This window comes from Sminthopsis crassicaudata, chromosome 1 (genome assembly GCF_048593235.1).
Source record: "Sminthopsis crassicaudata isolate SCR6 chromosome 1, ASM4859323v1, whole genome shotgun sequence".
In the NCBI taxonomy this organism is placed as follows: domain Eukaryota; kingdom Metazoa; phylum Chordata; class Mammalia; order Dasyuromorphia; family Dasyuridae; genus Sminthopsis; species Sminthopsis crassicaudata.
In genome coordinates this window covers 166,076,264-166,220,442 of record NC_133617.1, presented here as the reverse complement: position 1 = coordinate 166,220,442, position 144,179 = coordinate 166,076,264, and the positions used below count along the sequence as shown (strand labels likewise).

At 36.7% G+C, this 144,179-nt stretch overlaps 1 protein-coding gene across 2 annotated transcripts; it reads left to right on the top strand.

Moving 5' to 3' along the window:
- Positions 1 to 55,539: 55,539 nt before the first annotated feature.
- NRN1 (neuritin 1) lies at positions 55,540 to 111,521 on the top strand. Of its 2 annotated transcripts, XM_074270962.1 has the most exons (5): positions 55,540 to 55,811; positions 61,212 to 61,356; positions 68,581 to 68,682; positions 93,445 to 93,484; positions 111,331 to 111,521. In XM_074270962.1, exons 1-4 carry the CDS (start codon positions 55,757 to 55,759, stop codon positions 93,455 to 93,457), a joined length of 315 nt encoding a protein of 104 aa, XP_074127063.1. In that variant the 5' UTR covers positions 55,540 to 55,756; the 3' UTR covers positions 93,458 to 93,484; positions 111,331 to 111,521. The 2 variants fall into 2 exon arrangements, with proteins under 2 accessions (XP_074127063.1, XP_074127058.1); XM_074270957.1 differs by lacking the exons at positions 68,581 to 68,682; positions 93,445 to 93,484; positions 111,331 to 111,521 and adding an exon at positions 65,500 to 66,729 and having other exon boundaries at positions 55,551 to 55,811.
- Positions 111,522 to 144,179: the final 32,658 nt, after the last annotated feature.

Sequence of the window (144,179 nt, the reverse complement as noted above, 5' to 3'; positions counted from 1 at the left end):
CTCTCCCATTTCCTAAGTACCTCATGCTTTCCCTCCTACCCCCAACAAAACCTAACAAGGATCTGATACACTTATTCACATTAAGGTGTAAATAATTAATAGTTACCCCATTCTAGGATCAAGGTCTAAAACTAAATGCATCTAATCCAAATAGTGTATTTTGATTGGCAGTATGCTATAGCATATGAGAACTTGGGACAAAATGATCTGAACACCCACTTCCACAGTATAGAGTGGACTATGTACCTGACCTGGGACTACAAGAAGCCAGCAGGCACACTACTGAATCTAATTGTGTTCCTGATACTGATTCTTTCTAACTTAATTTTGTCTTTGGCACCCCACTCACTCCAAATCCCATGTTTACCACTATGGGGTTATCTTTTTCTTTTCTCTCCTTCACCTCTTCTGACCAGTTCCTGGCAATACTCTCACATTCATTTTCTGCCCTATTTCTATTAGCACCATCTCAGTCACTACTTACTACAATAGACTACTAAAAGATCTTACTGCCTTTACTTGTTTCTCCATCTAACTTTTCCATCCAATGGCTGCCAATATCTCTAATAAGACTACCTTCATATGATTACCAAGATCTCTGCCACTCTCACTAATCTTCTCAAAAGTGGTCAGTGGGTCCCTCCTGGCTGTAGAAAATGTCTCTGCCTGGAATTCAAGGCCCTCTACAATTTGGCACCACCTCCCCTCCCCAAATTTATTTAATATACCTTCTTTCCACATATTCCATGCCCCAAGCAAATTGAAGTATTCCCCAGTTCCTTAACATTACTTGTATTTTCATTCTTCTATGTTTAGAATGTTCTTTTCCCCTCTTCCACTATTAATTTATGACCATTCTACAAAACTCAACTCAAGTGCTATTTCTTCCAGAGATCCTTTCTTGTCCCTCTAATCAATGACAACCTCCCCAGCACCACACAGCATTCTTTTTTTGTATCTCTCTAATTTAGTTCATATAAGTTCCTTGAAAATGACTTTTTCATTTTGTCATTGTATCATCATCCCCAAGAACACTTTAGAATTGACTGAAATGAATTTTATGAAATTGCATTGAATTAAATTGAACTGTTACTTATAACCTTATTTTTCTGTAAATTCTGTGAGAGTAGAAACTGTGTCCTTTGGATCTCTCCCAGTGTCCAGCACAGTGTTCTTCATGATGTCAATGTTTAATAAATATTGGTTATATTATATTGTATGGCAAAGTAAGGTATAACTCATCCAGGCATTTTATATTTCCTTAGATTTCCAACTACAATCGCTCATGATATCATAGATCTGGAATTAGAAAGAACCTCTGAAGCCATCTAATCTAACTCTTCTTTTTACAGATGAAGAGCCTGAGGCCCTGGAAGATTTACCCAAGATCACACATCATCAAAGGCAGAATTTTAATCTAGATTTTTTCATTCTACAGTCAGTCATCTTTATTTTATATCATATTGTACTTTTAAATATGATTCAATTAGGCTTCTTAGTTCTAATTATAAATACATGGAGGAAGAAGATGAAAAAGGAGGGAAGAAAAATGTATTAAATATTCTAACTCCTTTAAAATGTCAAGTTCAAATAGTGGTCAAAAGCAAAATAGATCTCTCCTCCTCTTATACATATCCCTAAATGGCTGCTTCCTTTCCATCAAATGTTGGCAAGTCAGGGGAGGCAGAATGGAATAAAGGATTGAATTTGCCTTCCCTCCTCCCATTTCAATGTCAAAGGAAGAAAGCTGTCCAATAACTTGGTTAAATGAAAAAGTGAAATTTATTTTCTGTCGCAAGAGGTTGCAGGGGTTTGGAAAACTTAAGCCAAAGAAATAATGTGGCTACCTAATCTGTCCACATTGTATGTTTTATGAGTTAAGAAAATACTGGGTTATGCTACATGAGGGAAAAAAAGATCCAGATGCCCAGCTAGTGGAAGAAGTGGTAATGAGAAAATAAAACTGACCTCTTTCAGCAAAGTAAGGAAATGGCAGGGGAATCCAAGGAGCAGATGCTGACTTTTGGCAGCTGCAATGAAGGACACTGTTAGAAAATTCTTTTTTAATAGCTTATTTCCTTGTTTGTGACTTGTGCACTAGGCTTTATTCAATACTGTAGCTGTCTTTAACTAGAAATCAAGTATGTCCTTGGGTTTCAAAGAATGTCAACAGAATATGATCCAATGAATTTACATGTTTTATTAACTTCTCTCTGCAAAGAGAATGTAAAGAGCTTAAACTGATGACATTCAAAGTATTATGGAACTTCTTAAATGACTGGTCTTCATATTATTACTAGTGATAATAATGAAAATTTATATGACACTTGCTTTGTGCCAGGTACTGTGCTAAGAGTTTTGCAACTATTATCTCATTTATCTTCACAATAACTCTAAGAGGTGAGTGTTATCATTCCCATTTTATATATGAGGACACTGAAATGAACAGAAGGTAAGTGATTAGTCCACAAATACACAACTATTATCTGAGGCTGGATATGAATTCAGGTGTTCTTGACTCTAGGTCCAGCACTCTATACACTGTGCTTTTCTCTGTTGGACCTTTTTCTTTTTTCTCTCCTTATATGACTTCCTCTCCTCCTTTGTTTCAATAGAGGAAACCACTAGGAGGTTATCTTTATATTCCTTATTCATTCATTCATCTTACAGCCATGTATCAAAAATCTACTTTGTACAAATCACTATAAGGTATTCCTACTCCTCCTTAAAGCTATCCTTTTCTATTACTTTTACTCACTCCTAATTCCTTCCTCATCCCTATAATTATAAGTATTCTCCAAGCTACATCTTTGACCCCCTGTTTCCCTTTTTCTATATTCTCTTCCTTGATAATCTCACCCACTTTCATAATTTCATTTCTGTATGGAGATGATACCCAAAAATCAAATTCATAAGAAAAGAATTATGTCATTGTAACTAAATAAAAGCCTTAGGAAAAAATGGGTTGGCCAAAAGATCTATAAGAGCTTCTGGAAGAAATGAAAAAAGAGATAAAAGTCAGAAGTCATAAATTAAATAAGAGCTCTGAAGGAAAAAAATTAAAGACAGAATTAGTAGTTTAGAATAGAAAGTGGTAAACAATATTCAAATAATAAACCTCCTGAAAATCAAATGACTCAAAATGTATTAGGCAGTGTGCCAAGTGCTGGGGATACAAATACAAATAAAAAGAAAGACAGTTCCTATCTTCAAGGAGCTCACAGTCTAATGGAGGAAGACAAAACACAAAAGGAAATTGTATAGTTGGCAGTGGGAGAAATTATTGGATGTGACAGCTCCAAAAGTACTCCAAAAGTAATTAGTGGGAAATAGGGAGAAGATCATGCTGGAGGTCTATTGCTCATGGTTATGTTTTCCAGATAGAGGATTTAATCAAAGAGATAGAGGATTGAGAACCAATGCTCTTTAGCCTTCAGGATGATTAGATTTCCTAATGATGATTTTCTTGGGAAAAGAAAGAATGATGGAGAGGAACAAAGAAGTCCAAAAAGAATGGGAAATGAGTATTTTCCCAATTTTCAAATTTTTGTTGTAAATAGTAGAAACAAGAACAAATTAAGAACTCATTCAGAAAACTGATGAAAGAGAAAAAATTTAAGTTTCATCAGACTTCCTGAAAACTATAATTTTTGTAAAACCTAGAAACCATATTTCAGGAAATCACAAATGAAAATTATTTAAAAATATTAGAGACAGAGGGCACCCATTGGTCACCTGAAATAAATTCCAAAATGAAAAACCACAGGAGTATTATAGCCAAAATGCACAATTACAGATTAAACTAAAAATACTATAAGTATCCAAAGGAAAAAAAGCTTCAAGAAATGAAGAAAGGATCACACAAGATTTGGTAGCTATTCTCATGAAAGACAAAAGATTGTGGAATATGATATACAGCAATGAAAAAAGGCATACAAATAAGAACACTTTATCTTGAAAAAATAATGTAATCTGATAAGGAGAAAAGATTTTTATGAAATAGAGGTCTTTTATATATTTTAAATTTTTATTTATTTAAAACTAAATACAAAAATAAGAAAAAGCAAAATATAAAAAGATAGTAAATGGTAAAGAATTATCATGTGCCCACTAAAACATCAGGGAGGATTAAAAATATATAAAATAAATTTCCATTTCAAGAAAGCATTTATAATAATAGAAGACATTATATTCATGACTGCCCACCTTTTCTTTGCTTCTCTGAAAGTTATTTTTTTGTTCTCTGCTGTGTACTATTTACACAGCTACAATTAAGCATAGGCATATTTAAGTATGTATGTATGTGTATATGTATGTGTATATATATATATATATATATATATATATATATATATATATATATATATATATATATATATATATATATATAGTAAAGAGCTGAAACTCTGAATAGGTGATAACCAAGCACTTAAGGCTAATTACCTATTAGACAATAATTATATTAGTATGTTTGGAATTTCTCTTCTCACAGTTAATGCTAGCTCAATGCTTGGGGTTAAGAGAATTGTAGATAAGGATTAGAGGGTGGAGTGAGACAAGCCAGACTCACTTTGGAGGAGGAGGAGGAGAAGGGAGCTTGGTGGAGAGCTTGTGGCAGTTTTGTCCATCCCCTTCACTTCTTCCCCTAAAGACCAAGGACTTTTGCTTATCCTGACTCCAGCTGATTCTGAGGCCTCCAGGGAGCTAGCCCAGACTTTATACATACATACATACATACATACATACATACATACATACATACATACATATATTTGTGTGTATATGTGTGGAATAGAGAGATAAGGTGAAGAACTTACAGGAATGTATGAATTCTTTTTCTGTATTTTATTTTCATTATTTCTTTGTTTCCCCTATAACCTATATAATATGTACAGTCTCATATTTACTTGAGCCTTGGCCAGATATAAACATATTTACTTAACCTGAGTTGATGACATTTATCAGTATTTGACATTTATTAATATTTAGTCTATTAGATTGACCCCTGTCTGCTTTCTATTATCTGAAGCCTGAAGGCCTGATTTTCTGTTTCCTAGAAATCAGGTGATTTGGGGGAAACAGAAACCTTCCATTCCAATCTCTCCAGATAGCAACAACCAATTAGATGCCTCTCCCTCCTCTTCTCATTGCTCTCTTACTTGTGATGTAATTTCTTATATAAAAGCTATGTATCTTTAGTACTTCTTTAGCCCTCCAATCTAGCTTTCTCTTTCTTATCTCATGAGGTTTTAATAAAGAACTTTTCTGCTTTCTACTGAATGATCTCTGGGTAGTCATTTTGGGTAAGGGTCTTCTACATCCTTCACATATTTATATATATGTGTGTGTATGTGTGTGTGTATACATCTATATACATATATATTCATATCCACACACACACTCATATCCCCATGTATACATATATTCATATCTATATACACATGTACATATACCTACCTACATATATACATACATACATATATACATACATTGCACCTAAAACAATGCTAATATGGCTGACATGTAATTTTCTCTTGATTGAATTTTTTATTATTATTATAGCTTTTTATTTACAAGATATATGCATAGGAATTTTTCAGCATTGACAATTGCAAAACCTTTTGTTCCAACTTTTCCCCTCCTTTCCCCCACCTCTTCCCCCCAGATGGCAGGTTGACCAACACATGTTAAATATGTTAAAGTATAAGTTAAATACAATATATGTATACATGTGCAAACAGTTATTTTGCTGTACAAAAAGAATCTGACTTTGAAATAGTGTACAATTAGCCTGTGAAGGAAATTTAAAAATGCAGGCAAAAAAAAATAGAGGCATTGGCTGGTTCAGTTCATTACTGCTCTATTGGAGCTGATTTGGTTCATCTCATTGTTGAAGAGGGCCACATCCATCAGAATTGATCATTATATAGTATTGTTATTGAAGTATATAATGATCTCCTGGTCCTGCTCATTTCACTCAGCATCTTGATTGAATTTTTAAGTTTGACTTTGTCTGAGATCAATGCTTACTAATCCTCTATTTTTTCTAATACACTCCACTCCTGATCTTTATTACTTTGTGTATCTCTTATTTCCTATCCTTGCTAACTATTCCACTTTAGTTCAACTCTTTAACATGCTTTGCTATTATTTAACCTCCACCCACCCATGGATCTCTTCCTTATCTTGGCCCTTCACCCTTTCCTTCCATTTTTATCCCATTCTTTTTAATCTAAACATCCTTCTGTACTCAAGCTTATTCTATTTCTTTCTCTCTTTATCCTTTTCCAATTTATCTACATACCTTGTCTCACTGCTGCAAATCTACATGCTCTTCTATACCCCATTTTATCATTTTCCCTCCCTCTCCCTTTATTTCTTGATTTGGGAGGGTGCTATGTATGCCCTTCATGGTATTTTTAGGTATTGTTCTTTGTTTAACCCATTCTCAGTGTGAGTAGATTTTCAAACCTAACAGCCCTCCTCATCCATCTCTAATGTCTCTGTATCAGTTTTTCCCCCATACCTCATTTATACAGCACAATTACCATTTTTACCTTTTCCTAGACAATTTTGCTCTTTAGAATCAGATCATACTCAGCTCTGCCCCAATCTTTGGAGTATCCAATTACTGATGGCAATCTTAGACATATAGTTTACATTTCGATATATAAAACACAAACAGTTTGTCCTTGTTTGGCACCTTGAAATTAGTCTTTGATCTTGGCTCTTTATTTTAAATTTTCTATGGAATTCAGGTTTAATTGAGACAAAATCCTGAAAATCTGAAAGTTCATTAAATATACTTTTTTAATTCAATATTATGCTTAATTTTGCTAAATATAATATTTTGACCACATGCCTAGTTCTTTTGATTGTCACTATATAATATTTTAGGATCTATGGTTTTTATTGCAACTGCTGATAAATACTATACAATTTTAATCCTGGAAAGAGGGGGGATGGTGCTGTGACTTCACTTCAGTTGTTCCCTTTGGCCTGGAACCCCAAACCAAGAACTTCATCTTCTTATAAGTGCCTTAAATCAGTAGCAACTCTGCCTGCTGCTTTGTACTCATCAGGTGTGTTGAATCCTTCTCACCCAGGGCCACATCTCAGCAGCACAATTGGGCCTCCTGTTTCTAATCAGCTGAAATTCAATTTCAATTTTCCCAGACTCAGACCCCCCTACTCCCCTTACTGTCCAGAAGGTGAAAATTCTTGTGGTTTGGTCTGAGGCTAGGATTTCCCACTTACTATTTCTATGGAGCTAGCCTGAAGGTGTTTACACTTCATACTAGTTAAACTTCCATCCTAGAGTCTTTCTTCAAGTCTTATAAGGTTATCCCAGGAGGACTTCTGTTCTGCCCCAAGTCTTATTTTTCTTCTCCTTTTATGTATTTTTGATGAAAACAACAGAACTGAGTAGGAACACTGAAAAACAAATACAGCTTAAAACTATATTTACATGTATTTGTAAAAATAAAATACTATTGGGAAAAAAGAAAGAAAATCAAATATAGGAAGCAAGAAATGTAAACATGTATAAACAATGAGAAAGGTCTAGAGAGTGGTTAATTATTTATATTTTAATAGAGAAGAGGGAAAAAATCCCTTCAGATATTTTATGTGTTTAACAGTCATGAGAGAAAGGTATTAAATAATATAAATAGAGGGCTTAGTATGATTTTGATCTGTTTTGATGGTCTTTTTAAAACAGAGACAAAAGATGCAGGGAAAGTAATATCTTAGGGGAAAAAAGATGAAACTTACTAGTTCTCATCATTTGTGATACAAACATGCAATAAGGGGTGAGGGAACAGGTATAACATCAGCCTCACTATTTTTATAAACTTGGCAATCCTTTTTTTTAAGTTGAATCAAGAAAAAAATATTGAAAATTAAGTCCTATGTAGTATGAAGATAAAATGCATTTATCTTATTTTATAATATAACATTCAATAATCTGAAACCTTAAAGAGAATTTATACTTCATAGACAAGGGTTTTTCCTTCTAGTTTGCTATGTGACCTTAAATCACTTAAATTTGTTCTGGTGTTCTAATTTTTTTAATTACTTTATTTTTTGTAAATTATATATTTTTTGTAAACCATTTAATTTTATAAATTATCTTGCAATTATTTAAGCTTATATCACAAGAGGAATGTTTATTCTATATCCAAAGATGAATAATATTGTACATTAAGATTTACCTAAATGGTAGTTTTGCTGCTAAGAAAAAGAAAATGAAACAGACACTTTTGAATTAGAGTAGTCAATATTTAAACCATAAAACTCAAAACACTTTGTAAGGTTCTACCTCCTAATAAAATATGTGGGGACACTGTTCTTTATATAGGAAAGCCCATATATGCATATATGTATATTTGCGTGTAGTATGTGTATATGAGTATATAGTCCTTGCACATTCTATGTGTATGTGTGTGTGTGTGTAGAGAGATAAATGTATATGTATGTATGTGTGTATGTATATATAGAGAAATTACATACACATACATCTAAATATTTTTATATATGTATACACATATGTGTGTATATATGTGTATGTGGGGTATGTATGTATTAATTATTTGGAAACCAATAGTATTTCTATGATAAGCAGTCTTCCAAGACTGAAATCTAATTACATGTATACAGAATTTCCTGCAAATAACAATCTCAAGAGAATCACTTGGGAAATTCTCCGCCCACCTCATGGTATCAATCCAAACTTTATAGGAAATCTTTATTTATGTTATCATGTTGTTCCAGAAACTCAAGATATACATATGTTTTAAAAAAAATTCTGTCTTTCCCCTATCAATACTACTATAGCTAATTTGGGAAAATAGGCCATTTTGGTTTAAGGCTAGATTTCATGGATTGTTCAGGGTTGTGTTTTTTTTTAATTATATAAAAGCTCTTTGGTTTTTGAAGTAGGAAGCCAACATTCTGATGGCACAGGTTAAAATAACAGTTTAGTAATATATTTTTATTTTGTTTTTAGACTTCATGTTTATCCTGTTTCCCATTAGAAGAGAAACATAATATAACTTGGTGAACTAACTGTGTGGATTTCTATATAACAGACTAAAAGCAGGATGTTTATTTTTTGATATTTTGTTTTGGTTTTGTTTTTTTTAGTAACTGCAGTATTCCCCACATGGAATTATGCATCCAATTATTATTTTACAAATCTTTCCAAATATTCTGGCAAATAAATAAGCTATTTTACACAAATATTTCAAAACTTTTCAAATAACAAGAAATAATGAGCCAGAATGGACATCTAAATGAGAGATATTAGGTAGTAAGGAGGGGAGTTAATATAAAGTATGAATTTTAAAGTTAAAAAAAGAAGGAATAAGTGGTTGATGATGTGAAATGCTACAGATATCAAGGAATAAGAACTAAGGAAAGGCTATTAAATTCACTTTCAAAGAAATTAAATTCACGCAAAGAATTGGTGAAGCCCAGATTTGTAAGAGATTAAAATTTGAGTGATTGGCAAAGAAATGAAAACAGCATTTGTAGATTAGTCTTTCTAGCCCTTTCTTGCTATGTAAAAAACTTAACAATAATAATAATTACTATTATTATTATTATTGTTGTAGCTAATACCGAAATAATAATATAATGTTTGCAAAATGTTTTACATATATTATCTCATGTGATCCTGACAACAACTCTGTGAGGTTATTACTCATTTTACAGATAAGAAAAACTGAGGCTGAGAGAGGTTAAATTAGTTGTCCAGGACTGCAAAGTTAGTAGGAGGCTGGATTTAAACTTCATTCTTCCTAACTCTAAATCTACCCCATTCACAGTGTCTCCTAACTGCCCCCCATAGAGAACAGAAGCTTATGAATGGGAATCAAGGGTTTTATCATGCTGATAGGAATGCTATCCTCTTTACTAACCCTCTCTAAGACTTAAAGAAATATGTATATATCCAGGGACTAATGGTGAGGGCAAGACAAGAATGAAAAGTTGCACACCAAGAAGAGTGAATGGACTTATCTTCCACAGTGGAGAAGGGCAACAGAAAAAGTAAACCCAATAAAGAGGATTATGTTTCTTATAATTTGGAAAAGGGAAGAGGATTCAACCTTAACTCATCTGGGAGTAAGGGCTGGGTTAAGGGGAACATATGGGGAAATAGAGGATACTAAGGGGAATAGAAAAGATTCCTTCTTTTTGGCTAAATATCTTCTTTTGGTACCTAGGGGTACAGAAGCAAAATAAGTAACCATAGCTCCATGTCCACAGCCATGGAGAATTAGCCAAAACAGCTAATTTTAAAAGAACATTTCAAATAGTCCCCGAGCATGGGGGGGGGAGGTTTGTCTAAAGTTCAAAGAGAAGTAATTACTTAGCTCAGATACCATGGAAATAAGCAAATTAAAGAAGGGACAGAAAGAAGGATTTATTAAGCATCTACTATTATATGTCAAAGACTTTATAAACATTATCTCACTTGATTCTGACAAAACATAAAGTATGATGTCATTATTGTCCCCATTTTGCAGTTGAGAAAACCGAGGCAAATAGATTAAGTGATTTATCCACACAGGTAATAAATATTTGAAGAGAGATTTGAATCAAAATCTATCCTGCCTCCTAGCCTGATGCCCTATCCACTGCACCAAAGAAGCCTGAATTGGTAACTGTTTCAAAATAGAACCACACTTGCAAAATTTGAACTTTCCTTTGGGATGGAGCATCAGCTGCAGAGGCAGTTAGCTATGATTGCAGCAGCAGACAAGGCTAAAGCAAATTCTGTTTTGCTGTGGAAGACTGCTGTGGAGGTAGAGCCTCAGCAAATGAGGACCAAGGAGAAAAATGGTTTGATGGACAGCTGTTCCAGTAGCAGCTCCAAGCTGACTTCATGCTAATCTCCCTGGAGGCATGGGTTAAGAGGCAAGCAAATATCCAGAGAGAGGTATCAGCAACATAAGCTAGCCTTCTGTTCTTGGCTGAGTCTGACTCAGGTCAGTCCCCTGGTAGTTTTTGTTCAATGCTGGAGCAAAATGAGACCCTGGTAGGTCATTCAACAGTTAACAAAAGGCAGATTTATTTAGCCATAGTAGAAGGATATTCAACAAGGACAGGCATTGAGAATACTTGAAACTAATTCAGCTGACTGACTTTCTTGACTAAGCTTCCCATTGTGATATACTAACCAAGCATCAGAGACCTTTAAGAGCTCCTCATGGCTGCTTTACACTGAGGTAAACATGAAGGGATGTCAACAGGCTGAGCCAAAAAAAAAAAAAAACATACATAAAAAACACACACAAAAAAATATCCCAAATAAATCAAGATGATGATCTTAATACCTTTTAAGGTAAAACTACATAATTTGCAAGTGAGCAAGAGTTAGGTTTTCATTCTATCACACACCTCTTCCACTGTCTTCCAAGTTTGAATTTCCCCCTGGAGATTTGTTTCATTTGTCACACTGAGGACACTGTTTCTCATTTCTTTATGAAAAATTGGGAAGATTTTATTGCAATAAAGTTAGCTTGTTTCTGTTAGCTTTATTTTGATATCATGTTTTACTAATGCATTATTTTAAAATTTTATTTTACTTTAAATGATGAAATAAAACAAGCATTTCTCTAACAGTATAATTAAAAAGGTGATTTCACATGAAACTGAAAAGCTATTTGTGCAACTTTCTATTGCTTTTAAATATATAATAAAGTTATCATGCAAATTTCTTTTTTTTCTTCCTTCCCCTCCTTCCTTGCCCTAAAAAAGACTATTATTTGACACATAGATATAGATATATACACATATATGCATACATATATGAATATGTATATATGTATATATTTGTATGTGTATATGTATATGTAAAATTATTCTAATTATCATTTCTTTCCTCTAGATGCAGATAAAGATGTCCTTTATAGTTAATTTGGATATTTATAATAGTCAAAAATGTGTTCAAAATCATTTTTAAAACAATATTGCTGTTATTTTATACAATGTTTTCTTGTTTCTGTTCACTTTGCTCTTATTTTAAGCAAATCTTTCCATGTTTTTCTAAGATCATTGAGCCCATCATTTCTTATAGAACAGTAGTATTCCATTACAATCATATAATTAATGCATTAGTAGTTTGATTCTAATTATTTATTTGGTGTGTCAGTGAGTTGTGTCTACACTATTTAGGGGCTTTTCAAATATATTTCCCACATATATTACATAAACATGCTATGCCATGACAAATCTGGGATGAAGTGATATGCTTTTATTACTTAAAGACATTATTGTTTAAAATGTTACGTTGTTAACTTCATTTATGTTCTACTCCATGGAGTGGAGTTGACACTGGATTAACAAAAACTATGCTAATTTTCTGTTTTGAATCTGTACTAAATGGACATTCTAGGAAAGCACTTCCCTGAGGAGGAGATGTGAGTGATGATTCATCAACCTAGTATGGGAAGCTGCCGTGAGCATGTGAATGAACCAAAGATAGGTGTAAATTGTTCATTGGCCTGGGGTGTAGCTGTTATTTCAGTTTTGACAATGAGCTGCAATCCAATGGGGCTCAGGTTTGAACCAAAAAAAAAAATGAAGAAGAAGAAAGAAAGAAGAAGAAGGAGGAGGAGGAAGAGGAGGAGGAGGAGGAGGAAGAGGAGGAGGAGGAGGAGGAGGAGGAGGAAGAGGAGGAGGAGGAGGAGGAGGAGGAGGAGGAGGAGGAGAAGGAGAAGGAGGAGAAGAAGGAGGAGAAGAAGAAGAAGAAGGAGAAGAAGAAGGAGGAGGAGGAGGAGGAGGAGGAGGAGGAGGAGAAGGAGAAGAAGAAGAAGGAGAAGAAGAAGGAGGAGAAGAAGAAGAAGGAGAAGAAGAAGGAGGAGGAGGAGGAGGAGGAGGAGGAGGAGAAGAAGAAGAAGAAGAAGAAGAAGAAGAAGAAGAAGAAGAAGAAGAAGAAGAAGAAGAAGAAGAAGAAGAAGAAGAAGAAGAAGAAGAAGAAGAAGAAGAAGAAGAAGAAGAAGAAGAAGAAGAAGAAGAAGAAGAAGAAGAAGAAGAAAGCTGTAAGCATAGGGCTCATATCATCAGCCATGATGCTAATGGCAATATTTTGTTTTAAAAATCAGGAAAGACAATCATGGATGACTCAGTCTATTGTCCTGAACCAGGTTCTGCCCCAGAGAAAAGAGGGTCCAAATGTCATTCAAGTATATAAGCCAATATATAGCCTAATTCCACCTAAAAGACAGAGCCAGCTGTTTGTTTTTTTTTTTTTTTTTTTCTGATTAGTGAACTTGCTTGTGGATAGCCAACCACAAAAGGAAGGAAAAGGTAAACAAAGAAAAATAAAGAGAAAGGGCAAAATTGAATGACATTTCAGAGACAGATACTACCTAGATTTCCCAAACAGTAAAAGACCTGATTTTCAGGTTGATACATGAAGCCCTGAAATCCAGAAGAAAAATCTTTGTTGATATCAAGTCCAAGGGAAGACTTGTTGGAAATGAAAAGGAATTAGAAGGTCATAACAGAGGAGTGTGCCTGCCCCAGGCTGTGTTCCATCCCTAAAACTAAGGACTGAGAAAGAGGACTCTCAGAGGACTGAGATACCTAGCAGCCTTGCCAAAACAAATCCATTAGATAGAAATCTAGAATTTGATCTAACAGCTAGTCTAGACAGGATTGTGCTCAGCTGATGCCAAGGGCCAGACCTGAAAGAGCTCATTTAAGCAAAGGAGGGGAAATACAAAAAAGATAAATCCTAGTTCCATACACATTTGTTAAGTAAAATCAGGATTAATTGTTAAGACTTCTTTAACCTTTTAAATTTTCTCAGTTATTTTTAATAACTTGCACCTTTGTACTGTTTTATTTGTTATTTTTAAGGGCCTGAAACAAGCAAATATTATTAGTGATTAAAATATCACTATATTTTAAGGGAACATGGTAGATCAGAAAGGAAAAATCCCTTATCCTCCTTCACAGGCATATCTGGGTGGCAAGAAATCCAGACCAAAATGAGAGAACTTATCAATGAGTCAAATCCTAAAGCTTGAAAATGGAAGAAAAGTGAGGCTCTGAGACAAAATCCTGTGATGTTATCTTACCTCAGCTCCGACTTTACTAAAAAGATGGAAGCCATTCAACATAAATTTAAAACACACCACTTAATTCCTGAATGTGTTCTATGGTATCCCTGCCAAGTTCTCTGTGCCTCATCAGACTCTCAGAGCAGCTGGCTATCACTTACCCCTTGGCTCTGCCCCTTTTGGATAGTTTGGATTCTTATGCTAATCTAGGAGGTGTGTCTGCATCCTCCAATCAAATTTCATAACTTGAATTCTTTCATATCACTTCCCATCCCAATTCTTCCCCTATTTGTACACATTTCATTGAAGGACAAACTATATAAAGATTTTCATTAGAAAGGCAGAAAAAGTCATAGGAAATTGCTATCAACATGCTCAATATACATATTCCTAATCTGTAATCCTTCCAGGCCTTACAATAGCACACAGTGTACAAAGTGCAAAAAAAAAAAAAGGTTCAGTTCTCCATCATTCCAAACAATAGCAGACAAAGGTTTTCCCACCAAGTATTTGATTCCAAAATTATCTGGGTGGATCAGTTCATAAGGAAACAATGGAGAAACTAAGACTTTCTCAGGGTCTTTTCTGAAAATTGAGCAAGCCAGGAGGCATTAGATTTTAACTTGGTTTCTGGGAAATTATGTTCTTCTCCCTTATCTCCAGCTATGTTTCCTATCTTGCTATCAGGCACATGACTTTAATCATGTACCTTTCCATTTGTCCCCTAAGATGTAAACTTTCAGGATATCCCAGTTCCACCAGGAAAGCCAGAGAAGAAGTCCAACACTCAAGAAGCATTTCCTCAGTCTCTTTTCAAGTTCCTTGTCCTGGGTTGCTCTACTTCTACAAGTCACTATGTTCTCTCTCAAGCTGTGATAATTCCAAGGCCTCTGAAGAAGAAGCAATGTTGCTAAAACAGCTCCTTCAGGGTCCTCTCCTCTCCATCTCAGAGCTATGCCAAATTCCCCTGGATCTTGATTCATCCATCTTCTCCATGGCTTTTATGAATTTTCATTTTGCTTTACCACCACCACCACCACCACTACCACCTGCCCACACACAATTTTTTTATTCTAAGGAAAGGTTTTTCCTTTAACTTCCATGAGCTTGAGTTGTAGCCCTGTCTCTCTTCACTATCTAAGATCCTGAAAGCCTTCTTTTCTAAAGACCAGTTCCTTCAAACAACTCTGCAGCAGCTCAATCTCAAGACTCTTCATTATCCTAGTCCCTGCCTCTGGATGCTGTCTGAGTCTTCAGAGGCATTAATGAAGTTCTATGCTCTAACATCTATATAGGTTCATGAAATTATCATTAATCTAGTCACTCAAAATTAAAAAGATATTTGACTTTTTTTTTTCCTGGAACTTAGTCTCTCCATCTGATCAGCTGCCAAATTTTATCACTATATTTTCTTTCATTGCTATTCCTAGGTGAGGCTCTCTTTATCTCTAATTTAAGCTATTTTGCTTTAGCCATATTGCCTGCTTCTAGTATCTCTCTACTCCAAACCATCTCCTAATCTATCATTTCCAGATTTTTAAGTCATTTTTACACTTTCAGTTTTATTGATATATTTGTTTTACAGATTATCCCTGATTATGAGAGGCCTTTTCTAAGTAAAACTCCAATAGTTCCGATTTACATTTTGTAAAGGGCTGAATCTCTTGAGTTAATGCACTGAAATAGGACAATCATACACTTGAGGCTAATTACCAATTGGACAATACTCAATAAGAATATGCTTGGAAAATGGCCCTTCCCACTATCCTGTGCTGGCCCAATTATTTGGAGTATACCGAGAATTGTGGGAGGTACTGGGGGTGGAGTGAGACTAGCCAGAGTCAGTTCTGGGTGGGAGACAAAGAGAAGGGAGGTTGTGGAGATCCAGCATCCATCCCCTTGACTTCTACCACTATAGACCAAGATTAAAGACCAGGGACTTTTGCTTATCCTGACTCCGGCTAATTCTAAAGTATCCAGGGTGCTAATACAGTCATCACAACATCTGGCCATTGAACCCATATGGCTCTGGAGGGGAAAGTGAGAACGTAACCTTGCACAGGTTTTTTTTTTTTTCCTACAGCCCCTTGCAGGCATTATTGTATAAATACAATAATCTATTTTAAAATTATGGAGAGTCCATGAACAAGTACCCCTAGCAGTCAATTCTCAAGGGAAGAAACCCTAAGTATCAACAACATATGGGAAAAAATTCTTCAAATCACTAGTGATTAGAGAAATGCAAATTAAAATAACTCTGAAGTTTCACCTCTCACCCATCAAATTGCCAAAGTAGACAAGAAAAGGAAAATGACAAATACTGGAGCAGCATTAGGAAAATGAACACATTCATGGAGTTTTTTGACAATTGTAAATTGATCCAGTCAGTCTGAAAAGTAACTTGTACTGTATCCAAAAAGTTACTTAACTTTCCCTTGGACCTACTACTAGATCTATACCCCAAAGAGATGTATGTGTGTATAGTAGTAGTTTTAGATAATGATAAAGACCTGAAAACCAAGGCATGCTCCTCAATTGGGGGAATAGCTAAACAAATCATTGTGATTATAATAAAATACAATTGTTCCATGAAAACTGATCAAATGGTTGGTTTCAGAGAAATCTTGGGAAATTTGTATGAACTGATATAAAATGAAGTAAACAGAAGCAGAATAATTTAGACAATTACAAAAATGTTGTAAAGACTTGAGAATTCTGAACATGCAGAGAGTAATGCAAATTACAACCGAGAAATTCCAGTGGACTGATGATACATGCTGCTAATCTGTTGACAGAGATGATGGACTCAACCTGTCTAATAAGATGTGGCCAATATGAGGATTTGTTTTCCTTGGCTGTGCTCATTTGTTGCGACAATACTGTCTTCTTTCTTTTTTTAATTAGGGAGAGATATGAAGAAGGGAAGATACATACTTGTTAATGCAAATAAAAATGTTAAACCCTAAAACAAGGCAAATCTGTTGACTAGTAAGTCTATCTATTCTCATCTCCACCCAACTCCATCTGATCACATCTCAACTGGCAAGACCTTTCTCTTCTTCCTGCCATGAATTTATCTAAAAGTAGAATTTTGGCATTGATTTTTACAAGAAAGTATTACCTCTTAGGTCTTTCCCATACCATCATGATTCCCTCCATTGTTAATAAGTTTTTCCAAAAATAGAGCTCTGGCTCTTCTTCTGGCTGTCCACTTTCCCATACATCTTAACCAGCCCTTTAGAGTATCACAGTCAGTCTTAAACAAAGCATTTGTCATTTTTTACTTTATATTATAATCATTTATGTATTTTCCCCTAACAGATTATAAGTTTCTCGAGGGTAGTGAGAGTGCATTTTATGTTTGTTTTTCCCATTATGTCTTGCATATAAAAGATGCCAATAAATGTTTGATTAATAAGTGATTATTTTGATACCTCAGTCATGTTCTCTCTTCCCTTGACTATGTATGTGAGGGAGTCCACGTTCTTGGCGTCCTTATTTGGAACTTAAAATACACTGTCTCACTGAAAAATAAAATACTACAAATAGTGGCTGTCCTTTATGATACTATTAGTTATAATAGAACTACAGAACCAACCAGTAACATGAGATAAATAGATTACTATAGAATATCCCAGGAATCTAACTACATAGACAACATTGTTTCTAATAGAATATATAGTACCAGATATTAAATATCTATAACCCATCTTTCAATTTATTCCTCAGCTTAACCCTAATCAGAAAATTGAGGTGAGCCAAAGAGATAGACAGCTTTAACACACCTTTCACCCACCAGAAATAAGAACCAAAATTGTCATATTTAGAGATGAGAGAGTGAAATGGCAGCAAGTGACTGTCCTTGCCTGGGCCTGACTTTGTACCTACTGTCCCTGTTTCATGAGCAATAAATGAGCTGTGGGAGAAACACACACACACACACACACACACACACACACACATATAGATAGATACATACATACATACATACGTGTATGTACGCGCGCACGTGTGTGTATGTGTGTGTGAACTATAAATAATATCTAAGTCTTTCTGTCCCTGTGAGAGCAATGACCCCATTATGTCAAGGTCAAAAGATTAAGCCTCCATGAATTAGCACCTGTGGGAAGAAGCAATGGAATTTTCTAGGAAGTGAAGATTCACATCTTTTTTGATTGTTTAAATCTGTATTAGACCAGACCCTCAGAATAATGAGATGAACACAGACATCTAGAAAGAATCAAAGAACTGACAGGTTACCAATTCTCTGAAAACTACAGAAAGAGACATCTTTCCCCTAAACTCTCCCTACTATCATAAGTGTGAGATTTATCTTGTTCTGCTCATTCATATTGAAAAGGAGCAGAATTGTGGCTAGCAACACCACCTGCTAGTGAACTTTTATAATATAATCTATTTATAAATTGTATGCTGCCTGTAGTATTTTTATGTATTTATTTAAGAATAGAAAAACAATGAAAATAAGAAAAAAATTTCCCACATTTCTGATATTTTCACAGCAGAACTTAAAAGAAGATTCAAAATATGAAGGAATAAATTTCCATTTCCCTGTATATCTTTTCTTTGCTTCCTATAGATTATCTTTTGTTCTCTGTTGTGAACTTTTTATTTTATTCTTTTTTCCCCTTTTCTCCCTCCTCATCTCCCCAAGATTACAATTAATATTGAATATATCAATATGTACATATACACATGCACATATATAAACATACATATACATAAATGTCTGTAATCATACATACATATATATACACATGTACATTCATATACATCTATGTAAAACTATACTACAAGTTTTTGTCTTCTGTTTCTCTGAAGGTAGATAATACCATTCTTCATAATTCCATATTTTTCCATATTTTCTCTCCATATTTTTCTAAATCTACCAACTCATTATTTCCCCTATCACAGCAATATTTCAACCTTGTGCTCTCTATTTATTTTAAATGATCTGAAACAATATTAATTGATATGGCTGACATAGAGGGTAATTTCTATATTTCTTTCTTTTGATTAAATTTATTTTCATTTAAACTTTGTCTGAGATCACTGATTACTATCCTTGTTTTTTTTTTAATAAGTTTTATTCCTGATCATTATTATTAAGTTTGTGTGTTTCTCTTACTTCCTATCTCTACTGACTCCTCTGCTTTATTTCTATTCAATTAAGTGCCTTGCTACTACTTACGCCACTCTTACCAGGATCCTTCTTTTATCCTCTCCCTTCTCCTATTTCCTCCCTTATCCCATTTCTGTTACACTATACATTCCTGTTTACCTATACACTCTTCTATACCCCTGGCCCTTATCCTATTCCCTTCCCCTTTACTTAGTTACAAATTTAGAATTTTTTTATATCTTTTTAGATATGTATTATTCCCTCTCTAACCCATTCCTGACATCCAATCCCTTATAATTCTTCTCTGTCAATTCTTATTTTGGTAGCCACCTCATTTGTATAACATAATTATTCTTTTTACCTGTTCCTATATGGTTTTGATTTTTTGAATCACATCATACTCAATTCTTTCCCAATCTTTTTTTTTTTCAAACTACCCAATTACTGATGACAATCTTAGACACATGGTTTACATTTCTCCATATAAAACATAAACAGTTTGTCCTTATTAAGTCCCTTGAAATTAGACTTTGATGTTTATCTTACATTTCTCTTGGATCTTATATGTTGAATTTTCTATTGTTTTGGGGAGTTTTGCAACAAAATCTTGAAATTCTGGCAATTCACTGATTATCTTTTTTTTTATTCAGAATTATACTTAACTTTGCTGGTTATTTTCCTTCATAATCTTAGTTCTTTTACCCTTTGACATATTGTATTCCAAGACCCCCAGTCTTTTAATATAGCCATAACTAGGTCTTGTGTTATTGTGGCTCTACCACATTTGAATTATTTTTTCTTGTTGCTTATAATATTTTCTCCTTAACACATGGGATTCTGAATTTGGCAATGATGTTCCTGTAGGTTTTCCTTGTAGAATCTCTTTCAGATGATAATTATTGGGATTTTCCCCCTTATTGCTACTTTCTCTCTTTTTCTAACACTTCAGGACAATTTTTTAAATTACTTCTTTTGTTATTGTATCAAGATTCTTTTTTTAATGTAGCTTTCAAATTGTCCAATTATTCTTATATTTTTTTCTTCTTGATCTGTCTCCAGATCTGTTGGTTTTCTTATGAGATATCTCACTTTCTCTTCTTTTTTTTTTCATTCTTTTTATTTTGTTTTATTATTTGTCTCAAAAACTTATTGACTTCCCTTTGCAGACTTCTAGGTTTCAAGAAGTAATTTTCTTCTTTGAGATTTTGAATTTTCTTTCCTAGTTGGTTGATTTTCTTTTTGTAATCTTATTTTTTCTTGCATCGTTCCTATTTTTAAAGTGTTCCCTCAATTTCTCTCATTAGATTTTTTAAAAATCTTTTTTGAGTTCTTCTATGTATGAATTCTTTTTAAGCAGATGACCACTTGATGATACTCTTTGGGGTAGGAGAGTACCTTCTCTGAAAATGAATTCCAGTTTTCCCTATTCCCAAAATAATTTTCTATAGTTGAGTTCTTTCTTTTTTTCCCCTGCTCTTTTGTTTAAATAAAAGATTGTCTGAAATTATGCCCAAAAAGTTATCAAACTGTGCATACCCTTTGATCCAGCAGTGCTATTACTGGGCTTATATCCAAAGGAAATACTAAAGAAGGGAAAGGGACCTGTATGTGCCAAAATGTTTGTGGCAGCCCTTTTTGTAGTGGCTAGAAACTGGAAAACGAATGGATGCCCATCAATTGAAGAATGGTTGGGTAAATTGTAGTATATGAATGGAATATTATTGTTCTGTAAGAAATGACCAGCAAGATGAATACAGAGAGGCTTTGAGAGACTTACATGAACTGATGCTGAGTGAAACGAGCAGAAGTAGGAGATCATTATACACTTCAACAATGATACTGTATGAGGATGTATTCTGATGGAAGTGGATATCTTCAACAAAGAGAAGATCTAATTCAGTTCCAGTTGATCAATGATGGACAGAATCAGTTACACCCAGAGAAGGAATACTGGGAAATGAGTATAAACTCTTTGCATTTTTGTTTTTCTTCCCAGGTTATTTTTATCTTCTGAATCCAATTCTTCCTGTACAACAAGAAATTCAGTTCTGCATACATATATTGTATCTAGGATATACTATAACACATTTAACATGTATGGAACTGTCTGCCATCTAGGGGAGGGGGTGGAAGGAAAGAGGGGAAAATTCGGAACAGAAGTGAGTACAAGGGATAATGTTGTAAAAAATTACCCATGCATATGTACTGTCAAAAAAAGAATCATAATTATAAAATTAAATAAATAAATAAATTGTTGTTAGTGTAATAACTTCTAGTCCTGGGGTAGAGAATGGATGGTTCCTCTCTCTCTCTCTCTCTCTCTCTCTCTCTCTCTCTCTCTCTCTCTCTCTCTCTCTCACTCACACACACATACACACACACACACACACACATACACACACACACACACACACACACACACATTTTTCTGAATCCTCTACAATTAACATACACTATGTAACATACACAACAAGCCTGGTTCTTCTAACTAAACTGGAAAGACAGAGTATTACCTTGAATACATTAAGTGACACACTAGCAATTTCAAAAAGTTTTCTAAACTTCAATTCTCTCATCCTGTGTAATAACTTTGCCATTTTAAGGTGAGCCTCATTTGATATAGAATTGCAGCCAAAGGGAAAGAATAATCTTTATTTATATGAGGTGATAAAACATCAACAATCAGTTCTACCTGGGAAATATAAGCAATGTGACTTCTTGAATGGAAAGGGGAAAAGTCCAAATCAAAGTCAGCTTTGAGGGTTTTCTGGTATGGCTATATTTCCCCTGAAGCATGGCTCAGTGATTTCACTGCAAATGCAAAGAACTCTGGGTTTAGGCCTGAAAGTTTAAGTTTGAAATATAATTATGCTATTGTGACCTTGCTTTGTGACTTTAAACAAATAACTTAAGTACTGTGAGCCTTCGTTTTGCCAAACATAAAATGGGATAATCATACTTCTTCATAAAGTTGTGACGAAAGCACTTTACAAAATTCTGTGTCACTATTGATCAGAGAAATGCAAATTAAGACAACTCTGAGATAACACTACACACATGTCGGATTGGCTAAGATGACAGGAACAGATAATGATGAATGTTGGAGGGGATGTGGGAAAACTGGGACACTGATACATTGTTGGTGGAATTGTGAATGAATCCAACCATTCTGGAGAGCAATCTGGAACTATGCCCAAAAAGTTATCAAACTGTGCATACCTTTTGATCCAGCAATGCTACTACTGGGCTTATATCCAAAAGAAATACTAAAGAAGGGAAAGGGACCTGTATGTGTACAAATGTTTATAGCAGCCCTTTTTGTAGTGACTAGAAACTGGAAAATGAATGGATGCCCATCAATTGGAGAATGATTGGGTAAATTGTAGTATATGAATGTTATGGAATATTATTGTTCTGTAAGAAATGACCAGCAGGATGAATACAGAGAGGCTTGGAGAGACTTACATCAACTGATGCTGAATGAAATGAGCAGAAGCAGGAGATCATTATACACTTCAACAACAATACTGTATGATGTATTCTGATGGAAGTGGAAATCTTCAACAAAGAGAAGATCTAGTTCAGTTCCAATTGATCAATGATGGACAGAATAAGCTACAACCAGAGAAGGAACACTGGGAAATGAGTATCAACTTTTGCATTTTTGTTTTTCTTCCCAGGTTATTTTTACTTTCTAAATCCAATTCTTCCTGTGCAACAAGAAATTCGGTTCTGCACACAAATATTGTATCTAGTATATACTATAACATATCTAACATATATGACTGCTTGCTATCTAGGGGAAGGGGTGGAGGGAAGGAAGGGAAAAAATCAGAACAGCAGTAAATGCAAAGAATAATGTTGTAAAAAATCACCCATGCATATGTACTGTCAAAAAAAAAGTTATAATTACAAAATAAATATTTTTAAATTCTGTGTAAATGTGAATATTTTAATAGCATGATCTAAGATCTTAAGCACCCAAGAAGACTCCATTCTACAAGTTCTTTTTCAGTTGTGATTAAATTTCACTTATTAATGGGAAGAATGAGCATGTTGAATTTCTGTTGTCCTACAATCTTTAAACATATTTATCCTCTATTTCCTCACCTGAGCTTGAGCCTACATCCCCAAAACATATCATTCTTCATAGATTTGCCCTTCCTGAGGACAATAGAAGAAAGTTCCTTCTTGAGGGAAATCATTGCCAGGAACTATTCCCAAAGTTACATATTGATCCTTTTTTTGTTCCTAGTTGTTTGATTCCACAGGGGTGAGGATCAGACTCAGGGTAACTTAAGGACATGACTTTACCTTCAAGGAGACAATAAGCTTTGTTTTGTAAGTTCTGAAGGTGGTGACTGTTTATTCAAGAACAAAAATTAACACTGAAGTATTCAAGTCTGTCACTGTTGGTAGCCTACGTAACTTGGTAATCTTTTTTTTTCCAACCTGTAGTTCTTGTCCTTTTTCTCCTTCTTAGCTACTCAACCTTTTAACCATCTTATATTTTTATGATCTTTAATGCTGAAATTAGAATAGACACCCCCAGAGGAAAGTTCAGGTCTCCTGCTGAATGAAGTTATTGATCATTGTAGGTGCAATATTTCTTGTGCTGCAGAGTAATAATAAAAATAATAGATAGCATTTTCACAGCAGTTAAGATTTTTAAAAACACTTTACATATATAGTGTCCCAAAAGTCTTAGTTCAACATTTAGATTTACACACTTAAAAAGGCTGTGGGTAGTTCTACAGGGGAGCCAGTATATGAAAACATGACCTATAACTTTATGATTAATGCAAATTACTGTTAATATAATCAAGAAAAGAAGCTCTAAGTATTCCATGGGAAAACTTGCATATGACCTTGGGCCATCCCTGGCACTCTGCCCTTTGTTCTATTTCCATATAGTATCTGGCCTGACCAATAATGCAGGGACGCATCATTTTGTATTACTGCCATCCAGGACCTCTTCATGAAAAAGCTTCCCACAATAAAACGTTCATGACAAAGCTGGTATGGGCCCTCTCTTTCTTCAATAGCCCAGTAATCTCTCATTCTAGTGAAGTGATTTCTCTAGATGGTCTGCATTGATACAGACCCCCTCATTTTACAAAAAAGACCCAGGCAAATCATTAAGTCACAAAGCTTATCTATTTATAGACTTTTCTAACACACTATGCAATTGTCCTGATGAGTCCTTCATTAACTTAATTTTTACTCTTTACTTTTTCTAGTCCAAAAGATTTAATATCTTTAAAGTGAAGTAAAGCTCTTGAGACATCCTACCTTATCTCATTTGATCCTCCCAACAACTTTGTAAGATAAAAGCTATTATTATACTCATTTTACAGATAAGTCATCTGAGGCTGAGAAATGTTAAGCCAGATGTCTATAGTTACACAGGGATGAAGTGTCTGAGGCAGGATTCAAACTTATCACTTAGTCCAAGTCCAACATTTCAGCACTATAACATCTGACTGCCTCTAGTAAGAATGCTCATTTGAATAGGTTTTCCCAAAAGGACCCACATGTGCAAAAGTATTTGTAGCAGCCCTTTATATAGAGATAATTTTCAACATTCACCCTTGCAAAACCTCGTGTTACAAATTCTTTCCTTCCCTTTTCCCCATCCTCTGCCCTAGAAGATAAGTAATACAATATATGTTAAATATGTGCAATTCTTCTATATATATTTCCACAATTATCATGCTACACAAGAAAATTCAGATCAAAAAGGGGAAAAAATGAGAAAGAAAACATTATGCAAGCAAACAGTAACAAAAAAGGTTAAAATAGTACATTATAATTTGCACTCAGATCATCTATAATCTTGCTGTTGCTGTGTACAATATTCTTCTGGTTCTACTTACTTTATTTAACATCAGTTCATGTAAGTCTCTCTAGGCCTCTCTGAAATCACCCTTCTGATCATTTCTTATAGAACATTCATATGCCATAACTTATTCAGCTGTTCTCCAATTGATTGGTATCCACTCAATTTCCAGTTCCTTGCCACTACAAAAAGGGGTATATGAATGTAAGCTATTATTATGTATAAAAAATTTTTCTAATATGCTATAAAATTGTCATATAAACCCCTTATTGGTTTTAAGATTCATCTTTATTCACTGATTTTTCTAATCCAAAAATTTTACTGAATCATAGAACCTTAAACCTGAAAAGGACTTCAAAAGTACTCTTAGTCTGGGCCCTATCCAAAATATTTGTTCCCTCTAAGCATTCCTAATAAATGGTAATTTAGCTGATGTTTGAACATTTCAAGTGATGGGATCAACCCTTTAATAAACAGCCCTTTGATGCTCTTCTATAGGTGGAACTGCTTTCTTTTCTCACAATTATTTCAGCTTATCTTCCTGTTATATATTATATTATCTCTTTCTATGGGGAAAGATTAAAAACAAAAAGGAAGGAGTCCCCCAAAATGTCATCTTTGTTATGGAAGCCAATAAGGGTATAAAGAAGGAATAAGTCTTACCTTCTGTGTCCTCTTCTACCTAGTGTGCAAGCTAAAGAACAAATTCAATCACTAAAAAAAAATTATGATACTTTAATAATGTGAACATCATTTACATGTTTGGTGAAGCAAATAGCCCTTATTGCTCTGCATTGTTCATTTTCTGAAACCATTCAAAGCCATTCTAGAGACATGGTTTAAGGTTATATATTTAATGGTACAATGGATAAAGCATTGGCCCTGTAAACAGCAAGGACTGAATTCAAATCCAATCTCAAACTTACTAGCTATGTGATTATAGGCAAACCACTTAACTTCAATTGTCTTGGGGGGGGAAAAAAGATTATATTTCTAAAATATAAACCAAAACTTGAGCCTAATACCCAGATGATTCAGGCCACATATAATACAAATTAAAAAATAGCAAATTTGATACTAAAAACTATCGAAAAAGCATTCTGCTCAGTTCCCCCTTCACACCACAACAGTGTGCAGTTCTTGGACATTAGACATGGAGGAAACACATCATCAAAATAACTTAGAAATGTTCTACTCAACCTAGGCTGATGCCTAAACCAAGAGCAGAACTGTTCAACTAAGGCAGTGGCCTTCATAATCATTATCCAAATCAAGTTTCTCATTTGATTTTAAATCCACTTAGAAACTTGCTGGAAAGAGGCAACTCAGAATAGCTCATACTAAATGATACTTTAAGGCTTACAAATGCCTTCTTCACAACATTCCTCTGATATAGATAGAGAGATAGCTAGATACAGATATGTAGGTAGATATAGATATATGACATATATGTATATATTATATATGTACACATATCATATGTATGTATTTATCATATATGTATTCATGTATTATGTGTATTGCATGAACCATTGCATTCAGATCCCCAATAGTGCTAATAATAAATTTCCTAAAGTGTTTATATTATTCAAAATCACACAATATTTCCATTGAGCTGGAAACAATATATTTTGCATAACTACAATTTCATATTGTGTAAATGTTAATACATGTGACTACTTCAAGGGAATTCATTGTTCACAATAATTAGGCCATTGACATTACAAATGAGGAAAGATATTTGGAGTTTAAGTTTTGTGCCCTTATCAATCCACCTAGCAATTATCAGAACCAGGATTCATACCCAGGTTTCCTGCTTCCAATTTCAATGCTGTGCTAAAGACAGTAGGGTAGAGTGAATAGAGCCCTGAAATCAAGAGTCAGAAAATCCTGCATCACACAATAATTTCATGACTCTGAAAAAAGTCATTTAACCTCTGTCAAACTCATTTACCTCCCCTATAAAGTAGTATTAATAAGAGTACCTGTGTTATGAGTTATTGTGAAGTTCCAATGAGATAATGTATGTAAAGTATTTGACAAACCTTGAGGTTCTATATACAAGTTAGCAATTATTATTAAATAAAAGAATGCCTCCTCCAACCTTTCCAAGTTAAGACTAGGGGTCAGTATTGTTGATAAGAACAGGATTGAAACATTCCATCTTTGGCCATCCTCATGGTGGCTCTCTTGCCTCCTGCACTCCTCCACCAAGATCAAAGCTGATCCCGAGATCCTTCAGAGAGCTAGTCTGGACATTACATTTTGGCACCCAAACGGGGACCTCCAGTAGGACATTACAATTTATAAATTAGGTATACAGATCAAAAATTACTGATAATAAATCATAATTTTACAACCATTATATTCAGTTACAAGATACCCATATGGATCACAACCTACAGTTTAAGCAGCTGGGCTCTAAACAAGCTAAATTGATAACTTTAACTCTCTATTCTATAACTCTTGATTAACTGAACTTTCCACTAAGAACTGGAATTTCTGCACATCTACAGTACAATAAATAACTCATTCATGTTGATGAAATGGAAGCATTCAAATGTCTCAAGTAATCAGAAAAAGGAAAATATTCTCTTTATGTGAGTTTTAATAGAATTTTTTAATTTTCTAATTCATTGAAAATTAGTAATTTATGTAGATTTTTATGGTAAGTTTCTTGTCCTGGAGGTGCCTCTACCTGGAATACACCATTTCTGACCACACTAGAACCCAGGTCATAGCTCAATGCAATAAGTTAACCTGGGTTTTTGGCAATGATACAATTAGCACAATGCATCTGAGTTTTGAATTTTTAAAAGTGCAGTTGCTAATATATTTTTCCTTGCTCAAATGTCAAGAATTATTAAACATTCATAAGAAACTCATTTTAATCCTTTGCTGTAAACTGATAAGTCTAAATAACCTTCATATGTGAAATGTTGAAACATGACCTATTGTCTCCAAATGTGAACAAGTACAAGAAGGAGAAAAACACCTCCTTTTAAAGATTAAAAAAAATGGAGATTTGAACAAGGGCAGAGCCACAGTAAGATACACTCTGCATAGACATTGGATTTAGGCTGTCTTGAGTAACAGCATTCAGGGGAAAAAGAGTGACTGCTGGAAGCAAATCATCTGGGATTTCTTTGGTGCAGATATTTTCCTCCATATAGGAGCAAATGAATATGTGAAGTTTTGAAAAAAGTATTAGATTCCATATGCAAAAGTCTATAAAAAGCATCATTTGAATAGTCAACATTCATTAGTCCTCAATTAATCATCATTTTCGTTACTGTTTTCATTATTATCACTACTAGTAATAGTATCGAAATTGATAGGGCAACTCAACTGTAACCTATAGGTTTAGAAATCTATAGGGAGAGGTGTCAAGCATTCAGATCCAGAGCTGACAACACTACCAAGTGCAGCCTAAATTAGATTAAATTGTAATTGAGAAATATTTGACAAAATAAATTTGTGTGTTTTTTATCTTTCATGCTTGAAGAAGACCAAAATGATACTACTATGTTATGATCAATGTAAAATATGTCCCACTGTGGCTGATCAGACAAATCAATATGAGCTCAGAAGACTCTATCACAGATTGGACACAAATAGTGAAAATGACCAATTGGGAGAGAGATTATAAAATATAGGGAGAATATGTTGAAAATATGTGGATAACAAAACATTAGAAGATGAAAAAATTTAAAAGGGCCAATTGCAAATAACTATAGAAGCCAGAGAATTTGACATTTGCTCCTGGAGATAATAGAAAGCCACTGGAGATTATTATGTAGGGAAATGCTATAAAGAGGCCCACACTTTAGATAGAAACACTTTGGTAACTTAATGGAAGATGAGTTAGTGCAACTACTAGCTAATTATAAACTGGGTTGATAACAAGGAGAAGAAAGCAATGATAGTCTTTGGGACTAAGAAGAATGAAAGCCATTCTCACTTGGGAAATAATCATATTTTAATCAAACAATAAGGAGTTATGTTGTTGTCCTTTGTTTTTGAAGATAGATTGTTGTAAAGAATGACATCACAGAATGATGGTTTGACTCCTGTGTAAACTGGATTGAAGTGAGACAAAGATGCACAAAGTCACCAGTCTCACTCTCTCTTCCAAAGTCATCAAAGTCCAGTGGCAAGACAAAATTCAAGATGACTGGTGATGGCCATGGATACAGTAAATGATGATGGTAGCTTCAGTTCTGGCTTAGCACTAAGCATTCCACAGAACCTGCTTCAGCTTCCTTCATCATCACTAGAACTAATAGTTTTCATCTGCCTATTTTTCTTGGGGGGGTCTTTATGTGCTCCCCCCTCACTCACTGACAGGTTTAAGGCCTGTCAGTTATCCTCAGTCTAGTTTATTCCATCTGCCAAGATGGTTTAGGGGTATGACCACTATACATACTGCAGCTTTTTGAAGCCAAAAGTGAGAGTTGTGTGCCAAGTGATACCAGAGGTTATGAGCAGCCCTGAAAAAAACTTGGCAAGCCCTTGCACCAAAGGTACTAGTCCTCCTTGAATACCTGGTACCCACACTGGGGAGGGGGAATAATCTCATTTTACTAAGTCAAAAAAAATCAATCTGGGAGGGAAGACCCTTAGGATTTCTGGCCAAAATAGAAACAATTGCTATTTACATTCATCCCGAACCAATCAGGGCCTAAACAATAACCAAATGGCATGTGAGCTGGGACTAACTGTTGACCAATCAATGGAAGGGAGGGAGGGAAGGAAGGAAGGAAGGAAGAAAGGAAGGAAGGAAGGAAGGAAGGAAGGAAGGAAGGAAGGAAGGAAGGAAGGAAGGAAGGAAGGAAGGAAGGAAGGAAGGAAGAAAGGAAGGAAGGAAGGAAGGAAGGAAGGAAGGAAGGGAGAGAGGGAGGGAGGGAGGGAGGGAGGGAGGGAGGGAGGAAGGGAGGAAGGAAGGAAGGAAGGAAGGGAGGGAGGGAGGGAGGGAGGGAGGAAGAAAGGGAGGAAGGGAGGAAGGAAGGAAGGAAGGAAGGAAGGAAGGAAGGAAAGAAGGAAGGAAGGAAAGAAGGAAGGAAGGAAGGGAGGGAGGGAGGGAGGGAGGGAGGAAGAAAGGGAGGGAGGAAGGAAGGGAGGAAGGAAGGGAGGGAGGGAGGGAGGGAGGAAGGAAGGAAGGAAGGAAGGAAGGAAGGAAGGAAGGAAGGAAGGAAGGAAGGAAGGAAGGAAGGGAGGAAGGGAGGGAGGGAGGAAGGAAGGAAGGAAGGAAGGAAGGAAGGAAGGAAGGAAGGAAGGAAGGAAGGAAGGAAGGAAGGAAGGAAGGAAGGAAGGAAGGAAGGAAGGAAGGAAGGAAGGAAGGAAGGGAGGGAGGGAGGAAGAAAGAGAGGAAGGAAGGAAGGGAGGAAGGAAGGAAGGAAGGGAGGGAGGGAGGGAGGGAGGGAGGGAGGAAGGGAGGGAGGAAGGAAGGGAGGAAGGAAGGAAGGAAGGAAGGAAGGAAGGGAGGGAGGAAGGAAGGGAGGGAGGAAGGAAGGAAGGAAGGAAGGGAGGAAGGAAGAGAGGGAAGGAGGGAGGGAGGGAGGGAAGGAAGGAGGGAAGGAAGGAAGGAGGAAGGAAGGGAGGGAGGGAGGGAGGGAGGGAAAGGAGGGAGGGAGGGAGGGAGGGAGGGAAGGAAGGAGGGAAGGAAGGAAGGAGGAAAGGGAGGAAGGAGGGAAGGGAGGAAGGAAGGAGGGAAGGGAGGAAGGAGGGAAGGGAGGAAGGAGGGAAGGGAGGAAGGAAGGAGGAAGGAAGGAGGGAAGGGAGGAAGGAGGGAAGGGAGGAAGGAGGGAAGGGAGGAAGGAAGGAAGGAAGGAAGGAAGGAAGGAAGGAAGGAAGGAAGGAAGGAAGGAAGGAAGGAAGGAAGGAAGGAAGGAAAGAAGGAAGGAAGGAAGGAAGGAAGGAGAGAAGGAGAGAAGGAGGAGAGAAGGAGAGAAGGAGGAGAGAAGGAGAGAAGGAGGGAAGGAAGGAGAGAAGGAGGGAGGAAGGAGAGAAGGAGGGAAGGAAGGAGAGAGGGAAGGAAGGAGAGAAGGAGGGAGGAAGGAGGGAGGAAGGAGGGAGAGAGGGAAGGAGGGAGGGAGGAAGCCACTCCAGTATCTTTGCCAAGAAACCCCCAAATATGATCACAAAGACTCAGATATTACTGAAAATGCCTGAACAGTAACTACAGATCACCAATGCTCAGCACAATATGATGGATATAGTAGGCATTTACCAAAGTGTTTGCTAAATTGGATACCCCAAAAATGAAACAAACTCAACTTTCAAGGAGCATACCTTCCAAAAACAATGGAGAAATGGGTTAAGCTGTGCTGACCTGCGATGCCTTACTTGCTGTAGCCAGATAAAAATTTCATGTAAATTTCTCCTCCAACATAAGGGATACATATATTATCACTATGGCTATCAAAATGCCTATGAATGCAAGATCGTTTATTATTTATATAGCAACATAAATGCATACAGCAATTTACTATACATAGCACCTGCTGAACAAACAAATGACTCCCCCAAAGCCCTTGCAATCTAACTGCACAGAAGAGTACAGTACAGAACAAGGCAGCACCAAACAGATTTCGACAAATACAAAGTAGCTAGCTCACAGCCTTTACAGACAGAATGCTTCACAAAAGAGATAGTATTCTGCTTGAAAGTATAACAGAGAAGAGGCTTAATTCAGGGTGCTTGTGAATTATGGGCCTGCCTGAACTGATTCATCATATTTGTGTGCTTCTTGAGAAACAAGGCCATTTGGGGTTCCAAAATCATCTGTTTGAGAATTGGGGTTGAAAATGAAAGAAGCCCAGGGAAATGGGATGAATGTTGCACCAAGCTCATAGAAAATGATAATAATAATTTTAAAATCAGTGCAATTAAGTGGGATTTGTGTAGGAGGGTTTCATAGTAACCGAGAATGAATGCCATAGAAGATGGGTTATTTGTATAATAAAACTGAATGACTACCTCAAGTGGTTGGAACATGGTCTTAATGAAGTCAGATTCAATCTAAAAGGTGAATGATATAGTAAATTATGTGACTTGGAATCAGAAAGAGCAGGATTCAAGTTTTACCTGACATTTATTGCTTTGTGCCTCAGTTTCCTTATCTATAAATGGATCGTAGGATCAGAGATTTAAAGCTGGTAGGGACCTTAGAAGTTTACTATCAACTTCTTCTTTTACAGTTAAGGAAACTAAGGCTGAGAAAAGTTGTGAATTATTCTAAATTAAACCATTATTATGTGACAGAGTTTCTATTCAAACCTAGGTCTTTTAGCTCCAAATCCAGCATTATTTCCATCATATCAGGCATTTTCCCAAATGTTTGCAAACATTAAACATATATACATGTCCATTGTTATTACTGTTGCTACTAACTGTAAGCAACTTATAGTGTTACCTCTGTAGGCTTCCATTTCCTCATTAGTAAAGTTCAGAATTTAGAATAATGATCTCTATGTTCCCTTTCAGCAACAAAATCCTTTATTTCTTTTGGGGAAAGGGGAAATTTGTATGAGTAAATTGATGTGCCTTTAAAAGAATTGTTATTCAAATTCTGGTTTTGCTCCATGGACATGTAATATACAAGTGGGTTTTTCTTTAAAATACAAAGTCCTTCAGAATTTTCTCTGTGACTAAAGATATTGCTGCACCATCAATAGCAGATCAAGAAGGGACCAAAAGAGGAAATCTGCAGCTCACCTGGAGTAAACCGTGTGAACTCTGAATTCTCTTTATTGGTTTCAAACTCTGAGGAAAAAATGTGTCATCTAGAAACACTGTTACCAAACAGGTCTCTTTTTGAAAGCATCTGTTTACTGAATAGAGGCTAAGACTGGGTTTTGAATAGACTCTATCTAGAAAGGAGTTTGCCATCCTCTCCCATTGTATTTTCAAACCTGTTTTTCTACCTTCAAAGCAGCTTTAGAAGAAGAAAAAGAAAGTTGTAAAAAGTGTGTAAAAGTCATAATGGCATCAGCAAATTCAGCTGTGCTTCTGGCAACTTGCGTCTGAAAATTACCAACTGCTTAGTGTCTATCCATGTGTCAACACCAACGGGTCTGACATTTCCTGCCAACAGAAGTCATCCAGTCATCCAGTCATGCTTATCAGAGTATGAACTGTTGCCATTCTTCTCCCTTCCCACTGCCAACACTTTTGTCCAAGCCTTCATCACCTCACAACTGGGTCACTTCAGCAACCAGAATGTTCATTGGATTTATAATTTTAAGAAATCCTAGAGGTCCAAGTCTTTCAACTTACAAGTTAGAAAAATGAAGCTCAGAGAGATAAAATGACTTCATTTAAATCCACACAAGTAATGATGGATTCTTTCTCTAAACCCGGTGCTTTTTTCTTTTTCCCAACTTCAGCATCCAAAAAAGCATAAAGACTTTGATCAAGCCACTCCCTAGGTCAAGAACTTACAATGGCTCTCTATTCCCTGGTGTTTTGACACTATAATCTTATTTCTGTCAATGCATCCAGCTTGATTTCCCACTATTCTCCTACACAGACCCTCTATTCTAGCCAGGTCAGTCTCCATACCATTCTCTGCATATTACAAGCACATTTCTTTTTCCAGGTCTTTGCTTATACAGCTCACTGAGAATGGAATATTCTTCAGATCTTTCCCTCTCCTCCACCCCTGTAATTTTTTTCCATTTCCTAAAACCCTACCTAAGGGACCAATTCAAGTTCAACCTTCCCCATGACAATTCCACTGACTTCTTCCTTCTATAAATTCAAATGGAATTGTATTATTTGTTGCACACAATTCAACAGTAAATCATGTGCTATCTTAAAAGGGATGGGGACTGTCTCTGTGATTTCACTACTATAAAGAACCCTGGGTAAAGAAAGCTACTCTGCTATAGTGCTGATTGGTACTTTCACTGAAACTCATCCTCTCAAGTTGCTTTAGGAACTGACAGGTTATGTGTAAGAAGGACTTACATTCAGGTCTCCCTTATCTTCATTTTCTATCCACTAGGGCATATGGCTTTATATTATTGTTTAGTTAATTTGTGAATAATAAGCAAGATTATAAAACTCCTCAAGGAAAGCTATCAGATATCTTGTCTTTCTCTTCTTTTCTCCCAACTTCTCCCCTCTCTCTCCCCTCCATGCCTATATGTGTTGGGCATTTGTTGAGATAGAGACAGAGATATATGTAGATGTAGATGTAGATACAAATACATAGATATAGATATAGATCCATGTGTGAGTGTGTGTATACATATATAATATATTTTGTATTCTTTAAAACTAGAAGGGACAAGATCAATCACTTAAAAGTGTGTATATATATATATATATATGTATATATATATAATGTGTGTACATATATGCAAATATGTATATATTAGTATATCTATATATACATGCAACGCATTTATATATAATAGTTTCTATATTATGTGTGTGCATATGGTATAAATATACATACATGGATACATATATCAATAAACACTGGTTAAACATCTACTATGTGTCAGGCACTATGCTAAGTTCTGAGACACAAAAAGAATCAAAAGGCAGTCCCTATTCTCTAGAAGCTTACAATCTAGTGGCATAGGCAACATGCAAATAAACATATAAAATAAAGTCATATGTAGGATAAATAGCAAATAAATAAAGATGGAAAGCACTAGAATTAAAAGGTGTTATGGAAGGCATGAGGGGCATCCAGAGAACTAGAAGTGGAGTGCTTTATTAATGGAACAGCCAGAAGGCCAGATGCTGTGATGGGGAAAAAATCAACAAATCTTGGCAACCATTTGGATTTGGAGAAGGGGGTAGTGAAAGATAATGAGGAATATAAAATGACCTCTTAACTTGCAAGTCTGAGAGACTAGGAAAATAACATTGCTTTCTATAGTAAGTGAAAAGATGATAGGTGATGGAGTGGCAAGTAGACATGGAGATAGATTATGAGTTCAGTTTTGGAATGTTGCATTTATGTCTACAGAATATTCAAAATTGCTTAATTAATTGTTCAAGATGTTTAAAAGTCAGTTCGATATATGAGACTGGAGGTCAGCAGAGAAGTTGAGAAAGAATGGATTGAAGAATCATCAGCATAAAGATGGTCCTTAAATCTATGGAAGCTGATGACATTGTTAAAAAAGAAGAAAAGAGGATCCAAAACAGAACCCCGAGGGAAGCCTTTCCATTTATATTTATGAACTTTTTTCCACCTAATTTATGTGGTTTCTCTATTCAATTGTTTCATTGGCCTTTAAACAAATGTTTAATGATTTGGAAATCTGTCATTTCAGCATTTTTAAGTCTTCTGGTAAATATTTCTGAGTTTTCACTAAAAGATACAGACCTTAGAGGTTATCTAGTCCAAAACATCATTTTATCAATGAGGAGAGTGAGACTTTAAAAAATCAAAATTATGTGCCCAAAATCACTCAGGTAGGATCAGAGATACTCAGAGCAACTCATTCATTTTGTCAGTGATCCTGTCTTCTAAAGAAAGACAGTATTGTAAGAAGTACTTCTTTCTAGCAATACCCATATACTTCCATGAATCAGGAGTTCCTAAGCTCACAAAAATGCTGCTAAGATTGAACAAATATGTCTTAGGATAACTGATTGATCAACAGAGGCATCAAAACATTCACAATCCTGTCTCAGGTAAACATGTATATTTATTACCATGTATATGTAGCAAATTTCATTCTTCTGAGGAAAAGAGAAGAGAGAATGATCCATTTCTAGTCCCCTTAAGTGTGTGATTCTTTCTGATTCAATGGCCAATTCTTTTTGTCAACTCTCCCCTTCACAGGCATGGACCAATCAGTACTTTCAAGTTGCACATGCTTTTTAGCAGGAAGCCAGAGTACATGTGTCCTTTGAAGCTCAATAGAAGCATGAGTCCCATGGCAACTTTCTACCCATGCACACAACATGTCCCTTTACAAAGTATGATGTGAATCTAGATTTCCACATATAGATAAGGTCTATTTGTCTTCAATTATGGATAATGGAGTGTTAATTCTAATCTCTAAGTATGTCTTCTCCCATGACCTTAAATTTCTGCTGGTTGGCTTGGGGAAAGAACTTTCAATACTGTTGCTTCAAGCAATGGGCAGGACAGAAGAGAAAATCAATGACATTTCTGCTTCAATTAGACTCATTGCAATGCAGAACCACCTCTTAATACTGTTGAAGTTCCTGTGAGAAATCCTACTGTAATCCCTGCCTTTTAGCAGCTGGTCTGGCTCAAGGCCTTTTCTGCAAGAGGTGGCACTTTCATTCCAAAATCATCTCTTTGGGGGAATCAGAGGGCCAGGTGAGAAGGTAGAAGTTTGATAAGACTAATGAAATATGTTGTAATAAATCACCAGGCTTAGCTAGGAGTGTCACAAGAAGGAAAAGGAGACCCTCAGCAATCCCAAAATGATTTCATTTATTTAGATGTCAAAACTGGCATTGGCTTACTGCCAAAAAAAAAAGAAAAATTTTCCTCCCTATTGTCCCCTGCTAGCCTGTGACATGAGAACCTACACTGATTGGTCAGCTCTAGTTTTTGGTGATTATTTTTAAAATGTTTCTATGACATCAGTTTGGGAACCTTGTACTGAAGACATGACTCTAGCATACAATTTTCCCAGTTTCTGGGGTGCTTGATAAAGTCAAGTTTTATTATAACCAAGGTCAGGTTAAAGGCAGGGTAGAAGAAAACTGTTTGAAATACCTAGGATCCCAAAATAATGTGGCCCATTATTACAAGAATTAGAATGTACCTGTAACCAGATCCTACCATCTTCTGGCCTTCCATGCCATCATCCCACCCAAATATATAACTAACTAGAATAGAAATCTGAAATGCCTTCTTTTTTGCTGAGACAATTAAGATTAAATAACTTTTCCAAGATCTCATAGCTAGGAAATGTTTGGTGTCTGAGGTCAAATTTGAACTCAGGTCCTCCTGATTTCAGCACTGGTGCTCTATCCACTGCACCACCTAACTGCCCCGGAAGTAACTTTCAATCTTGATAGAATATAAATCCTATCCCTCACAACACCATCCCCATTCCCAGGCACCAGTTCTTTAAGGGATTCCATTTTGTTTAGACAAAGTCTTTTTTTCCTTGACTCCCTATTATATCATACTATTCACCTGCAAATGGAGTCCATGAATGCTACTTATTCCCAATTCAATTCCAATTACCAATAAATAAATCAACAATGATTTTTTATATCCTAACCACTATATTAATTACTGGGAATGACAAAGAAAGGGAAAAAGGCTCCTGACTTGAAGGAACTTCTTGCTTGTCCTTATTCCCAAAGAGGACCATGACATCAGGAAAGTGATGTCATTACATGCAAGTGAATTGAAATTAAGTGAGGGAGGGATGTGCCATGTTCTATATCTCACTTTCTCTTTTGAAAGCCATCTGGGTTCAATGGCAAGATATAAATTAAGATGACTGGAGATGGGTCTGGATGCAGAGGGAAACTTTGGCCTTTTTAAGCTAAGGTTTTTAACAGGTCTCAGTTTGACTGAGGCAAACATCCAATCAATGATTAAGGCTAGCTTACAGTCCAATAGGAAAACAACAGGTAAAGAAAATTATACATATACACATAAGATCCTAACTAAGTTCAAAGAGGTCCACTATCACCTAAGACTTGAGTCTGAAGATGATGAGGATTCCAAGCATATTTTTTTAATTACATCAATTCATGAGAATGGTAAACTCCTCAGGAGTAAGGAAAGTGCTTGTGCACACCTTAAAGTGCTATATAAATGAGAACTCTCCCAACATAATTGGTTCTTCCAAGTAAAAGAAATTTATTTAAATCATTTTATTGAAAATCTTTCTAAGATGTATTACATTACTTCTTACTTTTTACCAAGGAGATTAAGAATGCCTATCATGAATTCCTTTATCTCTCCTCCGTGATACCTCAAAGACTTACTAAATCTCATTATTTTCTCTTCTTTTGTTCCAGTCTCAAAGTATGAGGAGGGCCTTTTCCTAGGCAAGGTTAACCTCTCCATTTATTCCCTTTTCCATCCCTTGTCATCTTCTTCAAAGCTTTGCCCCATGGATCATTCCCTCTCTCTTCTTTTCACTCCTTCCTTCTCTTATTCTGATTCTAGCAACGAACTTCTTTCTTCTAATCTATGGCTTTATTTCCCTCCCTGTCACTTAAGCTAGAATTTTTTTTAATTCTTCCCTTTTCCCTAACTTCTCATAGCCAATCACCTGTAAAATCCTGCTACTTCTCCATCCATAAAGCCTCATATCTGTCCACTAGTTCAACCTAGTTTATTGTAATGGCCTTATAATGGGTCTCCCAGTTTCTGATCTTTTCTTTCTTAAATTTATTCTTCATAAAGTTATCAAAATAATATTTTAAAATCTTGCCACATAATCTCCCTGCTCAAAAATTTTGTGTGGCTCCTTATTACCTTGAGATAAAATGCCAACTCCTTATCCCCACATTTAAGCCTCTCCCCAGTCTGGATCAAAGTTACCTTTGTAGTCTTATTTCACATATTCTTATCCCTCCCCTTCACTCCTTATACACATACTCCATCATGTATTCTATCTTCAAGCCAAGTTTTATTATTACACTCACCATGACTTTCCTCACTTCAAGACATTCACCAAGACATTCCACACAATTATAATGCTCTATTTGCTCATAGGTAGAATAGAGAGATAAGGTGAAGAACTTATACGAATGTGTGAATTCTTTTTCTGTATTTGATTTCCATTATTTCTGTGTTTCTGTATAATATATATATAGGCCCATATTTACTTGAGCCTTGGCCAGTTATATCTAAAGCCTGAAGGCCTGATTTTCTGTTTCCTAGAAAGCAGGTGATTTGAGGGAAACAGAAACCTTCCATTCCAATCTCTCCAAATAGCAACAACCAATTAGATGCCTCCCCCTCCCCTTCTCAGTGCTCTCTTACTTGTGATGTAATCTCTTGTATAAAAGCTATGTATCTTTACTACTTCTTTATCTCTCTTACCATGAGCTTTCTCTTTCTTAACCTGTGAAGGGACAGCTTATCTTCTGGAGGTTTTAATAAACAACCTTTCTGCTTTCTACTGAGTGAACTCTGAGTAGTCATTTTGGGTAAGGGTCTTCTACATCCCACACACTCATATCTGTCTTTCAAAATCCTTTCATTTCTAAATTCAGCTCAGATACCAACTTCTCATAAAAGCCTTCTCTGATCCCACAAAAAATCTTTTCTTCATATTTACTTCAAATGTTGTCCAGATCTCTCCCATCACATTCTATCTAAATATGTCACTAAAACCATTTGGCTCAGTTTCCCCTTCTGTAAAATGGGGATAAAGTTAGCACCTAACTACCTAGGTTATTTTAAGAATCAGATGAGATAACAGTAAAGTGCATGTAACATAGTAGATACTATATGAATGTTAGCTATTATCTTTATGCATATGTATGCATTTGTATATATGGTGTGGGGATATATACATATATGCCAGCAAAAATTTTTCTGACTTTGACCTTCTCTTAAAACTTTTTCCTTAAAGTGTATTAGATATAACTTAACTATGATTACTTAAAGGAGAAGACTTAAGGGGAGCTGATGATTATCTTGAAATAGTTGAAGGGCTGTCTGGTATGAGAGAGTTGGGGAAGAACTAGGACCAATGAGTTGTAAGGGTCCTTTAAATGGGTGGCCACAGCGCAACAGGAGAATTGAGTGGCCCAGAAGTAATCTCTGTGGATATAGGACTGCCCTGTGGGTGGGATCCTGGCCATATTGAGATAGCTTCGTAATGGGTGACAGCTCTCTCGTTGGTTGGCTGTGTGTGTGACCTCACAGGCCCTATATAAGCCCACTGCTTGCAGCCACTTGCTCTCTTTAACCTGGCTCCCTAGCCTGGGGTAGCTGAGCCAAGCTGATGGATAGCCCAGAGAGGTAAGGAGTTTGGTAGAGAACACGTGGATCTTCAGACCAGGTGTTCACTAGGGAGCTAACAAGTCAGGGCATTATGTGAGTAGGTATAATAAAGGCTTTTAAGTTTACACGTGGCTGTTCTTGAGCGTGCTACCAGTTATTAAACTATAGATTCAAGAAATCGTGGCCAGAGACATTTGAAGGCCTCAGAGAGGCGAGCTGGGTAGAGTTGACACTGCAAAGGTCAGTGGTCAAAGGTACTCTGTTAGGCCTAGGACAAACTAGTAATAGTAACTTCCAGGAGGGCATGTTACAAATGAGTAGCACTAATTTTGACTCAATAAACAAAGAAATTTTCAGTTGGAGCTGCCAAATTTAATTAGCTGCTCTATAAGGTAATGAATTCTCTCTCCATCCCTAGAAGTATTTAACCAGTGGATTAAAACATTTTTCTGGGCTATTGCAGAGAGGAGTTCCTGCTTAGAGTAAACTAAAAGTCTTCTCAAGTCATCTCAAGGGATAGCATAATTGCACACTGGATTTTGAATCAGAATTTGCATTTTGGCCCATGAGTGACTTCTTCTGAAAGAGTATATAATATTCTCAAATGTAGTTCCCCAACCTCTCCATTTTAAGTTTGTTTTTAATTAACAGAATCATTTTCTTCTCTTTTGCCCCTCACTCCATTGGAAAAAAAAAGAGAAAGAAAACAAATTCCTTGTAACAAATGTACATAATCAAGATGATCCTATTTTATCGTAATGAATAACTTGCGAATAATCATAAGGAATCAAAGAGCTATTAAAGGTAGTATTGGGGTTGCTATTTTCCTAGAGCCCACAGATTCACTTTTTTTTTTACCAAAGTCACTTCACAAGTGACAAAAACAAGTCACAATTGAGAAGTTTCTTTAGGGTCATCAAGAATAGATTTCATAAAAGTTGAACTGAAAAGGTTGGTCATTTTTTACTTTGCTTAATTAATTATAATTTTTTGTTCATCAAAATTCAAGCATGTGAATCTAAATTGTAATGTAAATGTAAATCTAAAAAAAGCTATTTGCCCCTTTTCTAAGGATCCCCCCTCTTTTCTAAAATTCCATTGGCAATATAGCTTATGCCATTATAGTTGATGGTATTAAAAAAGTTATAGGATGTGGTATAACCATAGCTTTGTCTAATGACCAGGATCAAACAACAATTGTTAAAGATGGACTAGATATAGAGGCATGCTTAGTGATCTCTATTACTGAGGAGGCTGAGGCTGGTGGATTACTTGAATATAAAAATTCTGAATTATATTTGACTAAGTTGATTGAGGGTTAGCAATAAGATAAAGGTCAATATGGTGAGACCCTTGAAGTGGAGAGAAGTTGAGGCCACTATACTGCTTAAAGAAGGGCAAGTTAGCCTAGGATGGAAATGGAATTGGTCAAAGGTTCTGTATTGATAACTAAAAGTATCAGATTCAGGAGTGACCACTGCACTTCCAGCCAGGGCTTCAGTTTCCTCATTTATTAAAAAAAAAGTATGAACTAGATATGATCTCTAAGATCACATTCAGCTCTAAATTTATGAACATAACATCTATGATTCTGGAATCCACCTTTTTGTTAACTTATTAAACATCCTCTAGGAGAAGGGGAAGAAGAATGACAGAATTGGAGAGAAGGGAATATTTTAAGTGGTCTCTGGAAATGGAATTCATCTTCTACAACCTACTTTCTATCAGAAAATGTTTTTCCCTTCCCTTCTTTATGTTTTCCCAAGACCCTCACATATTTTCCACTTTTCTGGCCCCTTCCCATTACTTTTTGTTGTAACTGCTTCACACACACACACACACACACACACACACACACACACACACACCCTCTTCCCATGACTCAAACTAAACTTTCTCTTTCCCTTTCCTCCAACCCATCACACTACATGGCCATCTCACTTAGTAGAGTGCTATGCTATATATAGCATTATAAATAAATATATATAATTATGCACACACATATGTAAGCTACTATTATTGCTATAAATGGGAAGTAGGAAAACTGGATCAGTCTACCACAGATGAGGAAAAACTGCACAAAGGCTCCAGGAAGATGGACAGTAGAAACTATTCCTCCTCCCTTGAATTGCAGGTACACAGCAGAGCTACAGAATGGGAGGAGAGGAAACAAGTATTTGCTAAAAGCCTACAATGTGCCATGAACTGTGCTAAGAAATTCACAAATATCTCATTTGGTCATATAGCTAATTTTCCTACAGACAACCCATGGCATGTGTGAGCAGAGCCTTGGTACTCACCACACTGAGAATGCAACCATCACAATTAGATGAATGTATATATTTTTACAAAAGGCAGAGAAGTGGCATAGTAAGTGTCAGGGTTCTGCACTATTTCCCTCTGTAGAATTCTGGTGGTTTGACAGAAAGTGGAAAAGTTTGATCCTACAGCTTGAGTAGATTGGGAGATGCAGGGGTAAATCTTGATATTCTTGTTTGGTCAGAGTTTAGAGAGATGTCAGACTTCCAATTCATGTCTTTTTTGTTTCTCTATGTTGATTAGTCTCTAATATGTGTGCTGAACCAAAAATAAGAAAAGATAATTTTTAAGAAAGAAGGAGGAAAGAGAAGAAAAGAGAAGGAAGGAGAAAGAAAAAGACTGAGAGAGACAGACAGACAGACAGACGGTGACAGAGAAAGGACTGAGAGACAGAGAGAGAATGCATAGGCTCCAATCTGCCACCTATTTGAGAGATTTGCCTAAGGGCAAAAGAAGATGAATTAAAATTTCCAAAAGCTGGCCACTTCGAAAACCTCAATCCCTTCTGCCATCTTAAAAGTGGAATAAGGAATCTGAGCTTGAAAACTGGGACAACAGATGTAAGGGACAGATGAAGAAGAGGGTATTTGTCCTAAAAGTCCTATGGCTTTAACTCAAAGTTTAGTCTAAGATGACTTAGTTCATTAAGGAATTAGAAATTTCCATAGATCTGGCCAGTGAAGGTCTCTAGTGGATGCAAGTGAATGATGTTAAGAAACCTTCAAAGCTATTTATTGCTCTCCACTTCTATCATCTATTGATCAGAAAAATAGGAAGTAAAAGTACTATAATTTGAGAATGGAATAACTTCCTTGGTGTCCAAATAGAAATGTGTTATTTTAATGATATAAATTTTCCTAAAAGAATTTAAGCAGAAAATTATTGCCAGATTATATGAAAATTCCCTGCCTTCTAGTTTTTTTTCAGTCCAACATTATGTGAAATGGATCAAGTTGGCTATGTGGAAGTGTATCCTGGCAGAAGGTTTCAAAAGTCTTTTATGAGAAGATCACTGACTCAGATTTTTTTTGTTGTTTTTTAACACTTATTAAATGCCACTGGTCTACTAAGCTCCATGGAGACCTGAGAGATAGATATAGAAGTTGGGCATTCAAGTTACTCCAATATGAAGAAATGAGTACCATTCCATAGGTCAAGAGAAAAGATTGGTAGCTCAAGCTTGGGGAAAGAGAGGTAGAATATGTTTAAGGATTCCCTGAAAAGTTTCTACTCATGTGTTTAATTAGAAGGATCTACCAATTGATAATTTCTTTTCATAATTTCCCTGCTGTAAACCATTCATATTACTGTGAGATTTTCCTTTCAATCATTGTAACTCTAATCCAGTTTCTTTTAAAGGTCGCCTAGATTTAAGAATACATTTTTCAATGACCTGATCAGTCTCTGTAACAATGTAGCTTTTTCTATTCCTATCTTACATTAATAGCAGGCTACTCACTCTCTACAAGTACAAATACTTATTCCCTCTGACTTTCTTCTCCATCAGACTGAGGTCATGTTGAATTAGTTGAAGGTTATTGAAGAATAAAATCTATGTTTTGCAGAAGGAAAGATGACTAAGTCATCTGTCATGAACATAAGAGATTATAAAGATGTTAGATGATTACATTTACTCTACTTAATTGGAATGCAACTGTCCTCTCCAGAAAGAGCACAAGATTGTAGATTAATAGGTATAATTATAGCTCTTGACATTGGGACATCATCAAGTCATTTTACTTCCTTGGCCCTCAGTTTCTTCATCTATAAAATATATTGAATTATCCAATCTCTTCCAGCTCTTAAACTGCTAATAACCTATGAAAGGTATTATGTACTATCCCTGGCACGGGATAGAGAAGAGTTTCATTGAAGTCTATCCTACATTATCCTCACAGCTTTTTTTCCCCTGTATTCAGTAAAGCAATCTCAAGAGTCCTATGATCTTCACTTATAAAAGCAGAATTTTTTCCACTCTATCTTCCTCCAACCTCTTGGACCACTATTCTCTTTGAAGTGTTCAATCATTACCAGCTTATATCTTAGTCAAGTGCCTTAAAACTCTCTCTGCCCTTAAGTTTCTTCATCTGTAAAGCAATAATAATATTTTCACTCTGAATTGTTGTGAAGATCCAACGAGATGTAATCCATGTGTCAACTGAGACCAGGTGGACTAGGTTCCATCTTGGAAATATATCGATATTAACAATGTGATAGCATCATTTATCTAGTCAGGTTTTCTCTCTAGAAAATAATAACCAGGCCCAGGGTAGCTCTTTGCTAGGGTTATTAGATTCCCTTGCTATAAACAATCCAAGGTTTCCAATCAGCATTTAAATAAAGAATGCTCCTTGAGGGCAGTAATGAACAAAGAAGGGGTTCATGCCATAACCCCTTTAGTAAAACAATAAGAAATCTATCTCTCTTCCATTTGTGTGATATTATTTAGAAAACAAATTCCCTATCCCCAGAATAGGTGACTTATTATTCACTTCAAAAACAGAGGAAATCTATGGAAAGGCTCAAACACCCAAGTGCAGTGTAATAGTTGGTCCCACAGTTAATATTAGTTCTATATTCTCCATCATTCAACCACTCAGAAACACGGGGCAGCCTCTGACTGACTTGCTTCTTATACTTCTGATCACATATATTTAATGAGTCATGGTTTTAAATGTACCCCGAATGATTTCTTCTCCTTGCTTCTGGTTCTTTTCCCAGCATTCCTTGCCCTTGGTCCTTCTGAAGCATGTATTGTTTAGCCCAGAATTTTGAAAAATAGAATCTTTTTTTCTACTGATGAAATATCTATTGTAGCACATCCCTTTCTTCTCTCCTCTCAACTCCTGACAAAAGGATAGGGGGGAAAAAAGGATAGGAAGAAACTCACCCTGTGATTTGAATGCCTTCTATGGAGATGAATATAAATAAAAGATATTTATTATCTTTTTGATAACAACAACTTTCTTCTTGATTGTCCTCCAACAGACTAAGATATCATATCCTTTGACTAGCCATACTCACTTTTCCAACAAGTGCTTTGGAAGATTTTTTTTGGAATTGCCTTTGGAATCAATATAGTAACCACATTACTTAATACTCACACATAACCTTTTTCCTAAAACAGTGTTAAGCAGTCTGAGCCTCACTTTATTCAGCAGACTTGACTTCAAATTACTCTTGTCCTTTTCAAAATTTCAAATATGCCCTCAAAGAATGAAGTAACTGTGGCTACTAAAAAGAATAAATAATCATTCTAAAAGGATTTTTAAAAGAAGAATGTTCCTAATGTACAAATCCTCAACAAATGTTGAGTAATTAGTTTTATTTAAGTAAGCTCCAGTGGCTCTTTTCAACAATGAGGTGATTCAGGCCAATTCCAATAAACTTATGATGGAGAAAGTCTTCTACATCCAGAAAGAGGACTATGGGACTTAATGTGAATCATAGTATAGTATTTTCATCTTTTTGTTGTTATTTATTTGCTTTTTTTCTTTCTCATTTTTTTCACTTTTTTATCTGATTTTTCTTATACAGCATAATCAAATGTGGAAATATATAAAGAAGAATTGCACTTGTTTAATATATATTGGATTACTTGTCTAAGGGAGCAATGTGGGGGAGGAAGGGAGAAAAATTTTGAACATAAGGTTTTGCAAGAGTGAATGTTAAAAACTACCTTTGCATACGTTTTGAAAATAAAAAGATATTATTAAAAAAAAATAAAGTAAAATATGTGCTCACCCCTAAGTGGACTACTTGGAAGAGGACATAACCCAGTTGGATTTAGTCCTTTAGGTATGTTGGGGGAAAAAATTGTCTCTTTGCCTTACAATCATACTTTGACTTCATATATGTCACATGATACTTTGTGAAAAATAAAATCAAACAATGATAAGCCATAATTAGAAATCACATCTCTTGGCTATTAGTACTAACATCTCCAGAATATACTTAAGGCTAACAAGAGCCTACTGGAGCAAAGAATAACCATATTCTCAAGCTCAAATAAGATACTCCTATTTTCAGGATCTATACCATCCAAGGATGTTATATTCCTTGTGCAGAAATAACACAATGCACACACTTCATATTTGATGAGCTAGTCTGAAGCATCAAAAGTTAAAGCTCCCAATATTTGGCTGCCATCTACGTTTGCAGACTTATCCTATATTATTCCCCTTAGTGTGCTCAATTTCCATTCAAACCAACCTACTTTTCCCCATACATTTGATTCCATCCCTTTCTATGCTTTTGCAGGTTTTACTATAAGTAGAAGTCTCTGCCTCCTCATCCTTTTCACCTGGAATATATAGTTCCCTTTCAAGACTCTTGGCTCAGGTGCCTCCTACACAAGGATTTCCTGGAACCTCAAAATCATTCTTAGCACTCTTCTTCCCCCCCAAAAAAATCTTAGTATTTACTGTCTATATTGTTTGACCTTATTTGTGTTTATAAAAAATTTATGCTTGCTTTCCCTAATATAAACTCAAGAGTGCAGGGATGGATTTTTTTTTTTTTGCTTTTGTATTCTCGGTGCTTAAATAATGCTTTGCACACAGAAAGCATTTAATAAATGCTGGAGGAATTATAATACAATGGGAAGTATTGAATTTGGACCAAATTTTGAAGTTCATCTCTGAAATTTACTAATTGTTTCATCTTGGGCAATTCTTTTAATTTCTCTCAGCCTCAGTTTCCATCTATAAAATAAGGATAATAGCACTTATTTCAAAAGACTGTTCTGGGTATCATAGGAAATAAAAATGCTACACAATACTAGCAAGAAGCAAACACAGTTCCTTTCTCCTCACCAATTAAAATGCCAGCAAGTCCAAAGGAAAGATCAAAAAACTATAAATAATAAAGAAGAATTGAAAAATTGTGTTGTCTTCATCTATGTATAACTCATGTTTTGCATTATCATGTGACTACCTGAGGAATCTAAAGAGGTGTGCAACCACTAGGCAGAAGATATCCATGACTCATGCTTACTAGGATCGTTGCTAGGCTGTGGACAGCGTTTTCTACCTTATATAAATCCTCTTTGGGAATATATCAAGATTATTACTAAGCGAGATAAAGTTTCACAGACCTATTTCACCTTTCAAAAATCATACATTCCTTTTATTGGGAAATGTAGGAGGTAGCAATGTCCCAGTTATATCCAACACAGCAAATCTTTCTTAAATTGCAAGATACATTGGATTGTTTATATAGGAAAATATTGTAAGAATCCTATGTGGAATTTCTTGACTTAGTCACAGGACAGATCTGCAATCCTTTTATGTCTTAAGCCTTTATCAACCATCCCAGTATATCATCTACAACCATTTCTGGTATTCTCCCCTTCTAAACCTCCAAGACAGGAAAAAACATGAGCCATATTTACTAACACTATAGCATCTGGGTAAGAAATGCTGGAAGAAAGGCTTCCCTATTGCTATATTCATAAAATCTGTTTTCTTGAGAATGTACTGTAGCACAAATTAATCTAGCTCCCCTGCAAGACCTGAATATAGCTCAGGGGCAGCTTTACTGTCCTTTATCCTTGACATTCATTGTGTACCAAATATATTTTGGTAGGTAGATAGTGAATTTTGTTAGGATCATTTCCATTAATGTCTCATGCACATAGTGCAAAGATATAACTGTAACTCTGAAAAATTATATCTTTCTAACAAAACAAAGCTGAAGACTTTGTGATTCTAATGACTGATTGGTCCTAAGGAAGTCCCAAGCACAGTAATTGATCTGAAGCTAGTAGCTCAGAAGGCATGTAACTGAATCCCTCACTTTACAAGTGAGGAAATTGAGACAAAGGAAGGTTAAGTAATTTGCCCAAAGAGATACAAAAGTGTTGGAAGCAGAATTTTTACTCAGATCTTCTGACTCTAGAATTCTTTCTACCATACTATACTCCTGCCTTAGATGAGAAAACACAATTCCCTTCTTTCCTTGAGGAAAAAAAAGGGGGTTGAGTATGCATATCAGACAGGATGAATATGTGACTTGGCCCTGCTTACCTGTTTGGTTTGGTTTTTATCTGTTACAAGGGAAGGCTTAATATGGGAGTACAAAAGATCTGGAAATTATTTAAGAACAAGACTCATTAATACAACTTGAGAAAAATTTTAAACATTTTAAGAAAGCATCTGATTACTTTCTCATTTCTTCAAAAATACTTCAACTCTCAATCAGCTTCTAATTAAATATTCAAGGAGAATTTCATCATTCTCAAAAAAAACCAAAACTGCCATCATATGTCTCTCATATGTCTTACCTATTTATTTGTAAGTAAATCTATACAAGAAATAACATGAAAAAATAAATTTAACGTAAAAATCCATGTTTAAATCAAGTATTTTATTGGTATAAACCGCTCCTTTGATTTTAAGTTCCTGAAAGTCACTGACTGTCTTTTGTCTCTTTTTGTATCCTCAGAGCTTGGCACAATTCCTAGCAAGTAGTAGGTGTTTAATGAATGTTTACTGAATGAATAATTGAATTGTGTATCAAGGAGAAAAAAAAATATCTGACAACATCAGTCCATTCATTGCAGATAGAACTTTTAAAATTCCAATTTTAATTTCATTGGCCAGACAGAAAGATATCTAAATACTTACCTTTTAACCTAAACTCAGTATTTTAGTTTACCACATCCACTAAGAACAGATATTGTATTCAGTGGAAGATGAAATATATGGTAAGATTTTTTTAAAAATTAAAATGTCATCTTTCTAACAACAAATTCATTCTACACCTGAAATTCCCTCTTCAAGTATTTCAACAAGAATCATAGACTTGAGATAAATAAGATAGGCTTCTATTTGGAAGAAGATTACCACACCCTTGACTTATGAGTGATAAAAAGTGTTGCCATACAAAGAATGGTCCTAGAAAAGAAGCTATTCTTCTTAGTAGATACTAGGAAATATAAACATCATGAGACAGATTTATCATTTCACCACTTACTGGAGGAGATTGCATTAGAAGCATTATTTTAGCTAAACATTTGGGAAAAAATCCAAAGCTATGTAGCTATTTTTAGTGGTTACATAGAATATTTCTTCTAAGGATTTCACAAACATCATCTGACAGTGTTTGGTAGGATCCTGGACTCTGGAATCTTGCTGAAACACTGTCTGTTATCAAGCAGAATTTTTGACACAAAATAGATCTCAGATTTTCTCTCAACCCTCTGCAGACAACCTTCACTTGCCTACAGGAAAGAACTGCCAAAAATGGACTCTAACCCTTTACCCTTTCCCTGAGAGGCAAAATTCAACTAATGTCCAGTTTAAAAATAAATGTAGCACTCCATGAAACTTAAATGCATTGTAAGAAAATTATAATAGAAACCTATTGTAAGAGAGACTGTCTTGATTATATGACTAAATATTTTTTCTGAACTTAGCCAACTCTAAGATATATGCATCACCAAAAGCTAACAATGACAAAACTCCATTGGTAACATACAGCTCAAATATACAATTTTCCCTCCCTGATTTATTAAGTGTTAATCAGAGATCTTAGATCAATTATAAGCTAAACCTTTTATAAAGCACCAAAGAATGCAAGTCCCCACACAAAGTTTTCACCATAAGAAATGGTCAAACAACTATCATATATACCAGACTCTAAAAATCTAGACCCCATCCTGGATGGCAAGGTGGGAAAAGGGATATGGCTCTTCACAACACTTGGATAAACTGAAAGGGACCAATGGCTTTCTATTGAGATTGAGTTCTACTATCTGTTCTGCCCTAGAGTCCTAGAGTTAGACCTGTAGGTCTAACCATTTGCCTTATACATAGATTCTACGACTTCTGGGCATTATCATCTGACCTGATTATGTTCCCTAAGGGACTTTGGACTTACCTCGGGTTGTGCAGCTGAACTCTTTAAGACCTTTTACTCAACCAACTGAATTCATATATATATATATATATATATATATATATATATATATATATATATATATAAAGAGAAAGAGGAAGAGAGAGAGAGAGAGAGAGAGAGCACTCTTTACAGTGTTAGCTCCTTGAGATCAGAGACCATCTCATTTTTTCTAGTCATGCCTCTGATTGCTAAGCCTCTGGTATAATGCCTCAGTTTCCCTGGTAGCCAACCCCCCCCTTTCCTTGCCCCATTAGGACTGAAAGAATTGGGGCCAGAGAAAGAATTGGCTCTGGCCACTCTCACATTACAAAGAGTCACAAAACTCCAGATATCTAGATATCAAAAACTATCTCAAATGCTTGGGTATTTCCTGTTTCAGACTTTTGTCTCCTGCTCCACCTCCTTATCTTGATCCCCAATCTGTCAGGACTAAGTTATAGTCCTTCTTGGAATTTCCACTCACCCAGTGTTCTGCTCTCCCTTGCCTTTGTTTCCCTGATAGCTGGAACTCTATAAAAGTCTATGGAATTACTTGCTGGGGAGGGGATGCCTTGAGACAAGAGTCCCAGCCAGCCAGCTGCCTGTGGCTAGTCTAAATTCTCCACTATTAAAATATTAAAAACCTAATTTCTGTCTTGCCTCAGTTTCTCCAGCATTACACTGGTTCATTACACCTATTTTGGTTTTTTCCAGTTTCATTCCTCAGGCTCCGTTACTAAGCTGTACTCAAGAACTGTGATTGTTGAAAGAATCATGTGATGGATATTTCTCTCATACAGAAATAAGTCTTAAGCCAGAAGGTTAGTTACTAAAGTACCTGTAAGACCTTAAAGACCAAAATACAGATTTTGGGAAGGCAACTTCACTTATAAAACAAACCTATGCCACAGTTTCCTCATCTACAAAATGAGGGGTTGGACTAGATGGTTCCTAAGATATAACATTAATCTCTAACATTCTATCTAAAGTCTCTTCTAGCACTTAAATTTTATATTTATGAATTGTGATATTGAGGATCTAGGAGAAAGGAGAAAGAAACCTAAGTATGATAAAGCAGAATGTTCTAGGTAATCTAGAAGGCAGGAAACAAGAGAGGGAGGAAGAGAAGGGAAGAAAGGGAGAAAGAAAGAAAGGAAGGGAGGGAGGAAGGAAGGGAGGGAGGGAGAAAGGAAGGAAGGAAGGAAGGAAGGAAGGAAGGAAGGAAGGAAGGAAGGAAGGAAGGAAGGAAGGAAGGAAGGAAGGAAGGAAGGAAGGAAAGAAGGAAGGAAGGAAGGAAGGAAGGAAGGAAGGAAGGAAGGAAGGAAGGAAGGAAGGAAGGAAGGAAGGAAGGAAGGAAGGAGGGAAAGAGGGAGGGAGTGAAGAGAGGGAGAGAAGGAGGGAAGGAAGAAAGGGAGGGAGAGAGAAAGGGAAGAGGAAGAAGAAAAAAAGAAACAGTTTTTGAAATAAAAAAAGCTAAATAAATTCATGTTGATGACTTAAATGTTTTTAACTGAAGAAGTGAAATGGCAGAAAATAATATGAAAGAGAGACATATTAGTAGGCCAAACTATTCATAATTTTATCTGTGAATTTTATCTGACAGAAGTTGGAGCTAGGATTTTTCTTGTGGTCCTGGCAAATGTTCTTTCCAAAGAATCTGAGAGTGATACAATCTGAGAAGGTAGCTCTTCTGACAAGTTCAGTTTTGATTGGAAGGGTTAGCTGACGGATTGACTTGGTTAATGATACTACACCCTTTAAAATATTTATGTGGGTGATTTTGAGACTGCAGCAAACCAACAGTGAAAGTTCCCACAAGTGGAAAAGGTACTCTAACTCCCATGCCAACCAAATTTAAAATTTTACATGACCTCTTCAATAATTAAAAAGAACCCTGTATGCAGACCACTACCATCTAAAATGATTAACTACAAACATATAGCAACAAAGGTTTTTGCAACTACTAAGCATAATGAAAATGTTTATCTTTTATTTAGCATATTGATATAAAAGAAAATGACTTATTAAAGGCAGAGATGATAGGATATTCTTCCATAAGAGGCTATTCCGATGCGCATCGTAATCAGTAGCTTGGTCAGAGTCTGATCCTTTGTATTTGGGGTCTGTTCAAAGCAGTTTCTATGTTTTGTTTTGTTTTTCCTCAGGGGAGTTAATCCAACATTTTCTGGGCACATCTTTAATAATAGGATGTTCTAAAATAATCAGAACTCTTTGACAAAAAAGGGATCCCATTTTCCTTTAGTACAAAGACCAAAAGCAGTATTCCAGTTGACCGGTGTTTAGGCTGCAGAACGATATGTGCCTTAAAACATTTATCACCTGCCTCCCATCATCCAACCTGGGAAACCTTCTGCAAGAAGAGCCTGCAGTATATGTAGCATTCTGCTCATTCCCTATTTTAGTGCAGCCTTTTTCTTCAATTTTTTTTTTTTTTTCTTTAGTAAGAATACCAACCAGAGAAGTCCACTTCGGGAACCGAGGCTAGGAGGAAGATGTGCAGAAGGGAGGTCGAAAGGGAGGAGAGGGGGGACAGGTTTTAGAAGTTGCGCTATGCAGTAGAGCCAAAGTGAAAACTCTTTGATGAAAGATGGATTTGTTAGACACTGGACAGAAGGCAGTCCCACTGATCTTGCAGCATTGCACATCTCCAGCCTGCGCTGGAACGGCTAGGACCCTCCTAGTGCGCATGTGCTTCCGTGTTTGGGATACAGAATGAGCAGATGCTAGGCTGCTGCGCACACACACCTCCACACGTTTTCCAGTTTGTTTTTTGGTATTGTAGCCACATACACACACACACAAACACACACACACACACACACACACACACACACACAATTCTTCTGTCCCTGGGGAAATATATCCCCGTGCATTGTTGGAACATTACACAGCATTAAAAACTGCAGCTGCGGGGCAAGCTAGAGATGTTCCCCAAGGACTAGCTGAGAAGTGGAACCCGAGAATAGGCACAAGGGGCTAGCCTGAGGGTACCAATAATCTCACCTCGCCCTCCTCCCAAGCTAAACAAATACTGTAAACCTAAAAGTACGTGCAGACTGGAGTAGTGGAAGGAAGGGCAGAAACTGGGAGCAGTGAGTGCAGATAAGCTCCAAAGCCCCAAGACTAGAGTAAAAGAGAGAGAAGGGCTAGAGTCCGAGCCCGGCGAGAGGGCGCGCGCCTCCCACCGTGAGCGGAGTGGATCTGAGAACTACCCGGCGCCTCCACCTCCCCTTTCCCCTTGGGTTCCCCGCGTCTCGCCCCCGGCTCCTGCCTTTCTTAGAACCACTAGAGCTCAGGCAAAGGGAATACCCCAGGTTGCTATTCTGCATTCGGATGCCGGTAAGGTAATCCTCCTAACTCGTCTCCTGGCCAAGTCCCCACCAGGGATGTGGGGAGGAGGAAACAGACCCAGGTCAAGTGGTCCCGCCCCGGTGACGTCATGTAAGGTGGGGTGGGAAGAGAAGATAGATCCTCCCGCCTTCTTTCCCCGCTCCTCCTTCTGCAACAAACAGAACGCGCGCACGCGTGCACCCACTCAAGCACAAACACACACATAGACATACACATACACAGACACATACACACACACACACACACATACACATACGCACACGTTTATCTCTTTAAAAAGAAAGTAGAATAGCAACAGGACAGATCACACTAAACCCAAAATAATGTACTTTGGTTCCTTGCTCCACTGCAAGCGCCTTTTCTTCACTTTCACGGTTACAGTGTTGCACCCGATGCCTTGGTTTATTTTACATTGACCCCTTCTTCAAAAACACAAACAAACAAAACCTGAGTCTTAAGAAACTGAATTAATAGGTGGGTAGATTGTGGATAATCTTTTGTCATAAGTACATTCATGAAATTGTTGGGTTTTCCCCAATTCGTATGTATTATAAAATCTCAGTCTATGTAACCTATTTTTTGCAAAATAAAAGAGATGAAAAGAGCAAAGAAGAAAAGGAAGAGCGGAGAAGAGAGGAGAGGAATATGTGAGGAAGGGAAAAGAAGGGAGGAAGCATTTATTAAGCACCTACTTTGTGCCAGGCACTGTACTAACCGATTAACAAATATCTCATTTGATCTCAAATAAATATGGATTTGTATGAATCAGGGAACAAAATATTGGAGAAGTGAAATGACCTCTTTATATCGATCATTTATAATCTTTTGCATTTATACATCTGTCTTTGTTCATCTTATCTTAAACACTGTGCCTAGCTCAAGATGTATTTTCAGAAACATTGACTTGAATAATAAACTGGACATTATATTGCACCCATCAAAAAAGCAGATATGAGTATTAAGAAACTGATCTGGATCCAAAAACACTACCAAATATAACCCATTAAATTTCACAGCTTCACAATATGTGAAATCTGTTATACTAGAAAATAATCTTTACAGGATGCCCATCACCCCTTCTCTCTCTCCTAATCCCCTTCTATCCTTTCCCCACCCCCCCCAAAAGTGAATGAGGCCTCCCTCTTCTCTGCTGAGGGAAGTGGATGCAATTCATGTATTTATTAGCCCAAGAATGATTTACATCAGATTGCGCGTAAGTGCACGCTTGTGCAGGAATATACCGGCGCGCTCTCGTGGGAGTATGTGGACGTGTGTGTGGACGTGTGTGTGCGTGCTATGTGCTTGCTGGTGCTCGGGGCTGCATACTGAGCTCAGCTGTTGAGTTGTGAAGAAAGGGAGGGGGTAGACCAGTGCGTGTGTGTTCCGGGCGGGAGGCGAGGAGGGAAGGAGGGAAACGACCCTCCAGGATTAATAGAGCTTGTTTGGCTTTTTTTTCCTTCCTTTCTTCTTCTGTAGAAACTCCCCTGCAATATTAAAATGTTAAAGTGGAGAAAGGATTTTTCGATGAGCGAATTTCTAGTGGATATTGGGGAGGAGCACAGAATGTGAGGTTGAGGAAAAGAGGAGGAATGAAAAGGCAGTTAAAAAAAAAAAAATAGGATCAAGAAATAGTGAACTGAGAGCGCAAGGACTCTCCAGCTAAGGGGGTGTGTGTGAGGGGGGTGGCCACAGAGCCCACGCCTAGCGCAATGACGGGGAAAAGATGGAGAGAGTGAAAATGGAAGAATATGTGAATAGTGATGGTAGTAGTGTGGGCATTTTCACCGTGAAAAGGAGAGGTTTCGTTCGGCTTGCACATTAACGAGAGGTATCTGGATAATTCCAGCTTCTGATGACTATAAATGGCGATTCTCTTCCAAGGTGCCTATATAAAAAAAAAAAAAAAAAAAAAAAAAAAATCATTCCGTGTCATCCCCCACGTCAGGCCTGCTCGTGGGCGTGAGGCTGTACTTCCTCCGCCCCCTCCAACGGAGTGAACCATTCCCAGCTCTCTCTCTCTCCCTGTGTCTCTCTCACTCTCTCTCTCTCTCCATCTCTCTCCTCCCTCTGCCTCCCCTCTCTACAAAGTAGTCTTCTGCTGCTGCTGGAACTTGTTGGCAATGCCTATTTTTCAGCTTTCCCCCGCGTTCTCCAAACTAACTATTTAAAGATCTGCAGTCGCAAATGGTTTTACTAAATGTAGGATGGGACTTAAGTTGAACGGCAGATACATTTCACTGATCCTCGCTGTGCAAATAGGTAAGTGGATGGCAAAATGATGTTTCGAGTTTTATGCACCCAGAATCCTATTAGTGTTTCTAAGACATCGCCTGTCTAAATAACTTATCGGACTGGTTTGAAGGGTGCAGAGGTGACAGGTAGCTCCTACTCGGATGATTGCATTAGGATTTTCTTGCAGAGCTGGTAAAATCCAGAAGGGACAAATTGGTCATCGGTTTGCTCCTTAGATGCTCTCCATACTCTTTCCTTTTGCCTAAGTGAATAGGATACCTTGGGCTTGCCTAAAATGTTTGTATGCGGTTGATTGCTTTTCTTTTTTTTTTTTTTCTTTTCTTTTTCTTTCTTTCTTTTTTTTTTTTTTTTTTTTTAAATCTTGTAATCTATATGTGCTTCTGTATCTAGACTCTTAAGGTATGTCATGGATGCTGGCGGAATGGCATTGATTCCCCAGCATACTAAAAGGCACGTTTTGACGGGACAAGCGGGTAAGAAAGGGAAGAAAGGCGATTGAGAAATAGAATTGAAAAGTTTGTGTGCCTGAAAGCAAAGATATGTGGGGTTCCAGCTGCTGCATATAGAACTTTGTCATGCCCTCCTTCCCCGCCCCCATCTCCCAGCTGCAGTGTTTGCCCAGGGAACCACATTAGGTGCACGGTTTATTTATCCTTGCTGCAGTATTTGCACAGTGCTGTATGGGGAGGGGGTGTTAAAATAATGGATAAGTTCACAGACAGAAAACAGAAAAGGAGTACCATTCAATATATTAAAAACATTACATGCAATCCATATATGCATTTAGAAATACAATTAACCTTTGAACATACTTTTGATAAGAATTGGATTAGTTGCATATGGTTTCTCCATACATATTTATGTGTATTCTAATTATGTGTGAGAGAAGAGTTTAAGGTGCGTGAGTTTCTACAGTACCCTCTTGTTTAAGGAGGTCAGATGTCTTTGTTCACCATTTTGTGTCAAGGAATGTTTCTCCGTAGTTACACTTGTCAAACATTTTGGTATCCAGAATGAAGAAAATGCTATAGAAAGATTAAATAAAATTACTGCTTAGCTCAACCATTAATTGATTTAACGTGAAAGCGAAGCAGGTTACTAATAGACCTAGAAAGAGATTTAAAAAAAAAAAAAAAAAAAAAAAAACCTCTTCAAACGGGTTTTCTGCAGACGGAGGGATTCGTTGCTTCAGATCTTTGCAGTCTGTAGCATTCTTTGCAGACAGATCTTTGCAGTATTGGAGGAGGTTGATGAAGAGAGTCAAGAGAGTAGGGTTTAAGGCGGAGAAGAGGAAAGCTACACATGATAAATAGCATTTTGTCTTCCAGAGAAATCTGAAGGAGACGTTGGTTTCATGCAATTTGTAAAGGAAGACACAGTGTTTTCAGACGGATGTTTTAAAGTGCTTGAAATGATCTCCTATTATTAAACCATTTTCTCATAAAGCTTTTTGGGATTTGAGAGTGAACGAATGCCAGAGGGGTGTGTGTGTGTGTGTGTGTGTGTGTGTGTGTGTGTGTGTGTGTGTGTGTGTGTCCCTGTGGGTTAGGTCAATTTCTTCTAAGAATCTTGATGTTTTAAAATTCTGCCATTCTTTCACATATCTATAATAAGGAGCTTTTCTAATTGTGAGAAAATTTGTTGAAGGTGGAAATAAATGTGTTGGGCAACCTCCAGTTAGACCCATGGATTTTCAGAGCATGAGAAGGCAGTTGGTATTGAGTTAGTTTTCATCATATAAAGGTGATTTTAGTATCCTGTGTCCCCAAAAAGATCATGTTTTCTTTCTCTTTTGAAATCTTGTGGGGAAACACTGTTGTATATGAACAAGGTTAGGATTAAAATTGGATGGTGATTTGCACTATGCTCTTCAAGTGCATAACAACTACACAGAAATTACCATATATTGGAGTCAGAATTGAAGTTTAGGCTTTTATTTGATCCTAAATGTATCTTAAACCTTTATAGATCCTTGTTCTTTATTAATTTGTGATTGGGAGCTCTCTGGAATCTGACATTTGACAAGAAAAGTGGGAATGAAGTGGGAGAGAAAAGACAGAGGGGAGGAGGTTGGGAATTAAGGAGAAGGATTAAGAATGAAAAATCTTATAATGAATAAAGATATGAATGAAGTTGCTGGGTTTTAAAAAAAGATCAAGAAAGACAGGGCATATGATTTAAACACAAGGAAGCATATTTTACTTAGGAAGATCCAATTAAAGGTTCAATTAAGAAGACTCAATTGATCTGTTTTAATATGGATTTTCTAATTTTCTTATGTTCAAAGAGTCTCTTTTTAGAGTAGCATATTAAAATGAGTTTTCAGTTTCAAAAACAAAGAAAAGAAAATATAATTATCTTTAGGCTTCTTATTTTAACTAGATATCAACATGTATGTATTTTTGTGGGTCTTTTCCTGCAGCAACTCTGAATGCTGTAATAAGTACCTCCCCCCCCCAAAGCCTCCCTTCTTTGTAACTTTACTTTTGAAAGAAGGGAAGTTATAGGTATGAAGAGAAAAGAAAGAATATTTTATTTCATTTCTACTATAGCGTTTCACTTACAATGGCATTTTCTGCTCTGATGAATTTTTGGGTGATTCGTGACATTTTTGCTGAGTCCTATTTAAAACCTAGGCCCCAGCAAGCGATCTCTCTCTCTCTCTCTCTCTCTCTCTCTCTCTCTCTCTCTCTCTCTCTCTCTCTCTCTCTCTCTCTCTCTCTCTCTCTCTCTCTCTCTCTCTCTCTCTGTCTCTTTCTCTTCAAGAGGTCAGGGCTATTTCTCCCAGAGTCACAATCCCTTCCCAGTAGTATGAATGAATACTTAGTCTGAATTAGACAACCAGCCCCAGGCTGGACAGTTCCCTGTCAGATATCCTCAGGCGGTGCTAGTCCAGCAGGTGCTGTTGCCGTGGGTTTGGCTTGTCATTCCTGTATTTAGGCCCAGTGCTAAGAGTAATTCTGGAGCAAGAAATAGGGTTCTCTGGTGAGGGAAATAGAGATATCTTGGAAAGTCCCTCTGAGAAAGGTGGAGTAAAGTAACGAGTTCAGAACCCTAAGAGGCATAGCCAGAATCAAGACTGAAGCCTTAAGCTTACTTAGTCCCTCCGAGTGTGCCCTAAAAGGTGATTTTACTTGTGGCCAGCAAAACTAGGGCCCTCACCTCCATTTCACCTCTGTCTCTTTTAAATCCACCATACCTTCTGGCCACAAGGCTTCACTGATGCAGCAGACGCTATGGCGGGAGAAGATGAGGGAGACCTGGGACTCTGTTTTTTTTCTGTTGTCCAGAATCAAATTGTATTAAATACCAGTCAGTTCACTTTCAGTTTGCAATGGTGGTGACCACCGGGGAATGCTTTTAAAAGTCAGAGACTTGAAATACCTGGGTTCACTTATTGTAATTTGCCTCCGTGAGATCTAATAGTCATCCAAAGTGAGAGGAAGAAACCTCCTTTCTCTTCCTCTACGGATTCCTCCCCCTTCCTCTCTTCACACAGAGATTCCCCCTCCCCCCGATTTTTTTTCTAGAGAGGGAAAGATATATCATCAGCTGCTCTCCTTCCACTCTGCTTTGCGGGGATTTTCCAACCCCAGACACATCCACCCCCAAACAACGCATACCAAGATTCTAAAAAGCTCCAATAGTCTCTCGCCTCCGAGTTGCGGACCCTTCCTGCCTATTCTTTGAGTGATTTTGGAACTGTGTGCAGAGCCTGGAGAAAAGAGAAGGGGGAGACACGTTGCATCCCTTTGTAGCCAGGTTTTCAGAGCTCAAATGGGATTGCCGGAGGCGCCAAGGATCCCTGGGAGAGGAAGCTGTCACAGCCCTATGTTAGGATTGTAGAAATAGGCAGGTTTTTGTTTTTCCGGGGTGAGAGTAGGGAATGCCTAGAAATGAAATCCTTTCCGCAGCACTACATAGAGGTGAGATGAGGTAAACCAGTTCCCCTCCCCTTTCTTCCACATGACCGCATCGTTAGCCTCAGTGGACGTGACACGGGGGAGACCCAAGGAGATACACTTGCAAAGGCTGTGAGCCCAAAGCCCCCAGCGACCTCTCCTTACAAGTCTTAAACTCTCCAATAAAGATCGCCCTTTCTACCCAAAAACACATAAGCACGCACGCGCGCTAATACAGGCTTCATTACAGAAAATATTTTTATACTCAAAATGTGTTTATATTTCTGATGGAAACCTAGGGGCATGAAAATTTGAAATTTGATTTTTCTCCTGAATATATTCTAACATTCAGCTCTTTCAATACCCATCTCTTAAGATTTCTGAGATGATGTACTACAGTTCCCTCTTTTTATAGATAGAGCTGAAGTGATTTGTCCAAGGTCACACGGCTAGTTAGTAGTTGGTTAAGGCATTACACTAGTGGTAGTGTTTTTACTTCAAATCCGGTGAACGATGGAGTGAGTGAGCTATCTTTCCATCCCCCACCCACCTCCCCCTTCACCACCACCCACCCCCCACACGCGCGCGCGCGCACACACACACGCACGCACGTACGCACCATCCCACATTGGTTCAAAGAAAAATTTTAAACCACGTCGCCAACCCTTTCCTCTGTATTGGGTGTGTCATATACTAATGTATACTTAGTTGGGCAGAAAGTATCCTTTAAGCTAAGACCTTGGGTTGGTGAGGACCTTACAAGTAGAGTAATGTGACCTGACATCCTCGACATTACATTGTGCAAAGGAGTAATTTGTAAGGGAGAAATGAATTGGAGGCTGGGAGTCCTTTCCATATATTCGTATCATTCCATCTGTCTCTCCCCAATCCCCCCTAATAGCTTATCCATTCGCAGTCTTTGGAGACCTCTCTCCCGGGCTCCAGAAACAAAAAACAACAACAAAATGTTATAGTGGCTAAACTGTAATGATACTGGTTTGCTTTTTTATTTTATTTTGGGGGGGGTTGGGGGAGGAGAGGCGGACAGGAAGCGAGATTTGGAGGAGGAAGGGTCTACGAAAGAAAAATTCCTCTCCCCTCCCTCCCTCGTTTCCCTACATTCCCCACCCTAGTCTCAAATGTGAATAAGACTGGTGGCTTGGTGCCTGTCTGGGTTTTCAAATCTGTCATTCTCAACACACGTTTCTCATTTAAAATTAATCTGATCGGGTGGCTGGAATGCTAATGCGAGTGGGCTGTACTGGTGAGTTGGAAGGAGAAGAAAGCCCGGGACCTTTCTTTCTCAGGCACTTGAGGCAGCGGCTGCAGCTGAAAGACCCCATCCAAACGTAAGGCTCTGAGTTTGGCACCTTGGACCTGGGGCATACCTCTGAGGGTTCCGGGGCCTCTGCTTCTGCAGTGCGGGATTTGATTGTGCTGGCAGCTGATCTCCGCCTCTGAGGTGCTGATATGTGTCCCCCTCCCTTCCCCTCCTCCCCCGCAGCGTACCTGGTGCAATCGGTGAGAGCTGCAGGGAAGTGCGATGCGGTCTTTAAGGGGTTTTCCGACTGTTTGCTCAAGCTGGGCGATAGCATGGCCAACTACCCGCAGGGCCTGGACGACAAGACAAACATCAAAACCGTCTGCGCGTAAGTTTCCCTGCTTTTGTGTTTCTTTACTTTCAAAATACTGCACACAACTTTGAAAACTCTGCTTCTCACTCCACTCACCCATCTTCTCCTCTCTGCTACTACAAAAATCGTTTCTTTTCTTCCTTTCTCATCTTCCTCTTATTTTTCTTCCTTCTTCCTCCTCTCCCCCGCTTCTCTGTCTCTGTGTGTCGGTCCGTCCGTCTATCAGTCCGTCTGTCTCTGAGGTCTCTGTCTCTGTCTCTCTCTTTCTCTCTGTCTCTATCTCTTTCTCCTCCCTCCTCGTTTCCCTCTTCTCGCCTCCTTTTTTTTTCTTTTTCCTCTTCCCTCCCCTTTCCTCCCCTTTCTTTTCTTTCTAAAAAAAAAAAAAAAAAAAAAAAAAAAAAAAAAAAAAAGGTGTGCTATACTTTAAAGGGGAACCGTGCTCGGCAGTCCAAGTGATTATTCCCAAATCTTTGAAGTTTCAGCCTGTGATTGTAGTACGCTGCACTCCGAAGGTCATTAGAAGAGGGAATCCGATTTCTCTCTCTCTTTTGATTCACTATCCCCCTCGGGGAATCTGTAAATTATCTGAATCTCCGAATTGGGGGGAGGGTGCATATAAGCTAAAAGGTGGGCTTGAATTCAGGAGTATACGTGAAGATGAAGGATGGAGTGCTCTACTTTATCAGGATTGCTAAGTAAAGAGTGAGAAATTTCATGTTTACTGTCTAGCTGTAGCTGCGTCTGCTCAGTATCTCTGTGGTTTAGCTGCTTAAGGCCTTTTTTTTTTTTTTTTAAATAGCCATTTAAAATTTTCAGCCGTAACCAAAGGAATGCTTAATGCCATGCGGAGAAAAAGAGGAAATACTCTGATATTCCCTTCTCTTTGGGGATCTGTTGTTGGTAAATCGTCTCCATTTTAGCCTGTTTAGCTTCGCTTTGTATTACTATAAGGGCCGTAGGCTTGCTAATAGGAGGAGGGAGTGGGGGAAGGGGATGCAGAAACTGATAGAGAAAAAAAAAAAAAAAAAAATCGAACTTGATAGAGATTTTCTCCAGAAATAGAGATTAGAGGAACCAGATTATTGGGTTTACTTCAGCTTCCCGCTTTTTTCTCTCCAGCAGTCCTACCAAGGTTTAAAACCTGGAGTGCCGAATAAGGGCTTTTCTTTATAAAGTAACTGCGGTTCCTGAGATAATCAAGTGTAGCACCTGCTGTAGCTTTTTCCTTTGCCTCGGACAGCCTTCGAAACAAATTGAGGAATTGCGCTTTTCCGCAGGGAACGGGTTAGAAGAAGTTGCTCTATATCTCTTCGCTTCCCCCCTCCCTGCATTTTTAAAGAGGGAATTTTCCTTACCCGTCTAAGGCTCCTGCCCTTTCACATACAATACTACAGCCTTGAGGTGGAATGGACTGCTGTAAAAGATCACAATAGTCTGAGAAATTTCTTCCATTCTACAAAAGCAAATCCTATACCTCTCCGTCCCCACCTTCTCTATCCGCTCAACCCTCGCCTACGATTCTTTTTTTTTTTAAACTAATAAGCCAGGTCTCCTTCTTTTCGAAATACCCCTAGTGCCAACAGAAACCCAATACATTAGTTCCAAAAGCTATATACTAAGACAGAAAGGGGCGCAAACGTTAGACTACTTCGGTACATGCACACATCTCTCTCCAAACATATAATGGTAGATAAGGGTCTATCTATAGCTTTATCGACAAATATCTAAATATAGCGAGCAACCCAAATCCTCTGTTATTTTCAAGGATCTCGATGATTTGCCAGGCTGCTGAATTATTCAGCAGGACAGCAACTTCCTTAGTTATTTCGTGAAACAGGGAAATAAGTACTGTCGTGTTATCCTGAGGTCCAACGCCTTGTTTGGGGTCCTAAATACAAATCAGTTAAAGAAGATGTAGTTTCTTTCATTGGATGGTTGAGTTCCACTTGGTTCCAATATCTCTTCTTCCCTCCCTCCCTTCATCTCTCTCTCTCTCTCTCTCTCTCTCTCTCTCTCTCTCTCTCTCTCTCTCTCTCTCTCTCTCTCTCTCTCTCTCTCTCTCTCTCTCACACACACACACACACACACACACACACACACACACACATACACACACATTTCCAGCCCACATCTCACCCAGGGTCCCTACCTACTCCTCCACAGACTCAGTCCCTCACGTCCTCTCCCAACAACATCAATAAAACAAGATGGGGAGAGATTTTAGTAGTCCTATGGGAGGCGCAATTACTGCAGAAACGCCGCAGGAGGTACAGTCTCGGCCCTTCTGGCATCTCAATATTTTATTTCTTGTAAATTGAGAAATCAAAAAAGTTCAGATTGAAGCCCCCTTCCATCCCCTGCTACCAAGCATGGAGTGCTCACAAATTAGGGATTAGAGCACGCATATTGGAATCCAGACTTCTGACACAAATAGAGAATATTTCATATATATGCATATGCGGACACACAAATACATATATACATATCAGAATATATACAGATATACAAAAATATGCTGTATATTTCTTGTAATGGGGGAGGGACTATTTTATGATGGTGGAATGAAAATACAGATAGCAATGCGGCTTGATACATTCAAGGCAAGCTAGCTGTCAGACCCCTAGAGTTAGAGAGATGGAAGTGACCCAGGTCCTAAAGGAGACAGTGCTCCAGTAATCGATCACGGGTTGGGATTATATTTAGTTCCGAGGTCTATTTTTGGTTTTCAAAGGAAAAGGGGAAAAAACGAAAAAGGATAGACTTGATTGGGGGGAGGAGGGGAGAGAAGTGGTTTATGAATTCATGAAAGGTATCCAGGAAGGACAGGTGAAGGGGAGAGAGAGTGAAAGTCCTCTAAAGACCTACACTGCCTGTGTCCCAAGATAACTCAGACCTGGTAACTAGCGGTTTCTAAACTTGAAGGGACATAATCGCCTCTGATTATCAGTTTTGGACTCCTTATCTAAAACCTGTGGGAAGGTGGGAAAATGATCTGCATTATTCCCCGTTTCCATAAGTAGGGTATACTCTGGCTCAAGGCACACACGAACGGAAGGCTTGAGGAGCAATAAGTCCAGAAATATAACAAGGCTGAGGAGCAAAGGTGGGGGAGAACCAAAGGAGAGAAGGAAGAAAACAAAATCTGAGAAAATAACAAGGAGGCATAGAATCCAGGGAGGAAAAATGAAGTAACAAAGGAGAGGCAGGGAGAGAGGTGGTAAAGAAGGTAAGGAACGGGAAAGAATAAACTTGAAAGGGTGGAGGGAAGGAGAGAGAAGAGAAGGAAAGAGAAAAGAGGAGTTCGAAATGGGGGGGGGATAATCAGTGAAGGTAAGAAAGAGAAAAGAAAAAAGCGAAGGAAGGAGAAAGGGGAAGGAGAGAGAAACAGAAGGAAAGAGAGAAAGCGAAAGAACAGCAAAGACAACGAAATACAAAAGAGGCAGAGGGAGTTGAGGGGGAGGAGAGAAAAAACCAAGGGAGAGAGACGTGCACAGAGCAGGCGAGAGAGGCTGAGCTACACATCTTGCGAGTTAAGAGGCATTAATAGGAGCCAGCTTGCAGGGCTTAGCAATGTTTTCCTTGCTTTCCCAAAGGAAGACTAGCAATCTGTTTGCCGAGGCCACGGTGCCAGCGCCACGCGATTGGTTTGGTCCTGACCTGCCCTACACTGTATTCTTTGATAGACACAGCCCAGAATTGAGTGGAGCTGGGTAGGGTGGAGTAAACCTCGGCGCTTGCGACAAAGAAAAGAGGATGCTGTGACATATCGTGACAGTCCCAGGCGTCACGACTTCTTTGTGCTTTTGCAATTAGACTGAGGAAGGTGGGAGTTAGAGAGGCGAGAGGGTGAGGGATGCGGTGTTTTCAAGAGCAAACTAGATCTGGGGGAATGAATGGACCGCTCCCAAATGTGAGTTTCCCAAAGGCTAGGCGGAGTTTTGGGGAAAACAGCAGTGAAGATTGCTGGGGCCTGCTATGGGGAGAGAAAAATTTGACTGCGAGCTTGACCCGAGGCGCAGTGACTGGGCTTTGGGGTGGGAACGGTTAAGCTATTGAGCAGCCGTCGGGGGTGGGGAGCTGGGTGGTAGCAGTGGGCTCAACTCAAGGTATTGAAAGTGAACGTTCTCCCCTGCTTTGTTGTGCTTTGTTCCTCGCCAGATACTGGGAGGATTTCCACAGCTGCACCGTCACAGCCCTTACGGATTGCCAGGAAGGGGCGAAAGATATGTGGGATAAACTGAGAAAAGAATCCAAAAACCTCAATATCCAAGGCAGCTTATTTGAACTATGCGGAAACAGCAATGGGTCGGCTCCTTCGCTCCTGCTCCCGACCTTCCCTTTGCTCTTGGCGTCTCTCTCTGCAGCTTTAGCAGCCTGGCTTTCCTTCTAAGGGAGGGGCTCCAGGCGCCCCCGGCAGACACACACTCACTTCATATTACTGGATTTATAGAGGAAGTATTCATCCGTTTTTTGGGGACGTTGTGATTTTCTGTGATGCTGAAAACATCCATATAGGACTGTGGGGAAAAAACACCTCGTTATTCTCTTTTTTTTTTCTTCCTTGTGTTTTATTTGCCAAATGTTACCAAACAGTGAGCAACAACAGCCAAACCGGACCTCAGCTTTATTAAGTCTTCAAACGGAAATACAAAAACGCAAGCCCCACTCCCCTGCTTTGTTGTTGTTATTGTTTTCTTTTTTTTCTTTCTTCCTTTCTTTTTTTTTTTTTTTCCCAAAAGAATCTCAGGAACGGCCCTTGGCCGCCTAATATATTAATCATGATAATACATGAGAAATAATGGGCTCTTCTTAATAGGAAAGAAAATGTGGAGAGAAGGCCACGGGGAATGAATTCAAGATCGATGTCAACGTGCGAAGCATCTAGTGAATAATTCACAGTCTCTATCGCATCTTTCTTCCACAGAATCTTGTTTTTATCATTTCCACTGCGAATTTCTCCTTTAAAAAAAAGAAAAAGGACAATTTGTTGTTGTTGGTTTTTTTTTAATGATGGGGGAGTGGGGAGAGGGGAAGAGATGTATCAAATGACCACAGGAACCGAATGCTGCTAAGGTTGCTGGGAGATTAGCTTTACCTGCTGTTGTCAATGCATCTTTCCAAGTTCACTGCCTTTATTTTCCCCTCCTCTCTTGTTTTAGATGTTACACATACAGTAATACCTGAATATCCAACGGTATAGATCACGAAGGGGGCTTCAATGTTATCCTAAAATACAGTATAATGATTTTGACATAAAGAGCCTTGATTTAAAAAAAAATAAAAGAGAGATGTAATTTTAAAAAAAAGTTTATTATAAATTAAATTAAGCAAAAAAGATTTGCTACAAAGTATAGAGAAGAAGTATAAAATAAAAATTATTGTTTGAAATGAGGTGTCATTTGTTTCCTATATCATGCCTGCTTTCTTTGCACTGATTTCTACAATTAAAGAGAAAGGACTTAGGAGGAGAGGATCATAACTGGGAAACTGCAGTTTACTTACTGTCTAAAGTAGGGAGGCAAATATTAAAAAACTGTCTATTCAACAACCTTCACTTAAAAAAATCATACAGTTCCTAAAAAGAGATGCTGTGTCCTGTTGACTCAGTAGGGTCAAATGCTTCCTTGTGAATTATTCAATTAAGAAAAAAAATAATAACTCTTGCTTTTTAGGAGTTTTTTTTTTTTAAGTCAAAGAAATAACATTAACAGGGGAGGCTACAGGAAAGCTATTTTTTTCTGGGTGTAAGAAGGGGAGAAATAGCCCCACAAAGACTAGAGTATAGAACTTGTATTTCCCCCCTCTCTCCAGCCTCTAATGCTATTGGTTAAAATAGCGGGCACAGCAATAGCTGTACAGTAGAACTCAAAACACTTTTGTCTAAGTCCACGTGCAGGATAAGATAAAATGCTTTGTGGTGGGGGAAAAGGCTGTTCTGAGCTAGAAAAGGAACGGAACCACCATTAAGGGCTGCAGAAGAGGGACAGAAAGGCTGTCTTCTCTGGCAGGGATCAGATGAATCCTTTCATAATTAATAAGAGAACTCAGCTGAAATGGTAGAGCTCTATTGATTTGGCAGCAGAGGCTGCTTTTGCCTCCTCTGTTTATAGGTTCCTTGTGTCTTTATAAAGAAGTAAACAATGAAGAGTAAACAAGGCTATTAAGGACCTATACTGAAATTTGTAGGACAGAAAGACAGAAATTAATTTAGGTTTTTTTTTTCTTTTTCTTTTTCCCCTTTGAAGAGAAATCTAAATCCCATTTCAGGGAATTTTAAGGATATAAAAAGAAAGGGTGAGAAACTGGAAGGGTAGGATGAAGGTAGCTGAGGATACGTGGTAAGAGGAAAGGATGGGAAGGGAGGGAGAGAGAAAAAGAGATGAGAGAGACAGAGAGAGAGAGAGACAGAGAGAGAGAGACAGAGAGAGAGAGAGAGAGAGAGAGAGAGAGAGAGAGAGAGAGAGAGAGAGAGAGAGAGAGAGAGAGAGAGAGAGAGAGAGGAGGGGGGCGGGGAGGGAAAGAATGAATTTGGTTTTGTGCGCCCTTCCCCTCTCATCAACTTTCCCCAATTCACCCCTCAACCCAGTCCTGTACAGTAGTTGTGAAATGTAATGTGTAAACAATAGCTAGGGTAACAGCTCATAAATCAAACACAGTAGGTTGCAGTCCAATCTGCATTTCCCCAACGGATTGAATCTCGGCAACACATGTGTCCTCTATCTGGAGCTTTGGGCTTCGAGCACTGGAAGCAATGTTGATTTTTAATGATAAAACTGATTACATGCAAAGAATTCTAGAGAGAAGCTCAGCATCTTCTGAGTGGTAGGATTCTGACCCAGATTGCTCAGCCCACTCATACCAGCCAAAAGCGGGTCATCCTCATTATCAAGGGTAAGAAAGGAAGATTCCAGAGGTTTATACTGAAGGATCACAAAAGGTGAGAAAAGGAACCTAATCTTTGTTCTTGTTATATCATCGGATTTTAATTGTTTATTATGAGTATAAGCAAAGGGTTGTTATCTGGAATTTATTTCCTTCTTATCCAAAGACAAATCAAAGGACTTTAACCTGCATAGCAGCCTTGGGCATTCCATTTAAACAAGACTGAACTTGTTTTAAATAAATGCCTATTAAATCCTGTTGGAAATGGATGGGGGGGGAGGGGAGATGATTTTCTTTTCTCATATTAGTCCTAGAAGCATATTGCCTCTCTAATGGTATCTTCCTGTCCCTAAACAGAATAAGAATCAGTTCTCCTGGTATTGCTGTAATGATAAGGGACTTCACTAGTGAAAAGAAAGCTGCTATTCATCTCCTGGGGAGTAAGCTGCTTCAGGAAAGGTAAGGTTCTAGAAAGAAAGGAACAATCTGATGCCCTAGTTAAGGAATTTTATTTTTTCAGCAGCTCAGGACAACATATGTGGTACTTGCCCAAGGGAGGGATCTCAGAGCATCAAAAGAGTAGAAAGGGGTTCAGGATGTTTGCATTTTCATTTGTTGATTTATTTCCATCAGAGGTGTTTTCCCTTGGGGAAACCCATGGTGTTCCAGCAGTTCCAGATGCAACTACATGCAATGTACAGATGTGCGATACCTTTTCCACTGGCTACAGAATCAGGTTCATTCTGCTTGGGCACCTTACCGCCTTTAAAATGGCATATAAAATTTGAGTTTATCTAACATATTTAACATGTATTGGTCAACTTGCCATCTGGGAAGGGGAGGAGGAGGGGGAAATTACAACAAAAGGTTTGGCAATTGTCAATATTGTAAAATTACCCATGCATATATCTGGTAAATAAAAACTATTAAAATAAATAAATAAATAAAGTTTGAGTTTAAATAATGAGGGATATGGTCCTGCAGTGTGGCTGGCATTCTTAGCAGAGTCTCCAATCAAGTTCACCTTCTGGGCTGATATCAGAATCCATTTCTGGGTGTCTAGGAAGAACCCCAAAGGATCCACTGCTGGAAATGCAATTTGTGCTTATAAAGCATCTGGCTCATTCCAGAATATTTCTTCTTATTTGCATGGTTGTTTTTTATAATTATACTGTCATGTTCTAATTTGCTGTTTGATGATGATGATACCTCCAGATGCTATTTAATCGATATTATTGTTTTTTAGTGTCTTCACTGTTATTTCTGTTTCTATCACAGATGAATACTGTGAAAATAGACATCTCCAACTGGAATCTGCAAATTTCTGAGTTCACTTTGCAGGGAGGGAAGTGGTACTTACTGCTGAATTTATTCCCACCCACCTTAGTTCTTTCCCTCTTCATCCTTCTACAGGTGTGAAATTTGTGTGGGGCATCTCGGAATTCAAGAATTGTAATGATCAGGCAAATGCAAGAAACTAGTTATGGGACTTCCAAAGTGGAAATAATTTGAATGTGTCCGCACATTCTGATGTAAATGGCTACAGAGAGCAATCAAAGAACTTGGCTTTCTATTTTAAGCCAGTTATTGTTTTCTTTTCTTATTACATTTGTAGAAGGCCAGCTCCTTATCTCAACAGAGAGTTGTTAGTTTTCTCACTTGAATAGGGAAGACATAGGAAGAGGTGAAGAAGGGAAAGAGGAAGACATAAGGAAAAGGGGCAAAGAGGAAGGAAGCAGGAAAAATGAAGGAGGAAGAAAGATGGGTGATAAGAAAGGAATGAGTAAAAGGAGAAGAGTGAAATGAGAAAAAGAAATAGGAAAGGGAAGAGAGATAGGACAATGAGATGTAAGAGGGAGAGCATAAAGAAGAGGGAAAGATAAGATAAAGAAGAGAAAGGTGTGAAGGGGAGAAGTAGAAGAAAAAGAAGAGGGAGGGATGAAAAAAAGTAGAGGAGAGCTAAAGAAGGAAAAGGAGGAGGGGAAAGAAAGGGAAGAAGAGAGAAAAGACAAGAAAGACAATAAGGGAGAGGAGAGAGAATTCAAAAATTTCAGAAAAATGTTTCATCTATTATTTAACCAAAGAGACACAAAAAGTTATCAATAAATCCATGTGTATTTATTGTCCCTAGGTCTGTCCATCTACCAAATTATTCATGTGTTTTAGTGTGGAGTTTTCTTAGCACCTCTGATAAAGGATTAATAGGAAGCTTTGAAAAGATAGTTTACTTCTTCTCTTTTTGCTTCCAAAGAAATGGACATCCTTGATCCATAGCATAGATGCACACACAATTCCTTTCTTCCTTTTCCCCTCCCTGTTTCTCCACCCAAAACTGGTCCTGGAAAAAGGAACCAAATGGAAGGATCACCTGCTTCTTTACAAAACTTCCCTCCCCACACATTTTAGATGGAGAACTAAAATCTGAATCTGTTATCTGACTTCCAATGGTCTGCTAATGCTGTGGACATCATACTATTCAGCCCAACTGTCTTCTTACCCAATACTTGAAAGAAGAGAAGCATATGGACTACAATGCCTTTCTTCCTCAGGAGAGGTTTTCCTTGTGGTTGAGAGAGGTGGGGAGATAAAGAAGTAGAGTAAAATTATTATCAGGATTTAATGTTCCCAGAAGAGAGTGGAAGCTGTGAATGGCTGTTAATCCCAGTAAAGGCTCTTCTTAGCTATTTCAAGTGACCTAGCAGGAAAGAACTCCCCCAATATTATGTCTCTAAGTTAACAATGCTGCTGCCCCCCCAACCCAGGAGACTGAGGGATTTGAGAGAATTTTTTTCTATTTTATTTCCCCTTTTTAAGGAAAAAGGAAGAGCCTCCAGTCTTAGTCTTAACAGATTTTGCTTCCTAGCCCATCCAGAACTCTTTGAATTTATAATTATTTTTTGGAATAGATGACCTCAGAGGCCCACACAGGGGCATTTTGTACACTGGCCTCAGCTCCACCTCTCAACTCTGATCTTATTTGAGGAGGTAAATGAGGAACAAATGAAAGCTTGCCCAGCCTTCTGACTTTTGTCCTGAACAGCTGTGCTTATTTCCCTTCCCTGGCCCAAAAAGTCTCCTGGGAGAAAATAGATAGTAGATAAGACTGAAGTACAGGCAGGGAAACTGTGAAGCTCAAATAAGATATTGGAGATAATTTTTTTTCAAACTTTAAGACATAATATAGATACCAATTGTTGTTGTTGTTATAGAGTTACCAGGCTCCTGTCTGATGATAACTTTATTCCCTAAACCTTCTATTTGATGATTTCAAGCAAGACTGGAATATGCTGGTAAATTAACAACCAAGTTCTCTGAAAAAAAAGTATACACAAGGGCACACATGCATGGGTACATGAACACACAAACACACACACACACACACACACACACACACACACACGCGCGCGCACTTTTAAATTCAGTCTGCATTATTAACACATTCTTAAGTCTAAACAATCACCAAAAAAAATCAAACCCTGATTTGCAGTGTTGGTTTCTGAGGTATAAATACATAGCCTGAAAACTGAAAACTGAAAAATCTTCTTAGGAGTCAGTTGGAACTGGTTCTAGCTTACCCTGGTGTACATGTTTCTTCACTCCCACCCTTCTATTCTATTGAGGTCTTTACATTCCAGACCTAGATGAAAATTCCAGAGTTTACTTTGTCTTTTCTCTTGCCTTCAATGAACTTAGGCTGATTAATATTTTTATTCTGAAAGGTTTCATTAGTCAATAACTTCTTCTAAAGCTTAGCTAAGCTTACTATCAGGTTTTTGCTTATTTTTTCATATATTTATACTTTAATTCCTCTGGTTATATACAAAAGGGACCTCTCTGGCCTTTGGCCTGTCTAACTTGTTGGATTTAACTCTGAAAACTTTAAATGGTATTCTGGGCAAGGCTTTGTGTTAGGCCCTGTGGATACAACAATATAAAAAGAAAGGGGACATAGTTTCTGATTTCTTCCTTGATCTCAAGGAATTTGAAATTGGGAGGATAGGGGATGAAACTAGAAATAACTATGGTACAATTCAGAAAATTATTAAATGCATGGGATTCATAGCACTTAGAAGTGGACATGTTAAAGCTTATCTCTATCATTTTTCAGATAGGGACACTAAATCCAAGACATTAGGTGAAATAACTAACAAGGAGAAGAGCCATGATCCCAATGTTTGGGAAGTTCTGGAAGAAAGGATCATTCTCAGATGGTGATGATGATTGTGATAGTGGTGGTAATAATGGCTCAGTTTCTTATCTGTAAATGGAGGAGGTTGAACTTGATAAATTCTTATGGCTCTTTTAATTCTAAATACTATAATCAAAAAAGCCATTATGGATGTCTCATTTTGGATGCAACTTGAGGGATGGTTTAGATATTATTAATAAAAAGAAATAGGAAGATTGGTATGGTGGTCTGCTGTAACGAGCTGTCGTCTCCAGAAGCTGCTGGATCGCTCTCTGGGAAGAGATCTGCTGTGTCTACTCAAATCTCTCAGACAGATTCTTCTTCCTGTAACGAACCGTTGTCTCCAGGCAGTTGCTGTTAACTCTTGTCCAAAGAAGTGACTTCCCTTCCTGCAGAGAGCCCCGTCAAGCCTGATGCAATTCAGAGTCTTCTCCTTGTCTCTGGGAGTCCTCTCTTTTATTCTCCCAGAGATGGGCGTGGGATAATGCAAGGGCTTCTGGGAAGAACCACCCCAGCCAATGAGCTTGCCCCCTCTATCAAGTCAACCTGAGTTCTCACCTTGTAATTGTCCAGAAAACCTCAGTTCTCACTTAGTAATCCTAACAGTCTGCTAGTAGTGATCTTCTAGCAGAACCACATTTAATTCTAGTGGAACCACCTCAGCAAAGGATATAAGGATATAATGAGATTAGTGTAGACTGGTCTAGCTAGAACACCAAGTCCTATGAGTTTGAAATTAACAGTAAAAATAAGAATAATAATGACTAGCATTCATGTTGGACCTGCTGTATACAAGGAGCTGTGCCTAATTATCTCATTTTCTCCTTTTGACAACCTTGAGGAATAGGCTCTGTTATCCCAATTTTTATATTAAGGAAACTGAGGCAAAGAGAGTTTAAGTGGCTTGGCCAAAATCTCACAGTTAGTTATCAGACTAGATTTGAAGTCAATTCTTCCTGATTCCAGGTCCAGCATTCTATCCACCTAGCTGCCCCAAGCAAGTATATAGAATCATGCAAAGTGATTTCAATAGGAAACAAAGGAACAATAAGCGTTTTAGTACCTTCTATGTGTGCTAAACATTTTATAAATAATATCTCATTTAATTTTCATAACAGCCCTGGAAGGTAAGTGCTATTTTATATCTGAGGAAACCAAAAGAGATAGTATAGATGAAAGGAGGGAATGCCTGCAATACAGGAAATTTAAGTCAGAGGCAAATCATAGGGATCATCCAATATCAGACCTTAGGAATCATACTAAGTTAGAACTAGAAGGAACCACAGATTAGTCCGTCCAAGTCCTTACATTAAAAGAGGAGAAAACTGAGGCCCATTGAATGATTTGACCATAAAGTATGTCTTGAACATCTTTTCAGAAAGGATATGTGGGGTGGGAATATGGCAAATGAAACTGGAGGGGCCTAAAGATTGTGGGCAATAAATAGCATTCTAAAAAAGGCTTTTTTCCCCTTCTGCTTCTTTCCTCCTCTCACTCCTTCATTTCTTCTTGCTGGAAAGGTGACCTAAGGGTCTAAGAAATAATTCCCTCCAGACCTGAGCGAGAGAAGGAGCTGAAGCCCCAATAAGGTTGAAGGGTTAATAGCTAAATGTATGTGTGATTATCAAGGGGCTTTCCCCTTCCAGGGTAAACTGCATCAGAGAGAAAAAATGACTTTTATGGAAAGTCAGCCATAATTAGTCTTGGAAGAATACTGGCTCTGTGCTTACTAAATTAATCAAATTGCCATTCAGGGCTGACAGAGTGGGCTGAGCTAGGCAATCAAGGGTCTAATAATTAATGGCTAGGGAGCTTCACCTCACCCTGGAATTTGGGCTCTCTCTCTCCTCTCTCTCTCTCTCTCTCTCTCTCTCTCTCTCTCTCTCTCTCTCTCTCTCTCTCTCTCTCTCTCTCTCTCTCTCCTCTTCTCTTTTCTCCCCCTTTCTTGCCTCAGAACCTTCAACCACCACTTAGGCAGGTAAGACCTCTAAAACAAGGAGTAGCTGATGCCTGATATTATGCCCACAGAATCCTACTCTCTCTCTGTTAAAGAAGGCAAGCAGAGGAAGAGAAAAAGGAAAATGGCAGGAACAAGGAAAGAACTACAAATATGGTGGGTTGTGGATCTTTTCTGAGTATAATACAGCCCAGGAGGCCTACTAAGGGTCTAGCCAGAAAAAATAAAGCACAAAGTTAGATGATATGGCAGTGATTTTATCTCTGTGAACCGGAGCTAAAAGAGGGACCCATTTTAAACATTAAAGCTATATAAATGTGAACTGCTGACTTTAAAAAACAAAACACTTTCCTGAAATACCTGGAATTGTTCTATGAAAAACAGTTTGCAAAACTTAAATATCTCTATAAATGTTAGTGGTTATGATTATGATTATTTGTTCTGACTTATCTGATTAGTTATTTTAAAGCTTCCTTTCCTTTTTTATCTAGTTTCCTGATGATCATGTCTGAAAGAGTGATAGCTTTCATCCAATATAAATATTTCTCTGAAGGCCTAATTTGTGCTCCACCAATTTGGCAGAAGACTAAATTACAATTGTCTAGAGTACAGAGTATGTTTTCATGTAGGTATGATGATAGGTACTCATCATGTTCTTACAATATATATGTATGTGTGTTTAATAAGAGAGGAGGGATGAGGAAAAATATCTGTTTTTAGTCTGGGAGACAGTATGAGAAAGAAGATCTGAGGGACTAAGCTTTCACAGAATAAGAAAATAATTGGATGTTTTGAAGAATTTTGGCCAAGAAATGTATAATTAACTGCACTTTTGTAGCCCCTTTACTCAAAAGAATAGAATATTCGCTTCCTTTTTTTTAAGGAGCATAATAGAAATGGATTTGATTTCCCTTAGCTCCCTCTCAGGACAGTCACAAGGGATGCGTAGATAAAAGTTCATCATTAGAATGATAGATGGTTTGATGATACATTCATGAAATGTATCATCAGTGAGTTATTCTCCTAATAAATTACAGTGACTAATATTAGCTATCTACCTCATCACCTGGGCAAATCACATGTTGGATTGATTGTTAATGGTGGTGGCATTTTCAACTTAATATATTATTCAGAGAAGAGAAGGAAGTTGGTCCAGTCCCTTGAGAATGCACAAAATGAATCACTTGAAGTATATATCAAAAGAATGTGGTATTAAGTAAAGATGTTGTAAAGCTACAAAGCTCCTATCACCACTTACTCCTGCTTCCTAAATCAAAGATCTACCTTTGAAATTAGTCAAGACCTGATAAAGAAGCTGGGGGAAGTAAAGATAGAGCTACCCCTCTCCTTGGAACGATAAAGTCCCAGGGCACTCTATTTAAATGACAGCCACCAGAGTATTTTGTCTTCATTGGAGACAAAAGTATGACTGAGAAGGTAAGCTCTGTTTGTAGCATCAGCCAGAGACAATTAATTTGAGCATGATTGAGTGACTGTGATCAGATGCCAGAGATCAGTGTACCAGGAGCCTGTCACTATTTTTCTTCTACAGCTCAGCTTAGCTCCAAGGATTGACTGTGAATAATCGTAACGGGCCCTGTATATTTCTGTTCATTGGTTCCCTAGACCCTCCCTTGAAGTAAGTTGAATTGTGGTGTGCCTTAGGCACTGAGAATGTCTCAAATGAAGTAGGTCACTAAACTTTGGTCAAATATAGATAATATAAAATGGTTAACTTGGAAGGGGAGACAGAACAAGGGTCATACATTCATCAATGCATGGCTTGGACATTTTGCAACATCTGGTTTTCTTGTGAGTTGTAGAGTCTTCCTCTCACAGATTGATATTTTTGACTATGTAAAAAGCTGTTCTTTTCCTTATTTCTTACCTACCCTTAGTTAGTAACTAGATATTGCCTCAGTCAAACTGAGACCTGTTAAAGACCTTGTCTAAAAAAGGCCAAGGTCTCCCACAGCATCCAGTGCCATCTTCAGTCTTCCTGATCCATATCTGGCCACCGCTAGACCCAGATGGCTCTGGAGGAAAAAGTGAGGTTGCTGACTTTGCACAGCCCTGCCTCACTTAGATCCAATTCACTTATATGTCATGGCTTCACCTCCCTGAGGTCCTGGTTATCTTTGAGAAAATAAAAACAAACAACAACAGTACTTAGGAGTATTTGTTCTAGCCAGCATAGTAGAAGTCATTTTCATATTGATTTCAACAGGTTATACAAAACTTTATTTAACAAAATAACCTTTTATTCCATGTAATTTATTTTACAACTACCCTTTTTCCCCCTTTGAACTCTTATGTACTTTTTAGTCTATAATGCAACAAGTTCTCATGCCAAATCTATTTCTGGGTTTTATTTTTTTGTTGCCTTTTCCCCCCTCTTCCAACCCTTTGAGGTGTATAATCTTTGGGTACATTAATAGATACTTCCAATATGAAAGGGATCCATGATTTCTTTCTTGGGATTACTCACCCTCCCATGTTGATGTCAATCCAGCTTAATGTTAGTAAACATTCTTTAAGATGTGTTATTGTCAAAAAAGAAAATTCACCATCAATAGTTGTTAAGCCTCTCAGAAGCTGGCTAGGTTGCCCCTTCAATAAATCAATCAGCATTTTAAGCACCTGTCATGTGCCAGATACTTTGGTAGTTGCTAAAAGTATTAAATAAGAAAAGATCTTTGCACTCAAGGAACTTAAAGATCCACAATCCATGACTAGTCCCTTATTTGACAACTTTCTCACTTAGTAAACATGAAATTGGCTGGCATAACCAATAAGAACCTAGGTATCATTGAAGGACTCTTGTGAAGATTTTTTTTAATAAATATTTTTCCAATTGCACATAAGGACACTTTTTAACATTTATTTTTAATAAAATTTGAGTTCCTTCAGATCATTATTCTTTTGCCTTCCCAAATGCTGAAAGCTTAGACAACTGATTTCTATGTCTCCATCACTCCCAACCCCAAGACACTCTTGAAATACTGCTTCTCCTGATTGATTAAAATCATAGAATCTGAGATAGATAACTTTAGAGATTTAATTCTTCATCTCATTTCACAGATGAGAAAAGAAGTACAGAGAAATGAATTGCCAGGCTAGAATATGGCAGAGCTGGTATTTATTTGATTCCTGAGTGCTTGATTCTGTGTACCATGATGTTTTCACTATGCCTTACATTAAAGAGGCAAAGTATTCACTCTGACTCCATTTATTTCCTGTCCTACAATTTCTATTTTTCCCCACTCCTCCAAAAATAATGTTAATTATTCAATATTTTGTGACTCTGATCAATATTTTATTTAATTGTTTACATTCATATCAGTATTGCTGTCTTAAATTTATCAGACCCTAGAGACTAAGACTTGGGATTGTTTAACTTACTTTATGTAGTTTTCAGCACCATGTTTTTTTGTAGCCAAATATGTAATAAAGTACTTTTTAATGTCTATGATTCTGGTATTGGATGGGAGGCTGTGATACAAAGAAGTATATGAAGAACTAAAACTGATACTGATCTGGGAGAATTCTGCAATGTGATGAATCTGAGAAGAGTAGGAACTCTATATGATTCTATAATGTGAATAGTAAACACTCAAATGGACTTCTAAGGATTGGGAGAAATGGAAAAGATTCTGTTCTTTCCACATACATCTTTTAAATGTTGCTGTCACATATACAAGATCATAGAATCAGGAGAAGAAAAAACCTTGGAGGGCATTTGGTATAGGGGTGCTATACCTGGGGCCAAAAGTGTTTATGATAGGTAGCAGGAGATCCATGAACTTAGATGGGGAAAAATATTCATCTTTATTTTTACTTATTGCTCACTGGAATTTAGGGTTTTATTCAATTATGAATTAAGGTGAGGGTATATACTGAGAAGGACTCCATAGGCTTTACCAAAGGGGCTGGTGATTCAAAAAAAAATTAAGTATCACTGATCTAGTGCAATCCTTTCTTTACAGAAAAAGAAACTGAGTCTGAGAGAAGGAAAAGGGTCTGCCTCAGGTTTTACAGATCAGAAACTGTTAGAATTTGACTCCAGGTCCTTTTCTTCCAAATCTAGCACATTTCTCTAATAACTATGGCTTACCCACCAATACAATCATGACTTATGGAGAACTCATACATTTAGCTCTGAAACCCAAAACTTAGAAATGCCTCTGTTTTTATCAATTATGAAAGAAATAGATGTCAAGTGAGTGAGATCAATCTTTCTGTAGAACTCAAGTTCATAGAATTTTCAATCTGTAATGGGGGTAAGAAATCATACTTACAAATTTCTTTTCATGGAGAGATGATGTAGGTGCTAGGTACACTTGTGTCCAAAATTTTTAAAAAAGGGAACAAATGAAAAATAAAAAAAAACAGCAATCCTAGGAATCCTGCTCTAGGTTATAAGGTTCTGGCTTTAGAAAGACACTCAGGGCTGACTCCACCTTTGAAAGACCAATTAGTTCTTTTAGAAAGAAATGCAGTTTATTGTATTTATTTCAGAACCCTCCTCTGAGGATATCAAAATGTTTTTCTAGTGTAGAAATACAAAATCTCCCTATTATCCAAGAGATAGTAAGCAAAACACAAGAAGGGTCTATGGGGAATAATAATTCACATTTAAAGTCTTTCCTTGCAACAAACTTATTGAGGAAAGCAGTAGCAATATTATTTCATCCATTTTACAATGCACCGTGGTCAACCATATTGTAGTTACTAGTCAGTGTTGAGATTTGAACCCAGGTATTCTGAATACAATTCCCATTTTTTCTTTACTACACAGCATTGTCTCTTTGAGGCTGTAAAGCCAATTAACTAGCTGACATATTAAAGTGTCTTTCCTTTTGATAAAAAGACAGAGAGCTACTGGAGCCAAAGTGAGCAGGAGGGATACTCAGTCCTTCAGCAATTGCATTCTCCAGTTCATGACAACTTTATTTTGCCTTGTTCTGGAGATTTATTTTGTTTTTCCATAGAGCTAGCAACTTATATGGTATGGAAATAAATCAGTGACCTGGCTCATCAGACCTTGAGAGAGACTGAGCCAGAGAAGGGAGTTGAAGAGCATTTGTCCATATTACATAAGAGTATCAGTTGCCTGGGTGTGAGTCCTAGTCTTTCTATAAGCATCATTGCATTCCCAGAAGGAAAATGTGTCCAGGAACTTAAAGATTTTAAAAGAAGCAAAGGGAAATGAGTAGAAGATAAAAATTCTTAAACAGCTTTACCAAATGGCTTTTGGGGTAATCAAACTACCTGGTTGAGCTATAGGCCTGAGAATAAGGTCTCCCCTACATATAATGACCTGAAAGAAAAGCCACACAAGATTAAGAGATGATCAACTACACCTGACTTAGCTTTTCTCAGCACTACACTGATACTACACAATTCCTATAGACTTGGAATGGAAAAATGCTATCTGGATCCAGAGAAAGAACTATGGGGACTGAATGCAGATCAAAGCATACTATTTGTATTTTTTTCCTCTCTCTCTCTATCTCTTTCTTTCTCTCTCTCTCTCTCTTTCTCTCTCTCTCTCATGTTTTTTTCCTTCTGATTTTTCTTTCACAACATGATTAATATGGAAATATGTTTAAAATGATTGTACATGTATGACCTAGATCAGATGCCTTGCTCTATTGGGAAGGGAGAAAAAAGGGAGGGATGGAAAAGTTTGAAATTCAAAATCTTGCCAAAATTAATGTTGAAGACTATCTTTACATGTAATTAGATAAAATAAAATGCTATTAAGTTAAAAAAAATACTAGGAAGAAAGGAAGGAAGGAAGGAAGGAAGGAAGGAAGGAAGGAAGGAAGGAAGGAAGGAAGGAAGGAAGGAAGGAAGGAAGGAAGGAAGGAAGGAAGGAAGGAAGGAAGGAAGGAAGGAAGGAAGGAAGGAAGACTGTAACTAAAGCAGGTTAACAGGCACTTTGCTTCAGGGTCCTGAAATTTAGAAGCTGCTACCAGTATTCACTTGGGTGTGCTTATTCCATCCTGTGGCTGCACCCCAACCCTAATTCCCAACTCTTCAACATTCAAAATCTCTTCATTAGCATAAAAGCCCCATAATCTTCTAAGATATTTATGCTTCTTCCTCAGTATTCATACAGGAGATAAAACTCATCATCTTTCCCCTCCCTACCCATTTTGTCCTGCCCCAATTTGACCTATACATAATTCCTAACTATAGTTTTGGATCACAGTTGGTGCATTTTTTAAGTCATGCAATTGTGTGATATTGGACTCTACAAAGTTGGTCAAAATGGGACCCATCTGTCTCTTTCAGGAGCTCAAAATTTTTATCAGACAACATTGACATGGAAATTTATAGAACCTTACCAAGAATGATTATAAAGAAATAAATGTATATGCCTATTCTATCACATTCTTGTCATGCTGTATAACAATCACTGCTAAAATTTAGAATACCTTTTAAGGTTGGAAAACAGTTTTCTATCTTTTATATCACATGATTTCCAAAACTCTATGAGAATACCAAAAAAAAAAAAAAACCCAAACTATTCCCTTCCATAAACTCTATGCTCCAGCCAAACTGTATTACTAACTATACTCCAAACCCAATGCTTTATGCCCTATATACGTATACGGGCCATCCTCTGAACCTGCATCTCCACCTTTCAGATTCCTTAAGTCTCAGCTCAAGTGCCACCTTCTCTAAGAAGCTTTCTCTCTTTTGCTCAGATGATGTTTTTTTGATCCTAGAGGTAATTGGGAGATATAATATTTTATAGAATGGGAAAGGGTGACATAGTCAGACCTGTACTCTAGAAAAATCACTTTAGAAGATAGATGGAAAAATGACCTGAGTACAGAAGACTTGAGGCAAAGAGCCTGATATAGAAGGTTATTGCACCAGAACAGACTATAAGTAATGAGGATGTGAATTGGGGATGGGGAAAGGAGGGTAGTTCTATGAGTTAAGAAAAGGGACACATAAAGGAGATATTATGGAGGGTAGAAGTAACAAGACTGAATATATGAGCTGAGGCATTAGTGATTATAATCATCATAAGTAACATTTATATGGAGACTTAAGATTTGAAAAGCACTTTACAAATAATTCATTTGATCCTCACAACAACCCAGGGAGGTGATGCTACTATAAATGCCATTTTATAAATGAGTAAACTGAGGCAGTTAAAAGTTAGGTGACTTATCCAATGTCATGCAGCTAGTTAAATGTCTGAGTTTGGATTTGAACTCCAAGTCCAACACGGATCCAATACACCACCTAGCTGCTAGATAATAGGAGGTTGTAAGTCGAGACTAGAAGGATGGTGGAGCCCTCAACAAAAATAAGGAAGTTCAGAAGGGGAGTGGATTGAGAAGGAAAAACAGTAACTATTGATTTGAATAGGTTTCATTTGAAATACCAACGAACCATCCAATTTGAAATGTCCACTAGGCAGTGATACAGGACTGAATTTTAAGAGAGAAACTAGGGAATCATGTTCTTTAAAAGGATAATTAACCCCATAGGAGCTGATGAAGCTACAAAGTAAGAGAGACAAGAGAAGACCAAAGACCAAGACCCTGGTAAGCAGCCACAGTTATAGGGTTTGACATAGTGATTCAGTAAAGAAAACTGAAGGATTATCTAACAAAAAGGGAAAATTAAGAAAGATTAACATCATGAAAACCAGGAGAAAAGGCAATACCCAGAAAGGGAGGGCAACACTATCAAAATATATAGAAATGTTTAAAAAAAAAGATAGAGACTGAGAAAAATCACTAGATTTTGTAATTAAGATATCAACTTAGAGAGAACAATTTCAGGTAAATGACAAGGTTGAAAACCTGCTTGATGACATTCTAACCAACCAAATATTATGATAGGTACCTAGTTATTTTCTGTACTTAATTAACATCATTGAAGAAGGATCTCATGCATCCACTGCAAGTCTCTCCATGTTGAAGTCAGTTTTCAAATGTGTCTGAGAAGCTCTGAAAAGCTCATTAGGGGCTTGAACTTTGAGATGATGGATGAGAGTATAAGCAGCCATTTTGAGTAATGGGACATACTCACAAACTGTGGTACTTAGGAATTCAAATATCAAATATTCTTGGGGGAAAAATGTTCCTGGGAATTTGATAAGTGAGAAGTGGAGGCAAGTAATGTTAAATTTAAGCTCCCATTTCATAAGCATGGTCATTGTGCAACACAGAGGCACTAATGGATGGTGTGTTTATGACCAGTTGGACATTATACAAATATAAACAAAGAGAAATTAATGGAATTGATCCCTACCTGGATCTACAGGCTGCACCCCTGCCATGGTCAGCAGAGTCTAAATGCAAAATGCTTTGTCAGACTTAAAGTACTATGTCAATGTGAACTATTACTATTACAATGGGATTGGTTTTGGAAAGGTTTGGCCTACATCTATCACAGTTACTAGAAAAACAAACCAACACCTATTCCTATAGATGATGGGCCAATGGTGACATTTTCAAAGAATAACATAACTGATGATGTTAGGTCACTTAAAACTGCTGTTAACATCAATCAGATGGAATAATGGATTCAAGACACTCTGTAAATTGTTAAGTGCTAACTCTATCAATGTAACTCATTATTATGATAGTCACTGCAGGGGAATTTTAAAAAGAAAAACATATCTTAAGCCAACTCACATTTTTTTTTCAAACACTTCATTACAAGTGTGATCTTTCCTTTTCAGCTGTGTTGAATGGGTAAAGTTTCTCCCACTCAGTACTCCATGTCACAAAGCAATGAGTAAGCTGAGATGAAGGGCTGGGGATGTGGGGAAGAAACTTCAAGGAAAGAAGAGAAGGTTTGGGATAACGGCTTGGAGAGTGTGAGAAAAGGTCACTTTGGAAAGAATAACAGGATCAGAATGCAGCCGAAAGGAGCCAACTTGAAATTAGGTAACATAAATTTGTAGTGACCTAGTTGACATGATCGTGTGACTTTCTCCAGATATATTTATAGGACCATAGATTTAGAGCTATAAGGGATCTTAGAGGTCACCTAGTACAACTCACTCATTTTTAAAATGAGGAAATTGAGGCTTAAAAAGTTTGAGTGGCCCAAGAGATGCTAAGATCACACAGAAGCTAAGTAGCAGAGACAGGACTGGAAGTCAGGATTTCTAATTCCAAATCCAGCACTCTTCCTCTGCATGTGAACTCCAGTATAATGTGAATAGCAATATAGAAAATACATAGTAGGGGTAAACCAGGGTATCACCATGACTGGTGATAAATCAGGAGGAAAGAGATTCAAAGGTAGCTGATAGACTTTTGTTGAAATAGTTAATCACACGTTAAAAACATGAAGAGATAAAAGGAAGATCAGACTGGGTGTGATGGACTAAGAGACCGGGAAGAGTACCAGGACAAGAGATTTAAGATGAGTTAGGGACAGGGAGAAATAGGAGGACAGGAGATTATGATCAGCTCAAGGGATTTTGGAGTTCTGGATAATGGAGATGGAATAATTAAAGATGATAATCATGTCAAAGGCATGGTCACCCTTATATGTGGCTGAGATAGAGTGAAAGGAAAAGTCATGATATTTATGAGAATTCAAACAGGTTATCTGTTTGAAATTTTATGACAATACCTCAAATCTTGTTGCCTAATACATCTAGAAATTATTCTAAAGAAAGACTGGATATTGAGGGAATCTAAATCTGGCTTTCCTTAATCACTCTGAGTTGCAGGTGAGCAAAATCCTTAAAGTCCTATTCATATAAAGAATGGAGAAAAGAGAAGGAAAAAAATTTCCCTCCAAAGGCTTCTGGTGTCAGAAAGGGAAATCAGTGCAAAATAAAAAGTTTCCATGACAATGATATTCCACAGTTGTCAATGAAGTGCCATTTAAGATATTTCTCTTGGTGACAAAGTTCCTGACCTCCCAGTTATTGAACTAATTCATTATCTATTAGACTTACTAGCATCTCCAATGACAAGGCATTCATTTGAAACCATAAATGTTGCTCTTCTGCTACATCTCCATGTTGTTGAGGCATTCAGAATTTGGAACTATCAAAACATACTTGCCACTATGGAGAACATTCCATTTAAACAATTTTCCTCATTAAGAATGAATGGTGATAGTGTAGGAAAGAAAATCAAATGAATTGTTCAGCCAGTTTGCAAGGAGATAGAGAAGGCAAGCTTTGTAGAATAATATAGGAGACAAATGTAACAAGAATAGTCGTGAGCCTGCCAGCTTGGCTGATAAGGGGTAGTTCTCCTGGATTGAACAGGAGTACTGAACCTTTGCTAAAATACAATAACAATCAAAGACTTAAACCTTTATACCAACTCACCCCCACTCAATAAAAAGGCTGAAAATATTTTGTAACCAAGCATGAAGAGTTCTTTTTCTCCCTCTCTCTATCAATCTAATGAGTCAGAACTCTCCCTACCATTGTGATGGTGGAAGAAAGGATATCCCTTCCTTCCCTCCTCCCCCTTTTACCTAACACAGCAATAACAATTGTAATAACAGCAGACAGTGCACATGCTTGCCTATGTGAACCTGAGACTAGAGCTCAAGTTCCTGGCTCTCTCCTCTGCTTTATTATGTTTCCCCCTAAACATAGCTAACATGGATCTGTATCAACAATCGCATGGATCTGAGAGGTTGTAAGCTTCTGGATTCTGGTGTTGATGGCCTAAAAGGAGATGATCTCTGAAATAACATCTTTGAGGAGAAGATGATCATTGCCAGGAAAATGAACCCCAGCCAAGAAAGGATAAACTCAAACCATTCTCTGGCTTGTAAAAAGATATGGACATTGAGTGCATTGCTCAGACAGTACTGAACTGATAGGAAAATAGAGAACGTGTTGAACCATTCCATAAAGTGGTTTTGGTTTTAGTTTTGGTTTAGTTTTTAGATATCAACCTCTGAGGAGTGTAAAAAGAAGAATTATGGGTTACTATTTCATAGTATTTGTCAATATGTGTCTATAGTCTTTTGTGTGTTTTAAGATTTTTTGTGGTAAAGTAAATAAATAACTGCCCTCTACCTGAATACTTTGTACATTGAATAACTTTCTAGAAGAGATTCTGTTGATTCCATTGGAGAGACCCTAGATATGAGCCAATTTTAAGTTTTGTCTAAGAGATTTTCCCTTATGCACCTTTGTGGGTACACAGGTAAATCAGGATTACTAAGAGAAATCTCTGTGAGATCAAGCTCTTCCAGAACATAAAAATAGTCTAAGTGAATAAAGAACTGATTCCCTTCATAAGAAAAAGCACCAACCCTACCCTCCTCCATGATGGACATTATAGGAAGAGGCTCAAACTGGCCAGGTGAGAGAGACAGAGAGAAAGAGGGAGAGGAAGAGAGAGAAGGAGAGGGAAAGGGAGAGAGAGGGGGGGAGGGAGAGTCAGAGTCAGACAGAGATAGAGCAGAGAGTTATAACAAAGTTTCTCCTTTTAAAGTTAGTGGACAACTCTTTCTGCTCAATTGCTTACTATGAATGAATGAAAAAGCATTTATTAAACATTCACTATATGCCAAGCACTGTGCTAAAGACTAAGGACAAAAATACAAAAGGTAAAACTTTTGCAAAAAGACTCCTGCCTTCAAAAAGTTTGCATTCTAACAGGAGACAACATACAAAGCAGAGGAAAGTTGGATGGATGTAAAGTGAGAGGCTATAGGGAAATAGGATGAAATATCTTATCCAGGTACAATGACAGAGTTGAGCTTCTCCTGGTTTATGAGTCTAAAACTGAAGAATGAATGAGAAGATGGGAAGGAGGGAAGAAAAAGAAAAGGTATCCGATATTGTGGAGATATTCAGAGATTCTTAAGTTAAGTGAAGCTAGGCTGGCAGGATTTTTGTTTTATTTTTGTTTCGTTATTAAAATAGTGGCCTAGGAGCGACAGCCCACATTTATGAGAGTAGGACACCTCAAGGTGGAAGTTCTTTCATTATAAGGTAGCAACTGGAAAAAAAATGGCCAGAGTTGTACATGAAGAGCACCAGGATACCAATTATTAAGACTCTGTTTTTATCTGTCATTTAGAAAGGAGGTCACCTACTAGAACAGGTCACAGGGACAGATGATAGACAGATGATAGATAGGTAGATGAATAGATAGACAAATAGAATAAGATAGATATTTAAGAAATACATGTATACATTATACATATATATCATGTATGTATTATATATCTATATATCTATATCTATATCTATATCTATATATCTGTGTGTATATATATATATATATATATATATATATATATATATATATATATACACACACACACACACACACATGCAGATGAGAAGGGGGACTACCCTGATTATCCCCCATTATATCTGAAGACATCCTAAAACTTCCACCAAATGCTATGCCATCCCACATACACACCTCCTTGCTGATAATTAAAATAGCATAGTTTAGAATTTAAACCTTTTTTGCCTAAGGTAAAGATCCCAGTTTTTTAAATTATGTATTTTAAAAGTTTTATTAATAACTTCTACTTTCATATCACTTGTATTTGTCTATTTGTGCCTTTTTCTTTCCCTCCCCCTAGCAGAGAAAAGGAGTGGGGGGAGAGAGACAAAGAGAGAGGGGAAAGAACAGAAGGAAGGATAGAGGAAGAAAGGAAGTGAGGGAGAGAAGAAAAAAGGAGGGATGGGGAAGGGGAAAAGGAAGGAAAGAGGGAGGGAAAAAGACAGAGGTAGAGAGAGAGAAATCTAATTTCTGACACATACTAGCTATGTGAACTTTGGCAAGCCACTTACTCATTGGTACCCAGCTAGTTTAAAAAGAAAAAAAGTACAACAAAACTAACCAATACATCAGCCAAATTGGAAATTAAATGCAATATTTCATAACAACATTTAGTCAATCAACAATCATTAAGTGTTTATAATGTCAGGCATTGTGCCAAGCACATCCTCCATCTCTTCAAAGAAAGGAGGGAGATTTATTTTCATCTTTCCTTTTGGTACAAGTTTATGTTGCAGATGCTCAGGAACCACTCTCTCAACAGCTTTAGTTGAACTGACTGGTTTCCCAGGACCCAGTTGCTATTTGTTTTGGGGTTTTCTAAAGCTATAGCTCCCAAGCCCCCATCAGTATGCTTTCCTCTTTGATAAATGGTTGCTATCAATCAGTCAGATTTAATTAGCTTTTAGAAAGCAGTATTTACTAAGCTGATATAGTAACAATAATCCCCATCAACAATCTATGAAATACTCTCCCACTAGTACATACAGAATCCAAAACAAAATTGGCTCAAGTTTAGAGTGTATATATGGCAAAAGGCTAACTGAAATCTCCCAGGAAATCCTTCTGTTAGAGTCCCCAAGACATTAACCTTAGGTATGTGGGAGCTTTTTCTATAGGACTTCTTAAGAGATTAGAATCTGTCTTTTTCTCTCTGAATCTAGATTATCCTCAACTACTGGGAACTTCTGCTAGGATCTAGTGAAAGATCAAAATCCTCTGACCTGACAGTTCCCAAGGCCCTTCTCTAGTCAAAGGGGCAAAAAGGCAAGATTCTTTTCCCAACCTCCCTTTCTCAGAGGTTTGGTTTTTGTTCTGTCTTTCAGACACACAAATCTTCCAGTTCTGAACTGGCTCACTATTTTATAGATGGACCACAATATTTGATCAAATTTCCTCAACCAATCCAAACACACTTCCTATAGAACAATACTCCAGTTTATCTAGTGGGTTTCAAAGACAACTAAATTGATCAAGACCATTTTCAGACTTAATTTAAAGCCTATGGTTAATTGATTCAACAAAAAAAGTCAGGTCTAGTTCACATAGTAAACAGCTAAGATGTGCTCTTAGCTAGCTAATGCATCAAGGTGGAGCACTTGGTCATTTACTTTAAGTAAGGTTTAAGTGAGGCTGATCCTCATTCTTACACCTGGTCATTGTAATTTTAAAGCATTCAATTTCAATTTTTCTGCTGTTCTCTTCACTTATGTTGTTTTAGTTACTGTTTAGGAGGTTAGCAAGGAACCTTGCAAAGGCTAGGAGTCAGGAAAATCTGTGTTCAAATCTCAACTCTACTCCCTTACTATCTGGACAAACTTGAGATAGCCACTCAACCTCAACGGGCTTCAGTTTCCATAGCTATGAATGAGAGATTTCCACTAGAAATCCCCTGAAATCTCTTCCAGCTCTGGACTTAGGATCCATGGTCCATGTTGCACCAGTTCATGAAGCTTCTCATGTTTCTTTTTATTCCTTCTTTCTTTCATGCATTGATTCATGTAACTTGTTTAACCATTTCCCAATAGATGTGCATATAACTTGTTTCCAGTCTTTGATACATCAAAAAAAGTGCTGGTAGGAATATTTTGGTGTATATTGGACTTTTCTTTTTATCACTGACCACCTTGGGGTATATGTCTTGCATTGAAAGATTCCTTCAAGGAAAAAGTAAAGGGCTACAAGCTGATAGTTGTCATTTACATCTTAGTATGACTGAAGAATCTTCCAGCTGTTTTTGATAGCTGACAAAGAATAAGAGAACACGGGGTGCCTGAAGGAAGACAAAAGGATAAGGGAAACTGGAAGGCCAAAATAACTGAAGACAAACTTCATCTACTTCAAATTTTTGCCTGGGGCTGGTCCTGTCAACCAGAATTACAAATGGCCATTCTCCAGAACCCTTCTGTCAAGCAGAATGTAAAACTACAGTATGATATTGGGAATTAAAATCTACCTGGGCTATCCATGTAAAGTGTATTAGCTTATTACATGTTTGATCGAGCATTCATTCTGCTTCATCCAAGGATTATATAGGAGATATAAAACATGGAATTATATTTTTTGGAGTCGAAGACCCTCAGTTGAATTTTTTCATTTTATACATAAGGTCACACAAGTAGGAAATAAGAGAACCATGATTTTCTTATTCCAAATCCCATCTTCAATGTCTGAATTATGATAGGCTTCTGGCCCTGACTCTTATAATATCTCTAAGGGACCCTTTCAACCAACTAAGCAACTGACAAGTTCCAGTTATCTTGATCCATATCTTGTCACTGATGGCTCCAGAGGAGGAAGTAAGACTAGTGACTTTGCACAGCCCTCCCTCATTTAAATCTAATTCACTTCCATTTTATGACATCACTATCATGATGTCATGGTTCTATTTGAGAATGAAGCACAAAACCAACAATTATACACTAGGAACTGAGAATACAAAGACAAAAAATGAAACTATCCTTACCTTCAAGAAGCTTACATTCTATCAAGAGAAATAGCATGTGAATAGTTGCATGTGTGGGTGGGTCTGTGTACATGTATGTATAAGGTATATTTAAAAAGTAAATAAAAGATGTTTTTTAGGAAGATTAACAGCTAAAGATATCAAGATAAAAGCCATATAGAAAGCTTTAAAATAACCTTATAGGAAAATAATGCTTACATCTCTGAGATGGGAATAATTGTAATTTTGAGTCAAACTTAAGTTCATATAATTGTAGAGATGTTGAGTATTTAGTTCACAGAGTATTTTTCTTTCTTTCATTTCATAATTTTATCTTATTTTTATTGATGTATTTTTAAACATTCAGAATTGGATAGCTTCCCTGTCCCTACTAAGTGAGAAATCCCTTATAGGCAAGATTGAAAAATAACTTTTTGCCTTATATTTATTTCTATTTTAAACTCCTTTTGATTAAGGATTGTTTCATTCTTTGTACTTATACTGCCAATGTCTGAATGTAGTAGATTTAAATCTAAATGTTTGTGGATTGATGGATTGATTGATTTTATAGAAATTTCATTTACAAATATATCACAACTATCTCCTACCCTTACGTGGTAACAAAACATTATATAAACACATAGGTGTGGAGAAAAAAGAAGAGAAAAAAAGAAAGAAAGAAGAAAGAAAGAAAGAAAGAAAGAAAGAAAGAAAGAAAGAAAGAAAGAAAGAAAGAAAGAAAGAAAGAAAGAAAGAAAGAAAGGAAGGAAGGAAGGAAGGAAGGAAGGAAGGAAGGAAGGAAGGAAGGAAGGAAGGAAGGAAGGAAGGAAGGAAGGAAGGAAGGAAGGAAGGAAGGAAGGAAGAAGAAAGAAAGAAAGAAAGAAAGAAAGAAAGAAAGAAAGAAAGAAAGAAAGAAAGAAAGAAAGAAAGAAAGAAAGAAAGAAAGAAAGAAAGAAAGAAGAAAAAGAAAGGAGAGAGAGACTGAAGAGAAGAGTTAAGGAGAGGAAAGGAGATGAAACAAAAGGAGAGGAAAGTAGAAGACAGGACAGGAGAGGAAAGGACAGAAAAGCAGAATAGAAGAGAGGAGAGAGAAAGGGGAAGAAAATCAGTTTAACACATATAAACATGCATTGTCCCCAAACTCTGAAAAGAAGGGAAGGAAGTAAATTTCTCAATTCTTTTATATGGTCTAATTTTGTCATTATAATTACACAGAATTCAGTTTTATTTTTTCCCATCTCCATTGTTGCAGTCATTATGTATATTGTTTTCCTAAAAGATATTTACATTATATGGCAAGTTGATTTTGCTCTGTTCATTCTATCTTCCTGAGCTTCTCTGAATTCTTCAGATTTATATTTTATAGTGGAGTTTTATTCCATTATATTAGTGTGACACAACTTTGTTTAGCCATTTCTCAATTTGCAGACGTATTTTGTTTCCAAGTTTGTGCTACCACAAAAATAAATTCTGCTGTGAATATTTTAGTATGTATTGGACAGTTTTAGGAGCTTTTGACATTCTTAGGGTATGTGTCCAGCAGAGAAATCTCTAGATCAAAGGGAAGGAACATTTTGGTCACTTTTAAAAGGATAATTATAAATGCTTTCTAGAATGGTTTATCATTCAGCAGCTCGATTGGAACTGAATCATCCTTCCTGCCTCTTTAGCCCCTCCAATTCTTTTTCAATATTTTGTCATTTTTGCAAATTTTCTAGCTGTGAGGTAAAACCTCAGAGTTGTTTTTGATTTATTTTCCTCTTACTATAACTGATTTGGAATAAGCTTTCATATGATTGTTTATACTTTGTAATTCTTTCCTTGAGAACTCTTTGTTCATGTCTTTTGATCACATCAATTGAAGAAGAGTACTTTGTCTTTTTAATTTATATTAATTGCCTATATATCTTGAATATCAGAGTCTTACCAGATATATCTGACCAAAAATTTTCCCTCTAATGATAGTCTCCCTTCTAATCCTATTTCCATTGATTTTGTTCATGCAGAAAAGTTGTCAATGTCATGTAATTAAAATTATTATTTGATCTTTGTGATTAACTCCCTTCTTTGGTTAAGAAGTCACCTTTCTCAATTGTTTTCCCCATCCCAGATAGAATACCAGCCTTATTCCCAGCCTCAGTTGATCCATGCATGCTGCAGGAAGCAGCAATGGCACACAGCTTGGATCTGTTTCAACAACAATATGCCATGCTGTTTTATGGAGTGATCTAGAAAACCTGGGTATTTTAAAAGGCCTGGAAGCCTTATACCTCATCTCATGCTTGTGGTCCCTCCTTCCTCTGCCTTTTTTTTTCTCATGAAGACTGTGAAGAATGTAGTTTATGCTACAAAACCCACAGTGTTTGGCAGAATTCCAAGCCTGAATCAAAGAAGCGATTACCAACATCCCCCATCAGTTTTCTGAGGATGTGTTGGCACTGCTGCAATCTAGGTGTAAACATTGTGTATGGCTTAATATAGTGACTATGGAGAAATCTGAGTATTTATAATAATTTGATAGGGGGAAAAAACCTTTTAGAATTGGGCTTTATAAAGCTATTCACTATTTTCTTTTATCTTCTAAGGAAAAAGTTATTTTTTTAAAACCTGTCAAGGACTTCATAAACTCCCTTTACAAAGTGATATATCAGTGTCAAATATTATTACCATGCTGTGGGTTCCAAACTCCTCTCCTGTGAGCACTAATTTCTCCTTTTCCTCTCCCCATGATAAACCTTTGCATAATTAGGAAGACTATAATTAGGGTTTATGGTCTCCTTGGAAGTCTCAGAAAAGAAAAAGCCAGCTACCACAGGTTAGGAAAGTGAATCAGAGAGACTAATTATAGATCCCGAGGGTATGAAGAACCCTCCAGAGGTCACTGGATCCATTTGGACCCATTTTTCTTTGCTGCAAATAGGACTACACCTAAGTAATTCCATGAAGAGAGGATTTTTAGGGAGGAAACATTAGGTTATCTAGCCTTTCTATTCCTCAAAATATAGGAATTAATTTTTTAATGTTTTGCTTAAAACATTCCAGGCAGAGATCAGATCATGCTGTTTTGTATCTTTGTGTCTCCATTACCAGACAAAGTGCTTTACTTGTGATAGGTACAAATAATAATTAATTAAAATTTGCTGAACTTAATCCATTAAATTAAACTCAGAGAAGATAACTAAGGAAGTGTCCTTTATACAAAAGTAAAGTATGGCAAGAACAGACTTTATTTTGCTTAAGTTTTATATATACATATGCCCATATTGGATTTACATTTTTTTTTACCAAGTTTAACATATATTGGATTACATGCCATCTAGGAGAGGGGATGGGGGAAGGGGGAGGATTGCAACACAAAGTTTTGCAAGGGTCAATGGTGAAAAATTATCCTTGAATATGTTTTGAAAATAAAAAAGCTTCAAAAAAAGTTTTGTTAACACTTTTTTTAAAAAATCACACATATGTGTAGGTATAAATAAATACATGTGTATATATATATATATATATATATATATATATATATATATATATATATATATATATATATATATATATATCCTCTTCACCTACTTTAGTAATTTTTAAAAATAAAACCAACACACCATGTCTGATAGTTCAGGTACCATTCCACATTCATTTTCCACATCTTTCCAACAAAAGAAAAGTGAATTTTTTATCTTATTGGGGAAGAGGGGGGGAATATGGGCCCACGCTCATTATAATAGCACAGTTTTCAATTTCGTTTTTTGTTATCATTGTTTACATTGTTATAGTTATTTTTGCATTATTTACCTGGTTTTCCTTACTTTGTTTTTATATTAGTTCATATAAGTCTTCCTATGTTTTTCTGAATTCTTCATTACAGCTGGATGATATAATGGCTTGAGTGCTGGACCTGGAATCAGGTAAGTTCAAATCATTTAACCTCTTTCTGTATTTTTTCTTCTGTACAATGGTGGTAGTAATAGCATCTACCTCACAGCATGGTTGTGAAGATAAAATCAAAGAAAATAATACTTGAAAAACACTTAGTTCAATTCCTGGCACATAATAGGAGCCATTATTATCTCATATGTCAAAATGATATTTTGTTACATGCATGCATGCATATACATACATATACATATAGAGACAATATACCTAGACAAGGATAAACTCTATAGGCATATTATGTAAGTGTGTGTGTGCATATATATATGTGTGTGTGTGTGTGTTTATAGATACATATGTATATGTTTATGTGCATGCATGTGTATACACACATGTACATTGTGCATACATGCACACACATCTACAGGAATAAACTTTAGTGACTAGAAACTAGAAATATTTAAGAAGCAGTCCACTGAACCTGAAGCCCTAATGGTATAGTTTAACCAAAGATTTAAATTTTTTCCACTTGAGACCCATTCTTTTTGCTGGAGAAATTTTTAGGCAACCCCCTCTCAAATCTGAGTTAAGGTTATTTCTGACAGTGTTCCTGCTTGCATGCAAAGTATAGATATATCATGTGTCCAGAACCAAGGCTGCAGTGAAGTTGTGCAGTGCATTATGGACAAGTACTGCCAGAAACACCTCAGATTCATTAGCATTTTCTTTTGAATTAATTTTTGATCATCAAGTTATTGCCAAATTTTTGCAACCCCCATATCCAATTATGTGAACCCCAAATGGGGTTATGACCCACAATTAAAGAAGCTTGGGTTTTACCATATATTAAAAATATACAAGATTGCTTTTTTTCAGTTGTTAAAAGACAATCAACAAACAATTGTTATGACTGAACTGTTGGTAAGAATCACTGAAATAACTGCCTAGTTGCATTTGATCTGGTCATCTCCAATGTTCAAGCAAATGTTCAAGATTTAGTCAGTTTATTTTCCTTGGTAATGGGCTGGTAAATAGCTGATGTAAAGAATCAGCCTAAGTCTATATGTGTAAAGTGAAAGAGAGGGTCAAGGCAATATACAGATACTTTAGGCTAAAAAATACTATTTCTGAATAAAAAGTGGTTAGTGGTCCTGAATAGACATGTAAAGTTGCATTAGGAATAAGGATAAAGGCAAGGGCAGTGGAGCCAAGAAGGTGGAGAGGACACATGTGTGATTCTAAGCTCCCCTTCTACCCTCACTACCAATTACCAAATTTAGCTCAGAAATAGTGCTTCACTGGTAAAATCCATGAATATTGGGAGGAATACAACAAATTACAAACTGAAGATAATCTGGAAGATTGTCATAAAAGGTTTGTCCTGTTCAGTAAGAGGAGGCCAGCGCAGGCAGGGAGGTAGAAGGCGGAAGCTAACATACTAAGCGGACTGGGGGGCAGGTGGGTGGTAAATTTCCTGGGAGGACTCTACCACAGGTTGGCTACTCTGCTTTGGTAGCAAAGCAGTAGATCATCAGAGAAGTTACACAAATGCCAAAGGCAGAGTGAACCCTAAAATACCAGAGCTTAACAAAATCTGTTTTCTCAGTTTATTGGTGGCAGCCCTTTTCATAGTGGCTAAAAACTGGAAATTGAATGGATGCCCATCAATTGGAGAATAGCTGAATGGTATGGTATATGAAAGTTATGGTATATAAATATTACGGAATATTATTGTTCTGTAGGAAATGGCCAGCAGGATGATTTCAGAAAGGCCTGGAGAGACTTACATGAACCAATGCTGAGTGAAATGAGGAGGACCAGGAGATCATTATATACTTCAACAACAATACTATATGATGATCAGTTCTGATGGACGTGTCCCTCTTCAACAATGAGATGAACTAAATCAGTTCCTTTTGTTTAATAATGAATAGAACCAGCTACATCCAATGAAAGAACTATGGGAGACGAGTATGAACCACTACATAGCATTTCCAATCCCTCTGTTTTTGTCTGCCTGCATTTTTTATTTCCTTCTCAGATTAATTTTACATTATTTCAAAGTCTGATTCTTCTTGTGCAGAAAATAACTGTATGGACGGACATGTACACATATATTGTATTTAACATATACTTTAATATATTTAACATGTATTATCTACCTGCCATCTGGGGGAGGGGATGGGGGGAAGGAGGGGCAAAGTTGAAACAGAAGGTTTTGCCAGGTTAAGTGCTGAAAAATTACTCATGTATGTATCTTGTAAATAAAAAGCTATAATAAAAAAGATTCTGATTCAAAAAAAAGAAGAAAAAAAGGATAAAGACAAGGGAAGAGATGAAAGGATAAAAACTTTAAATAGTGAAGATATAATAAAAAATATCTCGAGAAAAGAAGGGCAATTATAACCATAAAAGCTATTTATACCATATACCAAGCTATGTTCAGGATAAAAACAAATTTCAAAGAACAAAATAGTAATAATAAAATTGGTCAAATGTAATGATCATAATAGTAGCTAATATTTCCATAGCTCTTTGAGGTTCACAAAGCATTTCACATGCAAAATGATCCTGTGAAATATACTATTGGTATTATTATCCCTGTTTTGTAATAAAGAAGCAGAGTCACAGAGAGATTACATGATATGCCCCATGGTCACACAATACATAACTATCACATTCAGGATTTAAACACAGATATTCCTGACTGAATTTTACTGCATTCTATCTACCACATGGCACTAGTCCTCATGGTATTTGTGTACAATGGTACTTTAGAGAGCAATTTTTGACTTGGGCATCAATTGAATTTCAATCATTAGACTTCATCTTTCCTTCGGAATCATCAGAATACAGAAGCAAAACAAACGTCAAGAGGATTGTGGCCCAACATGTAGTCAGTGACTTTGGTCTTTCTAAATCAAGGTCTTTCCCAGGTCTCAGTTTGTCTGAGGCCATACCCATTCAAGATTAAGGATTAGGTAAGAATGAAGATAAAAGGCAGCCCAATTTACCATCCCAAAGATATCAATCAAAGGCAGTGCTAGTATCTTAACTGCTACAAACATACATCGTCATGCCTATTGGACATTTCAAACTTGATGTCCTAAAATTCAGTGTCTAAAGCAAAACTCATCTTTCCCTTAAAATCTACTCTTCTTCTGACTTTTTTTTTTTTGCTATGAAGAATACCACCATTTTTATAGTAAATCAAGTCACAGCTTCTCACTTTCTCTCATCCCCACACATCCCATCAGCTGACAAATCTTATAATTTCTTTTTCTTCAATATTTCTCCTATATGTTCCCTTCTTTACACCTAAAGTCACTACCCAGTCCCTCTCACCTGGATCATCACCTTACCGATGGACTTCCTGGATCAAGTAACTCCTCACTTGTGTTCAAATTGTATCTTGTTCTAGTCAACCACTCCTTTTAGCTAGTGTAATAAGTTTATAAGTAGCTAATATGAGATGACAATACTAGAAAGTGAGATTACAAAGGAGAACTTAGAAGTCACTTATAGACTCTTCCATAAATTAAGGGAGCATAGCAATTACTTACAACTCATAAATTAGGAGAGTATAGGAGCCACTGCAAACTATTTCATAAATTAACTAAATAAGAGAAGCCAGCCTTACTGTGAGGGCCCCTCAGTCCTGCTAACTTCCCTCAGATAAATTTCAGACGTGTGCAGTAAGACCAGTAGGACACTAGTAAATGTGATAGATAGATAGATAGATATAGATATAGATATATATACACATACACATATATATCTATGTATGTATATGTGTAAAAATATATGTGTATAAACTAACACAGTATTACCAATACCTTTGAGATAACGTGATTATGTTCATTGTCAATAATTGCTCATGATGGGGTTATGCTAACTGATAATAATTATTTATTGTTTTGGTCTTTTGTTTTATGATGTTTATGTTTAAGTTTTCTTTGGTTATATTGATGACACATAAATCTTCCTTCTTCAAAATAGGTCCATTGTGAGACTTCTAAATAGTTTGATCTATAACTATCTAGTCTAATTTGAAATATAACTATCTATGTAACCTAATAATATAATTATGAATATGAATTTATGAAAAAGTCTTATAGATTTGACTTATAGATAAGTGATCCATAGAGGGAGTGGATTACCCACTCTCCCATAAGGGAAAAGTGGGAAAATAGAATGAATTGGGGGTATTAGAAAAACAAGCAGTTAATAGTAGGAATTGAGTAAACTATCCTGACTCCATCTTGTGACTCAATACTGGAACTAGTTTAGTATCTGTTCAATTATAGCTCTAGTCCCACATCTGTCTTCTGAGAAAACTTTATTTAATTGTGGGAATTGGGTGGAAAAAATTCTTAGTTATATGGTTTGAACCAATCCCTGCGTGGTTGGGAAACCAGACCATCTCCATGTGCTGTTTAGAGACCTTGTTATACTGACCAGAAAAGCAGATTCAAAGATTAATACAAGGAGTTTTCTCACAATTGTACATCTCAAACAACCTATGTCTTATTTTAAAACTGGCCCAGAATTGATCAGTCATTGTTTTCATGTCACACAAATATTTGGGGAATGGGATACATTTTTTTCTAAATTCAGAAAACTGCACATGTTTATTCCCTGAGTCAATTTAAGAACCTCTACCAAATCCTTCTACTATCCCCGCAGCTGCCAAATTTGTGTGGGTAGATTCCTGGTTCATCTGAAGAAAGCCCCTGAGTGAACAGCAGAACTTAAGAATTAGCAGATCCTGAAGCAGCAGACATCCAAAAGAAAGTTGTCCCAAGAATTTTTGTTTTGTTTTTTCTTCTTTCTTTTTGTTATGCATCCAACCACCAAGGCCTCAATTTAAACATTATTTTGGGGGGGGCATTTTTCTCCTTCTACATTCTTGTCTTCCTTTTCTTTTTTTCTGCTTGTAAGAGACAATGGCTAGACTTATGGCTCGTTCTGCTTAAACTCTGCCTTATTGGGAGTTTTGTAACGATACCTAATATGCACTTCCCCAGTAGGTCTTCCCATGGAGCTAACCTCCAAGATAAAAATGACATTTTACATTATTGCTAAATGGAAAGAGCTAACAAATTATTGGATTTGCCATCTTAACCCCCAAGCTCATCAACCTATATGCACAAACTGTCCTTCAACTTGACATCTTTTCCATGCCCAATTGGCCTCGTGTGTGTGTGTGTATTTATACACACACACACATACACACACACACACACACACACACACATATATATATATATATATATATATATATATATATATTTATTCATTCATTTATTTATTTATTTATACACACCCACCCACATGTGTGTGTGTGTGTGTGTGTGTGTGTGTGTGTGTGTGTGTATAAACTCTGCAGTAGTTTAATCACAAAATTGGCTCAAACCAGCTCCAAGTTGTCCCTAAGCTCAGACAGAAGCCTGCAGGAACTATGTTCCAGTCATGAAGCCTACTATAAATAGACTTTTTCACTAGGCAAATATCTCATTGTTGCTGTTACCTCTAACTGTTATGGCTACACCTTACTGCCTGGCTCTTTGTCTCACCACAAGTATATACATCAAGGTTGAACCTTGTCACCTTGGGTCTCCATCTAGAGAAACCCTAGCACACATGTCTAATTTCCTTCCTCCAATAGAATAAAGAAAGCTTTTGGCTTATAGCCTCTGCAAGCTCTTTGGTTTTATTTTATTTTAGTTTATTTTTCAGAATTGACCATTGGTATAAATCTTTTGCTACAATCTCTGTAATAACCTCTTTGGTTCCTTATCTTATTTTATTTTATTTTTCAGAGTTAATAGTTAATGAACAATCTCTGTAAGCTCTTTGGTATTTTCAGAATTAACAGTTGTTATATAACCTCTGTGGTTCTTTGGTCATTTATTTTCAGACTTTGACATAGTGAACTAACCCAAAGGTAGCACAGACAAGGGTGAGCCCATCTCCCACCACCAAAACCCTATAAAAAGAATTCCCCAAACTCCTGTCCCCAGCACTCCTCTATCTGCTACAAGTTATGAAAATGTTTCTCTCTTCCCTTTTCTCTGCTCCTTGCTCATTTTTCCTCCCTCTACCACCCCATCCCCATGCCATCTGCTTCTATATCTCTGAATCTTTTGCTTCTGAACTCTCTGTGCCTTAAAGTGTTGTTGAAGTATTACTTCCCACTTGCTGCTATCATGATCTTTCCTAATGAATCTCCTTTAAAAAAAAAAACATCTATGCACACTGTACTCCTTGATCCAGAGGAAACCCCTAGTGATTCCATTCTCTTAGTCATAAACTGGGTGCACAAGGACTATGCTCCTCATACTCTTGAACAACCTGGGTACAATGAATTCATGGATAGAAAACATAAGTGGGGAGCTGAACCTCATGTTCCTTTTCAGAGATATTTTTCCTCTTTTATTTGAATCATAATAAATCAGCGATTCCATAAATAAATGGGCTATTCACCCCCTCTCTACTCATTCTCTACTTAGCTGGCAAAGTTATTTTTCCTAAGGGTAGATATGACTATATCTCTGCCCTCTTCCAATCCAAGGACTTCCTAATACCTCTAGAATCAAATATAAAGGTCCCTGTTTGTCATTTCAATTTATCCCTTTCCTATTTTTCCAATCTTCTTCTATGTTGTTCCTCTACATGTACAATACAGTTTAGCCATGTTGGCTTGTTTTTCCTCATATATAATCCTTTCTGTATGTCTTATGTATGCACATAGACACATGCCCATATATGAAATGTTTTCCTTCCTCATCTCTACTTCATAAATGTCTGGATTTTTTTCCAAGATTTAGCTCAAGGAACACATTCTATGAGAGCTGGCCCTACAAGCTTCTAAAGGTTACTATTCCATCTGAACTATATGGGACAGCCAGGTGGCTCAATGGACAGAGCCTCAGGCCTATATTCAGGAAGCCCTGACTTCAAATCTGACCTCAGATGCTAACTGTGTGATCTCAAACAAGTTACTTAACCCTATTTGCCTCAATTTCCTCATCTGGAAAATGAATCAGAGAAGGAAATGGCAAAGCATTCCAGTATCTTTGTCAAGAAAATCCCACAAGAAGTTACAAAGGGTCAATCATAACTGAACAACAACAAATTTATGTAATGTCCTCTTACCCTTTAGAATATAAGCTACTTGAGTACAGGAATTATTGTTGTATTTTAGTGGGGGAGAGGAAAGCTTGTATACTGAATACTTAACAAAGTGTCTAACACATAGTAAGCACTTAAATATTTGCTAATTGATTGATTGATTTTTAAAAAGACTTCAAGAAACTATGAGTTATAGATCTTAAATATAAGAGGTGACCTGTGTAGTCTTTTTAAAGGAAACTGCTTCCTTTTGTATTATCTATCTACCATGTTTATGGTTATATTCTAGGTTCTATCTAGAAAGAAATAAGCATTTGTTAAGGCACTGTGATAAGTGATTTACAGATATTATCATATTTGGTTTTCACAGCAATACTGTGAAGTAGGTTTGTTATTGTTCCCATTTTGGGAATTGAGGAAATTGAGGCAGGCTGAGGTTAAGTTTATTGAACAAAGTCACATTGATGGTATCTAAGGCAGGATTTGAGTTCAAGACCAATTCCTTATTCACTGTGTCACCTCACTGTAATGAACCTAGTTGCTCTTGTGAACCATTATTTGTCACTCATGGTTTATAAGCCATACCTATTAGTCACTCTCATTGAGTCACTAAAACCTCAAATCCACAATTAAATGCTTTAATCAGATTAGAGGAAATGTAATATTAACTCAGAAACAAGAGTTGACAAATTCTCCAACCATCTTTTCTTTTTTTCCCAACAAGTTCTGTTATTATTTTTCTTTTTTTTTTTTAAATTCTTTTTTTTTTTTTAAAGTAAAGCTTTTTATTTATAAAACACATGCATGGTAATCTTTCAACATTGGCCCTTGCAAAACCTTGTGTTCCAAATTTCCCCTTCTTCCCCCCCACTTTCTTCCTTAGATGGCAGGTACATGTTAAATATGTTAAAATATATGTTACATATACATATATTGCATTTAATTTATACTTTAACATTTTTAACATGTATTTTCAACCTGCCATCTGGGGGGGCGGGAAGGAGGGGAAAAATTAGAACAAAAGTTTTGGCAATTATCAATGCTATAAAATTACCCATGCATTTATCTGGTAAATAAAAACTATTAAAAATATACATATATATATATATGTTAAATCCAATATATGTACACATAGTTATATAGTTATCTTGTTGCACAAGAAAAATCAGATCAAGAAGGAAAAAAAACTGAGAAAGAAAATAAAATGCAAGCAAACAACAATAAAAAGAGTGAAAATGCTGTGTTGTGGTCCATACTCAGTTTCCATTGTCCTCTCTGAAGAGATGGTTTTCTTCATCTTAAGATCATTGGAACTGATCTGAATCATCTCATTGTTGGAAAAAGCCACATCCAGCAGAATTGTTCATCATATAATCTCCTTGCTGTGTACAATGATCTCCTGGTTCTGCTCATTTCACTTAGCATCAGTTCATGTCTCTTCAGACATCTCTGAAATCATCCTGCTGATTTGCAACCATCTTTTCATATTAGCCACAAAGTGTCATTTCCCAAGCAAAAACTGTCCCCAATGTTAGAGTCTTATCAGTGTCTTCTGAGCCTTTCCTACATTTACTTAGTGGTCCACAAATAGGGAACAGAAAAAACTGAACACTTGTTACATGTCATGATTCTCCAAACTCCACTATTGCAGTTTGTCTCCTACAGATTTGAGAATAATATCAGGGATTAAGGTAGCTGCTGCTGCTCCTGCTAGATAAGTGAACAAATAAATGAAATCATGGGCTGCAGCAGGACAAGACAAATCAGAATCTCTCTTGATCTGGCTCAAATTGCCTTACTGTTTTTATATAACTGACAAAGCACAATAGAAGGAAAGGATAATCCTCCAATTGTTACCCAAGCCTGAGTAATGAAAAACTTTGGGTTATAGGCTTGGCCCATGCAACAATTCACTTTTTTTGTCCTTCCTTTTACTTTCAACCTGCATAAGATCATTAGAGCTGGAAACATCTTGAAGATCATAAAATTCAACATTCTTATTCTATAAATGAAGAAACTGAAGTCCAAATAGCCAAGATTAATTAGTTTGTTCAAACTCACACAGTAAGTAGTAGCAGATTTGAAATCTGAACTTCACACTTAGGATACCAAATATCACATTTTCCCCACCACATTACACACCCTTTGCCTGCATCTTTGGTTCCCCAAAATTCCATCTATCCAATTCAATTCCTCTTTGAGCTAGAGCTATTACTAGCTGCCAGTGACTTCTATGATCAGTCTCTCCAAGATCAATCAGTAGAATCTACACTGAAACTTCATGGTGTTGGCAACACAGAATTCCATTTTCTAAATCGTGTCCAGAAATATCAGAAATATTGTATTTCATAGACTTTGAATTTATGAATGTTAGATCTTTACCATTGATCTACTAAAATTCATTTTCAGGTGATGAATTTTCCTTGGATATTGCAAGCAAGTCATGTAGTGTACCAATAGGTTTCGTTGATTGTAGAGATACTAGGAAAAATATCAGTCCCTAAACACAAGAATAATCTGCAGTCCATGAAATTCAGAAGGTGCAAATTGGCCACAACCTAGAGTATACTGAAACCTACTTTGGAAGGCCTGATTATTCAATTTCTGTATGAGCACATTGTATAATTTCTGTATGAGCACACATTGGAAACTACCAAACTCTACAAATCAGAGTTCAATTTATTGGGGTTTTTTTTGATTGTCTAAATTTAAGAAGGTGATGTAGAATATGTCAATAATGCAGATTATTCTTAAAAGCCTGTTTTAGGGGCAGTTAGGTGGCACAGTGGATAGAGCACCAGCCCTGAAATCAGAAGGGCCTAAGATCAAATCTAAGGAGATCCTAGGCAAGTAACTTACCTTGATTGCTAAAAGAAAAATAGAAAAGTATGTCATGTTTATGTATGTATGTATGTGTATGTAAATCTATTTATGTATATATATATGTGTGTATGTATGTGCACACATATATGTGTGTATATGTAAACATATATTGTAAAGGGCTGAAACTCTTAAAAGGTGTACTTGAATCAGAAAACCTAGTACTTTAGGCTAATTACCTATTGGACAATAACTCTATTAGCATATGTTTGGAATTTCTCTTCTCTCAGTTAATGCTGACTCAATGCTTGGGATTAAGAGAATTGTAGGTAAGAGGGGGTAGAGTGAGAGAGGTGAAAGAACTTCACTTGGCTGCAGGTGGAGGGGGAGAAAAGTGTGGAGATTGTGAATTCTAGAATCAAGGAGGGATCCTTGGCAAAACTCCTGGCAGTTTTGTCCATCTCCTTCACTTCTCCCCCTAAAGACCAAGGACTTTTGCTTATCCTGACTCTGGCTGATCCTGAAGCCTCCAGGGAGCTATCCCGGAATTTACATTATATGTACATATATATTTATGTATGTAGGTAGGCATATATGCATGCTTATATGTATGTATAAAACCATTCCCCCTTCTCTGGAAAGCCAGTTGTTAAATATTTATACCAGACTCTGAAAAAAGTATTTCCCCTGTTTACATACTTTGTCTCCCTGTTTCATAATCTCTAAATTCTCTTTCACCAGATTTCTCCATTTCTGTGATTCTCACTTTAATTTCTTTCCCCAATGCTGAATTTGTTTGACTTAAATTCTAAAATTGTCTATTTTCAGTCATATTTAGCGTTCCCTGCCTTTTCCTTCTACATACAAGATCTTTAAACTAAAACTATCACAATAAAAACGATCTTCTTGGTTCAACTTTAAAAGTAAAAGGTGATCAAGAATCCTAAAGTCAATAATAACAAAAACTATTTATTGAGTAGTTGACTATATTCAAGACACTGCTAGCTGCTCATACATCATTTCTCATCCAGCTGCTCTCCTGGATTTCATAATCTCCAGGAGTTTACCATTCTTTAAGATGCCATCAACCCCAGAACTCATAGATCCTCAGTGCCCCCTGCTTCTGAGGCACCTCCTTTATTGTGATTGAAGAAGAGAGGTTAGGAGGTTGACATCTGAGAGCTCTTCCCATATCCTCAGTTTGAAGAAGGCACCGAGAGCATTCAAATCATCTGTTTCCCACCTGGCTGCTCTCTAGACTTCATGATTGCCAGAAGCTATTTATTCTGCAAAATGACTTCAATTCTGTTAACTAATGTCTCCTCAGATTTTTTACCAATCTGCCTACAATAATTTTTTCTGCCTAGTACAGGGTACTCACCAGCCTTTCTCTTCTTTTCAGCTTCTTCTTATGTATTGTTCTCTTACCCATCGCCATTCAGATTATGAGCTTCTTGAAGGCAGGAATTGTATCCTTCATGCTTAGCATGGAACATAGTACCAGGAACATAGTAGGCTCTTATCAAATGTTTATTGACTCTGACTCTGTTTCATTCAAAAGCAAGATTGAAAAACATTCCTTGCTCTTAGAGAGCTTTATTCAGTAATAGTTCCACCTAAATTTCATAGGGCACCATTGTCAGACCTTGCTTATCAAATGATGGACAGGTGTAAATCAAAAAAAAATTTTATTTTTGCAAATCTAAGTATATATCTACTTACAAGTACTAAGGAAAGTAAAGTGAAACACTTTATTAAGAAACAGGATGAATTTTGCTGTCAACTAATTCATACTGCTGCAAATCTCTTTGGATCCAAGATTCAAAGGCATAAATGTAATTAATGGTAGCAGTGCTATTGTACGTGCTTTAATATAAAACAAGCACCATTATTTGAGGCTAGAAGTGGAAAATGTACTTTCAAATGTTGTAAAATATAGAACATCTTCAGGTGTTTGATTCATGACTGCCGCCTGATATTCTTCAAAGCATATTTCCCCTGCAATATGTTGACTAGCTTTTGCAATGATATATCCTCTGGCTTCTTACTTCTCGCCTCTTCAGATCCCTCTATATTTGCAATCTGTAAAAGAAATTAATCTATGTTTGGAAATGCAGTTAATCAATGCATAAACTTTTAGGTGAAAAGATAAACTCATTTTCATTCTTTTTCTGCCTCAAAAGGTACACATACCATAAGGCTCTTTCCTTGGTCCTTCTACTCTTCTCTATCTCTGTTGATCCTTCTACTCTTCTCTTCATATACCCTGTCCTTCATAATCCTGTCTTTTTTCATTCCTTTCACCTATCATCTCCTATCTCAAGTCTACATTTGCAGCAATATCTTCCTCCTTAAATTCAGTTCTACAATTTCATTTGCTTGACAGACATTTTTCATCTAGATGGCGTATATATGTCTAAAGTCAAATCTTTTCCTTAGTATCAACTCCCCTTATATTTTTCTATTTCAAGTAGTGATACCATTCTTTTTTTAATTAGTTAACCAGATATCAAATCTTGGAGTCAACCAGATCAAAATCTTGATGTTATAAAAATAATCTGAGGATCCAAAAAGTATATGCAGGGGATTAGAAGGGAAGAATGAATTAGCATTTGTTGATTAAATCCAGACCACTTTATGCACTTCTCATTAGTCGTGAATTTTTTTTTACTTCTCTCTCATTGACCAGCAACCCAGAGTTCTTGTGAATGTATTTGCTACCACTAATCAATGTCTGACCTCTGAGGTACCCAGACACCCCACACACTAACTATATCTCTAAGCCTAGATGTGGAGGAATTCTCTTTTTCCCCTTATTTCACCTGAATCAAAGATAGATGTTTTAATAAAACTATTAATATATCAGTTCAAGATAAATTAAAGTAGCTTATAGAATATAAAACTGAAGAATCTATAGACTACATGAATCTATGGACTCCTTAGAATTTCAAAATTAGTAATAAATAACTGGAACAGCTTCTAGAACTATCTGGCCTCATTCCAATCTAATTAGCATTTAGATCTTGATTAAGTTCATGTCCAGTCACCATGGTTCTTCTGAAGACAATCATTATATGATTAATTCTTGCCAGTGCTTGAACCTGGCCATTTCTAAACCAGTTAGAAGATTGGTGTCTCCTCTGTACTTCCCACCAAGTTACAGTATTAGTTCTTAGCACATCTGTAGGTCTGAGAAGACTGATGCTTGCTGATTCCAATTAACATTTCACACCTGTCCAGTCTAGTAGCCCACACCACCCACTTGTCTGTTCACAAATTGCTGAGTTATTTGACCCCAGAAAAGTGGCTATCCTACATAGATTTTTTTTATAGTTTCACAGATATTTCACACAGAAATAAAAGCATTGTTTTGACCAATGATAAGGAAAGGATCATTTCGCCTCGTGCTGTTTCCTTTTCCCTCACCTTACACATCCAGCCAGTATTGAACTGATATTTTTTAGTAATGTATCCATTCTCTGTATCTTGCATCCATTGCCATATTATCTTCTGTCTAGATTATTGCAATAAATTTTTATCTGGTCTTCTTGTTTCTAGATTCTCCCTCAATCCAACTCTAAAAACCACTTCCAGATTAATTTTCTCAAAATTCTCATCTATACATATCTTCAAACTTCTAAGCCACTCACCAGTGCCATCATTGCTGAGAGTGGTACCTTATCCAGGGAGTTCAAAGACTAGCACTCTACATGCATGCATGATACCCCTTTTTTCTTCCAGTGGAATCACTTCACAATTATCTTTTTTTATATCACTAATCTTTCCCTATCACTGATTTCTTTTCTGCTACATATATCTACCCATATTGAGGAAACCCCATAGATCTTACCATCTCTGTTTACTATGGCTGTTCAGTCATCTCTGACCTTTCATGATCCCTTTATGGAGTTTTCTTGACAAAGATACTGGATTGGTTTGCCATCTTTTTTTCTTGTGGATTAAGGAAAAGAGAGGTTAAGTGACTTGCCAGGTCATGCAATCAGTGAATTTCTGAGGCCAGACCCCAACTCAGTTCCTTCTAACTCCAGGTTTGGTTCTTTATCCACAGAACCACCATCCCTGCTAGCCATTGTCTATCTCCTTCCCCCTTCTCACTAAATTCCTTAAAAGACCCATCTTACTCAATGTTTGCCTTCCTTTCTTCTCACTCTCTTTTCAGTTATCCAAAATCTGGTTTCCAACTCATTTTCAAACTGAAATTACTTTCTTCAAAATGACCTGTGATTTCATTTGGCAAATAGGGAATTTTTCTTTTTTTTTTAAATCCTTAGTCTTCTTACCTTCCCTGCAGCCATCAACACTGCTAGCTGTCTTTGTCTCTTGAGGATAATCTTTCTGGATTGTCATGATACTGCTTTCTCTTGTTTCTAACAATGCCAAAAACTGGGAGAGATATAAAGATAATAGAAATGCAGTCCCTGTCCTTCTGGAGCTTACAATCTTGTATACATACTCACAATGTGCAATGCTAATAATTATAGCAAAGAAGGAACAGAGGAAGAACATAAAGCAGTTACAAAGTCTTAGAGTTTGGCAAAGAAGAGGAAAGATGTGCAAGGAAAATTGTATTTTTTGAGGACTTGGGACATCTTAGCATGCTTATAAGTTGAAAAGAATGAGCCAATGGAAGGGAAGAAATTTAAGATTTTAAGAAATTTAGATGAAGAGGGGATAATTCATGTATAAAATCACAGAGGAACCTGAACAGAATAGCATCAAGTATACAGATGAAGGGAATAGCTGTTGTGTCCCGCTTTCTAGAGCCCCCAAATTGGGGTGACAAAATGTACCGTGCTTTCTAGAGCCGCCTTGCCAGAGTGGTTAAAACATACTGTCTTAGTGGAGGAGTGATGAGGTGAGACTCCTGAGGATGGTGGAAATATGGATTCCATTTATTCCCAGTTCTTTCCCCTTTTTATACCCTAATCCCTTATGTAATCAAAACAACACTGAGCATGCACCAAGAATATACTGTGCACGAGGGACCACATAAGCAATTTGCTATTTTATGTAGTTTGCCACCTGCTATCACTCTGCTTCAATAACAACACAGGTTATCACCACCCCCTGACTTCTCAGGAAGGCTGGGAGCCCTTAGAGGAGATGGGGAGCCAAACCAGACATTGCCAACAGGTTCCCTCTGGGCTGAAGGGTCTTATACCTCATCCAGAGTTCCCCCACTATCTGTGGCCCTCTACAATTAACCATCTCCTTTTCAGAAACAGGAATAGCAAAGAAAAATAGAATGAGTGAGGAAACTGAGATATTATGATTATACAACACTCATAACAATAATAACTTATATGTATATAGTGTTTTGACGTTAGCAGAGTGCTTTATGTATATTATCTTTTTTGATCTTCCCAAAAATGATTCAAGATTTATTTTCACATTAAATATGAAGAAACAGAGGCTGAGAAACTAAGTGACTTGCCCAGGATAACAGATCTAGTAAGTATTTGAGGCAGAATTCAATCCCAGGTCTCTCTTCCCTTCAAGTAGAGCACCCTTTGCACCATACAATAGAAGCTGAGGAATCTCGTGATGAATGACCTCAGTATCTTCAGTAAAGTAGAAGCTGAAGCTATATGATGAGAGTATAGAAGGTGGAAAAATTCATAGGGGATTGAAAGGAGGGGTAAGATTTGGAATACTTGTAAGGGAACAAGGTTGGGAATCAATGAGATGAGTAAAAATATTACCAAGGAGCAGTAAGGGCTCAGTTACAGCTATGCAATATGAATTTATAGTGAAAGAAATCCAGAAAGCTAGATTTTGATGCTATGCATAGCAATGCCTGGGAGCACAACTGGGGAAAAAAACCTGGAAGGCAGGAAATATCTAGCATTGAAGATTAGCAGGTTTAGAATGGTGAAAAGTCAAGGAATTTTAGAATGACATATCAGCTCATTTAAGTGGCAGGTTAAGGGGCCAAAACTGGAGAAAGTAAGAAAAGTAAGGCTAAGATATAAGGTCTTAGGTATAAGATACAACACAGCAATAATTCAGTAGGATGCAATACTGCAAAGGGTTTTTGTCAACAGAAAAGGAAGGAAGGCAAGCAGCAGGTTTTAACAATGTTTAATAATGACGTTTTAATTCTTTTGCTAAACCAGAGTCGTTTTCTGTGCCAGTTCAGCCAGTTTATATGTGACATCATATAAAATGATGAGAAGTAGCATGATAAAGTGAATAGAAAGTCATATTTGGAGCCAGGAAAACATGGACTCATGTCTTAGCCCTTGACATTCTATCTGTGTGACCTTGTGAAGACTATTTAATCCTTTAATACCTCAGGCAACTATAAAATGGTTTGTTGTAAATAAAAGATTGATCGGCATTGATAGAGTTTCTCCACTAGATTGTCTTCCTTTTGCCAGTTAAATCACACATCTAGTCTAGGAAAAAGAGATGAATGAGTCATGTAGAAAGAGTAAGAAACAACAGATAGTCTGACTAAAGATTATATTGGTACCCAAAGAAAAGGTTAAAAAAAGGCCTCCATCACCCCAATATAATACCTTTGGAAAATTTGTGGGAAGGCATGGATTAGGATACAATAGTATGAAAAGAAATGAATGATTTGGAAATGACTTCACTAGTTGGAAGGAGGGTACCCACATCAAGTTGATCATAAATCCATTGCAATATAAGTATAGACTTGAAAGTGTTGGGAGGACCTTGCAAGTATCTTCTAGTCCATCCCTGATCCCTGATTCCTTATACAATTCCTTTGATAAGTGGGTATCTTGGCTCTGACTGGCCAATTACTATCTTGAATGTGACACATTGACAGCTGCAAAATTAGGATGTTGTATTACATGGCTTTTAATAACTCTTTCAGCTCAAAACCTACATATTTCCATAAAGTACTTAATATATTTATTGTAGCTTTTGTCTTTATAGTTAATCTATAGTCAAAAAGCACTATGCTAAACTCTGGGAATAAAAATACAAGCAAAAAATAAAGACAATCATTGATCTCAAGGAAGTTACATTCTTTTTTATTTAAATTTTGTTTTTTCAGTTATTAAGTATTTTTTGTTTTTCTCTCTCCCATTCTGCTTGACTCAAACAGAAAAAAAAAGAAAAGAAAAGAAAAGAAAAGCCCTTACAACAAATACACACGCTCAGTAGCTTGCATTTTAATGGCCAACACATAAAAGGAAACTGAAAAGCTAGGAAATAAATGAAGTTATTCTAATGATATACCATCATATGGTAGTATAATAGAGGAACTGGGAGTGTTTCCTGGGGAGAAATGAAGGGATTGATCATTTAGGAGACTTCCTTAAACTCAGGTTTTTAAAGAAACCATTCATTCAGAGGAAGAAGTCAAGAAGACAAAGAGTATTTCTGAGAGATGAATTCCAGGGCTAAAATGAATTTCCAGGATGAAGATATTTTAGGCCATAATGGAGAAGTTTGGAATGTAGTATTTGAGAAATGAAGATACATTTATATCACATTCATTTCTAGGGAAAGAAAAATACCTTCATTTTCCCCATCTCATCCTTGAATCTTCCTTCAAAACAAAGAAAAACAAATAAGCATAAATACCCAATGCAATAATTACATAGGCAAACACACACAATGTTTTCTGCCCTTTTAGTTGCTTCCTCACTGTCATGAAGAAGGTTCTCTATGACTATAACTGAGGTTTTTTTTCCCTTTAAGTTATTCTGACTTCCATGTCCTTTTAGTGAACTTTTCACTTATATTATGGTAGTTATTGTTCATTTTTGGTTCTATTTATTTTTAACCTGCATCAATTCACATACATCTTGACATGTTTCTCTGAATTCCTCATATTCTTCATTTTAAACCCATATAATATTATATGATAACCTTATGTTTTGATGTTTTCAGCCATTCTTCAATTAATGAATATCCACTTTATTTCCAGTTTTTTACTACCAAAAAAAGGTCAAATAAGTCTCTGATGTTGGGGAAGATTCAAGGTGAAAAGAGAAGAAAATGGCAAAGGATGAAATGGATGGATAATGTCATGGAAAAAATGAACATGAAGTTGTACAGACTTGGGAAATAGTGGAGGACAGAAGGGCCTGGAATGCTATAGTCCATGGGGTCACAAAGAATCAGACTTGACTGAATAACTAAATAACAAATAAGCCTTCATTGCTTTCAACTTCGTTGGTGTTTTTTTGCTCAGAAATGGAATGACTTGGTCAAATGGTATGGACAGTTCTATCACCTTTCTCACATAAAATAACAAAATGAAATTCAAAACTGTGCCATCATTTCATTCCTGCATTATAGCCCTTCCAGTTTTGCTGTTCCCATCTTTCTTCATCTTTGTCAATTTGTGAGGAATGAGGAAGAATCTCAGAGATGTTTTATTCTGTAGTCTTTTTATTCTTAGTAATTTGGAGTGTTTTTGAATAATCAATTTTAATTTATGATTTCGCTTTTCTTAATTGTTTATATCCTTTGACCTCCTATTTATTGTAGAATGATTTTTGGTATTATATAGTTATGTAAAGTCCTTAGATAGCTAAGATATCAGATTGAACTGATAATATATGTTGCAAAATTATTTTTCCTACTATATTTTCCCTTATTCTAAATTCACTGATTTTTTTTTAATGCAAAAGCTTTACTTTGGGTAATCAAAATTGTCTGTTTTATCTTTTGTACTAACTTATATGCCTTATTTGATTAAGTCTCCCTCTAGTCATAACCCCATAAATATTTTCTCCTCTTCTTTTCTAGTTTTTTAATGGTATGACCTACTACATTCATATTCATGCATGCATATTCATTTTGAGATCACTATGGCATATGGTACAAGATGTTCATCTAAAACTAATTTCTGCCAAACTGTTTTCCATTTCCCCCCTGTACTTCTTGTCAAATAGAGTCCTTCCCCCACTTATCTCAATTCTTAAGATTATCAAACACTGAACTACTGATCTTAGTTAATTTTTAATGTTCTCTGCAAGCTTGAAAGTACTATATATAAGCTGTCATTATTTATTTGGCATTATAGGAAAATATTTTCTAAACAAGACTAAAAGCCATTCTTCAATAGATTAATGTACAAGTAAACAGGCAGTTTTCAAAAGGTAAAATCAACTTATCAATAACCAAATTGAAAATGTATCCAATCACTAATACTTATTCCAAAATCCTCTCTTTTACTTATCAAATTTACAAATATGAAAAGGGAGGAAAATTGCAAATATCAAAGGGCTGTGGGAGATATGTTGGAGAGATATGAATTGACCCGGCCAAAATTAATATGGAACTATTTCCAGTCACAAGACTATTCATGCTCTTTGGTCCTAGCAATACTACTAGTAGTCCTATAAACCAAAGAGATCAAATAAAAAGAAAAAGGATCCATATTTACACCAAAAGTAGTTACAGTAGCTCTTTTCATTATCACAAACAAATTGAAAACTAAGCATCTGCCTATATATTAAATATGAATATCATGAAATATTACTGAGCTGTAAGAAATGAACAGTTTCAGGAGAAACCAGGAAGACCCTATGAAGCTATAAAGAAAGAAATGAGCAGAACCGGGAGAAAATAATATATATAATAACATTATAAAGAAAAACAACTTTGAAAGACTTTAGGTCTCCATTCAATGCCAGATAAACAACAACTGTGGAGGACTGGAGATGAAAAAAGATATCTTTCTTCTACCACAGAGAATGGAGTTAAAAAGAAGAATAAGACATACATTTTTGATGTATCCAATGAAGGACTTTACTAAGATATGCATATTTGTTATGAGGATTTTCTTTTTCGTTAAAAAAAAAGATTGTTCAGTAGTGGGTGGGGGAAGTAGGAGGAAAAGATAACAAACGCTAGCAAAAATTAATTGCAAAAATTAATCATGATTCATATGCAAGTAAAATATTTTAAAATTAACATAATATTCTTCTATACAGAAGATCACAAAATACTTAAGCATCAGAACTAGAAAAGGTCTTCAAGGAAATTTAACCCAAAGTCCTTATATAGATTAGGAATCAAAAACAGCGGTCTATCATTCATATAAGCATTATTTCTATCACAATGCTGATGAATGTGAAAATATGCCGACAAGTGCAAAAGGGATAGGAGAATGGAAACAGTTACCGTTATAATTAAAACAAAATTACTATCCTGACTTCCTTTAGATATTTCAAATGCTAGTGGATGTTTGATCTTCAAAAATGAGAGTTAATATGCATGGAAATGGAATAAATAAAACTAGAACTATATTTCCCCTTTAACAAGTACAAATTTGCTTTTTTTTTTCATAAATAAAAGATATACCCACTTGATTCAGTCAGCACTCTGGGCTGTTGTCTATAGGTCATGTGATTAATTTTTTCCTGTGTTAACAAAGATATTTGGATCGTTCAGGCTTCCCATTTCTTCAAATCTCTTTTTTTCTTTCTTATCCATTTTTGAGGCCTGAATTGTCTGGATAATTTTCTCCATCTTTCATTGCTCTTTACTAGAGAAATTCACCAGAAAATAAATATCTTTGAGAATGAATAAACTGAGAAAGATCCATGATCATCCATTTGGCACTATATTCTACAATTTCACACTTTAGGGATAAGCAGAATTAGTACAATTCTCTCTTCAAATTGCTTGACAACAACACCACAAGTGAGCCAGTGCTCCAGAATGAAAACTGCAGATTTCAACGGGATGTGACAAAGCAGTCATTTTGAATGTTTTCAGTGAACTGAGTGAATCTGACAGAAACCAATTCTTTGGACCTGGAAACTGCCAGCTCTTGTGCAAGAAGCCCTCAGAATTGGCCAGCCTCATGCCCTTTCCCCAATGACAACACTGCTATTTAGGTGGAACAAGCTATGGTTTAACATTAAATTGTAGCTCTGTGTGTGTACTTAGCCCATTACTGTCTTTTTATACACCTGAAATTAATGCCAATACAGAGTTTTCTTGGCAGTAGATTTTGCTGTATAGTTCTCTCCTCCAATGGGGGAAAAGAAATGGAAAAAGGCCTCTGTGATTATTGACTTAAGGGTATTGATTAGAGATTTCCAATGGCTCTTTCTTCCTGTGAGCCAGGTACTCCAAAATCTCAGTATAGTAAAAAGAGAACCATGAGAGATTTTTGTGTTTCTTTTCTTGTCACTTTCTGGACAAGTAGAAGGGCTGCCCAATGTCTTTATATGGTTTCCACAGGCACATAGTACCGGGACTTCTAGCTTCTTTCACAGATCTCAAGAGAGCACACAGAATTTTTCCATTGCTCTAGTGAGTCTTATAAAACACTAACTGTAGCAAGGGATCCTAATTCACCCATCCTCCACTTCTCAGTAATCCATAGAGGTTTCAGGGTGAGGTGGTAGAATCTGGATTCCCTTTCAACCAGATTGCAATTTGGAATATTTGATTTTTTTCCAATACTAAAGAAGACTCATGAGATTACATAATTAAACATTTAGGAAATGCTTTCTATGTCTGAGTCACAATCCCTGAAGAAGTGAAGTTAAACATTACCCAGAGGGAAATGGAGTGTTGCATGGTAGTCATGATGGGGGCAAGCAGAATATAACATATTATAATCTAAGAATCTGGCATTATTATTGAGAAATGTGGCAAAAGTATTGTGAAGAATTCAGAGAAATTTATTATCAGAAAAATGATGGGTCAGTCACCTAATGAGTTAGAGTTAGAGTAACAATTTGATTGCCCCAGTGGTATTCATTTAACATGAAAAGAAGTCAAGGGAGGACTCTCAGGAAGTTGAATGTAGCTCCTATAGAGATTTTATGGAAAAATATGGACAAGACACCATGCAGAACAGGCAGGCTTGGATAGGTTATGACCTGCACTATGATGAGATCAGAGGTCCACAGATGCTGAAGAAGATATATAGGTTAGGTAAAAGATGGTCCCTGCTCTTATGGCATTTAGGATTTAATAAAAGGATAAAACACAAACACAGGTGACTGTACATAAAAGTACATAAAGTACATAAAGAGATATGATATGGTAATCAGAGAGACCTAAGAAAAAGTTTTATATCCCTAAGAACCAAAAGGGAGATGGATGATTTTACCAATAGGGGATTACTGAAGGTTATCTATGGAAATGTCATCTGAATTGGGATTTAAAGAATGGATAACAATTTAAGAGAGTAAGATGAGAGAAGTAGAGCCAAGATGGTGGAGTAAAGGCAGGAATTCACCCAATCTCTCCCTCAAACTGCTCCAAATTTCTTTAAATAATGACTCTAAACAAAATTTTTTATTAGAACAGCCTAGAGCAATTTTCAGTTGAAGGCAACTTAGAAGCTCAGCAGAAAATGTCTGATTTCAGGATGGGAGTCCAGTGTGCAGCCCTGGTGCAGGGCATGCCAGCACAGCCCTAATCTCATGCCAGCAAAGCAAGAGGGGATCTAGGGACCTCTGAATAAGTGGCAGAACTGACAGTTTCTAGATCTCTCAGCCTAGAGATATAAAAGACAACTGGAAGGTCAGCAGAAAGGGTCTGTGGAACCAGGGTTGTAGCCCAACATTCAATCTCAGTAAAGCCTGGGCCAGTGTAGCCCTAACCCCAGACCCAGACCCAGCATCAGCAAAGCAATACTTTATTGGTTTAGCACACTAGATTTTACAGCTACAGTGGGTTGGGGATACCCCTAACCATTCCAGGGCAGAAAAAAGTGCTTGTGGTCATGTCCCTAGAAGGATCTCTGCAGAAGCTTATGACAGTGCACCCTTTACCCTGGAAACACAGTCCTACTTTAACAAATAGTAAAAAAGCCAAGTAATAGGCTAGAAAAATGAGCAGAAAACAAAATAAGTTCTTGATTAAGGAAACTTATTATGATGATAAAGAAGATCAAAACACACACACTCAGAAAATAACAAAGTCAAAGCTCCTACATCCAAATTCTCCAAGAAAAAATAAGAATTGGACTCAAGCCATAGAAGAGTTCAAAAGGGATTTTGAAAATCAAGTAAGAGAGAGAAAGAGAGAAAAATTAGGAAAGGAATTGAGAGTGATGCAAAAGGAAATGTAAAAAAAAAAAAACCTTATGAGAAGAAGAATGCCTTAAATAGCAAAATTTGGGAGATAGCAAAAGTTGGGAAAGGAGTGCAAGAGCTCACTTAGGAAAATGATTCCTTAAAAATTAGAATTGAGTAAATGTAAGTTAATGACTTTATGAGAAATCAAGATAAAATAAAGAAAAACCAAAAAGAAAAAGAAAAAATAGGGAAAACATGAAATATTACATTGGAAAAACAATTGATCTGAAAAATAGATCCAGGAGAGATAATTTTAAAATTATTGGTCTACCTAAAAGTCATGATCAAAAACAAAAAGATCCTGGACCTTCTTTCAAGAAATTGTCAAGAAAAATTATCAAAATATTCTAGAACCAGAGGTAAAATAGAAATTGAAAGAATCTACCAATCACCTCCTGAAAGAGATCCCAAAATGAAAACTCCCAGGAAAAATTTAGCCAAATTCTGGAACCCCAAGATCAAGGAGAAAATATTGCAAGCATCCAGAAAGAAATAATTCAAGTATAATGGAGCCTTGTCAGAATAACGTAAGATTTAGCAGTTTCTACATCAAAAGATCAGAGGCTTGGAATATGATATTCCAAAGAGTATCAAGCATTTATGTTGAAAAGACCATTCAGGAGAAGTATAAGGAGGTAACCTGGAAGGTGATATCATAAGAGTTGTCTGTTTATATTCCTACATTAGAATTTCCTCATTATTATGGAAGCTTGAAGGAGTGTATATAGACAGAGGGCACAGGTATGAGTTGAATATGAAGGCATAACATTTTTTTTAAAGAGATGAAATTAAGAAGAGAAATGTATTGAGAGAAAGAGAAAAAGAGAAATGGAATGGTGTAAATTATCTGCCATTAAAAAGAGGCAAGAAAAAGCTTTTACAGTGGAGGGAGAAAAGAGGAGGAGAGAATGAAAGTGAATCTTACTTTCATCAGAACTGGCTCAAAGTATATTATCAAGTGTATATTTTTTACACACTCAATATGGGCACAAAAATCTATCTTACCATACAGGAAAATAGGAGAAAATGGAATACAGGAATGGGGGAGGGTGATAAAAGAGAGAACATATTGGGGGAGGGAGTGGTCAGTAATAAAACACTTTTAAAGAGACAGGGTGAAAGAAAGAGAGAATAGTAGGGGGGAACAGTTAGCAATAGTAATTGTAAAAAAGAATTTTGAAGCAATTTTCTCTGATGTTATTTCTCAAACATAGGGGGAACTGAGTCAGATTTATAAAATAAAATAAGAGTTATGCCCCATTTGATAAATGATCAAAAGATATGATTGATGTCCAAAGAGCCATAAATTCAAGCATATGCTTTGACCTAACAATACCACTACTAGGCATGGATAGTATAAGAGAGTAAAAAAAAAAAAAAAAAAGAAAAGAAAAGAAAAAAAGGAAAAGGAAAATAACCTATGAGTGCAAAAATGTTTGAAGCAGATCTCTTCTTAGGACAAAGGATTGGAAATTGAGGGGATGCCCATCAAATGGGGAATGGCTGAATAAACTGTGGTATGTGATTGCCTTAGAATATTATTGTTCTATGGGAAATGATGAGCAGGATTCTCTCATAAAAAATCGGAGAATCCTCAATGAACTCAAGCAAAGTGAAATGTACTGTATACAAAGTAATAGCAATGTTCTGGGATGACATGCTGTAAATGACTTTGCTATTCTCAGCAGTATAATGATCCATGACTAATCTGAAGGATTTATGATAAATAATCCTATCCATACCCAGAAAAGAAACTGATTGTGTCTAAATACAGATTGAAGCATTCTCTCTCTCTCTCTCTCTCTCTCTCTCTCTCTCTCTCTCTCTCTCTCTCTCTCTCTCTCTCTCTCCCCCCCTCTTCTCTCAGTCTTTCTCTTTCTCAGTCTTTCTGTCTCTCTCTCTTTCTCTCTGTGTCTCTGTGTCTGTCTGTCTCTCGATCTCAACATGACTTTTATTGTAATGTTTTACATAACTTCACGTATGGTTTCTTAATGGGGGTTGAAGGTGGGGATAAAGGAGAGAAACTGGAACTCAAATATTTTAAAAACAAATGTAAAAACATTTTAAATGTAACTGAGGAAAATATTAAATAATGTTTTGTTTTGTTTAGTTTTTAAAAGAGAGAGAGTAAAAAGAGGACGAATAACATCCCAAAACTATCAACATAAGAAAGAACTCAAAGATGAGAAAATGGAAACTATAGGAGGGAGGGGAAGAGGTCAATGAAGAGCACAAAAATGAAGTACAGAACTATGTTTGGGAATATGAGGAGGAATAAAATAAGAAAAGGTTGTCACACACTGCAGAGGCCCTGAAACACCAGGAAAAAAAAAGTTAAAACTTTATTTAATAGGCAATACCAAGACATTGAAGATTTTTAAACAGAAGAATGAAGGAAAGGGAAAGGAATAAACATTTATATAGTGCCTTCTCTATGTCACACACTGTGGTAAGTGTTGTTTTTGTTTTTATTTGTTTCTTTGTTTAGCAATAGTATCTCATTTGATCTTTTCAACAACCTACAAGGTAGATGCTCTTATTATCTCTATTTTGCAGTCTGAAAACTGAGGCAGAGACTAAGTGACTTGTCCAATGTCACACAGAAAGTATTTGAAGTTGAATTTGAATCAGTTCCTCTTATTCCAGGCTTGACACTCTATTTACTGAGCTATCTAGCTACTGTGAGTTGCATAACCAAGGGTTTCTCTTCTCTAATTCATCCTTCACACTCACCTGCAACAACAATTTTCTTAAGGTACAGATCTAATCTTGCCATTTGGACAAAGTTTGAATTATTTGGCCTGGATTTCAAGACCTTCTACCATTTACCTCTGCAGCCTAATTTCATATTTTGAAGCTTATCTTTAAGCTTTCTCTTTCAATAAAAGAACTACTCCAATAATAGCTCTGTAAAGCCTACACGCTCGTTCCTATTTCTTTATATTTGTATGGGTCACTCCCAAGTCTAGAATGCACTGATTCTGTCTTCATCCCTCAGGGCTCAGCTCAGGTACTATATTTTCTATTGAATCCTCCCAGCTGATGATGGCGTCTTTTCTTTCCCATATGGAGTAGGAATGGACTTCAGAGCTCCTCTAACATAATCCTTATTTGAACTAGAATCCTCACCACAATTTGGTCATCCAATTTTTTTTTTCCTTCAGATGATAAAAGAAGAGAAACATACCAAGTCCAGAGACAATCCATTCTCATTCATAACGCTCCCTAATTTTTTGTTGATGCCAAGCCTAATTTTACCTTTATAATTTCTAGCCATTACTCTTCAACTGAAATGTCTTTTCTTTGCTGGAAGACTTTCTCATCTCCTTTTAATTCTCATCTCCTTCTCTGTTAATTAATTCCTATTTAGAGTAGCTTGCTTTATGTATATTTATATGCATGTTGTCTCCCACATTAAAATGATCAAGATTAGATCAAACTCCTTGAAAAGAACTACCTTTTGTTTCTTTTTGTATCCCTAGTATTTAACATAATTCCTGTAACCTAGTAGGTGCTTAATAAATGTTGATTGACTGATTACTCTCTAAGACCAAATAGGGACAATTCTCATTCATCTGCTAAGTAGAAGTCCTTCAAATTCTTGAAGACAACTCTCAAATGTCCCATGCCTTCTCTTCTTTAGATTATAGGGCTTCAATTCTTTCAATCCAGATAGACTTCAATATTTTGACAACCTTCATTATCAGCTACCAATGGACCATTCACTCAGACAAACTGGTTTAGACCCATCCATGACTTGATTTTACTGACAAAATTCCTACACTTCATATCATGAAAGGCAATAATTTTCTTGAGCATAGATTTTTCTCTCTGCCTTTTTCTACCCTTCAAAATATTATTCCTGGAAAAGTGACATGGCACCAGCTCTTCCTCAGAAGTGATGATATTTTCCCTCATAGTCCAGAAAAAATATCGAAGTGAATAGCAGAACATTCTTATTGAATGATGAAATATTTAAAATTCCAGTCTCCACAACTAAGATCCTATATAAATATAAGCTCTTGGAGGTACCAGATCATCAGGACTGGGGCATGGAATCTTCTGTATCTTTCTTGGTTGTGGACCGGGATTTGGGGCCTTGGTCAGGAGACAAAGTTGAGCCTAAGTTCTCATCAGAGAACACTTACCAGTTGTGTGATCCTGGGAAAGTCAATTAATTTTCATCTGCCTCAGTTTTCTCACCTGTAAAGTGGTAATAATAATAGTACCAACTTCTTAGCATTGTTGTGAGGATAAAATGAGATATTTATAAATCATTTTGCAAACCTTAAAGCACAGTACAAATACTAGTTATCATCATCATCATAATTGTCATTGTCATTATTATCATTACTATTTATTCTCCTCTATGAACTCTAGGATCCAGTGACACTGTTTTTTAATGATAATCCTCAGGCATAAGGCAATCCCTCCTAAGAGGACATAGGATTTCCCTATTGATCCTTGCTTTCTACAACTGGACTTACAATGCCATACCTCCATAATATATATAAAGCTGTCAATACAATAAGTTCTTATCTGGGGACCCAGTTTCTATCTAAAGAGAGGAAGATGGGCAAACCAGAGACTACAGGAAAATAATTCCTTAATGAGTTCAGGTGCTGAGAATAACATGTAAAACAATGAGAAATAGTTAAATGTGTATTTAGTTGCAAATAACAAAGAAGAGGAAAAAGGGGGAAAAAAGGGGCACTCTATGAACAATTCAGCATATACACTAACATAGAGAATGCTGAGCTGGGGAGTACAGAGACATGAGTCCATTCAGCAGACATGGCATGCTCCAGTAGGAAGGTATGCTCCTGCTGGTGGGAAGGTGCTACAAAGTGCCCTACTGAGAATGGGATTCTTAAACTTGGTTTTTAGGTGCCCTTCTCCCCCCAGATCTGGGTAATTTGTATATCAGAGTCAAGGCAAAATATTAATTTGGGAATTTGTCATCAGGGAGAAAAACAAGATGGTGTTAGACAAAATATCATTTGAGCTAAGTACTAACCTTCAGAGAATATTATTGTCAATATTTATCAGTGAGCATATTTTATAAGCTACAGCTTCTCTGAAGAGGAAACAGTCATGGTGATCTCAAGGCTACCAGGTCCAATCTTATATCAAAGTGATTTTCTTACAAACTGTTCCTCAAAAATGACACTCCATCTCTATCACCATCATTTACATGTCTTGAATGTTCTCCCTCCTTACTTCCAACTCCTGGTTTCCTTCAAAACTAAGTTCACAAACCACCTTCTCTAAGAGATCTTTCCCAATTCCTTTCCTTCTCTACTTCCTTCACTATTAATGCCTTCTGAGAATACCTTCCACTGCATATATCTTGGACATATGTGTGTGTATATACATACATACATACATATATAATTATTTGCACATTGTTTCTTCAATTAGAATATGACTTCCTTAAAAACGGAAACTATGTTTTTTCCTTTCTTTGTATTCTCAAGGCTTAGCATAGTGTGTGGCACAAAGTAAGTGTTTAATAAATGCTTGTTAACTAACAAATAATAAATGAAGAATTGGGGTTCCTCTATGCTGCCCAAGACAACACAGTTCTAAGGAGACAGGTCTCTCCAGGGAATCATTGCTATCCAGGAGCCTGTCATCCAAAAATTTTAAGCTATAGTCTGGAAATCCAAATCTTTTGCTTAGACACCATCTTCTTAAAAACACATACACACATTTATTTATACATTTTGTTTTGACAGAACAGACACTTACCAACAAACACCCAAACAACCTCCTGCCTACAAAGTACATTCCCTTTAGCAGTCAGACACCATCTTCTAAGCCAGCTGCTCACTTCCAAAATTTCCTTTTCTTTTCTGAATTTTTTCCTTTGATTGGCAGGAAAGATTTAAAAAATACCTATATTCCTAAGGTCTTCTGCTTCTTGTCAAAGGTGTCATAATTCCTAATTCCATCTGGAATTTTAATTATTGTCAACATGAAGTGAGGAGTAGTCACCTAAGTCAGAGAGGGATGCAGTGGTATCTTCATCATGTTCTAGATACTTATAGTAGAAAAACAGCTTTATACAAACAATGGGGAAGAAGGGCAAGAGAAATGGCATACACACTAACAATGTAACACATGTAAGAGCAGCATTGAATTGGAGAGCACAGAGAAATGTATCTCTTCTTGTTATTAGGTTGCCCCTCAGTATAGAGTCATGAACCACAACTAACCTGTCTCTTCTTCCTCTGATGATTCTTGGATAATCTTTTGCTTAAGTACAGCATCATTTCTTGGATGGTAAACTGCTGCTCTGTCTTCAGATAATAAACTTCCTCCTCTTTGGGAAGCTAATTTTTTTTTTAAGCATTGGATGCTCAGTTGTCCTTTTCTCATATCTTCCTTTGTGTATAAATATACTTCCAACATCCTGGCAAAGATCAAGCTTATTTTATTCTCTTTAGATGCTTATTTATCTTTGTTTTCACCTTAAATTGTCTTCCTTTTTTTTTAAAAAAATTGGACACTTCTTTCTCACTGTATAGAGAGCATAAAATTGTTCTCTAACTCCTCTATCTTCTTTTTCTAGGCAATATGAGAGAGACACAGTGGACTTTATTATACATAAATAATATTATATATAGCATACATAATTGTACATAATAATATACATAAAACATATAAAATGATAGTCATTTGGCATGACAGAAATATAAATATTGCGCACTCAGTGCAGCTCCCTGTGAAATTCTTCCCACTATCCATACAATTGGAAGTGAGATCCTTAGTCCTTTGTCTTTGTTACTGATAATTTTGTTGGAGAATTACCAAGTTTCACTATTTGCAAGTTAAAGTGATCATTCTACCATATCATAATTCCTAGCATATTGTAAGCATTTAATAAATTCTTGCTAATTTTTTTTTCATTTTATTACTGCATGTATCTTGACCATCATACCCAGCTTCTTTCCTCCATTTTATGAACTTCTTACCCTATCATTCAACTTGTCAACTTGTCTTACCTTCTCTTACTAAATTCCTTCTCCTTTTTCTCAAGTTCTTCTTGGGTTCTCCTCATCTTATATTTATCCTTCTTTCTTTATACTCCCTTGAGTTCTTTTTCTTTCCTTTTGAATATTCGTCTTCTTTATCCTTAGGTCTTTACTCTCTCAAATTCTTTCTTATGTCTAGAGTCCTTCTTCTACCTCTTTTATGCTCCAGTTACTCTATGTCTTGTACTAGATTTTCCTTTTTGAATGTCATATCTGTGCTACTCCAATGAACTATTCCCTCCTTGATGTGTATATTCTCTCCAGAAGTATAGATCACTTTCTCATTCTGTGCAATTCTTTTCCAAATTATCCATTAAATATATTAAGGGCACATAATATTCTGGGAGCCTTCCTTTAGGTCTTTTTAAATTATGTGAATACTGATGAAGTGTGCATGCTATCCATTTACTGCTCACTCTCCTTGTGTGACTAGCCCATCTTTTTTTTCTGGTCATACATCAATCCAGGTGATATCTGGAAAGCCCCTTGAGATATGAGACTCTATTATTTTGTATTTTGGCATCCCCAATTCCTAGAACAATGTCTTGTACATAATAAGTCTCTTAATAAATGTTAATTTAATTAATCATTAGAAAAATTAACTTGGCAAGAAATTTAGTCGGGAATTGATATGAAGGATCATCAATCGTTCAGAAGAGAGAACAGAGGAAAGAAGGTAAATTAGGAGATTAATCTAACAGGACTTGAAATCACCATCCCAAGGTGGAATATTCTCTCTCACCTACTTTGCTCTTACTCCAATGAGTCTGCAAATATCTATGGGTTTACAGTATGCTCCAGTGAGAGCATTCAGGAAGAATTGAAGAGTAGGGCCATATGAGGAATCTCTGATCTCTCTAGGGATGATTTTGATATCTTATTTTAGTTCTGCTGAAGGCGTTTCATGTTTATGAGTTGCCCCCTTGACATGCAGGTCTAGGAAATGAGGCTTTAGTCACTGTGTACATGCCATTTGGGGCAGTGGTGTGACAAGCAGAGCCATGTCATCCACATGGCCTTTAGTGACACAGGCCCTCCAAAAGACTCTGTGCTCAAAAATCACATGCATGACACGTTTTTCATTTCTCAGATGTGCCCCACACCTCCCTCCTGCTGCTGTAGTTACTCCTTTTTTGACACCAAACTTGTAAAGGCTGGTCCAATGTGCCACTCAGCTCTGAACTTCAGGTTTTGAAACATTCATTCCAGGTTTTTGAAGAAACACCTATAAGGGCTGTTTAGAATCCCAAACTGGGTTTTGGAACAACACAAAATAGTCCCTGTACAATAGGGGTAAGGATGAGGAAGTCTAGTCTAGCATTTTTCTCTACTGACCTCTATCTACAGCATCCAAAGTAGATCTATAAATGTCTACAAAAAAAAAAAAAAAAAAAAAAAAAAAAAAAAACAGTTGGTCCAATTTATTATTTCTATTATCTAGAAAAAAGATAGAGAAAAAGAGAAGAGCAAGAATAAAGAGAATTTGTAATCACAGGACCCCAGAAGTTAGCATTGTATCTTGCAGATAGTGAATGTTTAACAAATGTTTGTTGATTGACTGACTGAGACAAATCTGTGTGACCTTGGACAAGTCATAATCTCTCCCCAGCTCTCAGAGTGGACTGAATAGCTTTTATTCTTTTTTAATATAGTTTTTTTTATTTACAAGATATATGAATGGGTAATTTTTTAGCATTGACTATTGCAAAACCTTCTGTTCCAATTTCCCCCTCTTCACCCCACCCCCTTCCCCAGACGGCAGGTAGACCAATACATGTTAAATATGTTAAAGTATATGTTAAATACAATATATGTATACATATCCATTACAGTTATTTTGCTGCACAAGAAGAATCAGACTTTGAAATAATGTACAATTAACCTGTGAAGGAAATCAAAAATGCAGGTGGACAAAAACAGAGGGATTGGAAATGCTATGTAGTGGTAACCGAATAACTTTTAAAGAATCTTTCATCTCTAAGTCTGTAATCTGATGGATATATGGTGTTATGGTATCATGACCTGAGTCATGGAACTATATTCTTGCCCCCTAATTCTTGTCCAGAGAACCACTAGGGCTTGATAGGAGTATTCAGGAGTATCAAGAGGCCATAATTGAAAGAGTGAAGTCCAATCAAGAGAAACAGTTCAGGAAGCTTAGGAACCAGAGATCAAGTAAGGACAAGAACTGAAAATAGGAGCTGGAACGCTGAATAAGCTAATGAGACTAGGCAAGCCAGAACTAGGTTGAAAGTAAGTCAATTAAAAGGACTGCTATTCAGGCCAATAAACAGGGAATTCTAGGAGAAGAAATTGATTTTTAAAAAATTGACTATCTGAAGCAGTTACCCCCATCCTGAACTACCCTTTTATGCTAAGTCTCAGAGCTGATCATGCCTCCTTAATTTGGTAATGGTAGTTTGTAATTTTGGGACAAAGGGAAATCAATACTTCCAGTAAGAGGCTGAAGTTGCTCACAACTTTGTTTTCTGATCACCCAAGCGCATCTTTCATGAGGGGGTCCTCCATAGAAAGTATGTGCTGGAAGTCTTTATGAAATTCAGTACAGATTATTCACTCCAAATTAAGGAGGCATTTCCTATTAATTAATTAATTCATTCACTCATTTAAAACTAGGTAAAGAAATAAAATGCCTCAGGGCTTTACCTAAAGATATGTTTATTTATTCATTCAACCAGCATGAGCAGCCAGATAGTGCAATGGTTGAGCACAAAAAGACCTGAGATTAAATCTATCCTCATACATTTATTAGCAGTGTGCCCCACCCCAGGCAAGTCATTGAATCTTAGTTTTTCCTCAGTTTCCTAATCTGTAGAATGAGTTGGAGAAAGAAATGGTAAACTAGTATATTATCTCTGTCAAGAAAACTCCAAATGGGGACACAAAAAGCCAGACACAATTAGAATGATTGAACATTCAATAAGCATTTACTAAATTCCTACCATAGGCTAGATGTGATATGTGTGTCTTCAGAGATGGACATGAGAAGAAGCTGCATTTTGAGTCATGGGGTATGGACTTGAATTCTAATTCTAAAATTGCTACCTGTGTGATCTTGGTCATCTTGCTTAACTTTCAAAGATTTTGTTTCCTAATCTGCAAAATGATAAGATTGAACCGAATGATCCCTAAAGTCTATGATAATTCAAAACCCAATAGTTTAGTGTTTTGCAAAACATGAATTCACAAATACAAGGACTGACAAGGTCTATCTGAGCTGACTCTGCACTGAGATTTGGGAGCAGCTGCATGCTATCATGTGCCTTGGAAGACAACTCCCTCCATTAGGACACTCCCCATGGGGGCTTCAAGGAGGTTAAGTGACTAGCACAGATTCACATAAGTTAAGTGTTGGAGCTAGGATTCAATTTAATAAACATGTATGAAGTAATACCAGTTAATAAGAATAGCTAACATTTATATTGCACTTACTAAATCCTTTATAAGAACCCTGAGAGGTAGGTGCTATTATTATCCCCATTTTACAGATGAGGAAATTGAAGGAAATAGAAATTAATATTATCGTTCACAGTCACATAGTTAGTAAGGTACAATGTTCCACACTGGGAATATAAAGACAAGATATTTACATTATACAAAGGGCAGGATAGGATTAAGCCATATATACAGATAAGTAAATAGGCATAAATTCCTAAAATTAAAGGTACTGATGTGGTGGTAGGGAAAGGAGGGGGGGAAGAGAAATCAGAAAGAAAATTCTATAAAGGAGGACATCTAAGCTGAACATTGAAGGAAGTTATGTTTTTTAAGAGAAGATGGTAAGTAGGAGAGAATTTCAGGCTTAGGGGAGTGCCTTGAAAAGGCACAGATACAGTAGATGCCATGTGGAGTTCAGGAAATGTCTTGTAAGCCAGTTTGGCTGGTATGCAGACTTCATGAAGGGGAACAATATTAAATGAGTTTAGAAAGGAAAATGAGAACCAGCTTGTGATCAACTTCAAATGCCAGGCTGAGAACTTTGTGTCTTGTCCTAAAGGCAATAGATGGTCCCTGGAGAGACTCAGTAGAGGAGAGGCATGTTCATTTTCTGTCTTAGAAATATCATTTTGGCAGTTGTTTGGCAGATGCATTGGAAATAAAAGAGATTTAGGAGAAATAGGGGAAAAAAAGAGAATATTGCAAAAGTCCAGGAAAAGGTGAAGAGTGACTAAAATAGAATAGTGTCCTTGTGAGTGAAGAGAAGTAGACAGATATGAAAGATGTTATGGAGACAGAATCAACAAGACTTGACAACTCATTTTATTTGAGAAAGGGGATATGAGAAGGATGAATATGTAGCTGTGAATGGGGGTGACTGAAAGGATGATGTTTTCATCAGACATAAGGAAGCTTAAAGAAGAAAAAAGGCTAAATATGTTGATGGGTTAAATTTGAGATACCTACAGGACATTAAGATGGACATATCCAATAAGAAGTCAGAAATGCAGGACTGGAGTTCAGGAGGAAGATGTAGAATGGATATATAGGTTTTAGAATCATTTACATAGCAATGATAATTAAATTCATGAGATTTTTTAATGAAAAAAGTTTAGAGAGAAAAAAGAATACCCACACTTAATGGACAGGAGATGGATGATAATCCAGAAAAAAAAAAAAAAAAAGTTTAGAAAGAGTGGTCAGACACATAAGGGGAAAACCAAGACAAAGCAGGATCACAAAGGCCAAGAGAAAAGGGAAGAGGTTGGTTAATGATATTAAACGATATCAAAAGTGACAGAGATGCACAGTTAAATAAGATCTTGAAAAGGCCATTGGATTTATCAAGTAAGAAATTGTTGATAAGCTTGGAAAGATCAATTTCAATTGTGTTGTGCAACTGAGAGCAGGATTGAAAGGCATGATTGGAAGGTGTAGAAATAATAATAATGAATTCAGGCAATCATTTCTAGGAATCTGTCCAGCAAATGAGATGAGGCACAAGATGCTATCTTGAAGGAATACCAGAGTTCAGTGAAAGGTTTCTTAAAGATGGGGGAGATCTGGGCATCTTTGTAGTTATTGAGGAAAGATCAAGAAGAGATTGCACATTAGGGAGAGACATGAAAGGAGGAAAATATGAGAGAGAGAGAGACAGAGAAACAACAGAGACAGAGACAGACAGATAAGAGACAGAGAGACAGAGACAAAGACAAAGAGAGCCAAAAGATAGTGCTAGAAGACAAGGCCAGTTGAACTGTTGATAATCCCCTTAGTCAAAGAATCTATTTTAATCAATCAATTAATCATAAACATTTATTGAATGATTCCTGTATGCAAAGCACTGTGCTGAGTTAGAATACAAAAAGAGCAAAAGGCACTTTGTCCCTTCAAGGAGTTTATAATCTAATGGGGAAGATAATATGCAAATAAATATGTACAAAGTAAGCAATATCTGTATAATTAATTATTATTAATTAAATAATTAATTAAATCCTTGAATTAATAGGAGATAATTAGTAGAGGGAAAACACTAGAATTAAGAGATGATGGGAAAGACTTCCTATAAAAGAAAGGATTTTAGTTTGGACTTTAAAAAGCTTAAGTAATTCCTTCTCCTACTTTCCCATAGGGGGAATTATCTCTTAATTAACTATCCTGCATAAATGGAGCTTCCTTTTCCCAAGCAATTCACTCTCCCTCCCTTTGTAAGGGAATGGTTCTCTTTCAAACTTTGGGTGACATAACTAATACCAAGAGAAGACAAAGAAAGGGAAATGTCTGCAATTTGTTTTCTTGTGGTTTGAAGCTTATAATGGCTCAGATTTTTATACCTGGATCTCAGGTTCTTGCTATATATTATAATACAGATCTCTGTTCTTTGCCCAGTGGTTCTAATTTAGTGCTAAGCTACCTACTTTATCCTGAATGAAAAATTTTGTCTCGCTAAAACATTCTGTCTCATTTCTATTTGTAAGCTTGAAATAAAATACAAAAACAGTTTAGCTTTTCTGCTGGCCTACAAGGTATTTTGGTAGCAAATGAAGTATAGATTTAAATAACAGATAAAGAAACAAATAAACTAGTCCCAGAAAAGGTAAAGACAGCTTTGCTAGGAAGGAGTGACAGATTCAATCCTGATTCTCTGGCTAACTCTCACCACCCCAGAGCTATGAATCACTGGTGCTGACATTGATACCCATTCTTACCACAGCTTTACTTCTCATGCTTTCGGAGGGCCTGATGGCTTATTTCTCATAAATTGCTTAAATAGATGTTGCCTCAGACAGACTGAGACTTGGGAAAGACCTTATTTTAGGAAGACCAAGGTCACCCACTTCATCCTGGACCATCACCAATCATCTTGGCTTTTCTCTTACTATTGAACTCCCATTACTTTGGAGGAGTGAAACTAATGACTTCTGCAGCTCTGCTTCAATTAAATCCAAATCATGGGCACCTCAAGATCTTACCCTTATGATATCATCAGTCCTCTTAGAAAAAAGAATGAGGAACAACAATAACACACATTGCTCCCAATCAAGGCTCTCTCTTTTGAAGACTTTCTCCACCATCCTGCTCATCTTCTTCCCTCCCTCTATCAGCTTGCCTTGCTTGCTGGTTCTCTGAGATCAGGGTTCTAAAAAGCCCTCAGAAGCCATAGAAGGCTGCCACCTGAAGAGTTTCTTGGATTCTGCTCTATGAATAAACCAAAATAGGTTATAAAAATACATGCCAAAAAATACAAAATAATTCTAAAATATAAAGAGAAAAAAGTCTCAAAAGGTGCATGTTGCTTAATCATGAGTGTCACTAGTGATGGTTGCAAGTACCATTCAGTGATATTAGTATTCATTTTCTCATGATCTGCATCTCTCAAATTCTTATATCTGATATTGGCAGGGAAGGGGGCCTAATTGTCTCTCTTCACTAATTATATGTCTAGATAATTGTTTAATTTTTCATTTCATTTTGCCCACTACTAAGTCAAGTTGTCTCATTTTACTTTATAAAGTGAGTTGGACATCTCTGTATGTGCCAAAATGTCTCCTATACTTTTGACTTATATGAACTCATGAGTGGAACTTTTGATGGAGCATTTCTTTCTTTTTTTTTTTTTTTTGTTCAGTCATTTCTGATTCTTCATAACACCATTGGGAGTTTTCTTGGCAAAGATAACAGAGAGGTTTGCCATTTTCTTCTCCAACTCATTTATCAAATAGGAAACTGAGGCATAGCCAGCAAGTATTTGAGGTTGGATTTGAGCTTGGACCCTTCAGGATCCAGGCCCAGTATTCTAGCCACTAGATCTCCTGCCTACCTTAGAACAGTCCTAGATTTTTAATTATTTTAGCAAAACAACATTCCTTATTATTGTTCTGTAAGAAACATCCAGCAAGATTATTTCAGAAAACCCTAGAGAGTTCATAATAATGAACTGATGGTAAGTGAAATGAGCAGAACCAGGAGATCATTATACACGGCAACAAGGAGATTATATGATAATCAATTCTAATGGATGTGACTCTCTTCAACAATGAGATGATTCAAACCAGTTCCACTTGTTCAGTAATGAAGAAAGCCATCTATACCCAGAGAAAGGAACCTGGGAACTGAATGTGAATCACAACATAGCATTCTCACTCTATTGTTGTTTGCTTGCATTTTGTTTTCTTTCGCAGTTTTTTTCTTCCTTCTTAATCTGATTTTTCTTGTGCAGCAAGATAACTGTATAAATATATATACATATATTAGATTTAACATATATTTTAACATATTTAATATATTGGGCAACCTGCCATTTAGGGGAGGGGGTTGAGGGGAAAAAAGGGAAAAGGAACAGAAGATTTTGCAAGGATAAATGTTGAAAATTTTCTATTGCATATATTTTATAAATAAAAAGCTTTAATAAAAATATAATTCCTAAACAAAGCGCATTTTTAATTAAGTAAATTTGAAGCAGCGTGATGTTATTGTTCTTTAAATCAGCAACAAACTCCACCTTTAGTTTTGTGCTGGGGGATTGATGCAGATGTAGCTAACCACTTCTCTTATCTTTAAGGGAGCACAATTCTCCACAAGATTGGATTGTAGGAATTAAAATTCCTAGTTTGTCAAATCCCATTAAGCTCAGAATAGGATATCTGTGAGACCCACTTTCCCCACAAGATGTCTTATAAAGTCTTCAATCTAACAACCATGCAAAATTCAGTCCTTTAAAACTCTCTGATTGAAATTGAAATCTATGTACTTAGTTAAGTACTCATGCCAAGAAATTATACTCAGTCTAGAAAGCTGTGCTTTGACTTTATGTCACAACTTTTTAGAAAGAGGTTAGTTTAAGTTAAAAGAAAGGTGATCAGATCCTTTGTGGAACAGAGATGGCAGGAGACAAAGATCATTGGTTTGAGTTTTGAATAGATTAATGTCATCTCAGAAAAAGGTGTGACAGAAGAAAGGTATCCAAGAGTGGTTCACCTCAGTGTCTACAGTGGTGCCTTATTTAATGGAATCCAATCCTTTGACTTCATCCAGTTGTCTTCTCTATTTTTTTCAAATCTGTGGCTCTTTATGCTATTGTCCCAGATGAGTCATCCCAAGGGGGAAAGAGGAGCATTAATTCTGCTTTCCCTCTTTAATAAATTTCATTTTTTAAAGAAGAATATAGCACTGTGTGAAAGAAAGCTGGTTATCATTCAAACTGTGTGTCAACAGCTATAGGAATGCTTAGATATTTAGTGAGTGATTCCTAATATTGCTGCTCGGTTGATTAATTGATAATAAGGATTTTAAAAAGGTAAATCACACTTAGCTTTTGATTTTGGTGCCTGGAGCTGCTATGAATCTCTCTATTCAATCTGTAGCTGTGGGAGGGAACGCATAGAGAGAAGAGCAAAAGAAGAAAGTCACTTGCTTCTAGCTAGACCTGACTAGTAATCTCCTCTTCTCATAATTTCTCTTTCTAAGGTTTGTTCCTTTTTCCTTTATTATTTTTTTTTGTCAGCCCTCATGTACAGACCAAGACAGATACAATTCAAACAACTGTGAAATCAACCCGAGGGAATCTTGAAGTTGTTTTGTTCAACTTGACATTAGGAAAAATATATCTATTTAAATGCTTATAATTGCAAAACTTCAACTAAAAATGCTCATATGTTTGCCTAAAATGCATGAGGCCTTTCAAGTATTCCAGAAATCCCCAAGTAGTTCTTATTTTTAACTCAACTTAGAGTTTCTTATCTTATTTAAATTTGAACTTTCCACAGTGCACAGTAATGAATTTTATTATTGTTCAATTTTGCTGAAATTATATCTATGGCCTAGAGGGTGTTAATCTCCCACCAAGAACCCTTTCTCATTTTGAACTTAGGTTCAGTTCTATCATAGTCTACAAGAAAATGTTTCTATCATGTTCTCTGACTTTCTATGTCCTCATGCCCAGAAATTTGGAAAAAATAATCTCAAATAAAGATTAAGTGTTGATCATATTTAACAATCCCCAAAAGAGATTATTCAATATAAAAAGGAGTAGATAGCAGTTAAAAGACAGTTCTTTTATTTTTTCTATTAAAAAAGAGATGCTAAAAACAAAAAACTCATAAGTGCCTGTAGATACATACTTAGCTCATAAACTATAACCAATTAGTTCTATTATACTGTCCCAGGAGTACAAAATACTCCTGGGATTTTTGCAGCCCATTTGAACAAATTTCAATTTCCTCTTAAGCTGCATTGTCTAAGTAGCAATCAAGGTCTAGATCTTCTGACTAGCCATGTGGTTATAATTCATCCTCTTGGCAATGGTCATCACTATCTCCCCACTGGGCTACCATCACCCAATTGAAGGATTCTCAGCTTCTTGAATTGACAAGGTAGCCACCAGTGCTGGAAAAATTCAACTCTCAGGATCACTATTTGGCAACCTATCCTCAGGGAAAGAAACATGAAACAGAAGAGATAGCAAGGAATCCAGTCTCAGGCTCACCTAGGCAAACACATGTTCTCACTATCATGTGCATGTATCCATTGTAGCTACTGAGAAGATTAAAAAAAACAAAAAACTCCAAAGATGGAAGTCCCCAAAAAAGGTTTCCTGATTCTTAACACATATATTCCAAAGAGATGAAGATATTTGTGTATATATGTATATGTATGTATATATATATGTGTGTGTGTGTGTGCGTGTGTGTGTATATACACATACATACTCACAACACACACACACACACACACACATTTGTCATTCATTTCAAAAAGAATCATTGAAATCACAGGATGACATCTTCCATGTCTGATCAAACACTAAGTGCCCCACAGCACCTACTTCAGCTGCTTTCATGACCATTGAAAAAAATTATCCTTATCCACTCATCCTGCCAGGGTAAGTCTTTGCATGCTTGTAACAGGCAATCTCCTAACTCACCAAAAGGTTTAGCCTGCCTGTCAAGAAGGATTATTGGGTTATGGCTACTGCACGTGTTGCAGCTTCTTGGAGTCACAAGTAAAAAATTGGGAGAAGATGGATCAAAGGTGGATAAGTAGTCCTGAAAAAAGCTTGGCAAACCTTCATACGAAAAGGGCTAGCTCTCTCTGAACACCCCATACAGCATTTAGATATAGATACACACACACACACATACACATGTAACACACACAAATATACATATATAGATAGATAGCTCAATAGAGGTATGTGTATACATATAAATATATTAAATACACATACATACATACAATACGACAAAATATGTCTCACAAGTTCTTAAATGGTATAATTACCATTAAGTGTTTAATAATCAATTAGTTGGCCATACATTTGTCCTAATTATTATAAAAGATAGCTATGAATAGAGAATCCTTAATTATAATTATTTAGCATATATAATTATAATCATAATCCTTTATAATAATTATAAAATAATTCACTTAGTCTTGACACCTTTATTTATTTTTTTTAGCAGTCTTGAAAAACAATGGAAACAAGACAAGGTAAATATACCTATATTAGATAATACCACTCACTTTAATGCTACAGGAAGGTATGGGATAGCTCAGATCCAAGAGACTCAGTCTCAAAGGTACCATCATGATTGGAATGATATTAAAATGTTACTACAACCAATAGTTTCATGAGTAATAAAATCTATGACTATATAACCTTATGCTAGTTCCTTTTTCAGAAGCACCTCAGTTGAAATAGAATCTATCTTCTTACTGTTGAGTTCATACACAATTAGATTCATGATACTACATGTTGCTTGAGCATGACCGATTCTCTGAGCAAGGTGTTATATGTGGGTTTCACAAAACCTTTAGGGAGAAATTTAAATATTTTACAAAAAGGGGAATATGTCAGCATTTGCCCTTCCCTCTGTCTTCAAACTTTCTTATTCAATTAAGTGCTACCTAGGATCCCATGATCTGGGATCTGACCAGACCCTAACAGTAGGGGAAGGGACTGGATCTATGATTTCATTGATCTGAAACATTCTTCTATTAGACATACTTTATAAGTTTAGAGTAAAACTTTCTCTGCAATTTAGTTTTATAGAGTTGCTTAGAGAATTGAGTAATTAAGTGAACTTTCCAGAGTCAAATATTCAGTGTATGCTAGAGTTAGGACATGAATCCTAGAGTTACCTGGATCCAAAGTCTAGTCTCTGTCCTTCTGAACATTTAAAAAATACTTTTGACCAGAATAAAATTTAAAAAATAAAATAGAAAGGTACACTGATTTCCTTATACTTACCATGATAATGATTTCTAAATAGCTTTTTATTCAAAAAGTAAGAATATGTGGTCTCCCCTTAGTGAATTCTCTTTTTTTTTCTTTTTTGGGGGGAGGCAATCTGAGTAATGTGACTTGCCCAGGGTCACATAGCTAATAAATGTCAAAGTTTGAGGTTAGATTTGAACTCAGGTCTTCTTTACTCCAGAAGCAGTATTCAATCCAACAACCACCTCATTGTCCCTTCATTAATTCTTTTTTTTTTTTTCTGAGGCAATTGGGGTTAAATGACTTGCCCAGGATCACACAACTAGGAAATATCTGAAGTTACATTTGAATTCAGGACCTCCTGATTCAGAGCTGGTACTCTATCCACTGTGCCACCTAGCTGCCCCCTTCATTGATTCTTAAAGCAATCATAATTAGAAGTATTTTCTACATTCATTTTCTGGGAAATTCAAACACTAATTCAGGGAGGCAGATGGATGGTGGGGAAAAAAATAATTTAGGTGACCTAAGTTCTAATCTAGGCTCTACTGCTAATTATCAGACTAATATTGGACAAGAGACATCCATTGTGGGACTAGGTTTCATCTTTATAAAGAAGAGTTTGTATCAGATAACTTTTCAAGGAAGTTTTAGTTCTAATATGATTTTGTAGAGTTAAGGACATTGTCAGAGTTATATGCAAAAGTAACTGTTTTCTATGATCATCCAAATTCTCCGTTAATCATAAATCAACATCATCTTAAAGAATAGAGTGAGTGGACAAAGTTCAATATTAGCAATTATCCCAAACAATAGAATAGTAGAGATTATCATATTCCACGCTCTCATTTAACAAATGTGGAAGAAAGACGGAATAAGCATTGATTAAGCACTTACTGGGCGCCACACATTGTGCAAAATTCTTTACAAATAGTATCTCATTTGATCCTTGTAATAACCTTGGGGACAAATGCTAATATTATCTTTATTTTATAGTTAAATAGAAATTGAGGCAAACAGAAGTTAAAAGTAACTTTTCCAGAATCATATATCTAATAAGTATCCGAGGTAAAGATTTAAACTTGGGTATGAAGTGACTTGCCCAAGTTTACAGGATTAGTAGAATCAAGATTCAAAGCCAGATCCTTTGAGTCCAAAGTCAGTGTTCTTTGCATAGTATTTTTCTACTTTACTTAAAAATAAAACTACTTGATAATGTTTGATTATTAGTCCTTCAATCCTGTGGTAAATGCCTTAATTGACTACTCCATTCATTTAAAGCAAGCACATAAGTAAACTGAGCATGAGCTCACTTCCCACCTAAAGTGCCCCCTCACCGAAACCCACCTACTCATTTCTGGGAAAAAGATAATTTAAAGAAAGAAGAGCTAAGCTAGCCATGAGCTATTTAAACATATCCCCATGCTCTGGAATAGTCTATTTCTGGCTCCAGACTTCATTAGAAATGTCAGGACACTACAAAGCATTGGTTAAAAAGTTACTTTCATTATTATTCCCTCTTTCCAAATGCTTTATGAATAAATTACCCTTTGGAATGAAATTTCTCCTTAACATAAAGGTAAATTTGTAAGAAGAGTTTGATGAAAATCGCATATTCTCTCTCTCTCTCTCTCTCTCTCTCTCTCTCTCTCTCTCTCTCTCTCTCTCTCTCTCTCTCTCTCTCTCTCTCTCTCTTTCTCTCTCCCTGTCTCTCTCTCAATTTCTGTTTCTGTTTGTCTGTGTCTCTCTCTCTGCCTCTCTGTCTTCTCCTTTCTCTTCCTTTATCTCCCCTTCCACATCTCCCTCTCCCTCCCCTTAGAGAATCTGAATCTGTGGGTGTCTCTTCTCTGTATCCCTTTGTCTTCAATCTCTCCAACCCCACCGCCCCTCTCTATATCTGTAATTTCAGTAGAGAGAAAATAAATAAGGTCTTACATTAGATTCTTTGAGGCCTTTGTGATTAGAATGCATGTGGTAAAAAGTGTTCATTAAAACTGTTAAGCCAGACCCAGCGTTTCCATTCCAACAATCCAATCCAATCTAATTTTGCCACCATTTATGGTAAAAGGAAAAAAAATAAAGACAAGGTCTAAGAGAAAGATTATGTGTGTGTATCATTTTCTGGTTTGGTTCCCACTACTCATGCATACACATCCTTTTGGCAGCCAATGTCAACAAAAGAACCATCAATGACAATGCCTTATGTTCAATAAAAGGCAAAATCATGTTAGGCAATTAATATAAATGGCAAGAACCTAAAGTTATTGACATTCCCTAAACAGAGACAGAGGGTTTCAAAGATAGAAGAGACTTTATAGCTCATCAAGGATGAACTTTTCAAGAGCTTCATTGCTTATTTAACTATGTGACCTTGAAGAAGGTGCTATCCTCTGTGATACTCAGTAAAATGGGAATAAAACCATAATAAAAATAAAAATAAATGAAAATTAAAAATCAAAAATTAAACTAAAAAATAACTTCCTATTTTACATAAATATTGTGAAGATCAAGTGTGTGCTTCATAAACTATTAATTATCATTATTAAGCATAGGTACAAACTGAAGATCAGAGAAATGATTGATCTATCCAAGATCATACTGCTGAACAAGAGCCAAAATAGGACTAAGCCTAAACTTGATTTCAGCCCACTGCTCTTTTTAACCACATCACACTCATCTGGAATGTGACATAGGCTATAATACAGATATCGTTTGCAGAATTAAAATGCTAAGGCATTGTAAAACCTAAATTCAAATCTCATCTTCAACATGAATAGCTATGGAATCATAAACAAGTAACATGTGTCTTTGAGATGCAGTTTCTTCTATTGAAAAAGAGAAATCATAATATCTCCACTTGCTTCTCTTTGTCTACTGTGAGACAAAGGCTTTGTAAACATCAAAGCTCCATACAAACATTTAATCAGCATCATCATAATTAGTGTTTTTGAACTGCAAAATTTATTAAGTCCTATCATTCAGCATCTCTCCTTTTCAGAATAGGAAGCCAAGGGTCAGAAGATAGTGATCATCTAGGCTAAAGAGTAAGACATCTATATTTACATAATAATGATAATAAATCTCTACATAATGATTATTCAGAATGCAATTTTTGACAGTATTTTGTAGTGAACAGAGAGTCAGTCTCTGAGTCAAGAAAAATTGGATTCAAGCATCTGATATCTGCCTACTGTCTATGAATTATAGAGCAGGAATTAAGCTATATCATGGGGCAGTAAGTGAATAGAGCACCAGGACTAGAATCAAGAAGACTTATATTTGAGTTCATGTCCAGCTTCAGATACTTACTAGTTGTGTGACCCTGGATAAGTCACTTACACATTTTCCTCAATTTCCTCATTTGTGAAATGAGGTGGAGAAGGAAATGGCAAAGAACTCCAGCATCTTTGCCAAGAAAACCCCAAATAGAGCCATGAAGAGTCAGATGTGACTGAAAAATGACTGAACAATAATGGGACATTAGATCATAGAACTTAAAAAAAAATCATGCAGCTTAATTTCACCATAAAATTATGGCCCAAGGTTGTGTAGGACAGGGAAAGAAGGAAAGATTTGAGTTAGCTTGGTATGGAAAGAGTGCTAGATTAGGAGTTTGAGAATTTAAATCCTGTGTCTGCTGTTTAGTACCAGAATGACCATAAGAATCATGGCATAAGAGCTAAGGTTATTGAACTTGGAGTCAGAAGGACCTGGATTCAAATTCTGCCTCAGACAATTAATTAGTTTAGAACACTTGCTCAGGGTCATAGAGCTACTAAGTAGGAATTCAGGATTTCTGACTCCAAGTCCAAGGCTTTATTGATTGTACTACTTGGCTGCTTCAAAGGTCAGAGGAGAGAAATGGAAGAATGGCCTTTAAAATCCCTTTCGATTCTATCTCTATGTACCCAAGTCTTAACCTCTGTGTGCCTCAGATTCCTCTATTGTAAAAATAAGAGCTTTAACTATATGCTCTCTGAGTTCTAAACTTATAGTCCTATTATCCAATGAATTAAAGAATATTTTTATGTTGGAAAGTTGAATGCTTGGCATAGTGCTAACTTAACATAGTGGATAAGGATGATGAATTTGGAATCAGGAAGACCTGCATTTCACTTCTGCCCCAGATATTAGTTTTGTGAGCTTGGAAAAATCTTTCATTTTTCTTAGCCTCTGTTTCCTCATCTGTTAAATGGGTACAATGATAGCACCTATCTCAGAAGATTGCTGGAAGACTCCAATGTGGTAATATTCTCAAAACACATTACCAGTTTTAATATTCTATATAGATATTTGCTATTATTGTTGTTGTTCAGTCATTTTTCATCATGTCTAACTCTGTGACCCCATTTGGGGTTTCTTGGCAAAGATAGTGGAATGACTTGCTACTTCTTTTTTTCCAGTTCATTTTACAGATGAGGAACTGAGGCAAACTAGGTTGAATGACTTGCCCAGGATCACATAGCTCCTAAGTATCTGAGGCCAGATTTCAGCTCAGGAAGATAAATAAATCTCTATCCACTGCACCACCCAGCTGCCCAATGGTATTCCTTCCCATCAGATGAACGTAGGGAGCTTGGCTTCCTTGTTTAGTTGGTCACCTGACATGTCTTAAGCTATTATTTATGAAGATGGGTCACCCATAGTTCCAAAAAAGAAACTTTATCCTGGGGAATGGAATAACTTCTTCCTGCTAGCTCTAAACTGCCCCTGAATGTATGGAAAATAAAGAAGTACTTTTCATGTGTTTGAATAGGCCAGTGTTAGAAATGAATTTCCAAAGCTCTTTAAAAAATACCCACTCTACAAAGAAAGTTATTTTACTGTATTAAAGATGATCCAAAAATTTCTAACAAGTTATCAAGATAGAAAATCTATTTTAGCCTTCCCATAAGGAATGTTAAAAATTCTAAAGGATACCTTTGCATCCTGCATAGATTCTCAGAGTCCCAAATGCCCTAGGAAAATGGGCTCATCAGCTTCTTACAGCTTTTGTTGAGAATTTATAGGTTCTTCCCTGAATTTCAAGGTTTTCAAGTTGATAGAAGAAAAGTCTCTGTGGACTGCAAGAAGGGCAGGAGTTCCCTACTAAAGCTACAATTGAAGTCACTGGTCAGGCAAAAAGAAATACAGAGCTAAGTACTTCCAGTTTTGCCTTCTCTCTCCCTCTAATTACACAAGCATCACTCCATGTGAAGAGGAATAATTCTAAGAAGATCCAGTGAAAAATTATTGGATAAGGGCTTTGGAGATGGAGATCATTCTCTGTGATTCAAGTGGTGACTTGCCTCATCTTGCCTATCCTGATGGAATCAAGTCAAGATAGTCTTACTGTAGCAAAAAGCCCTAGTTTTCATTAAAAAGGAATCAACCAACCTTGTTGTCAAGGGTAATTGCCACTCAGTCAAAGCCTTAGAAGATAGGATGGGGAGAGTGCCTAGGGGATGGGAGAAGAGCAGAGGATAACTTTCTTAGAATGTGAAGGAATCAGTGAGACACCAAGTAGTGAGCTAAAGATGGAATCAGAGAAACCTCTTGGCCAATCAGGAGAGGGAAGCTGGAAGATACAGCTTGAATTCTCTTTAAATTTAGATGGTAAAGAGTAGGATTTTACTCTAAAAGATCCTTGAAGGAAAGACTTTGACCTCAGAGCAAGGAAGATCCAAAGAAAGTATCAGAGCAAACTCTTTGCTTAGATCTGTCAAGGGGACCAATGATCCCCTTAAGCTGCTTCATCCATGGATGAGCAGAGTCAAAAGGCAGGAGATTAAAACACCTTGTTTATATTTTTGGCAAAGAATATTATAATTGATGACCAAAAAGAAAATATCTGAGGACCATCAGGACTGTGTCAGCTAAAACCAGTGTCTGTTTTAGCTTATCTTCAGTGGATTAGGGTTAAGACAATAGGTAAAAAGAGAAAGGAAAAACAACCAAGTGCTAGATTTCCTGGTTGAGTAACTTTGCCTAATCTAGAAAATGAGAGGCTTGGATTAATTGCCCTAAAGATGCTTCCAGTTCTAAATTAATGATATTGTTTCTATTAAATAAATCCCCAAAAAATTGGGGATGGGAAGAAGATTTTATTGACTAGCTCTGTTCCCTGTTTCTGTCTTCCATTAAGACTCTGCACAGAAAATTAGATTCAGATGGATTTCATATGCTATTTGACTTCATTCTTCACAAAGCACCAACTACCATGGATCTCCATAGGCCATATTTCCTCATTCTTGCCTTTGCCTTTGCCACTTCTGAGACTTTGGGAAACTATGTGTTTAGGATTGAATATTGACCCTCTGTCCCAGGAGTGTTGTTTATATTGATATTTGCTGCCCTTTAAAAATATTTCCCTAAGAACTCAATTCAGGGCACTAATAACTTAGGGAATGACTTAGGTACTAGAAATAATTTGGGTTTGATCAGTGGAAGTGTGATGGAGTAAAACCAAATGGCAGAGGGCTTGAAACCTACTGGTCTTATCAAAGATGCTCAAAGGTAGCTGTTGGGCATCTGGGAGTTGCATAGGGTCTAGGAAGCAATTACTGAGTTCATTAACTTATTACCCATTTGCCTATCCACTTAACCTGACTGGCAAATAGTAAAAAGGGATTCAGTGTGAAGGCAGCATCATGGCTAGGTGAACACCTATAAAAAGTAAAAAGAGGATCTCTGAACTATGATTGGGCACACTTGAATTTCTAAACAAGAAATTCATATACACATATTTATATATACAGGTGAACAGGGAAAGGGAAAAATCATACTATATATCCTCTGATCTTAAAATTCTAGATTTAGAGCTAGAAGGGACTTGAAAAGTCAAGTCCAATTTTACAACAGTTCAAATCATCCAACATTTATTTAGCACCTATTGTGTGCCAGGGGCAGTTAGTGGTGAAATAGAAAGAGCATTGGGCTTGGAGTAAGGAGAACCTGAGTTCAAATTTGGCCTTCGACACTATCTAGCTATGTGACCTTAGTCAAGTCACTTAATCCTATTTGCCTCAGTTTCTTTATCTGTAAAATAAACTGGAGAAGGAAATGGCAAAACTACTCCAGTCCTTTTACTAAGAAAACTCCAGATAAGGTAACATAGAGTAGGACATGATCGAAATGACTGAACTACCAACAAAACCTGTTTGCCAGATACTATGCTGAATGCTGGAGTTATAAAGGTAAGAATGAAACAGCCTGCAAACTCAAGGACATAATTATACATGAACAAATATATAAATAAAAAGTAGATACAAAGTCATTTCAAGAGCAAGTCTGTGTTAATAACTGAGGGAATTAGGAAAATGTTGGGCAGGGGCTCCAGAGCTGTCCTTTTTAAGGAATCTAGAGAGAGCAACAGATTGGAGGTGAAGAGGGAGTGTATTTCAGACAAGCCAGAGAACCTGCACAAAGGTCCAGAGATGAGGAAACCAAGGCCCAGAACTGTAAAATTATTTGCTCAAGGTCTGTGCTAGATTGTGGAGTCAGGAGGATCTCAGTTCAAATTCTATCACAGATATTTATCAACTGTCTGGTGTTGAGCAAGTCACTGCACTGCACCTTCATCTACAGAATGAGGGGGCTAGATTCAAGATCCCTTCAAGCCCTAATTCTATAATCTCATATGCCTAAGAAAGTATAAGAGATGGAATCAGAAGCCAAGTGCTACGGACTCCAAATCAAGCCAGCTCAATCCGGCTGATTGTTAAATTTTTAGTATGAGCACTAAAATTAGAAATCAACAAATGATATGTATTGATTTTTAGACTTAAGTGATGGAGAAAACATTAATACATATTATATTTATAAGTGCATCATACTGTCAGTTGTTAAAACGTTTACCAACACACCTCTACTCCAAATTCAGTGTTCTTTCCACTATATCAAATCCTTACTTGGAAGTAGCCCCAGGTCACATCAGTCTAGACTTTGTTGCTGGACAGTGATAGACAACTTGGGTATTAAGCTGTCGCTCAGCTTCTGAAGCAGTAGGATTCCCATTTCTATTCCATTTCTATTCCCATTTCTATTCTAATCCAGCTGTGGATTCTGAAGCTAATAAGGAACTAGAAACATCCCTTTGATACAAGCAGTCAGAGAACCTGTTATTCTAAGAACTGCTTTTCCTATAGATTAACAATGCACACCAGATCTGTGTAGCTGAACTAGATCATCTAAGGTTCTTTTTTTAACTCTGAATCTATAATCCCATTATCTGATGTTTTAGAAGATTGCAAAGTAAATATGAGTAAACTAGTGTAACACAGAAACTGGAAGAGTTAATATGATCCTCTGTTTCATCAAGTATTCCAAATAAAGATGGGAATCAGGTATAGTGAAGTGATCAATGAATCTGGAGGCAGAGAACAGGGGTTAAATCCCACTTTTGCCATTTATTTTCTTGAGCAAAAACCTAGATAATTGCCCCCAGTTTCATTATCTATAAAAAAAAAAAAAAAAGCTTATTCAATAGTCTTTAAAGTCCCTTTTAATTCTAATATTACATACCAACCTATCAGAAGCTGCTACCTGACCATAAATTAATACTTTGCTTCCCACTTTTTAGGTACTAACTTAATATGATGTAAGGCAGGATTTGTTTAAATATCATTTCACTCAAGTCAGCAACAACATTCAAAGGCATTTGGTTAGCTATTGACCTGTAGTCACTGACGCATTTCCAAATTCAGTTTTAAATTTTACAGGAAAAGCAAAAGGAAGAAAAAAGCAGCCAGGACCACTGAGATATTCGCAATGAGGTTCATCAATCTTCTCTGCCCTGGAGGGCCCTTACAGCTCTTCCCTCAGAAAGTATCTGCACTGGCCCCGAGTTCTCTGCAGAGGAGACAATGTAAACCTAGCAATGGAGGCATCAGGGAAAGTCAAATAGTCAGGAAGAAGAGGCAGACTGTGGAGAAGAAACTAATTTTAGCAAGCTGCCTCTAGAGGCAACTAAGATGGAAGATAGAACTTCACCAACTATCTTTCTTCTCTGAGAAGCATATATGAAGTTAAA

What these genes read in the sequence shown, in the direction of transcription:
- NRN1 (XM_074270957.1), top strand. Translation starts at nt 55,757, where the DNA reads ATGGGACTTAAGTTGAACGGCAGATACATTTCACTGATCCTCGCTGTG. An exon ending in GATCCTCGCTGTGCAAATAG is followed by an intron (nt 55,812 to 61,211) that starts GTAAGTGGATGG and finishes CCTCCCCCGCAG; the next exon opens with CGTACCTGGTGCAATCGGTG. An exon ending in AACATCAAAACCGTCTGCGC is followed by an intron (nt 61,357 to 65,499) that starts GTAAGTTTCCCT and finishes GTTCCTCGCCAG; the next exon opens with ATACTGGGAGGATTTCCACA.